General features: G+C 42.0%; 1 protein-coding gene and 2 long non-coding RNA genes across 5 annotated transcripts; 1 reads left to right on the forward strand and 2 right to left on the reverse strand.

Moving 5' to 3' along the window:
- Positions 1-12,268: 12,268 nt before the first annotated feature.
- LOC144312861 (uncharacterized) lies at positions 12,269-31,155 on the reverse strand. 2 transcript variants are annotated; one of them, XR_013378488.1, is made up of 7 exons: positions 30,672-31,155; positions 30,069-30,132; positions 29,095-29,220; positions 23,536-23,916; positions 18,326-18,513; positions 15,288-15,527; positions 12,269-14,360 (listed from the first exon to the last, which is right to left on the reverse strand). It is a non-coding gene; the product is annotated as an uncharacterized LOC144312861 (long non-coding RNA). The 2 variants fall into 2 exon arrangements; XR_013378487.1 differs by having other exon boundaries at positions 29,095-30,132.
- On the forward strand, positions 16,271-84,167 carry LOC144312860 (chondroitin sulfate proteoglycan 4-like). 2 transcript variants are annotated; one of them, XM_077895988.1, is made up of 10 exons: positions 16,271-16,398; positions 27,608-27,771; positions 28,123-31,692; positions 33,129-33,599; positions 37,915-38,091; positions 45,557-45,755; positions 49,452-49,583; positions 56,451-56,623; positions 70,369-70,552; positions 71,419-84,167. In XM_077895988.1, the coding sequence occupies exons 1-10, from the start codon at positions 16,320-16,322 to the stop codon at positions 73,464-73,466; spliced, it is 7,197 nt and encodes a 2,398-aa protein (XP_077752114.1). In that variant the 5' UTR covers positions 16,271-16,319; the 3' UTR covers positions 73,467-84,167. The 2 variants fall into 2 exon arrangements, with proteins under 2 accessions (XP_077752114.1, XP_077752115.1); XM_077895989.1 differs by lacking the exon at positions 49,452-49,583.
- Positions 83,124-88,462, reverse strand: LOC144312862 (uncharacterized). Its single transcript, XR_013378489.1, has 2 exons — positions 87,742-88,462; positions 83,124-87,384 (listed from the first exon to the last, which is right to left on the reverse strand). It is a non-coding gene; the product is annotated as an uncharacterized LOC144312862 (long non-coding RNA).
- Positions 88,463-144,179: the final 55,717 nt, after the last annotated feature.

Consider the following 144,179-nt stretch of genomic DNA (forward strand, 5'->3'; position numbering starts at 1 on the left):
TGGAATAGACTCACCCAGGAGCAGATCTCCATGTGAAAAATTAAGCCACCTTGAAATTGTCCCTCTGGAGTCACTTTTGAATATTCTACCTGGGAATCCAAAAATCATTGAATAAGTGAATAAATAAACTATAGAGAAAAGGGAAACAAAAATTTGAGAAGCACCTACCCTCTGCAAGGTGCCATGAGGCTATCTAAAATATTAGACCTATCTGTGTGCTTTATAGTAAAGATGTGGGCACTCAAATCATCAGGAAGCAGCAGAGCGAATGACAGTGGAGGAGCGGTTAAGGCGGACTGTGTGGCATGACAGGAGGAGGAGGTGACCCCCCACACAGCAGTTTGCTGCAGAAGGCATGTGACTGGTTGGGGAAAGAATGCAATGAGCCTTTATTTTCGGGCCCTGGGGTGTGATTGTGTAACTAGGAAGCCGCGGCCCCTCAATCACAGAATCCCATACCCACCGCAGTGGGAGTTATTCATGTACCATTTGCGCAGGAGCATTTTTAGGATGTGAAACCCCAAACTCACACAAAGACCAAACAGCCTTTTCTGAACCTTCCAGTCATGCATACAGCATTCATGTTGTCTATGGTTTCTGAGAACTGCTCCACGGAGGGTAAATGAACTAAATCACAAGTTTTGCTGAGCCAGAGAAATAGGAGCCTCGTGAAAGTGCACACTGTTGCCTAATGTTCTCTGTTCCTTCCTATTCAAGCAGAGAAGTGTGTTGAAGATCTGTGTGCCTGTGTGCATGTGAGAGAGAGAGAGAGAGAGAGAGAGAGAGAAAGAGACAGACAAAGAGAGGAGGGGGAAAGGAGGGAGTTACAAGAGAGAGAAATAGAGAAACAGAAATTGACAGCTAGTTGCTGTCAAGGAAGGTGAGAGCTACCCATGAGTGAGGGCCTTAAGTGGCAGCACTAGAGTCAATGTCATATTGTCCTTAGATTAATTTACTTTAGAATAATTTGAACTATAACTTTTTTGTACAAGTTCACCATGAGCTTCATACGAGAGGTGATTAGTAGTTTTTGAAAATCACAGGGTTATTAGTTATGCAGAATACTAAACAGAAATCTAAACCCCAGAAGTCGATTTCAGGGCACTTAAAGTATTCGTATTGAAATAAAACCTTTTTAAAAGAGCATGCTAATTAGCATAAGGGATGTCAGATAATTATGTGTTAAGTTTCATGGTGTGAGATAGAGTTTGATTTGGATTCTCTATAAGACTCGCTGTCCTTGAGGGCAACTGGGGAGCTCAGTGGTTGAGTGTCTGCCTTTGGCTCAGATCATGATCCCGGGGTCCTGGGATTGAGGACCCTGGGCTCCCTGCAGGGAGCCTGCTTCTCCCTCTGTCTGTGTCTCTGCCTCTCTCTCTCTCTCTCTCTCTGTGTGTGTGTGTCTTTCATGAATAAATAAACTAAATCTTTAAAAAAAATTTTTAAAAAGATTCACTGTCCTTGAATGAACAGTGTTTAAAATTCTGCAAAGCCCAGGATTTTAATAATTGGTTTCCAGATCTAAAATCCCTTTGGACCTCCTTCCGAGGACTATAAGGAGAGCTTTATCACTGGACTTAACTGTAAAGATGGGCACCCACTCACCTTGGAACAGGCTTTCATGTGAGGGCGGCTGTGTGACCAGGGCAGACATGGGGCCTCTTCTCCCCTACACAGGCTATGGGACTGAATTGTGACTTTGGGTGGAATTTGTCCCTTTCATTATCCCACCACCTGGTATTGGGTTATGATGAAGGTGGTGTCTATCCACCCTGTACCCCTACTTAGAACCACCGAAAGATCAGCTTCCAATATTTACCAAAAGAGAACCAGACATTTGCTGATGGTCAAATAAATTTAGACCCATTTTCACAGTGTAAGCAGCCCTTCGATGGCGGTTCAGGGGACAGGGTGCTGCTCAAGAGTTCTCATTTGAAAGTCTCTTAAGAAACCAGGCTTCATGAGGAGGGGGATCCCGCATGTTCTGTGAAGTGAATAATGGAGTCAGTCACCACCAGGAGGATCTCTCCAATCCTAAAACTTTCAATGAGGAGGCACAGGGCAGCTTTCCCCCAGAACACACACTGTGTGTAGGTCCCAGCTGGCTCCTGGATACTGTTTCATTAGGTGACATTTTCCAAGCACCTGTGGATGCTCTTAGCAGAGTGCGTGGCCCAGTACAGCAGGTATGGGAGCCAGTGCAGCATGATACCTCAGGGCTTTGGTTTTAGAGAGACTTGGCTTTTAGTCCCAACTCTTACTAGTAGACAGAGGGAGATTCATCGCTCATCTCATAAGTTCTTTAGTCGCATTTCCCCCTAGATATGTGTCTTTCCCTCTCGTGATGTTAAAAACAGAAGCATCGCCCAATTCCTAATAGGAAGGAGAGATGGTAGGGCTAGAAGCTAGAGGAAGGCAGAGAAATCCAGATACATCATGAAGGTGTCACTTGGATTACCTCCTCTCAGTTTCAGCAACTGTTCTGGCACCCATGTGGCCACAAGGGTCTTCGGTGCTGCTGGTATTTTGGGGCTCACCGGGAATCTAATTTGGGCTAAAGGAAGCACCTCCTACTTCCCTGAGTCTCTGGAGCTCTTAGAGGAAATAGAAGAAAATTTTCCACTGACTCCTATCTGTTTAACTTTCCTCCATCATTTTAAGGTCTTGCTCACCAACGCTCTGAGAGAACAGTCCTTGAAGTGGCCAAGGCTGATCTCTATTTCCCAATGGGAAATCTCAGCTCCTATCTTCAGCATAGGTTTTCATTATGAGAAGTCATGAAGACAGCAGAGGAACAGAAAGGTCCCATGGGAGCAGGGGCAGGGCTGGCATTTTGGGGTAAGAGGAGGCATACCTCACTAATGTCTAAATTTTTCCTGGGGTTTCTGAGTTCTGCTGCAGAAGGAATTCCTGGCTCTCAAGTACTCTCCCATGAAATCAATAAACTGGCAACTCCAAATTGAAGAAAAGACTTCAAATTCATCCCTTCATCAAATAGGTATTGAGTACCTGCTATGTGTCAGCCACTGTTTCAGATCCTCGGGATAGCCCACAGAGATGATGGTGACAAGCGTTGGGGAGCAGTAGCTATGCAGTGAAGCAGGCTGATTCAGGTCAGGTTTATTTATTTTTTTAAGACTATTTATTTATTCATAAAAGATGCAGAGAGAGAGAGGTAGAGATATAGGCAGAGAGAGGAGCAGCTCCAGCAGGGCGCCTGATGTGGGACTCAATCCCAGGACCCCAAGATCATGCTCTGAGCCAAAGGCAGACGCTCAACCACTGAGCCACCCAGGTGTCCTGGGTCATGTTAGAAGGAGAGAATCTGGGATATGAGGAACAGAGACTAATGATGAAGGCTGATTCCTAAGGTTGGTCTTGAACCACTGGGTGCATGTGGCTTTAGTTACAGAGATGAGGGAGGACCAGGTTTGGGGGCACAAGTGAAGGCTCCTATATTCATCATATTAATTTTGAGATGCCTATTTGATCTCTGAGAGAGGAGGCAAGTAAACTTTCCTTATGCAGCCCCAGGCTGCTATTGCAAAATACAATTGACTGGGTGTCTTACAAGATACACAAGTATTTCTCACATTTCTGGAGGCTGGGAAAGCCTAAGATCAAGGTGCCAGCAGATCTGGAGCCTGATCAGGACTTGCTTTCTGGTTTGCAGACAGCCCTCTTCTATCCACACATGGCTGAGAGCAGAGATAGGAGGACAAGCTTTCAGGTTTCCTTCATAAGTGCACTAATCCTATCACGAGGGCTCTACCTTCATGTCCTAAGCAACTCCTCAAGTCCCCTCCTCCTAATACCATCACACTGGGGAGTAGGATTTCAACACAGGAATGGGGCCAGGGGTGGGCACAAGCATTCAGCCCACAACAAGGCTTTAGGCAACAAGAATAAGGCTGAAACCCAGGGGGAGTTTCAGAACTAGAGATAGGAATTTGGGAGTTATTTCCATGTAATGCTTCAAACCAGGATGGAAAAGAGTTTGCAGAGGGAGAAGAAAAGGGGAGGCAGGGCTGACCTCTGGGGCTTATATTCCTCCTCTCTCAGACCAAGGAACCAGCAAAGGAAGCCATGAAGATGTAACTACGGAAGCAGCAGCCCAACCAGGAACCTGTGCTGTACAGAAGCCAAGAAAGGTCAATGATTCAAGGAGGGAATCATCAACTTGAATGCCCCCAGAGGTAGGATATTATGAGAACAGAGACATGCCGTTGTGTAATCACTGGTGAGCATAATGCAAATAGATGTTGGGGAGCAGGGATGAGGAGGCCAGGTAAGAGTTGGCCAAAGAGTTTCCTTTTACTGTTATAGGAAGGGAGGCATGTTCAGCTATAAAAACAGGATGGAATTTGGAGTCAGAAGACCAAATCCTAGGGTCAAGGATCAAGACTCATCAGCTGGATGATTTTGAGCAAATACTGTTCCACATCTTAGCATTAATCTGCAACAATGATGCCTGCTCCACAGGGTTCTGGTTTTTGTTTTTAAATATTAATATCCTTTTTTTACAGCCTTGATCTCAGAAACTGAGCATAGCTTTCCTGCCCAACAAGGATTTTCCCATGTGGGAAAGAGGCAACTCCTCTACTCATAACAAGATTTAGTTACTCTCTTAGAATATCTCCCCAATTTGATCATGAGGACTTATCAAAATTCTGTGAAGACAGACATTGTGTTAATACTCTTAGTAACCTACTCATTCATTTATTTATTCACTCATTCAACACATAGTCATTAAAAACTCATTATGGCCCAAGAATGGTTATAGACACTGGAGTTGTTGCAATGCCCAAACCAAGTCCCTGCCGCATGGAGTTCACATTATAGCGTGGGAAGACAGACAATAAACAAAGACACATGTATATCAGGTGCAGAGATAGGTGTTATGGAGAAAAATAAAGCAGGTTACGTGGGATGAGGAGTTATTTTCCAAAGGTGACCAATTAAAGGATGTTTCAGCAGAGACCTGCAGGCAGTGAGGGACTAGCCATGAAGACACAGGAGTATCACAAGCAGGGGAAACGTGGAGTGTCTAGCCCCTGAGGAGGAGATGTACTTAGGGTAATTGTCTAGTGCAGAGTTGACTTTTCCTTATCACTCCACTCCAGACGTATCTGGTGTCTTGTTCTTTAGAGCTTCAGGTTTCACAAACTGCTACTTAGGGAAAAGAAACAGCTTAGTAAAATGATAGGTTGCTGGAGTTTGACTAGGAAGCATTGTAATCTCTTTAAAAAGCCCACAATTGCCACTCCTTCCATGTGGCCTTTTGATGTTTGCTAATTTAGGGCTACCATATTTCCCATTCTCTGGCGATCCCTAGATTTCCCCTCCCTTGCCAATCTCAAGGTCCCTCTACCTCTGTCCGTGTTTCACAGAAATCCCACATCCCTCCTTTGGCATAAGGGCCACTCTCAGGTAGTGGTAGTTGGGGTCCGTCTTAGTTGTAAAACAAAGTTTTAACTTTGATGTGTTAAGGATCTGGGCTGCTGTATTTGCTGAACTTCTAGGCACTTCCCTCCTTCCTCCTTTCAGCAGTGAAATCTTCATGTAAATTCTAAGGCCATCTTCTTTTCCATAGAGGAGTAAACAAGAGGGAAGGGTGGAAGGTTGGAGGTGAACACAGGTTATATGGGCCCTGCAGGCCTTTGTAAATCCCTAAAATCATAAACTTTTCTGGTCTCCTTACTTGTATGTAGGTCACAGAAGCAGCATTGATGGATGTCATTGTCCTCATGCTACTCACTTGTTAGAACTTTAAGATCTAATGAACACCTAGCCTTCTACTTCAACTTTTCTACCTAGGAAAGTGCCAACATTGGGTCAATATTATACTTCACCTCCTCTGTATCTGATGCAGGAGCTTGCACTAAGGAGAAAAGAATACAGGCTGATGAAAGATCAGTCTTTCACTCTCTCTCTCTTAAATATATAGGCACCATATAGTTTACTGATCCAACTGGGACGCTATATTGATAGAATGGTTACTATAAATAATTAAACCTTGAAAATAGACATATACCAGGACTGTCTTGGACATACCAGGAGTAACATCAATGTACAGACAAGCAATTTTATATTACCAAAGTGATATAGGAAAGTCGAAGGGCATCCATTGTAGAAAGGCTCCACCTTTGCTGTTTTCCTGTTGGGCCCTGTTTACTCATTTTCTATATTTTACCTTGAATCTAGGCAAAAACCACTATGTTTCCACTCAAGGAAGGAAGCAAGAAAGTTAATCATTCTCTGAGTTTCTCCTAAACCCCAAACATCTGATAACATCCAAGAAGAGTTAAGTCCCAAATATATCTCAGGACATTAGCTTCAAATAAACTCCAGTTAACATTGGCATCAGTGACCCCCACCTTCGAAGATTTATAAAATAACACCTATTGTTCACCTGTCACTCTGATCAGAGTTCACCTATCTCTGATCAGACCCGACCCTCGATTCCTGAAGGAACACGTACCCTGGACCCCCTTCCAGTATAAACCTCTAGCCCCAAGTGACGAAGAGACTCATTCTGCTCTCCTTTCTCAGTCTCCCAGGTACTCCATCTGCTATTCTCTGTCACTCAAGTGATGCAGTATACTCTGTTTTCACTTTTTCTGGCTCGAGTTTGATTTCTATCCCGCATGAACCCAGGGAGCTTCTTAGCTGGTCCTGTGGGAGCCCTCTCTGGGTCCTTAGCCCCAGCCTGCCTGCATTGAAAGGAAAGGGAATGAGGATCAAACCAAGGATAATTCTAAGCCCTTCCAGCCCATACTTAGCAAACACCTTTCATCCCATCTCATAGAAAAAATTGAGGCTACCAAAAAGATTGAGGCTGCTCTGACCTAGACACTTGCAATATGCCTAAATTCATCTTCCCTTCCTCTCTTTTTGTTCAGGACCAATCTGTACTTGTGTCTGGATCCCATTTCCTCCTGCCTCTTCCAGGGCTCACCTCTAGCGTCCTCTCTCCTGGGATCTTCCATCTCTTCTTTTTGATTTCTCCCCACCTAAGAGCAAGCTCAAGTTCTAAAAAGGCCTTTCCTGATATTATGTTCCCCTCATTCCTACTCTTCGGTCGGAACACTTAGAGCGTGATCCATATATGATGTCCCTTCTTTGTGTCCCATCCACTCAGGGCACTATAATTTCTGTCTCCCACTGAGTTATTAGAACTACGCTCATCAAAATTAGCTTTATCCAAGTGGCCAAAACCACTGAATGGTTTTCATCTTTATCTTACTTGAATTTTTTAATTTTTTGATGTCTTTAGCACAGTTGACCATTTGTAATAAACATTCTTTGCTTCTTCAATCCCCTATGCAACTAGAACCTCCTCCCACCCCCTTGGCATCTTTCTCAAACTATTCCTATGTGGTGTCCTCCAGTCACTGTCACCAGTACTTATGAACTAATACCAGAGAAAGATATAAAATACTTGGCCATTTCTACTTCCTGCAGGTGGCACCAGAGACAGAGGATCACAGGCAGGTGGGAGGAGAAGGGGCTGTGCAAAAGTTTAGGTATCACTCTTCATTGCTGCCTTGAAAATAGTGCTCTGGATCTGGAGTGGAGGAGCCAGGTGGCCGAGGGGTCTCCTTAGGGCAAGTTTATCTTTCAAGGCTCACCAGTTGTGGGTGGAGGTAGGATTGAATCACATGTATAGCTTGCATAAGGGGGAGGCCAAATGTAGCAGTAAATAGCCTTTGGAAAGCAGAGTTCAACAATTTAAAAATCAATTTTCTTCTTCTAAGATAGCCAAAATGGTTACTCGTGGTTTCTTATGTTTCTTTAACTAGGGTTACCAGAACACAGCTTTGCATTAGAAATGCAAGTTCGGCAGAAATGTGTCTTCCCTAATGAGGCCTGGTGCCTATTGGTATTGTGTCTGGGTCCCTGGGGCTGTTCAGTGGGGGGGGAGGTGGCACTCTCTGATTTTCCAGTTGCTGAGAAGTCCACAGGCCTCCTGTGGACATATAAAGTGGCCATAAACTACCCTGGAGCTTTGGGACTCAGCACAGGGCTTCCACATGGGGCCTGACTCTACACAGGCCCTGTGGGTGGGTTTGTGGGGAGAGCTTCCCACTTAGAGCTGGCTGTGTGGACCCATTGTCACTTGGTGGGTAACTTTACATCAAAGCCTGTGGCCTGATGGAGCCTTGATTCTGAATGAAGCTAAGCAGAAAATGGTGTAGCTGGAAGCAGAGGATTTACCACTTGTGGGAAGGTTACAAGAATTCCATTGTGGCTACAGACAAGAGTCAGCTTTGTGTGTTCTGAAAGGCCTCTGTAAAGTCCATTTGTTCAAGGCAACATGGAATGTCAGAGCTGGCAGGGACCTCAGAGACCAGCTAACCCAACCTTCTTGTTCTTTTTAATATAGGTTTCAAAATGCAGACTGTGGCTGGACCCTCATAATTGCATCCAGTCGCGTGACTTCAAAAATTTTTTACATCCCTTCGATGTTAAGCTATTTGTTACTGACAGTCAAACAAACAATGCCAGCCAGGTAAAACATGGAGATTTCTGAAGCTAAATTCTTTATACTGACTGCTTCCAGGACATCTCTCATTTCTTTATTAACCCGTGGCCAGCTGACTTCTGTCCTCACTCTCTATAAAAACAGTTTCAAGGCCTTTGGGTGCCCCTTCCTCTTGGGTTCTTATGCCATCTCCACTGACCCATGCTTCAGAGTCTACCTCAATAACTAAAAAGGGCCTCTGCTCACCTCATGTTCATCATCTATGGCCTTCTGTTTTAGTTAAAATCCCTTTAGTGGGGTTCTGTTCCTTGCAAGCAAACTAATATGGGGGAGTATTATTTTTTTAATGAAACAAATCCCTGCATCCCTCCACACCCATCTATTTCTTTTTTTCCCTTGGTCTCTGTATGTCTTTGAACTGAATCGTTCAAGGAGAGGATAGTTCACTTTGCTTAAAGGTAGGAATAGTTAGCAATCCAAAATGCTGCCTCCCATCATATACAAAGCACATTATGTAGATGGTCTCATTTAACCTAGAAATATCCATATGGAAGTAGATACTACACCATGTTCATATTTTTCAAATGATAAAACAGAGGCATATAGGTTAAATAGCTTGCCTTGCTGAGCACTGGAGCTGGGATTTGAACCTCTCACTACTCACCAGCAGAGGTTATAGAACCTACATGAAAAGCTGCCTTCACATGTTATCAAATTGCTGCTCAGATGTGTTATCCTTCTTCTCCCCTCCTTACAGTTACTATTTAAACTTGGGCTGGGGATTCTTTGACCTCCTGGGCTAAAAAGGGCTGAATGAGCATAGGTCCTGATAGTCAGACTGGCCCAATTCCAGTCTCAAGGTTTCCAAGCCTCCCCTGCCAACTACCGGCAAACATGCCTCAGCTTCCACATTATGAACTGTGGGTTCACTTCTGATGTAGAATCTCCCATAAAGTGTTTATCTTCCTAAACCAAGGAAGAGCAAAAAACATTTGCCCTTTCCCACTTGGAGGAATGTCCCTTCTACTCAGAACAGCTATCCTGAAACAGTCACCTTGGGCTCGGCAGAGCTGTCCTCTGGCCTGGAAGGGAGACTCTGAGTGCACCCCAGGCTACTATGGTATGTGAGTGTGGCATTAGTTTTGTGGGTTTTGCAAGGTAGGAAGGGACCTCTTGGTTGCTGGAGGTCTTTGGTTTGGCTGGAATCTCTCTGTCCCCCTTATGCAGTTCTGCTCTTTGAGAAATTCAGAATCCTTGACAGAGGTCCTTACTTTCCTCGGGCAGCTTTCTAGAACTCGGAGAATTTAATCTCTGCAGCAAACTAACAAGGTTGTATTTGCCCTTTCTTTCTGTTGACTTCCCAGGAGATTTCAAGCATCCTAAGATGTTCTTTTAAAGACTGGTGTTCCTGAAGTTAGCAGTGACTTCTCAGAGTCTGCCTCATTTCCGAATATCAACCCCGCTGGGGTCACAGTCATTGCCTCAAAGAAATTGGTGCAAATTAGTCACCTTTAAACTAATCTGGGAGTAGGTTCCATGAGAGTTATTAGGCCTCCTGCATAGGCTCCTTAGTATGGCAAATACAAATTCCAGTCTACATCTCAGATTTGCAAGAATGATAACTTTATTTTTCAATAATCAAACTCATACTTTTATATCCTATTCTGCTGAGTGACTAGCCTCCATCTTGATCTATGCAGTGTTTCTTCTCAACACCCAGCAGGCTGAGAGGAATAGAGTTTCCTGCCCTGGGAGAGCAGGATAATCAGAGAGAAGCAGTCAGAATGGTGGCATTGATGGATCTAAAGAAAGACAGGGCCCCATGGAAGTAGTACAATCCCTATATGTAGATTTATGAGCCTCAGGAAGATAGTAAAACAAACACCAGGAGAGAAAATGTCTGTGGTGAGTCTTGGCAGCCAATGCCTTACTCAGCCTTACAATGAGTTCTACACCAGACTGGCTGAGAACATTCAGAATGGCTGGGGAGAAACAGAAATTTCTGACAGAACCATTCATGTGGGAGTGAGACTCTTTCTATGGAGCCTCTATGGACTCACATCCAAAGACCACACGGGGTGATGAATGTCTCAGAAGTCACACCCACAAGGGCACTGAACTGCAGATAACCCCCACACCTCTTCCTTCAGCTCTCCCTGATGCCTTGGCATAAGTCCCACAAGACTTCAGTACAACTTGGGGAGGGAGATGCAGGAACAAAAATCTCAATTGACTGAGGTACAATTTTGCATCCACCACAAATTGGGAGGTCAAAAGGAAAAGCTAGTTGAGTTTGGGAAAAATATAGAAATATGGTCATTCATGCACACCTGAATTTGTGAAGCTAGAGTTGTATACAAGCTCTAGTAGAGTGTGGATTTATCAAAAGAATTCAAAAGAATCTCATGGAAACAAAATTCTGGAGGTATATCTGGGCTTCACGGGAATGAGAAAGCCACTAGCAGCTACTGCGGGCGGCTCTGACTGTCTCTCATAATCAGCTTTACTCTGGGACATGGTACCAATGTCCCCTCTGCAAAGGCTGAGACAAAGGCAGGTGTCTTTCTCTCTGGACTCCTAATCCCTACTTTTCCATAACATTGGTGGACATGGGGCAGACCCGGTGGCGAAGCGCCACCTGCAGCCCGGGGTGATACTGGGGACCCGGGATCAAGTCCCACGTCAGGCTCCCTGCATGGAGCCTGCTTCTCCCTTTGCCTCTCACTCTCTCTCTCTCTCTCTCTCTGAATGAATAAATAAATAAATAAATAAATAAATAAATAAATAAATAAATCTTAAAAACAAAACAAAACAAAACATTGGTGGACATGGGTCTTTGGTTGGTGCTCACTAAGGAGCCATCTCCAAGCCACGTATTGGCTCTGTGACTGCCATGAAAATCCTTAGTGCCTCCCGGTTGAAAGTTTTGAGAGGGTATCACCTTTGACATTCTTGCCAGTTTGCCAGTGTAATGCCCTTTAGGTCAGGAACCCACCCTGCTTCAAGTCCGTGGGGTCGGAAGGTGAGGAATCAGTAAATCAGACATCAAACCAGTCATCAGAAGTAGATGGGTTAGAAAGTTTCAGAGAAGAGGGTCTTAGGCCCAGAGGCCTGGCCCAATCTCTAATTTCCCTTTTGTTAAAATTATTGCTGCACGTGTCTTATATCCCTCTCTACCTTATAACATCTTTGAAAGTAGAAGTTCTGATTCATTTGTGTATGCACCATGACATCTTTGTGTGCCTTTGGCATTTGGGAGAATTCAATGAATATTTGGTGAATGAGTATACATCTCTCTCCTCTTAGCCCTCCATTTCTCTATATTCATTCTCTATTCTTTATACCTTTTTTTTCCTAGTGGACAGTGTCCAGGATAAAACCCAAATAGAATAATTCTCATTGCTGAGGAGTAATAGGTGAGTGCCAGCCAAAATGACTAAGATTTGAGTGTGACCCTTATGCAGATGGATTTCCTGACCAGACACTATAAAGAAACATCCTTTGCATCACCATATCTGTAATTGGGCTTTCCCTGACAACTGAACATCTTAATTTCTCATTATTTTAGAGCTGTCTTAACTGCTATTGAAATTGGCTGGAGACCACTTTCAATGTTTGAAGCATTTAAGTGATAGATTACAGCTAATTTAAAGAAGAGGAAGAAGTGGCACTCTGCAGAAGATTACTCCTAGTCTCTTTCTGACACTTGAAATGATTTTTCTAAATTAAAAGCTTCAAGTTTATTAACAATCATTGCCTTTGGTTTGAGTAAAGAAATTCAAATATTTCAAGTTTCTCTGTGAGCTAAGTAAAAGAGCTCTATTTAAATGGCAGGGCTGTCCTGATGCCAATGATGACAAATGAGAATCATAAAATTTTGGGCCTGGAGTTTACATTTAATCCAATCCTTCCATTTTATAGGGGAGGACACTGAAATTGTTAATAAGGTTTGTGATTGTCACCCTGCTAGAATCAGAGCTAGAATTCCCACCCACCGGGTCCAGGGTTCTTCAACCTCAAAAAAATCAGAACTGCTATGGGCAGTGGGATAATGCCAGAAATTAATAACATGTTGTGATTTGTGATTTATAGTAAGAAATAAATATATTGTCTTAATTTTTTACTTGTCCTAAAAGCCTTGAAAGTTCCTAGGTGATGAGAATTATAAAATGTATCCCTTTTGTTATGTTAATAAGGTGACTTTTGGAAAGCCCCAGATAACCCTAAAGCTAGTGGCTGGTTGCCAGGGGAACTGATCATGTGATTAGATGGTAGGACCTTTCAGTCTCAGCCCCAGACCTCCAAGGAGGGGAGGGGAGGCCAGAAATTGAGTTCAATCACTAATGGCCAATGATTTCAGCAATCATGCTTATGTAATGAAGCCTCCACCGAAAACCAAAAGGAAGGATTTGGAGAGTTTCCAGGTTGGTGAACTGGAACGTTTCCATGTGCCACTGGGCAGGGCCCCAAACTCCACCAGGACAGAAACTACTTTGTGACCTTGCCTTATATATCTCTTCACCTGCATCTTCATTTCTATAACAAGTTGCAAGTTCAAGTTGATTCCTACAAGTTGATTCTTCCAAGTTCTCTCTGTGTAGCTGGGGTACCGGAGTACAAGAGTCCGTGGCCCCAGGGGTCCCAGAAAGACCAGGTTCAGCCACTCACCACTGACAAAATCTGAAGGCAGAGAAATGAGTGGTGGTGAAAGCAGAAAGGAATTTATTTCAGTGAGGCCAATTCCGAGAGAAGACAGTGGATTAGTGTTCCAAAGACAATCTCCAAGGGCTGAAAATACTTTCCAGTGTATTTAAGGAAAAATGTGGGACAAAGATCAGGTGGGTTTGCACAGGTGGGCAGTAAAAGTCTGGTTAATCATTGTTTTGGAGTCCATCATAAGGAGTCTTGCTGGCTCAGGGCAGTCCTCACTGTTTGAGGGGGTAGTGTCAGTTGCCATCAGGGAATACTTTGCCCACAGGGTCTTTGGAAGGAGACTCAAATCAATTAGAAAGTTTGAGGTCAAAATGGAGGTAGTTGGAGTCCTCTTTCATGTGCACTAATTGAAACAGTTCCTTCATATCCTTTAACATCTTTTGTAATTGAACAGGTTCAGGATAGGCCCTCCTCCCCAACCCTCCCCAACCCACCCTCCACCTCATGTGCCATTTTGACGTGTAGATTATTTTGAGCTGAAGGCATTCGAGATCCTGCAGGTTCAAGAGATACTTCTGCTTCTCCCTTAACCGCATAGAAGAACCTAAATTGGGCTTTTTTTTTTTTTCCCCAGACTAAGAGTTACAAACAGAGGTAAATTTTATCTGAGTCACCCATCTGTACAGTAGGGCAAACATGTAATTACCAAATATCTGCTTTTCTTATCAGGAATCATGAAATGCATTCCTTTCCTCCGAAATCCCAGACCCCCTAACCCTTTCTCCTTAGTTCAGAATGACATACACTTCATTTTGCCTGTCTTTGGAATTTCCGTCTCTATGTGGACTCCCCATATGTAAGCCTATTACTTTGAATCTCTCCTGTTAATCTGTCTCATGTCAATTTGATTCTTAGTCCAGTTAGAAGGGCCTTTGAGGGAGCAGGGATTCTTGCTTCCCAACATAATAAACCAGAATTTAGTGAGTAAACCCATTTCCTGAGTCCTGTGAGCCACTCTAGCAAATTAATTGATCCCGAGCAGGGGGTCATGGGAGTCTCTGATTTATAACCAGTCAGTCAGAAGGTCACGTAGTAATCTGGACCTGTGATTGGCATCTTTAGTGGATGGCAGTCTTGTGTGACTGAGCCTTTAACCTGTGGAATCTCATGTAGCTAGTGCCAGAATTGAGTCCAGCTGAACCCAGCTGGTGTCAGAGTATGCCTGGTGGTGGGGAAAAAAAAACACACGTTGACATCGGTATCAGAATTGTTACATGGATAGCATGAACAGTCTTATCAGTATATATGGCTAAGCTCATGGAAGGAAAATAAGACAGTCCTCCATCCTGAAGGAAAGATAAAAATGACTCATTTTCAGGACTGTGTATCTCTCCAGGGATGCTCAGAAATTAGCCAGAGAAGCCCAATGGACCTGCCTGGACCCCAAGGTGGAATGAACCAGTCACCACGCTCAACAATCAATCCTCACGAGTTAGGTAAACCACACAACCACTAACTAGTACCCAAGCTGAGATCTTCACTCAGATCTCTTAAAGTACCAAGCCTGGGCTCTTAAGCAGAGGTGACATTTGAGTAGAGCCTCCTTGGTGCACACCAGGGCCTCTCTGGGGAATCTTGCTCTGCACCACCCATATTTTAAATGTCTGTGAATACCTGAGCCAGCCAGGAGAAATTCTGCATGCCTGGACCAGTCTGAGCTGAACTGGCCTTTCAGCCCCAGGCCGACTTATATGATCAACTTCATCTCCAGCTCTTTGGCAGGATAGTGCCAGCCAGGTGGGGGGCGGGGGGGGGCAGGGCAGGAGAGGGGCAAAAAGTAGGGTGCAGTTCCCCTAGAGAAGTAGGATAAAGCTGCTAGGAGAATGGAGGGGGGGACTGTTGAGCAGGTGAAATGTGTCTGCTCAAGATTAAACAAATTACAGATTGCTGACATCCAAAAGTTGGATTCTACGCTTAAAAAAAAAAAACTATTACAGAACTAAAAAAGGGAAAGGAAGGGGATATGAAGTCATCCTTAATTTTATTAGGAACAAAGTATCACTAGCATTGATTGCCCAGGTAGCACATTCCTTGGCATTTTATTTTGTCGAACACCAGTGTTGCAGAGAACACAGCCAGGGAAACTCACCCGGCAGGGAAGTCGATCTAGAAGGCCCTTGGCTCTTATTGATCAAACCCTGTTGTTGCCGGATCCTGCTCAAGTCCATGTTACCAGAAACCTCATTCTGGTATGAGGAGGCTTTTCCTGTCTAGGAGCATGCGTGCGCCCCAAATCAGAAGGTGCGAATCTGCACACGACTCCTGGGCCTCGATTCATTCCTCTGATAGAGCCTCCAAAAAATTCAATGAAGAAACTTGAGGGATCGTCCTTTAAATACAAATGAGGTTCACATTTGATAAGGAATGATGGTGCCATCTTATCACCTCCCACTCTTGGTCATTCATCCATCCCGCATTTGCTGGTGCCAACGCGCCAGGTGTACATTGAAGATACAGCAATAAACCCAACAACCTCCCCCCCCGCCCCCCGCCCTCCTGGATGGAGCTCAGTCGGGGCCGGGGAACCGGCTGCCTCAAGGCCCAGTTAGGGTCCCACCCCCTCCAGGAACCCTTCCCCGGCCTTCCTGGGTCACCGTCTCCGGCAGCACATCTCACCCTACCGGCTGGGCGGGGACCACCCACCCCCCGCCTGGGCGCCGGGCCCCGCGCCCCGCTCCCGCCCGGTTTGGTAGGCGGCCCCGGAGGAAGCCCGGCCCCGGCGGGCGCTGGAGGCGCTGGCGGCCGCGGGGCGCAGACGGCTCTCCCCGCCCCGGCCCAGCCCCCGCGCGGACCTCGGGCTGTGGGCGTGGCCTCGGGCTGTGGGCGTGGCCTCGGGGCTGTGGGAGGGCAGTGGGCGTGGCCGCGGGCTCAGACGGCTCTCCCGGCCCAGCCCCCGCGCAGGCGTCGGGGCCGTGGGCGGGGCCTCGGGGGTCGGGGCTGTGGGCGGGGCCTCGGGGCGGTGGGCGGGGCCTCGGGGCTGTGGGCGGGGCCTCGGGGGTCGGGCTGTGGGCGGGGCCTCGGGGCGGTGGGCGGGGCCTCGGGGTCGGGGCGGAGGCGGGCCGGCGCAGGTGGCTGGGCGGCCGCCGGGGAGTGAGCGCGGGCGCCGGGCCCCCGCGGCGGGATGGGGCGGCTCGGGGCCCGCCGCCTCGTCCTGCTCGCCGCCTGCCTGGGGCTCTGCGGGGCGCGCGGGGCGCTCGGAGGTACGCGCCTGCCTTCCCCGTCCCGGGCCCCTCCCCGCCGCGCGGCGCCCGCTAGCGGAGGGTGGGCGAGCCGGGACCCGGGGGCTCGGGGAGGGACCCCAGGCCGGGCGTTCCTGGGCTGGGCGGCGGGAGGAGACGGCTCTGCCCTGCGCGGGGCGGTCGGCGCCGCCTCGGGCAGCTTCCAGCTCCCGGCCCCCCCCCGCGCGGCGCGGCCCGCCAGGTCCGGGAGCCCGGGGGAGCCCCGGGGCGCCCCGGGGTGGGGACTGCTCCCGAAGGCCGCGCGGGCCTTGCCGCCCATCGGGGTTTCAGAGTTGGGCTCTTGGTCGCGCTCCGGCGAGCGGAGGAACGCGAGCTGCCGGCCTCCCCGCCGAGCCTGTGCAGCCCTGCGCCTCCCCTGGGCCCGACCCGCCGGCCTTCGGGGCCTTAAACTCGTCCCGGGACTTCTCGGGTCCCAGGCCTGGCCTGTGTCCTCTAAGTACCTCCACAAGCCCACCCACATTTTCTGATTTACTGGGAATGCTTTGCATTTCCATGGCGCTTTCCAAAAGTCGAGGATTACTAATAAAAGCATACTTAATTGTGTACGACTCTTTAGAGTCCTGCACGTGGGCCTTCTCGTCCAATGTGGCTCCTTGAAATTTAATTTAGTTCAATTAAAGACTTCCTTTGATGCTTTTTTTTTTTTTAAGATAAAACATTCTTAATCAACGGCCTTATATCTCTTTGTAGGATTCGGATTAAATTCTGAACACTTATTTACTTCATTTTAGGCATAGAGTAGACAGTGCCATTGCGGCCTACAGCGCCTGATTCACCAGGAGCCTGAGTAATGTTGCAGCCACAATGGCATCTGTAGTATGGACACTTTACTCTTAGCCCAGCTGCTCAGGGTCTTACTGCAGTTCCCCCAGCTCTGCTGCCACCCTGCTGTATGTGGGCCCTTCCTAGCTCTTTCTCCTGATTCCTTCCTGGCCAGAAGGGTCGATTAGGCCGGGAACTGCAGGTCTGGGGCTTTGATGTGGCTTTGAGAGAGAAGATTCCAGTTGCAGAACAGGGAGATCTGGGAGCACAGTGAATGGTACTGATTGGGTGGTGATCCATGATGGACCAGCGATCTAGTAGTGCTCAGTATAGGGTGATGGCAAGTCCATAACCTTGGAGTCAGAAGGACTAGGGCTTCGACCTGGGTGCCGTCATATGTTCTCAGAGTGGCTTTGGGAAGTGACTTTCCCTATCTAGTCTTAAATTTGCATCTGTAGAATTGAAATAATAACTTCTGCAGAGAGGCTTGAATACAATACTGTGTAAGACTTCCTTACAGCCAGACAACTACGCAGTAGTGCTCATTTCCCTCCTTTTCTACTCATTAGCCTCTCTTCTCGTCATCTGTGCAATTACCTTGGGTATGAGGCTAAGAAGCCAATGGATTAGATACTTCTCATTGAGGGGCCCAGGATGTGGATAGGGAAGGTTTCTTGGATAAAGAATTCCATGGCATAGAGAGCAGTTCCCCCTTATCCATAAGAGATACGCTCCAAGACCCCCAGTGGATGCCTGAAATCACAGATAGTACCAAACCCTATATGTACTATGTTTTTTCCTATACTACGTACTATAATAAAGTCTATTTTGTAAATTAGGCATAATAAGAGATCAACAACAATAACTAATAAAATAGGACAATTATAAAAATATACTATATTGGGATCCCTGGGTGGCGCAGCGGTTTGGCGCCTGCCTTTGGCCCAGGGCGCGATCCTGGAGACCCAGGATCGAATCCCACGTCGGGCTCCCGGTGCATGGAGCCTGCTTCTCCCTCTGCCTGTGTCTCTGCCTCATTCTCTCTCTCTCTGTGTGACTATCACAAATAAATAAACATTAAAAAAATATATATACTATATTAAAAGTTATATGAATGTGGTCTCACCCTCTCAAGATACCTCATACTGCATTCATCCTTTTCATTGTGCTGTGAGATGGGAAAGGGTCTATGTGATGAGATGAACCAGGCGAATGGCATAGGCATTGTGACGTAGCTTTGGGCTGCTATTACTCTTCTGAAGATAGGTCAGAAGGAGGATCATCTGTTTCTGGACAATGATTGACCATAGGTAACTGAAATCATAGATAAGGAAAAACTACAGTACTTTTAACATATATACTGTTCCTCACCCATGGCTTTTTTTTTTTTTAAGATTTATTCATTTATTCATGACAGACACACACAGAGAGAGAGAGAGAGAGAGGCAAAGACAAAGGCAGAGGGAGAAAGCAGGCTTCCCTCAGGGAGCCCAATGCGGGACTCAATCCCGGATCCTGGGATCACGACCTGAGCCAAAGGCAGGCTCCCAACCGCTGAGCCACCTAGGTGTCCCACCCATGGCTTTAATTGCAACACAAATATTGGATGCTGAGGTCTTATCAAAAGCTACTTTAGGACGCTTTGAAGAATATCTTCTTGACTAGCTAAATGTGTGATCTGATTTTACTTTTCTTTCTTACTTCCTTGGATGATTCAGGCTGTTGCTTTGAATAAATCTAATTGTCAAACATAGGTGAACTCTGTTCTCGGTCTTTGAGGAACATCGGCTGATGTGTCCTCAGCTTGGAGAGTCTCACCAAACAGGGAGCCACTTTGCCTGGTAAACAGATCCTGTCTCAGTAAGAATATCCTTAGCATACACCCTCCGCACATTGCTATTTGCAAATCAAATATCAATACTACTATCACTAACCACTTTCTCAGGGTACAACATGTACTTAGCACTAGACCCATGTTGTCCATAGTTCAATGTCTCATTTTTGGCTCCCTTCTTATCAGATCCCATTAGAATATTATTGCTTTGACCTTGTACCAGCGCTGATGAAAAGCCTGAACAGGAAGAGAAGTGCCAGCACTTCCAGTTCCTTTTGCATTTACTGGTCCTCGTATTATTTCATGTATTTTTAAGCTATGATTGATTTGCAGGAATTTGAAAAAGCAATGGATCCTGTAAGAGAGGATTTGTTTAGTTAAGGTGAGATAACACAAGTGTAAACCCCGTTGGCCAGGCAGATCCATGTGTGGTGTGTCACTGAATGGAAAAGAGAGTTCTACAACCTTCTGGGTTGTAGAATTCCCACTGCTCCCTCAGGGAGACTTGTGTACCTAGCAGGTGAGACACATGGCTGGGCTCACATGGGCAACTGAGGCAGGATGCCCATCAATCTGTAAATTAGAGAAGAATAAAGAATTCTTATTTTTTTAGATGAAGGTAACCTGTGAATTCGTAATATTTTCTCCTGACTCCACAGTGAATGTCTTGGCACCTCTCTTTGCCATTTGTTTTTTTTTGTTGTTGTTTTTTTTCCACTTTGCCATTTCTACCTGAAACTGAGATGCCCAAACCCAAATGCTCACCATGGCCAGTGTGTCATGGTGAGCCAAGCAACACCTGGTATGGCAGGAGCTGCCACTGAGTGGTGGACTCCAGAGCTGGGACATCCAGCCCCACTCATGGCTGCTGTGCTGTGGGGATCAATAGGTCCCAGGATGGCCCGATCAGCTGATTCATGTGGGGAAGCCCAGAAGTTCAGGTGTTTGATTAAATTCTCCTTTCTTTAAAATATCTTAATTTAATATTTTTATTAAATTAGAAATAGAGCTGCACCTGCCTTACAAACTCAACCAAACTCATAACCTCTGCTTCTGGGGACTTTCCCAGTGCTATGGCTTTATTCGGCTCCATCTTCCCAGCACTTAGTACAATACCTACAAATGACAGGTGCTCAATCAATCCGAGCACCTGAAGGACAGGACACAGTTGGGGACCAGAGAAGACAGAAAGACAGCTCCCCGGGGAAGTTCACATCGTGATTCCCAGAATAGAGATTATGTTGCTTTACATGGCAAAAGGGACTTTGCAGCTGTGATCCAATTAAGGATTTTGAGATGAGGGATTACATGGGATCATCCGTGTGGGCCCTAAGCAAACACAAAGTGTTAAAAAAGGGAGAAAATCTGCTGGAAGCAGAGGTTGGAGTGACATGATTGCTGGCGGGGGCCACAAGCCAAGAAATGTGGCAGTCTCTTACAAGTTACAAAAGGCCAGGAAACCGATTCTCCCCTCCAGCTGCCAGGAAAAAAACACAGCCCTGCTGACACCTTGATTTTAGCTCAGCAAGACCTATTTTTGGGCTACTAGCCTCCAGAATTGTAAAGCAGTAAATCTGTGTCATATGAAGCCATTACATTTGCAGTAATTTGGTGCAGCAGCAATAGGGGTTAAGAGTGGGAGAGTAAACATAGATTTGCACAAGGGCCACATGTGTCCAAGATAGGACATAGGTACTATGTCATGAAGAGGGAGTTTTCAGCTCAGTCAGTACCCAGCTAGGGACTAGGGCTGATTCCCCGCTTCATTCCAGGGGTGCTATGGGAAGCTACAGAGTCCACAGGAATAGCTCCCCCTGGAGTGATGCGGGACACAGTCTACTTGACCCCATGCAGCAGGCATGAGGTAGAGGTAGAGAATGCCCCACCAGGAGAAGCTTGGTAAGTGCTGCTTTGCCCTTTGCCACCTGAGCATTTGGCATGGCATGTTTGGAGGATGAATGAATGAAAAGTGAGAAGGTGTTGGGTCCTGTTCTACAAGAAGAGTAGAAGAGTTGCAGGGCCACAGATCACTTGGGCCCCACCTAGAAACCCAAGACGGGCATCTTCATGTGGCCCTGGGCCCACTACCAGTCCTTTCCCGCCCTCCTACAGTGCCAGCAACATGTTTAACAGAGATGTGTTGCCAGAGGCCCCTGTGGTCCCCCAGCCCACTAAACAACAGCCCATCCCTGCAGCCATGGAGCAGACACCTCCTCACTCGTTGACTTTCTGTCCCAACTTCTATGTTAGTGGACCTGAGTTTTGTGGGAGAGACTCTTAGAGTTTCCCTCCTTGGGGTTTGCTTCTAATGGACAAAGGAGGTTGGGCCTCTCGGGCAGGTTAGGTGTTTGTGCTGAATTACTCCATACCTGGAAGTTTTCTTTCTCAGAGTGTTCTGGATGGTTAGCTATCTCTTGAATAAATATTTGATTTGGTTTGGTTTGATAAAGCATGCAACGTCAGTGCCACAGTTAAATACTATAGGTATTCCTCAGAGCAGATTTGTGAAGTAAAAATGTGGCTTTCCTTTCCAAGTGCTGTGACTCCCCTCACATGGTCAGCATGAGGGAGAGCTGCTTTATAATGCTGGCCCTCCTCCTAGCACCTCGTCTTAGACCTTTATGTGATGCCAGTGCGGTAGCAGAGAAGTTCGTTTTTGTGGTTTTATATTTTAACTTTTAAAATAAGCTTCTACGCTTATGATATATCATCTGTAGAATACATTTCAAAGAAATGCAATGCATAAAAGGCACAGTGTAAAATTGTTGATAATGGGGCAGCCCGGGTGGCTCAGCGGTAGCACCGCCTTCGGCCCAGGGGCTGATTCTGGAGACCCAGGATCGAGTCCCATGTCAGGCTCCCTGCATGGAGCCTGCTTCTCTCTCTGCCTCTCTCTCTCTCTCTCTCTCTCTGTCTCTTATGAATAAATGAATAAAATCTTTAAAAAAAACTTGCCGACAATGTTATATTATGAAAAGGCAGCTATAGTTTCCCAGGAAAGCAAACACTTCCAAAATCTCTTTCTTGGGAATACTTTCCTATTTACTTTCTATCTCACTCTTGCTTTGCCCTCACACAGTCACCAGGCCAATCTTTCTAAAATCCAGAACTGATGTGTCTTCTCCCAACTAAAAACCGTATCTTCCCCATTGTGTGAAGAAGGAGGTGCAACCTTTTTGAAGTGGTTTGTAAGACTCCCCTGCCCCTGTCAGTGGGTCCCTGACCATGAGGATCCAGTTGGCCAGTCAGCCATTTTCTCCCTAAACGTTCATTGAAAATCTCGTCAATATGTGCCAACAGAACAAAGCAAAACAAAACCAAGCTTCCCTCCTAGGAACCCTCTCTCCATAAGTGGATACCTAGCCAGAAACCTGGAAATTCATCTAGATTGCCCCCGTGTCCTCCCCTTCTCCCTCCTAGACAGTCCAGCTTTTAAAATCTGTTGAACCCACCCACCTACTTCTTCCCCTGACTGCCTCCCTCATTGGGTGCCTCCTATGTGCCAGACACTCTTGTAGGTGCCAAGGATTGAGCAGAGGCCAAGACTAGTAAAGCCTCCTGCCCTCAAAACCTCACATTCTCTTTGGGATGGAATGGGAGTGGAGCTGGATAATAATCCAGGAAACAAAGAAGGAAGGTAACTGGAGCTGACAATAAGGGCCTTGAAAGTTTAAACTGAAAGTTCAGGGAAGGCCTTTCAGCCCTCTGACCATTTGTCCCCTGCCCCCTTATACCTCTGCAGCTGCCACCCTGGCTGCTCCCCCCTCACACTGTGCTTGGCCAGACTGGACCTTTGGTTTCCTTGCCTCCTATCTCCCCTCGTTTTTCTCCTCTTGCTCTTTCCTGTTCCTCACTAGGTCTTTCTGGAAGCCCCTCAGGCCATCCCCCTTGACCTGGCTGAGTCCCTCTGTAGTGCTGTTTCCCAGGTACTAAGCCACTGTAAGTGCTTGATTGGCTGTCTATGTCGTTCACCTTTGAATCCCTATATCTGTGGTATATTTGGTATATTTGTGGACAGCATAAGTACATGTAGGGTGGGCCACTGAAATCTGCTAGAGAGAGACACTTGATAGGCACAGTGCTCCTTCTTTCATACCCTGGCAGGGCCCCAAACAAGCTAGTGTTGTAACAACTTTCTAACAGTGCCTGGATCAGATATACTCTTCTTTTTGAAGAGTATATATATATTTTTGAAGAGTATATATATTTGAGCAGCTTTCTCTTCTGATAGACTGGAAGGCCCCTTAGTCTCAGTAATTTCTTACCTCCAACTCCTGATAGTACCTGGCGCATAGTAGGTGCTCAGTAAGTCATAAACCAAAATACCCCCAAACAAGGAAAACCAAAATCAAACAAAATAAAATCCAAGAAGATGTAGTTTGGAAAAAGAAATGGGAACCATTTCTAAGGTAGATAAAATGAGTCCACTAATCAATCACCCCCGTGGGAGAAATTATAGAGGAATAGAAATGCTTACTTTCCCTGAAAAGTCTTTTACCTACCTTATTGCCAAACTTGGCTTCCATTCAATCATTTCACCTTTTTACATGAGCACATAAAACCAGGACGTTGCTCTGATTTCTGTTCACCTTGGCTTGCCCTACCCATGTAATACTGAAATCACACCTTTTCCTTTGCTGCAGGTGGAGATCACCTTTCTTTTTCTAGGACCCAGTTTTTCTTGTGCTTCGATTTGCTTCTTACTGTTATTTTGAGGTGCTTCACTAGGAGCCATAAAAGTTGAGGTCAGTTTGGAGATGTGTGAGGACATAACTGGTTGTAGGCTGTCACACCGGAACCTGCTTCCTTGTTTGTTCCCTGAGGCAATGGAAATTTCTAGCCACCAGCTGATCCTGGAATTGATTTAGTGCCAGGGAGGTGAACTGTGGGAAAATATAATATTACTTAGTCATTCTCAGCAGTAGATTTAATGATTTAGAAAACATTTCCTGGTTTTGAGAGCTTAACAATACAGCCTCTACGTCTGTCAAAAATCAGAGTGGGGGGTATTCAGTAACCGGAAGGCCAGGGGAATACATACACTACATAGGATTTGTAAAGACTTGTTTCATCCTTCTGACCTTATGGCTACATTCTCGTTTTACCGAATTATTAATGGTAGTTTTTAAGTAGAGAAGCATGCTTATACCTACGTGAGAAAGTTTGTAGAGATCATATTCATCTCTGTATCAGCTTCTTGTCTTGGTGAAAACACAGGATCGGAGGTGGGGAATGCTTGGTTTTTGTCTTAGCTCTGTTTTGAACTAACTGTTGATGGTACATGAGTCCCTAAGCCTCTCTAGGCCTGAGTTTACTCAACTATAAAGTGAGGGCCTCCTAGGTTCATATAGTTTGGTTCAAAAAATGCTTGCTTGCTACTCATCTTAGATTGGGTTCCCTAAGGAGAGTGGCATAGGCAAGGATTCTTGTGCAAATAAATTGCTGAGTGAGGTGACCAGGAGAGAGCTGGAAGGAAGGAGAGAAGCATGATAGGGGAGGAGAAGATACCAAGCAAAGATCTAGTTTTAGCTGATCTATTCTCAGTCTGATCCCAGAGAAAACTCTAGAATATGAATGGCAACACAGAGCTCTACACATTTTAAATGTCTGTCTCAATCAGTCATTGGTTATAGGTTCCCCTCTAGGGCAGGGGGTGTAACTTCACTGAAATTCCTGGATAACACAGTGAAACAGCTGAAGGATGGGTATACCAGCTTGTTAAAAGGGATCTCAGTGGGCTACCAACAGAACCTATTAGGCACCTGTGGCCAGGTACTGTGCTAGGTATTGGAGAGGGAAAGATTAAAAAAAGAGAGAGGGATGGTTCCTTATCATAGGAAACTCATGGAATAGTCCAGGAGATAGATGAATAAGCAAGTAAGTTCAGTACAACATGGTGAATGCTGGAATAAAAGAATATTCAGAGTGTTGTACGAATTCAGGAAGGATTCAGGAAGCAGAATCTAAGATGGAGATAATCATGCTGGAGCCTTATTGAGGACTGTTCTTAGGATCAACATTTGCTCTCAGACGCAGATATTATATCTCCTGGAGACCCAGCAGGAGGTGTTTAAAGATCTATAATTTAAAGACCTTTAGAAGTAAAAATCTTTCTTTTGAAGTCTTGGAGGATAGAACCTCACTCCAGAAAAGTATTGCTTCTGAGCTAGTGATTCAATGGTACCTCCGTAAGGTTGTCCCAACACTCTGTCAGGTCCTATCATATATAATAGATGTAATATATGTTAGGACATTGGATCCTATGATCTTAGGTCCATTACTGCACCTTCCTTGGAGTAAAGGGCATGTCTTTGGTTGGTGTGATGTTATTTGGCCTCCTTTATTAGTGGATTAAACACTCCATGAGCTCTTCATATAGGGGTGCTATCTGAGGCAACAAAGTCAAATATATACCCAGAATATGTGTTTATTTTATTTTTTGAAATGAACACTGGCCATTCTGAGGAAGGGTTTCACTGAAGTCAGCTCAACATGAAGTGGACAGTTGGCCTCTCTTCAAGGGATAGTAACATCTTGGGAATTGGTATTGGACTCTGTTGGAGGCATGTTGGGCATTCAGCAGTAGCAGTAGCTAGGAAAGCCTTGGCAAGAGGGAGCCCAGACTATTGGTTGCCTACATAGTTTCAACACTGCCATCATGCTACCTCTTTGTACCAACATATGGGGCATAGATGACAGAGGCTGGCTGATGTAAACAGACCAAGTCACTCTGTCTGCCTGGTTGTTTGACGCATATTCTGTGGTAGATGTTTTCTGGTGGGCATTAACATGCAGTATAAAGATCTTCCCACTTCCTGTGTCAATCCCAGACCTCCATATTCCTACTCTTTCAATCTTTTGCCTCCTAGGTTCTTGACCATCTGGCCAGGCCATTTTCTGCTCTCTATCAGCCTTCATTTATTTGAACCTCAGTCCACTTCTCTCTGTGCGCAAAGTGGATGGTTAGGTGTTCTACCCAAAGTTCTATCTGCTGGGAGGACTTTTTCTTACTAGTGTTTTCCATGACCACCACTAAGAGGAGCTATGGTGCAGCTGGAGTCTATTTTCATCATGAAGCCATATGATGAAGCTGACTCATCTATGAGCCATGCTCAGGTGTTTTGTTTCTCCATCAGCTGGTACCACAGGATTCGCCCATGCAGCCATATGCATGAGCTGAGGAAAGGTGCTGGCATAAAAATGGTAATGACATGGGACTCAGGGCTACCATCTTGCGCACTTGCTTGTGCCTTCTGGTCCTATTTATGTTCAATCCTGAAGTACCACTTTCATCTTTTTCATCCATCTGTCATGGTAATCTGTTGTGTCTGTCTCACAGTGGGTTGTTGCAATTTCTGTGCATCCAGGAGCCACTTTAGCAGAGAGTTCACACCATTTCTGGTAGTCTTTGCCAGAGTGTTATATCCTATATCCTTGGAGAGTGATCCCAAACCTATAGACTCTTTCTTATCCAACGTCATGCTTTGCCCCTTGATCAGCTATCCTGAGTCATATGTGTACTCTGGCAGCTACAGGTAGTAGAATACACATGGAGAGGTCCTGTGGCTACAGTAGGCTCTAGTCCTTTACCACCCGTATCAAGCCCCACATGTCCCCACACAGGTTGTGACTTAGTTTTGGTTTTGGTCTAGCGGCCAGGAGGCCAGGTGAAGAGATGGGGATGTATCTTCAGAGGTCAAATGCTGCTTGTGGGGAGAATCCTCTGCCACCTCTTAAGCAAGGGGCATGCCAGCCTTTGTAGGGGAATAGGCCACTTCTGTAGGCTAAGAGGGTTCAGAGGGATCTAGGGACCCAAGGTATTTGAACGCATCAACCTAGATGTCTCTAATTCCTTATGTCAAGGATCCATTCTTTCCCAACCAGGGCCTTAGCTTTGTCAGAGCAAGCCTAACAAAGATGGGACTTTAACTCTATTTGTAGTTGACTAGTCTAATGATTAATTCCTGGGTAGGAGTCTTATCTTCCACTGGCTTCCGGCTGTAAGAAAGGAAGACTATATGCTACCAGGCAAGCCCTCTTGCTTTTATACTTAGCTTGTAATTGTCAACTAATCTCGCCTAGCTTTTCCTTATCTTTTTTCAAAGCTTCATTCAAATTTAGCAATACACACTCAATTCCATAGTCCTCATAGCTGCTATTTGCCCTGTATTTTTCATAGCTTGATCTTTGTTGGCTGGCTAATGTGTTCCCTTCTGCTTTTATACCAGTTCACCACCAGTGGTTTGGGATTATCCCTGTGACAGGGCAAGAAGCAGGATAGGGTACATGGAAAAGTAGACTTCCAATTCAGTTTCAACAGAAGCCTCGACCACTTTTTGAGAGTTCTGAGGAGAAACTGGCCCATCAAAGCTGTTTTGAGTTGGGGCAAGAGAACACTGAGCTTTTGTTCCCTGACATTGAATCTGTGGGCTACCCCAGGAACCATTTGTGGCCTTGGGCAAGGCAGTTTTCCTCAGCAGGATCAATCCCTGAAGGGAGATGACACTCTAAAGTGGGATTATCATTGTGTCATAAATTTACTAATTTATACTCCTTTTGAAAATTTTTCCCTAGCATCTTTTTATGGTGAAAGCTACGTGGAGCTCAACATCATAGAAGTTTCATCTGAGTTCTCTCTTCAATTAAAATTTCAAACCAGCAAACCACAGGGATTACTTTTTCTTGCAGCTGGAAAGAATGACTACTGTATAATAGAACTGCAATCAGGAAACTTACGGGTAAGATTTTCTTAAATCTTTAAAAATGTGTAAGTATTCAATTACTAGAGGAAAAACCATGAGAGAAAGAGAACAAAATCGCTATCCATTTGATTAGTGTTATTTTATTAGAATAAAATCACATGCCATGTGAAAAGTTGGGATCTCCTCCGATTTTACCAGCATGCCTGAAATATTCTGACTCCGAAATTTTTAAACCTCATTGATGTAGTCCATACATTATGTGGAAAGTGGTTTCAAGTCCAAGTCTCTCTCTCTCTCTCTCTCTCTCTCTCTCTCTGTGGGTGGCCCTGTTTTCGCAATAAGATGCTATGAGATGAGATTGATTAATTGTGATTCTTTCTCTTTCAGGTGAGGGTGAATTTGGGTGCAGGCAAACAAGTACTCCTTTCTGAGCAAAGACTTCGTATGGATGACCTGGTTTGGCACTTAGTGGAACTGTACTGTTTTAAAAACAGTATCTCTCTGGTTATCGACAAACATTATGAGACAACTGGCCAGATCGCTGGTGGGATGCACAATTTGCACTTTCAACATGGAATCTATATAGCAGGCCATGGTGGACTTGATGTCGCTTACCTAGATGAAGAGCTCCCCAATTTCCGTGGGTGTATGGAGGATGTGGTATTTAACCAGAGGGAGATCCTTGCATCCCTTAGATCTTACCCTAGTTTTAAGAAGGTTTATGAGGTGTCACTAGGATGCAGTGATGAATTTTTTGCCGGGGAGGATGAAGCCATCAATTTCTTTAGCTCCAGATCCTATGTCACCTTCCCAGAATGGAGGGTGCAAGGGGAAGGGCTGTTGGAATTTGCTTTGCAGACTGCAACTCAACAAGCTTTGCTTTTATTTCAGTCAGGAAGAGAAGGAAATTTTGTTGCTTTGGAAATAGTTAATGGTCTGTTGAAGGCTCACGTAGGAAGGAGCAAAAGTAATACCCAGCTCTCTTCTTTTAGCTTAGTTAGTGACAACAAGTGGCATGTTATTCAACTCAAATTCACTGGAGGGTATCTGGACCTGATGGTGGATGAGCAAGCGGTAAGAACACTACTGCCTTTGCAAAGCAAGTCATTTGTCTCAGAAGGCCCCCTCTTTGTGGGAGGTCTTGATAACCATAAGGGAGAAGAAGTTAAGAAGTTGGAACTGGCCTCCGTGCCCAGGAAATCTGCTCGAGGAATCTCTTTCAAAGGGTGCTTAAGAGGCTTGGAGGTCAACTCAGAAAAGAAAGCATTGAAGAGTGCCCTTGTGTCCAAAGATATAGCTGTTGGGTGTAAAGTGCAGAGTAGTGATAATGAAAACCCTTTCATTACGACAACAGAATACCTGCATCCATCAGAAGTTCCCCTTTCCACTGTAGTCCCTGAGGCAGGCAAGCCTTTTATTCACCATGCGAGTAGCTATTTCTTGAGTCTGAATAACTTGGAGGTCCAAGAAGGTGGGCGAGCCTTTCTGGAACAAAGGCATATGAAAGTGGATGTGGCATCCGAAGATTTGGGTATCCGTCATTCTCAAATACTATTTAAAATAGAGGAAATGCCCCTGCATGGGTTCCTTCAAATCGATGTTTCCCCTGCGCTGGGAATGGAGAAGGCTTTTACTATGTTAGATTTGGGGCAAGGAAAAGTTTGGTATGTCCATGATGGTTCAGAAGAACCTAGGGATTTTTTCACATTTTCAGTCTCTTCCAACAGCAAGAAGGAAATGGCATTACGTCTGCAAGGACATGTGCCATATGTGTTTAACATTACTGTCCTTCCAGTGAATGATCCCCCATACCTGAAGCTCCCTGAAGGAAACATGCTTCTCCTGTTTGAGAATTCTAAGAAACGACTGACTCCGAATATCATACATGTGTCAGACCCTGACACAGATCCTTTGAGTCTTAGTTTCTCTGTTCTTGGCAACTTCAATTTAGATGCTGGGTTTTTAGAAAACACCAATCATCCTGGGAAAGCCATCAATAGTTTTACGCATGGGGATTTAAGAGATGGCAACATTTTCTATGTGCACAGAGGTCATCGGAACTCCCGGATCCTTCTGCGAGCAAGCGATGGAGAGCTGGTTAGCAATACGGTAGTGTTACGGGTCATGGCTGTTCCTTGGGACTTTGAAGTGGTCATTAGAACCGGTGCAGTCGTCCAGCAGGGTGGCGCGGTTCTGATTACACAGAGTGACTTGTCGGTGGAGGTTAATGGTGAACCCCACGAGATGGAGACCCGCTATGCTATCACTCATCCACCCCAATTTGGCCAGATTCAGCGGCAGGGATCAAGTGGTGAATGGAAACAAGTTAGTACCTTTTCTCAGCGTTCCATCGATCGGGGTCGGGTCCGGTACCATAGTACATTTCGAGGATTACAGCTAGAAAATATTACAGATCACTTTAAATTTAAAGTTAACATAGAAGGAAAAATCAGTGAAGAGCTGATGTTTCCTATTACCGTCCACTGGCTTAAGTTTATACTTCTGAAAAATGTTCCTCTCAAGGTCAATAAAATAAGCAGACAAATACTGAACTCTGATCATTTGCAGGCTGTGACAGAGGGTGTGGACGTAACTCAGAGAGAACTGCATTTTAAGTTACTGACCCCACCTAAGAAAGGAAAATTGCTAGTTGGCAATAAAATTCTAAAAACAAACTCCATCTTCAGCCAACAAAACATTTCAGACTCTAAGATAAGTTATGAGCCACAGGAGAGGCTCAGGGAAGACACACAAGATACCTTTAGGTTCTTGATTGTTGCAAAGCACATAGAATCAAAAGATTATACTTTCAGAATAAACTTTGAAGCAGATAAGACACGCATTATTGTAACTAACAAAGGATTATTTGTAAAAGAAGGAGAAGAGAAATTAATTACAAAATCGGAATTATTTGCTCAAACACTGGACAATCGGACCTTCCAATATAAAATCACCAGGAGTCCTCAACATGGAAAGCTGAAACTGGTTAACTTCTCAGATCCTCTGGGAAGTCATGACAGTATCACTGAGTTCACTGATCAAGACTTAGAGGGTGAGCGGCTGATGTATGTCCATGATGACTCCGAGACTCAGTGTGATGAATTCCTCCTTGTGGCCTCCACTGCAGGACCAGGCCAGGAAGGAGTGGTCAGGCATCTTGACACAGAACATTTATCTATAGAAATCAAAGTTGCCATTTCTGTAGAGTTAAGGAATGATGAGAAACCAGTGCGTGTGGTAGATAAGGTCTTTCATGTCGTGAGGAATGGCCAGCGCCTACTGACCCTGGCAGATCTCTGTTACCATGACCCAGACTCAGATTTTGATGATGGGCAGTTGCTCTACACCCGGCGGGGCATCCCAAATGGGGACTTGGTGAGAGCCAGGGATCCCACTCAGAAACTCTACCAGTTCAGGCAAGATGACCTGCGCGAAGGGCGAGTGCTCTTCAGGCATAAGGGAGCCGACTCCGCCCGCTTTGTGCTGTTTGTGACAGATGGTGTCCATTACACATCATCCCTTCTTGAGGTCACTGTGTCAGACCCTTACATCCAGATAGCCAACAACACGGGCCTGGTTGTACAAAGAGGAGAGGGCAGCAGCCTCACAGCATCTAACCTCAGTGTTACCACAAACCAAGATGTTAGAACAGACCATGAGATTGAATTCCACATGCTGCAGCCCCCAAAGCATGGCAGAGTGCTGGTCAACCACTCAGTGTCCCACACATTTTCCCAGCATGACCTGAAGCAAGGACATGTGATTTATAGGCATGATGGCAGTGGCAAGTCCGATATGTTCAACCTGAGAGTGAAAATTAAAGAGATCTATGTAGAAGTGAGCGTCTACGTACAAGTGTACTCAGAAAGTCACCAACATCACGCTCAAATTCTGCTCATCAAGACCCTTGTAGTTGAAGAAGGAAAACCAGTAAAACTGAGTCGAGGAAGACTCCAGGTAGGTAGTTGTCCAAGTATTCTTTCCCTCCCGGAGTAATCTGCATCTAAGAGCTATTTTTGTGTTGATTTTACTTTGGTATTGAGAATTACTTTTTTCTAAATGTAAATGCCATTGAAAAGAAAAGCTGGAAGGTTTCATGATTTCGACACTGCTAATTTCCCTATAGTTGGTAATGGAATATAAGTAATACTAAGCCTTATGTTAAAGCCGAGTACACCCCAGCACACAAGTATGTATGTTTGTTTAGTGGAGGATGAACTGGGAATGAGGAGATGATGCACATATTATAGCAAATTAAGAGATCTTTACTTTTTTATCATTTTTATAGAAATACTGTCAATATTTCATTTGATCTAAGTTACATTTGTTGTGATAAAGCAGGGTATAAAAATTTAAAGCAACTTAATCATAATCATAAAAAGGATCCCTAAAACAGCAGAGGATGCTGTCTTACACATTTAATTTCCTTAGCTCTGAATATGGCATCATTTTTTTTCCTAAAATTAATGGATAAAATTGGCCCAGACCAGTGGAATGCCAGGGGGGAGACCTTACACCAGAAGCTACCTGGTTTCCTGAGGCTCCTACTAGAAACTTCCAGCAGGCAGACCTTTGCTGATCACAGTTAGAAGAGAGTGTTCATTTTAGGGTAATCCTGTACAGGGTATGTAAACTGTGATTTATGACAACTGGCCACAAATATGGGCTATGCTGAATCTACCCTCAGGACTACAAAGGAGTTTACTTGTTTGCTGAATGCGGCCAATAACACTGAGAAGAAATTAACTCAAATCAGGAGCAGTTTACTAAGTGAGTTTGTCTAAGGAAATGCGGGGCTTACCAATATTTCTCAATTCTTTTTTAGGATCTTGGAGAGTTTATGTTTCACCACAAGGGGGCATGTGTAGGTCAGTGACTATAAATCAGTTACAATGACAGTTTTGACATGGATTTTGCTGAATCAATAAATTAAATATATTATTGAAATACTGAGCTAGTTAAAATGGAAGAGGAAAAACTTTCCTCTAAAGTCTTGCAATTTTAGTGATTCAGCTTCTGCTTCTTCAACCATCTTTTATTCTTTCTTCTTATACCATTTTGTTTCTTTCACTTCATCTTGCTGAGTCCTGGGTGTCTTGCTGCTGTGAATAATGCCTTGTTAACGCATTAGTAGCTATTCAAGTGTTGTTGACCCTTACTTTTCTTTGCAACCGCGGCTAAATGCAAATATTGACATGGTCACCAGGCTAAATGCAAATATTGACATGGTCACCAGAACAGACCCTGGCTGAAACTCTGAATCAACCCTGATTGTAGCTTAAGCCATTTGTAGACATTAATAGAGAACAATTTGGTTCATCAAGGGTCTTGACTCTTACAAGTGTTGACATGTTCTTCTTTTTGTGTCTGTGTGCTGTGTGTATGAACTCAAGGCTGTCCACGAAGATAATATTCCTTCAGAGGCAATGTTCACCATCAGAATTCCGCCAATGCATGGATACCTCCGGAAATCTTTACCAGAAGAAGGCAGCTTGGGTGGAGATGCAAAGTCCCCTCTGACTTTTACACAACAGGATATTGATGATGGGGATATCTTTTATGTTCAGACAGTTCCTGGCCAACAACAGGACCGTTTTTTACTGGATGTGGTGAATGGTTTCCAAGCTGTGAATGGAATTGAAATCTTAGTGGATATTGTCCCTAAGCAGATTCCTCTGGAGGTACAAAATTTCACAGTCCAAGAAGGTGGTTCCAAAACACTTCTGGAGGACTATCTCAAAATTCCAAACAAATATTTTGAGGGAGTTGACTGTGAATTTGTTCTCCTCAAACCACCAAAACATGGTTATGTTGAAAATTCTAATTTTCCAAGAGTAAAGCTAATGAAGTTTACCAGGAAACAGGTACTAATTCTCAGTTAATACTTTTGGGTATGTGGGATAAGAGAAAAAAAGTGCGATTTATTATTTACATTAATGGACTGAGGAGTGATGAGACTTGAAAGGGTATCTAGTTTAACCTTTTAATAGATGCTAGAAGCCCCTTTTATGGTAATTCCATAAAGAGATCACCTAGCCATTGCTTAAATATATTCAGTGATAGAGAATTCACTACTTCATGCAATGGGTACTTCCAGTTCTAAAATACTTCAACTGCTAGAAAGTTCTTTCTGTTGACCTGAAGTCTGCCACTTAGACACTTCTCCAAAGTCCTGGTTCACAGAACAAGTCATACCTCCTTTTCTAAAAGCTCTTTAAATATTTGAAAGAAAAAGTTATCAAGTTCCCTTGGATTGTAACTTCTTTAGGTTAAACATCTCTAGGTTCTCCCACTTTTGCTCATGTCATGGATATCTAGCCTCTGCATCATCCTAGCTGCCCATTGCTAGAGGAGCTCCACACTTCACTGTCCCACTCAGAATGTTACACCTGATATTTAACACAGACACGCTTTAGTCATTAGTGGATTTACTCATCTATTCATTCCATTAGTCAATCAACAGATGCCATTCTCCTTGTAAACATAGTGATATCAATGGCTAAATGGCCCAGGCCCTACAATCAAGCACTGGATACAACTTCCAATCTAATGTTCAGTGTAAGATAACCAATCAGCTCTAGGCTGCTATCATATTTCTTTGCTTTGGGCTAGGTTGGAAATATTTTGAGACTTAGCTTTCTTATCATGAATAAAAGAATGATTTCCATTACTTTCTAGGTATTGAAAGTAACTTGCTACCATTTCCTTTATAAGCTCCTAGGAATATGCGCTCTTCAGATTGGAAGCCATTACCAACCACCTGTCATCTCTGGGTATCTTTGTTCAGTTAGCTGTAAACCTATGTGGGCTGCTTTATTTTGCTTGTAAGGATTTCATCTTATCAATGGACTTGAATCGATTTGCTAAGCCCTTCTTCTGTTCAAGTTGCTGTGCAAGGTTGCCATGATAAGGAGCCATATTCCTTGCCCTCAGGAGATCTTGGCCTAGGGCAAGGGCCAAGAGAGAAGAGCAAGTGAACAGGGCCGGGGGTGGGGGTGGGGGTGGGGGTGGGGGGGGATTAGGCACACAAGCTTTAATATTAGTTCACCTTTCTGTTGCTTCACAGAGCATTCTCACGGTGGTGCTAAGTGCAGAGTTGGCACATCTGACTCTAATTAAAGAGAATAGGGAAGACCTCACAGAGGGAATAACGTGTAAGCAAGATTTGAGGAAAGAAAGAGCAGAGAGGTAACAGAGGAGAAACATAAAAGAAAAAAGCAACACAAGCAAAGGAACAGCATGACCAAGGATATAAAGGCATTAAAGTGAATGGGTTTGGGGCCTGGGAAATAGCCCACAAGACTTGCAGGTGGGCTCAGGAGCCATAGTAAGAACTAGGGCCAGACTGTGGAGAGTCTTGAATTATATGTGAGAGGGTTAGACTGAACCAGGGGGCATTAGGGAGCTGTTGGGAGAAGCAGAGTATCCTGAGGGCAGGAAACAACCTTGGAAATCAGTGCTTTTCTACTGGGGACTCAGGGAAGGTGATCCTTTAGTGACTTCCTATAGGCATCTCTTCATCATGGCTTCCATCTGAAAGGTGGGACAAACCATCCAAGGTGACTACTTGCTCCGGGGCAAGTTGAATTCAATACTGTTTACCTCAGATACGCTAGGTAAGAGACTGAGCACTAAATTTTAGTCCTGTCTTGCTCAATTTATTATTGATTGTGCTTTATGAGAAGTGTGCATTTAGAATGGTTGCTTGAAATCTGTATGTCAAGTATATTTATTCCCTCAAGGATCCATGTTATTGTGTAGCCTTATTCACAGTTAAGGTCATGTGTCCCTGCTCTTCCAGATGACCCCTTCACACTTTCTCTTCCTATATGACTCTAAGGTCTCCAGGTTTTGAGACATCATTGTTTACATGTAAAGTGGCACTAACCCCTAACAACTAGTGACCTTAGTGTTTAGTGGCTTGAGGAGCCCTTGGCCATGTTTGCCATTCATTCATTCAGCAAATAATTTTTGAGTATCTATTATGTGCCAGGCATGCCAGCTTTAGGTACTGGAGATACAGTGGTGAACAAACCCAGTAATAATCCGTGCCCTGATACCCAGGTAGGAGAAAGAAGGAGGCAGAGAGAGGCAACAGATAAAATAAGTGAAATAAATGGCATGTTGAGTGAATATTTAGTGCCATGGAGAAAAAATAAGGCAAGAAAGGGAGCTGGGAAGCGCTGGGGCCTTCAGTGATGTGTATGTGTGTGTTCAGTTTCAAATCAAGTGGTTGGGGGAGGTCCCATGGAGAAGGCAGCTTCTGAGCAGACACCTGGAGGAAGCAATGAATGGGTGAGCCACGTAGACCTGGAGGGAGAGCATTTAGGCAGAGAGAAGAGCAAGTGAACAGCTGTGTGGGGAGCAACAAGGGGTTTAGTGTGACTGGACTGCATGCTATGGGAGGAGAGCTGTACATGAGGTTTGGGACGTCCAGCACAGGAGGGACTTCAACTTCACCTTTGACCCTGAGTGAGATGGGGAGCAAGGAAGGAGGGAGAAGGTGGGTAGAGGGATGACACAGTGTGCCTCGAACATGATTGGTGATAGGGGACTGAGTACTTTTCAATCTTTCAAGATTTTCTACAAATCTGTTACATCTTTTCATTTTAAGTCAGCAGACATTTTTCTACTGTTAGAAGTCTAGGAACAGGCAAATTCCCACCGAATCTTCTCTTTGCCTTGATATTAATGCATATTAAAAGGCATGTAATTTGGGGGAGTGCCACTCCTTTGAAGAAATTATGTATTTCTCCAGGAAAGATATTGAGGAGGCAACTTGTATTAAATACTATGTTCCTAAGGCATTTTAGGCACAAATTCCCTCATTTTTTTTTATCAATACCATCTTCTGCATTTATTTTCAAGTAGCTTAAAACAGCATGTTTCAGAACTTGTGGTTAGGCCTATGGTCTGAAATTCCTCTGCTCACAGAACTCCAAAGAAATTCTCAGCACCTGTGTACAAATGGCCACAATTTTCCCTTGAGACTCTTCGTGAACTTTTCAACTCTTGTCAGAAACACCTCTGAGAGATCAAAAGTATTTGCTCAAAGGAAGTGCACCATAGGAACCGGCAAAGTTGAACTGTTAAAATTTTTGGCAGTATTTTATCAAAACAAACACAACCCCAGAGGCTTTTTCAGAAGTTCAACTACTCCTGTTGGGCTTTGGAAGTTCTCTGCCATTTTATGTTTGGGTCACAGACTCACTGAAGCCAAGTTCCCTTCTAGCTTTAAAATTCTCTTGGTCTCTAATTATGATCCTGTGCTCTTCAGTATTTTCTATCACAGCCTTAAAGACATGAAAGGCATTCTGATAAAATTTGTGGCTATTACAAATCCAAGAGGAGTAATTAATTCACTTGATGACCGTTTCAGAACAAAAATTAGAAAATGAAATCTAACAGGGATAAAAGTAAATGTTTGCATTTGGGTTATTACAGTAAGGGAAATCTCCCTTGATAGAAAATTTGGTTTTGACATATATCATTATGTCTACAGGAGATGTATGGTAGTTATGGATAGCATCTGTCATGAGGTGCACCAAAAAATTATTCCATTCTGAAGGAGGAGGAATAGGATTAGGACATAGCATATAGTCTCTCATACAAAGAACAATTAGGGAATAATGCATGCTTAGTTCAGAAAAGATAAGTCTGGAGAAACTTCATAGTTCCTCTGGTCCAGATGTCTCCAAACAACAGAAATTGAGCAAGTGGGTAGAAGCTTCAGAGCTAAACCTAACATTCTGAATTGTCTAACAAAGTAATCCACAGCTTCAAAAATTAGTCACTGTAAATAAACAAGTAGAGTCTAACTTTTAGTGGATAATCTTCCATTGGAAGAACAGCTGGGTTGTATCACTTACCTACAGCACATTTTAGTATTAGAGTTAGTCTTTGACTCAGGTCTCCTGATTACCAGTGCAGTGGTCTCTTTCCTGCCCTATGTGCTGTGTCACTCCATTTCTCCTTAAACTTATTCCTAGGATGGGCATCACTTCATAAAAACTATCCCGTCCATCAGAATTTCCACTCTGATTGTCAGAATCAAACCTTACAGGATAAATACATGCTTCTGTGTTTTAGAGAGATATTAAAATTAGGATTATAACAATTTATTCATGTTTTAAAATCACATTTCAGTAAATTGGTGATTTTTGTTGCTGGTGGTTATAGGTGGAAAATGAATTGATTTATTATGTGCATGATGATAGTGAGGAGCTTCTCGACAATTTCACCGTCTTTGCAAATAGCTCAGAGCTTGGAAAACAGAGCTTGCCCCAAACTCTTTTTGTAACTGTGGAATCGGTAAATGATGAGGCTCCAGTAATAACAGTGAACAAAATCCTTCAGGTAAGTGCTCTGTGCTTTTGGATTTATCATAATAACATTAGGGCTACCAATTTGATTTTCTTTTATATTATTTCTAATGTTAAATAATAAGACATATGATTATGTATGTATGGTTAACATATTCCTACTGGTTTTAAATAAATGTTAGTTGTTACCAGGGCATTCTGTTGGATAACTGTTGGGAGATGATGAATCCCAATGAGTTACTGTTGGGTTATATTTCGTGAGTGGGTGTCATTCACACTATATTCCTGGAGGCATGGCCTTTTCTAGTTAGGGTGGGAAGGGAGAATCAGCTTCCCAGTATTGAATGTGTGACCTTGGGCAAGTTATTTAATCCTTCAGTGTGCTCTCATCGAGAGGATGGAAAATAGAGACAGAGTTGTGAGTAGTAAGAGATAAAATGATGTAAAACTCTCCCACAGTTCCTGAAATGTGGTTGGGATTCAATAAATGGTAGCATGATTACCGAAAAACTCTAAGGCTATGCTAGTAATAGTGTTTTTTTTTTTTTTTCTTCGTTTAAACCTCACTATACAATCATGTGACAGTATTTTTGCTGTATCTGGGAACTTCCATCACCCTTCACTCTTTCTGAAAATCCCCTGGGGGTGCGTCTTAGGAACTCATAGATAAATATGTTTTGGCTGTCACATGGTGTCCACCATTTGGCTTCTGTCCTGATCTGGCGCCCTAAAGCAATGTTTGCTGCTTGATGCACAGAAGTTCTTCTGCTTCTGGCTCTTATGGCACCATTTCCTCCTACACCAGCACTACCAATGTCAATGCTAGTGAACTCATTTGTGCCAGTTTACGCTGAAGTATCCCAAAGTTTTCATTCAGCAGGCTTTCTTGGTCTTAAATCACTCCTTACTGTCCCTTCTCCTAAAGAGTTGGGCATGAATTTGTTGTTCTGGCCCAGAGAATAAAATTATGGCTATTAAAATAGTAAGTGCTCAAAAAATAATTGTTAGCTATCGTTGTGTGCCAGTAACACTCTAAGGGCTTATAATTCACTGAGATATGTGCTACCATTTCCCTCATTGGACAGATGAGGAGATTGCATGAAAGCTGAATGACAGGCTGAGGACAGACAGAGTGACAGCACAGGAGCCTGATGGCTTGTTCATGCCTCTTTTCATACTATCCAGCAATGACGGACACATAGTAAACAAGAAATATTTGTTGAAGGGATGAGCAAATGAAAAGATAAACTGTCAAGACCCCCAATAGTGGCTCATCTTTCAGAGACCAGGTGTGTGCCTTGGCTCTTTCTTCTTTTAGTGCAGCTGCATTTCCAAAAGGATCCTTGGCCCCTTGCACATTAAGCCCCTAGGGAACTCATTCATTAGGTATGCCCAGACATGGGCATCTGAAGATGTTCACTTTGAAATTTGGCAGAGACAGATCTTCCCACATATGTATTTGACAACTTCTGCCTTCTTTATGCCACTTGTGAGAGTAAATAGTTAATAATAGATTCTTTAGAAGTCCAGAGGAAATTAGGTAGTCAGAAGAGATGTGGAAGAGGTGAACATGAATAGAGCTCATCGGGGGCTAATCTAACTAGACAATTTTATGTTGTTAAACATGTAAACATGCTGGGTTTGAAAAAATCTGTTCTTATTTGCTCAAAATAATTGGATTTAGGAATAGCCTTTTTAGTGCTTTGTGTCATTTCACAGCTTGGTTCATTATTCAGCCTCTATATTTTAGGTGAAAAAACAGTGGTGTTTATACCTTCAGAACTCATCGCTTTATCTTTAGTTTACTCTACAGTCACTCTCTGGGAATGGGATGTTCTAAGTGGTCACATTTGTAGGCCTACAGGTTCTTGTTGTGTTCATATCTACTGAGCTCATTCTCAGCAAAGTGATCAGAGAACTAGGTTGCTGGCTAGAGTGAGGGATCAGAGGCGTCAATGATTATTCAGCATAGTTATAAAAGTTTATGTTTATTATGTGCTTATGGAGTACTATCCTGAGCATCTTCCAGAAGTGGTATCATTTTCACAACCCTACAAAGCAACTGCTGTTATTAATATGCTCATTAAATGGGAGCACTGAGGCCCAGAGCAGCACCAAGGGAAGGTGTAGAAAGTCTGTCTCACCACCCACCACACGACATAGAGTGTGGTGGGTGGTGAGACAGCATCCATCCATGTGACCACTCTGCATCCATGTGATCAGAGGCTGTCTTTATTAGGAAGAAAAAAAACCCAAAGCTGTTGGGCCTCTTGCTCTTGCTAAAGTGGATTTCATGGAATAGGTCCACAGCAGTTGTATTGACACATATGTATTCACCCAACAACCTCAGCAGAGGATTTCGGCATTTTGCTGCATGGTGCAAAACTGCACGATGAGAAAGATTCAGGGGAGGGTCCCAAATTCCAGACAGATACAGGAGAAGATCTGGAGCTGGCTGAGGAAGCGGAAGACCAGAGAATAAAGTAGGAAACTCTTAGGCTTCCTTCTGCAAAGGAATCGAAGCCCTATTGTGGGTTTGGCTTTCATTTCTGAGGTGCCATTAATTATAAGATGCATCATCAGCTTAATAATAGCTTTATTATATTGAAATATTCCTGTCAACTTAAGATATTCAGAACATTGAGTTGTGAGAGGAAAAACGTGTATACTGGCCTTTATCTCTGTCTTCCCTTTAAATTAGTGAAATACAGTCTCTGCCAAGAACCTTGAGCTTGCTCAGGTAGTTGATCCACATACTCTCCCCACTATCCTTGATTCCAGAGGGCTTCTCTCAAGAAAAAAAGGAAGATTTGCTGGGGGGGAAGGGCCATTTCCTTTATGCTTGCCTTCTTTCCTGGGGAGCCTGGGTCCAGGCCAGGAGGGTGCATCTTCCCAGTTTCAGTGGATGTGGCCATTTGACTCTGGCTCTTTCTGAGTTTATTCATTTATTTATCTTGTAAGTCTCTCATTCTTTGCCTTAAAAGTTTTAAATTAAAGGTAGAAGACCGGAGTTCAAGGTTTGTAAATTGCCCAACTTAAGCAAAATTTCTCTGAACATCGTCTTCAACGCAAAACCATGCTTGAGTTGTGGATTGGTGTGTGTGTGTGTGTGTGTGTGTGTGTGTAAAGAGATAGATAGATAGATAGATAGATAGATAGATAGATAGATAGATGTATTTATTATGAGGAATTGGCTCATGTGATTATGGAGGTGTGCAAGTTCCAAGATCTATAGGGTTAGTCAGCAGGCTGGAGACCCAAGAGAGCCAATGGTTTAGTTCCCATATGAAGATCAATAAGAAGAGCTGATGTCCCAGTTCAAAGGCAGTCAGACAGAAGAGAATTCTCTTTATTTGCAGGAGGAACAGGGTTTTTTTGTTGTTGTTGTTCTACTTAGGCCTTCAACTAATGTATGGGGCTCACCTACGTGAGAGAGAGTAATCTCCTTTACTCAGTTAACTGATTTAAATATTAAATTTATTAAAATTAAATATTAATCTTATCCAAAAACATTCTCATAAGAATACCCAGGATAATGTTTAACCAAATATCTGGGTACCCATGGCCTAGTCAACTTGACACATAAAATTAACCACCGTAGTCTTGAGATTCTATGCTGTCTTTGACTTTTCAAACAGAATTTTCTCAAGACCTTCAGATTATCCTATATGACCACCCACTCTCTTTCCTTGTCATCAGAGCTTCAAGCAAGTGGCAAGAAAGATTATCTCAGTCTACTTGGGAAAAAGCAATTGGGAACATAGATGGTAGACCAGCTGATAGCATCTCAGACTCTGGATAGGAGTTCAAAGGCAGATACCTGAATGCTAACCATTCTATGCTAGCATTTCAAATATATTTCTTTCTGCTGAAGTACTTTGAACAACATTTCATTAAGCCAGAGAACTTGTGGCTGGCTGGTCTCCAAAGTCATTCAGTGGCACAGGAAACCATTTCTGTCATGACAAACTGGGGTTAGATCAACTCTGGTGAATCCTTTGCATTTTACTCTAAAATATATCCTACTGAGTACTTTTGTGTTCAAGCATCACCAGAAATTTTCGTGCATACCAGATCAAATGTATTTGTGTCCACAAGGGGGCTTCATTTTCCTGTTTTTTGACTTTGGCTTCCAACACTGTGCATTTTGTTTTGTTGTTGTCTTTTATACCAAAAATAGAATCATTTGTTTATTTCTGATAACCACTTGTCATCACTAAAAAGAGCTTCAAGAGCTAGGGACAGTGGAAGAATTAAAGCAGCAGAGCCTGAGTCTTTGACAGAAGGCCCAGAAGGGACAGATAGTGGGATAGTAACTATAAACATTTCACATCCCTCATATGAGACTCAAAACAAAGGTCTGGGTTTTTAAACATTAGAAGCATAGTTAGGATTCTATTGGATTATAATTAGGTTTCTAAATCCCATTGACCTTCTGTTTAAGTTAAAGGCAAATTTGTAAAAATGTGTTCCAATTAATGGGCTATTTTTTTTTTTTTCAGATATCTAATCCTTAAACCCTTATTTCTTGGGCTTTGGATTACTTTTAATTCTGCACTCAAGTTTGGGACCTTTGTTTTTCTTTTCCCCATCTATCCGAAGTTGCTATTACCAATGACTGGGCGCTAAATCAATTCTCCCCCAAAGCAGCAGGGCTGTTCATTGAACTAAATTTGGTTTGAGTGGAAATAAAGACCTGAAGTTACAAGGTCTTGTTTTGAGTGGCAGGTTTTCCACTTGGTTTGAAAGATGGTATATTCCAGAGGCAAGAGGGGGCAAAAGCAGAGTTGCATGGAAGAGTAGCTGCAGTGGAAAACATGCTTCATCCAGCTTTTGTGTGCACGGTGCTGGAAAAAATGAGTATCTACGAGTCACGAGAAGAGAATGGCAGTACATTTCCAAATCAGCTTGAGTTCTTAAAGAAAGGAAAATGAGATACATGGATAGATTTTAAAATGTAAAAAGTGAAAAAGTAGAATCAAAGCCTTGGAATTGTGTTAAATAGTCCAATTGTATATTTTAGAAACACTGTAACCTTGCCATGGATTAACTGAAAACCAAAACCTTATAATTTGAACATTAGGTTGATTAGCATTTCTGGTACCTATTAAAAAACCGATGTCCTTAGAGTTTAGGGCTGAAAAATCATTAATGGCCATATTCCAAAAGCCAAAATATAGGAGCATTCACCAAGAATACAATCATGAAATTCACTCCAAATTATGGAGAGATGCTGTGAGATGAACATGTTAATTAACAGTACATGTTACAGAATGGCTCCAATAATGGTAATCATGATACTCTAAATGACTTTTAAGTAATATTTAAAAAATCATATTTATCTTCAGAACCAAATCTGATGAAGAAGATGGATAACATAGAGCTATTATTTATTGAATTCCTACTAATGCCAGGTGAAGCTTGTTCTAAGTACTTTACATATGTTAAATCACTCATTATACATAATAATTCTATCATTCCTAGTTTACTAATGAGGAAATTAAGGCTCAGGGAAATTAAGAAATGTGTCCAAGGTTTCATTGCTAATGTGGTGTATCATGCCTCATATGAAAATGTAGGAATCTTAATGTATTTTCCGATATTCCTTTCTCAAATTCTGTTTAGTTATTAGATAATGGGTGAGCATGAATTAAGATATTTCATAAACTCCCTATGTTTCTAAGAAAACAGTCTCTTAGACCAGAGAGATATCTATTAAATCACTGAGGACTGAATTTCTAAACAAGTTGGTAACAAGCATAGATGTTAAGGCTCTAGTCAGAGATCAAAGAATGACATAAGCTTAAAAATATGTGTGGTGTTTCTATAGGGAAGACATTTATAAATACAGATAGAAATGTGAAAATTTAGGTAGTGATAATGCCACCCATTTTTAGTTAGTGAAATACCATGTGACTGCATGACTATAGAAACTGAAAACAGCCTTATTCCATCAAATGTGATTTGATGTCTAAATAAGCATTTTCAGCTCAACACATTCACAACTGAACTCCTGATCTTCTCAGATCCACCCTCTCTGCAGCTCTCCTCATTTCAGTCGATGGTAACTCTGTCTTTTTAGGTGTTGAGGTCCCAACCATGGAGTCATCTTTTTCCTTTCCTTCTTCCACACCTCACCCAGAATTTGACCACTTCTTACCACCTCAACAGTTTCCAGCCACTCTCTTCTTTCATCTCTCTCCAGGATTATTGTAGTCACTTCCTAACTGGTCTTCCTGCTTCTACCTCTGCCTTCCCATGGTTTATTCTTGATACAGAAGCCACAGGGCTTTGTTAAGACCAAGCCTCCTCACCTAAAGCTTTATGATGATTCCCCATTGCACTTAAGTAAAAGCCAAAGTTCTTACATTGGCCATGAAGATGCTGCAGAATTTGACTTTTCATTACGTTTTTGACTCATCTTCTTGTCCTTCTTATCTTACTTGCTCTGCTCCTGCCATACTGACTTCTTGCTGCTCTTCTTGCTGTTCCCTCTCCCTGGATGTTCTTTCCACAGATATCCACGTGGCTCCTCCTTCACCACCTCCTGATTTTTCTCCAGATGAGCCTCTGATTTACATTCTTCCACTCCTGAGCCCCTTATTTAGCTTTATTCTTTTAGTGCCCATAACCTTCTAACAGACTACATAGTTCATTTCTTTATTATGCCTTTGTTTCTTCCCTGTACTCCTTCATCCTCTCCTGCTGGAATGCAGGCTCCATGAGAATAGGACTCTGTTTTGTTCACTGATGGATTGCAAACACATAGAACATTGCCTGGAACATAGTAGATGCTCAATAAATGATGAATTGTGGAACTAGGATATTTAGGCAAGGTAAATAGATCTTTAAATGTAATTGGAAAATAGAGACTATTACTCAGAAATAATTGCAGATGAGCTATCAGCACAGCAGACCTTGCAAGGCCATAGACACCAGATATGTATTTTCCTGCAAGATTGGTAAAATAAAGGAAAATTTTTAAAATGTGCAATGTGTGTTTTCCCTCAAATACTTAAAAGGTGATGAAATCATTCACTTCTTAAAACAGTGAATAGAAATCCTTAAATCAACCCCCTGAGGTAGTTTCTACAATGATCTGATATGCCATGTAGAGTCTATTCTTATGCTTCCATGCTTAGCATGGGCCAGGCATACAGAAGGTGGTTAGTTACCATCAGCTTTTATTGTTATTACACTTTATTAAAAATGCACTTTAAATAATTACTTTTGAATAAATAATTATGAGCATTATTTCTTATTGGGACCTCATAAACCTCATAAATTAAACAAACACTACAGCATGCCCTGAATTTCATCTGGTATTTAATTATATGCCTGTTTTGAATTAAGAATCCTCATGTTTTAAACACTCTGGTGAATTGCTTTAGGTTCTAAATCTCTGTGCAAGAGGCCAGAGTAGCATAGCTCTTGGGTTTGCTGATGTGATATGATTGGAATTGGTCTTTGCAAAATCTGTGCTTCTCTCCTTTTTTAAGGTGTGGGCTAATTCTGTCACTGAGATTACCAGAGGTGACCTCTGTGCAGAAGATAAGGACTCCTCCCCCCAGGACCTCACCTACTGGGTCACTCCACCCAGCAACGGGCATTTGGCTCTCCAGTCCTTTCCTGGCCAAAGCATCCAGAACTTCACCCAGGCTCAAATCAACAAGGGCCAGCTCATATTTGTACACACTGGTATGTCATGGAGAAAAGTAACAAGAAACTAAAATGTGTTTCAGAGGTTAACATGATCATCAAAACTAGTAGTTGCTGACTTGAAAACCACAAGCCATCAAAAAGCTTTCTGGGGTCTGTAATTTTTTTTTAAGTGGCATGTTGTAGTCAGGCTAATGATAGCAAACATCTGAGAGTACCTATAACTTGCACATGGCTTACTCACATGGCCATGTAAGTCTATGCTCAAGTGTAACGTTCCCAGAGAGCCTTTTCCTGACCACTCATTAAAACAGCATCTCTTCTCTCTCCCTCTGCATCCCTTATGGACTTCCCACCACTGTAGTATGGATTGCTTTGTTTATTTGTTGTCTGTCTTCCATACTAGACTGTACAAGAGCAGGATCTTTGTTTTGTTTGCTCTGGTATCCTCAGCACCTCAAAGAGTGACGAGAACAAGTAGGTGCTTAATAAAAATGTGTTGAAAGAAGGAAATAATTCTGAGTACCTTTTATGTGCCAGGTCATGTTCCAGATGCTAGGGGTACTTGAGTGAACAAAACAAGCATATTTATTAAACACATGAATGCATGAATAAACAAATGAATGAATATAGCTGTGATTCTAAGAGACTCTGTCATTAGAAGGCTTTTTTTTTTCCTTCTGTTAATCAGTAAGCCAAAGAGCTACTGTAAACCTGAGGAAGGGGTGATCTAGTCTGGCTTTGTTTCTGGGCTGCCCCTGTCTCTGGACAGAGAAGGGAAGGAACCCATTCCCAGGCTGCAGGGGCGGATGGGAGGGTGCGTGTGCCAGGGGGCATGAGGGGAAAGCAAGCAGGCATAGCTGGTCAGCCATTTGTATTAACTTCTTTGAAAATATAGTAAAGAAAATGAAGATTAAAAAATCTTCTCAATTCAAATCTAGTAATTTCCTGATATCTTTGCAGTTGATGTGAAGAATCCCCAAATAATTTGAAAATAATTCACCATGTGAATGCTCTCAGCTAGTGATTCCAAACCTGTGGCCTGGGGACTTGCAGGGTTAATTTTATGGCAATGAGATACTAAATCTACCCACATATCTACCGAAGCCTTGTTTCTAGACTAGATGATCTTTTCCACGGATGTATGTCCTCATTTTCTAAATGTGTACACATGTGCTGATTAATAAAACACAATTCATTTAAAGAGGATTTAAAGAGGTACTGAAGTAATAGGAAGTTTCCTCCAATTATGTGTGGTTTTGATTATTAGATATCAACAATCCAAGTATTATTAGATGAGGGCCTAGAAGGGTTTTTATTTTTTGAAGGATTATCCTATTTTCAAAATGGAGAGAACTGCTCTGAAGACTCCCCCCAAGGAGAGTTTCAGATTTCTACAGTGATGCAGTTTGCAAGAAAAAGGAATCCTCGCTCAGGCACATGCTGGCACCAGGGGAGGTGCAGTCACATGACTCAATTTCTGTTACACACATTTACTCTGCAGAAGTCCTCTGAGCCACGTGAAGCAGTGATTCCATTTTAGAGATGAAGAAACTGAGGCTCAAAACGATGTAAGCTGTGCTGACCCTAAAGCTGGGCTTTCTCCATGGGCTGCCCCCTGCCCCCCCCCCCCCCACTGAAGGATAAAGCAGGTTACAGAAGCACACTTATTATTTGTGGGACTAAAATGAAAATTAGCTCTCTGGATTTATTTGTCAACTACCAGGTCCATGTTCAGTTTTGGCTGGTAGAGAAAATAATTTCACCTAAAAAAGGCAGGAAAGAGAGTTAAAGACAAGCTCTTTGAGAGTCAATCGATTACATTTTCTAAATGGCTGTGGAGGCAGTAATGGCTCTTAGAGTGTCTGGAGCCCCACCGCAGATGAGGCTGTTGCTGAGACCAGCTGGTTCTCCTTGCTGCATCTGTCCATCATCAGCCCCAAACAAAGGCCTACATTTAATTAGTCTCCCTGACCATTTATATTTGCAAAGTGCTCTACCGTTAATCTAATTCATTTTTCACCTAACAACCTAAGTAGGTTGATAAGGCCAAGATGTGGGAGTCTGTGTGATTGAAGGCTGCCCTTTGCAAAGTATTGTCAGAAAGATCTGAGGTTGTGCAACAGAAAATCTACAGGTCTCCCCTACTTTCATGTTTCCCTCCTTTCTTCTCTTTGGTCATAGTGTGACGGTGTGGGCATTTCCAGGCTTTTATTCTAGGATGTATTTTGATAGGATTCCTTTTGATTCAGTTTCCCCACTGTTTCTGGATTCATGAAATGTTGAAAGTGGCTAGTGGCAGAAAGCATTCTCTCCCTAATTTCATGTTTCATTCAATACAACTTTCAAAGTGCTATTTCTAGTAAAAACAAGCAAGCAGACAAAATTCGATTGTGGGACCCTGTTCGAAATTAGGCAGACTCAGAATTTACTCTCTCTCTTTTTTAAAAAAACGATGACTTTTGAGTGCATCGGGAAAATTTTTTAAAGTCTGTAATCTTTTTTTGTGAGGACTCGGAACTCTGGGCGTGTGTAGATAACAGAAACTGGAGAGGCTGTGAAGCCATCGACCAGTCTTTTATTAAATTGTGTTATTAAGGGAGTACTTGTACGTAATTGCAAAGTCTGACCCTGCCTTCTTTGTTTCTTGCCACATGTCCCTGAGGGCAACAAAGAGGACATTTCTACCCATTACATGATGCAAAGACCTGTGGGCCTCCAGATTTACTGCTGGCTGAACATTTTCAAAGGGCGATGGGAATGCGAACATCAGGCTCTCTACATTGTGAGCTTGCCTGGTGCTTTGTGAGTCAGACTGGTTAAGTACTCCTGGGAACAGGATCGATAGGGGGCCTGTCTCAATTTCTGTTACACACATAAGTTAATTTATAACTTTATTGATATCACGAATCCTATGACAGAAGTGTGAAAGTACAATTCTCTTCTAGCAGGAATTTAACAAAAGCCGGCCTGGATTTTTCCCTACTCTTTATCACCTCAGCAGAAAACAGCTAGTTCGAGTTCAGTGAATAATTAGAAATTATTTAGAGGCAGGGGCTAAGTGTTATTTACTTCCCTCCTGTTTTTGTTTGTTTTTTTTTTTTTTTTTAAGATTTCATTTATTTATTTGAGAGAGAAAAAGAGAACATGAATTGGGGGTTTTGGGGAGAGGGAGAAGCAGACTCCCCACTGAGCAGGGAGCCCAATAGGATGTGGGGCTCAATCCCAGGATTCTGAGATCATGACCTGAGCAGAAGGCAGATGCTTAACTGACTGAGCCACAAGACACCCCAACTTCCCCCTAGTTTTGGTTTTTGGTATTATTAAGTAAGCACGATGAATATTTCAGAAATGGTATATGTGTGCGTGTACACACACAACATGCATGTGTTACATTTGCTGGTGTAAATTCATTCCAAAATAATAAAATGCAGGTGATGTATATGTTTAAAAAGATTTTTAAAAAATTTTTGCAGGTAATGTCTTTGCTTTCTTTTATTAGGTCACGAGGAGGGGGAAGGGGGGGGAAGAGCATGCATTTTAGACCTTTATTAATGTTCTTTTAACTTCACATGCTGGTGGTGCTTGGTTTGGTGAGCTCAGTGACTCTATTAACGCATTCTCCAGTTGATAGGTGTTGCTCTGCAGGGGGATCAGGTAGGTGGGAGAGAGGGCAAAAGTGGGTGGTTTCTGCAGAACACCCCAAGTGACCAGAGTGTAATTCTTCTTTTGAAGGAGCCATGTCAGGAGGCTTTAATTTTCAGGTTACTGATGGTTTGAACTTTGCACCACGACAAATTTTTAGCATCACTGCTCGAGCCCTGACTCTTAGCTTAGAAGTAAACCGAGGATTGAGCATCTTTCCAGGTAAGATTTTAACTTGACTGCATTTGGGGAGAAGTGGTTTTCAATTTATTTAGAAAGTTCTACCTGCATGGTAAAAAGTATCATCGTTTCCTATAGAGTGATCCCAACAACAGTTACAAAGTCCCAGAAAGAGTCCTCTCTGCAGGAATTCAGCAAAAGCAAGGCTGGCTCTGTCCACCCGCCTCTTTTCCCTCCCTTGTTCGTCCAGAGAGGGTGTGCTGGTAAAGAGCCATGGGACAGGAGTCCCCAAAGCAGCCATGATCCATGTGCACTTTTCCCCTACTCTCTCCAAGGGTCCTTGATGAAGCAAGGAGAGCCAGGTTCTGCAATGATCGTCTAGATCTTGGAATTTCTTTTTCTGAATATAAAAACCCTGTGCATCAGGGGCTGTGAGGGATTTCACTGAGTGCTGGCCCTTAGAACCCTGAAGCCTCTGGACTGTTGGTTACCAAGAATCTCAGCTTGGCTGAGATGGAAAAATCAAAGTGAGCATTGCTGGCTCAATACCCTCCTTGCAGGGATAGGGAAAAATTTACCCAATGGCAGAGGTAATAAAAAAGAATGACAAACATTTAAGCTTGTTATTTAGAAAAAAAAAAAATGTACTGAGGTAGACCAAACAGAAAATAATAAAATTTATGTTACAGTTTAAAAAAAAAAAAAGGGTCTTTACACAGTGACTTGTTTACTTGATATGCATTACCAGTAAAACATAGATGGAGAGAGATAGTAATAATTTAATGAGTTATGGTTATTCTGTGGTCACTCAGGCCAGTTACTCGCAACCAGGAAGCTTCTAAAAATAGCCATGTCTGAGCCTCACCTTACCGCAGTTGAACGCGAGCCTCTGCAATAGGGGCTGGCCATCATTATATTTTTTTTAAGTTCCAGGTGGTTCTGAAATACAGCCAGGATTGAGATCCATGGGACTGGGCATGGTACTAGTCTTTTATTAGTTATACGTATGTGAGGGAGGTGATATATTTACAGGAAGCTGGCAGGATTTGTGGTTTAGAGAGATGATGTCATTTGGCTGTATGATCGGTAAATGGTGGATAAAGCTCACATACTTCTAAGGTAGACCTAGAGAAAAGTCACTGTAACTTTAACAGAAACATAGTTTTTTTTTTGTTGTTTTTTGGTTTTTGTTTTTTTAGGAGAAATGTTGCCATTCTTAGTTGCCTTAAGCACTTGAGTTCAAGAAAAGAAATCTTATTAAAATCCAATTAAAGATACATTAACCCAGATTCTTCTACTCCAAAATCTTTTTATATTCCATAATTTGTCTCTGGGAATAACTGTGATGTTTCTATCGATTTCTTTAAGGCAACGAGGGTGCCATTTAGTGTTTAAAAATAAGCAAACTGCTACACCCTAGTAATCTGAAAAATGTAGTAATCTACTGGAAAAAAATGTTCTTAAAATCAGAGTAAATCTGGTTGCTGCAAAAGATAAAATACTTTCCATCTATTCTGGCTAAACTTTGGTTTAGTAATTCTTGACAGTTGTGTTAGATTGAAGGGGAGTTATAGCCACTACAGCTTAGAAGTTTTGTGTTTCTGGCATCTCTTTTACTGAATATTAGTTTAGCAAGAAAAATATATGAAAATGGCCCAAATTCTCTTGTCACCTTTGTGGAACTATGCAAAATATATAGTTTTCATAGCCCTCTGTTTAGTATTTGGACCCAGTCCCAAGTGTGCGGTTCCTTTTCCCTACCAAAATGCACTCCACCCATCCTGACCTGGCCCCACTGGCTCTGAGAATCCTGCACCAGAACTTGCGTGTTATCCTCACACAAAGCGAGGGCTCCTTTTTCCAAGCTTCCCCCTAACTAGCACCTGAGGTCTGTTATTCTTGGTTTCCATGTTGGCCTCCATCCCCAGGCTGTGACTTATTTCCAGCTCCAGTTTCTGGCCAGTAGGAAGGAAGATGGATTTTCTTTTCTTTTCTTTTCTTTTCTTTTCTTTTCTTTTCTTTTCTTTTCTTTTCTTTTCTTTCCTTTCCTTTTCTTTTCTTTTCTTTTTTTAAGATTTTATTTATTTGACAGAGAGAGAGAGAGCATGAGCAGGAGGAGGGGCAGAGGCAGAGGCAGAGAGAGAATGGGACGCAGAGGCTCCCAATGGGTAGGGAGCCTGATGTGGGGCTCGATCCCAGGACCCTAAGATTATGACCTGAGCTGAAGGCAGACACTGAACTGACTGAGCAACCCAGGTGCCCCGGAAGATAAATTTTCATGTACATTTCCATTATGTGGCTGTTAGGGTTGATAAAATATCCCTTGGGTGGGTATAGAAATGACTACTGCAGAATCACAGATTTTAGAGTTGGAATGGACCTTATGGGTCGTTCGGTCCAGTTGTCCTTGATGTTTTTCTTATCCTAATGTCCCAAGTGGTGGGGGCCCCACTCTGTTCTGCATCAGAAGTCCCCGATGTGGGTGTGATTCTGATGACCACATCTCCTCCTCTCTCCAGGGACACAAGTGAGCCTTGCTCAGCTGGCTTCTACAGTAGCCACTGGAGGATGTTGGTCCCTGCTGCTGTGTGAAGTTGTGGGGGGATGATAACAGATGCCCCACTCTCCATTTTCCCTCAGGACCGTCCCCTCCCCATCATGACAGGTCCTGCGGGGAGTAGGCTCTGAGTGACCTCTGCCTCCCTCATCTATTAGGCGGTACTTTGGCTGAGAGGGAAGGGGGGCACAGAGTCTGACTCCAGGTGTCAGCTGTCAGCTACTGTGGCTCTTGCACACTCCAGTGATCTATTTGTTCTGAAATATCAGGGAAACCGTATTGCTTTTTATAGAACAATAGATTTTATAGAACCATAATAGCAGGAAATCTATTCCTGTTATAGAATGGACATCCAGATACTATTAATAACTGTGTTTTTATTGTGTTTTACATTTTCATTTACTGCATTGGATTGTTTTAAGGATTTAAATGAAATAATGTATATTAAAGTAAACTGCATCATCCCTATTTGGCATGATGCAACGTTGATAGAAAACACGGGCTCAGACAGTTTCAGAGTCATATAACTAACAGGAATCATAAGCCCCAAGACCAAGTGCCAACTCCAACTCCGACCTCAAATCTTGTGCTGGAATCACAGCAGTTCTCTCCTTTATGGACATGCCTGTGTTCCAGGGCTGTCTCAATTCTAGAATACCAGTTCTCTGACAATGCAGCCATCATCTTTATTTTGTCTCCTTGATATTATTGATGGATTGATATATACAACCAGGAAAATATGCATAGCAGTTTAATAAACAGCAATGATGGTGTAGAAATTTTGTGTGTTTTTCACTCTCTTGGAGTAGGAAAATATTGCAACCCGGCATCAGTCAACTTTTGTTTTTACTCACACTGATCCCATACCAGTTGGACTTTTTCCACCAGCCTGGCAGACTTTGGCCGGGCCGTTTTGCCTTCCTCGTGGACTTAGTCTTAAAAAGTGGCCCTGACTTGAGACCTGGAAGAATTTGTAGGGTGAGCCAAAATACTTAGAAGAATACTTAACGGGTGGATATTTTAAGGTTAACCAGAGCTTCTGTGCCCTGCCAAACCTGAAAGTCATTTTTTAACTCAAGTTATTTTAAAGTAGGAAGGACTGCAGTTCTAAATGAACTCTTTTTGTGTGTGAACTAGGAAAATAATGTCTACTCAATGTATATTTTCATTTTGTTATTGTGTGTGTATATATGTATCCATAAATGCACATACACACATATGTGCACACAGATACACACACATTCATTCTACTTCTTCCTGCAAAATTTATTCCCCAGGAAATTTTATAACCAGTTTTTCACCTTGAATGCTACCATCAGATGGGTTTATTTATCTTTAGTTGTGACAAGTTAGAACATATTGTGGCCTTAGGACCTAGTTCTCCTGCATATCCAAATGGTACTTGGCTCTTTTACAAAAAATGTTGAGGAGGGGTTGACCTTGAGAGACAAGCTAGTCTAGAATATAAGCTTACACAGTAGCTGATCAGTGAAGGGTATTCAGAGCCGACTGTGTCACTTCAATCCCCTTGGGGTTTGGGCATGCTATAGAGGGAATCACATCTCACTGATGGGCCATCTGTCCTTTGCGGTGGGAATTGAGGGAGACAAGAAAGCAGAAGGAAATCACAGTGTGTTGTTAGAGTTTAGAGCAGAGATTTATAAAACCTTTTAGTTGGCTAGTCTTGCAACACTGATTTGAATACTGTTAAGACTTAGTGGGAGATAAGACCTGTGAGTAAAGATTGTCGATGCTTAAGGAAAAACTTAAAGGCTTACTAATTGGGGAAACAAGAGACTTATCCTCAAGAGTACACTAACCATGCAAAACATATGCTAAGGATCCAGTGAGTGGTATAGACTGGGTGAGCCACACAAGTTCGGGGGGGGGGGGGCATAGTTTCCCATAGACTGCAACAGTCAGCAAGAGCTTGTTGGCCAGGCAGGTCCTGAGCTGTCCTTGCAGAACCAATAGCAATTCAATAATGGTGACAAAGAGGGGTGAGCATACCAGATAGTACAGTATGGCTACAGTGGTAAAGACCAGGGAAGAGGTTTGGCAGCATGTTCAGCAGGTGGAGAGGAAAATCTATTAGATTGGTTGAATGATTCATCACGTTTCCTAGCTCAGTTATCCTTCTAGCCCTGAGCTTAAAGTAGTATGGTATAGACAATGTAGTGTCAACTTTAAAAATACACATTTAGGAGTCAGGAAGACCTACATTTGACCATTAGGCAAATTGTTTAACATCTCTGAGACTTGCCTATCCCTTCTTAGTGAGGAAACAAATCTGCATTTGTTAGGATTATCATGATATCCAAAAGGAATGGCAAGACTGTGCTGTTTCCTAGTGTATCTCTACTCCTCATTAGGACTTGTCACCGACCAACACTTGATAATGTCCATTGAAGAAATGAGCAAGGCCTCCTATGCTAGTGACCCTGAAACTCTTGCTGTCATGGAGGTGGTTGTTTTTCATGAAACAAACATAATAGGATATAAGTATGTTTGAGAAATGCTGTATTTAAAAGAAGAATGAAGTAGATTTCTTTACTCCAGGACTTAGAGTCTTTAACATGCTGATTTGCTTTTCAAATCTCTAAGAGGTGCATATGGAGTGAGGGCTTGCCAAACAGATATGGTTATGAGCCCTTTTATTACCACACTCCTTGTAGGATGGTTATTTTATGGATATACAGTTAGGTGGCACCTTAGAGAAACCCTTCCTAAATTAAGTGCCTGGAGCTTAGTGATGAAACTGTAAATGCTTGGATAAAATGAAGTGGGTTAGGGGGGAAATGATGTTTGGCTTTCTGTGAATTGGCCTAAACGATAAAAGATACTCATCAGGCAGCTACAGCTTGGAGCCAGCTAGTCTTGTTGACTGAGCATGCCCAGATGACTGATGAATAGGAATTAAACCCTAGAAACCCTCCTAGGTTAGATAGCTGGACAAGGGAATGAGGGGTTGATGTACCCTGACTGAGAAAAAAAAGCACTTTTGGCCTGGAACATCTCTGGTCAGTCCTCTCCCCCAAAAGGCTAGGACAAATTAAATGATATTATTCTATTTTTTAAAAAAGATTTTATTTATTTATTCATGAAAGACACACAGAGAGAGAGGGAAGCAGAGACACAGTCAGAGGGAGCAGGCTCTATGCAGGGAGCCCAATGTAGGACTCGATCCCGGGACCCCAGGATCACACCCCGGGCCAAAGGCAGGAGCTAAACTGCTGAGCCACTCAGGGTTCCCTAAATTATATTATTCTAAAGAAAGAGTCCCTCCCATCCCCTACCTGCCAAAGGTAGCCCTGGACAGGGAGGAATAAGTGAGAAGTTAGAGTCCTTTATAAGAAGGAAATAAGAAGGCATAGTGGGGACAAGGTCTAAAAAAAGCTGAAGATAAAGAAGTTTGGATGTCCAAAGAGTGCATACATAAAAACACGATTCACCTGACAGGATGAGGGAGCCCTACGTTGGCAGGTAACAAAGAATGGGTGTTAGTTTTGACTTTATGTAACACTGGCTGAGGGTACAGAATAATTCCCCTTTGCCTCCCCAGGTGACCTTGGATCCTGGGCCCCCAGCTCCAGAAGCTGAAAGAGGGCTGTGACATGTTATTGTATTTTATAATATTCGCAATCTGCAGGGGATTGGGGGAGGGGAAAACACTGATCTTTCACCACAGAGCAGTTGAGAACCACTGCTCTAACCCATATGTCCCCAACCCTCTCTAGCTTTTCGTTGCCACATTTGGTGGCATTAGCACACAGACTCATGTGTTCCTGGTTCTTCCTTCCTTGGCATTTGCGCAACCCCTTCCCTCCCCACAATGTCCTTGTGACCTGCCTATCTGGGGTCCCCTGGAGATGTTTCATGCTTGCTCAAGAGCCACAGTCTCCCCCAGATGCCCACAGATGGGCACTCCATGGAGCACCTGCAGCTACATCAGGTCAGGGTGCGTCCGTCCTCCCAGGGTGGGGCACTGTCCCCTGCTCTTTCAGGGCACACAGCCAGTTCCCCTTCCTGCACTCTGAGCCAAGTCCAGTGCCACACACGCTGGCATTGCCTCTTTTCTCTGGGGATCAGTGGGCCATCCAGGACTGGGCAGGGACTGAGGAACCCATCTTATCTGATTTTCCTCCTTCATCTCCAGCTCCAGGAGCAAATCACATCCTTAAATAGATGCCTTGGGGATCACCAGCCCCTCCCAGCACAATTTCGAGTTAGAGCTAGCCAGTCCCCAAATGTAATCATGTGTCTTCCAGAATTTTCAAGGGTCTATAAGAACATTTTGTTAACTGGCAGCCTTCATATGCTTCATACTTAAGTGCATTTTAATCTTCATTTAGGTTCCACGAAACCCCTTTCATCTGGTGACCTGAGAGCTGTGACCAATGACGCAGACAGCAAAGGAAACAGAACTGTAACTTTTACGGTTATAAGTGCCCCTAGACTGGGGAGGTTGGTGCGAGTAAATTCTGATAACAGCACAGAGGATGTTTCCGTGTTCACACAGAATCTGGTGAGTCCTGACATCCGTGGGCAGGGCTGGGTGGCCCTGCAGGGCGGCCCCTCACTTGTCCTCATCCTGCTAAGCCCAGCTGACGTGCCCCTCTGCCCAGGCAATGACTCATTTCAGCTGTGCTGGTTTTCAAACCAGACACTTTGCAGTGAGCACAGGATGACACAATTGTCAGAAAACTCTAAGCAAATTCGAACTCTGGGTCTAATAAGTGAAAAGGAATCCTTTTATCATGAAGACAGATTTAAAAGGAAACCCACATTATAAGGAAAGAAGGGAAACTGAGTGGGGAAAAATTAAAGAGGGAGACAAACCATGAGAGACTCCTAACTCTGGGAAACAAAGGGTTGCAGAAGGGGAGGAGGGTAAGGGATGGGGTAACTGGGTGAACACTTGATGGGATGAGCACTGAGTGTTATACTATATGTTGGCAAGTTGAATTTAAATAAAAATATTAAAAACAAAAAATTTAAAAAAATAAAAGGAAACCCGAAGCCAAGGTGCAGGAGTAAATCCTGCAGGATATGTCTGGGTACATTTAGATTTAATATGTAAAGTTATATACATTATTTAGCATAGTATAGTTATGTATATATATACATAACTCTGTATGTGTGTGTATTTAATGTGTATCCAGAACCATCTGTTTTAGACTTCACCAACGTTTTTACCACCACCACCACCATCCACATATCTTTTTATTTAAATGGATAAGCCTTCAAGGCTTTTGATTTATTTTTTTTTCTTTTGCATCCTAGGAATGTGACTGGCTGGGTTTGTTTGCTTACATGTGATTTCATTTTTCTAAAAAGTCTGTGTTCCCAAATGATCTTTTTGGGATCATATTCAAAAATTCTTAGTTCTAATTCTAATTAATTCTAATTCTTGCTTGCCATTCAGCCTTCTCTTTCCATTCTTAAACAGTGTGTACATGGATTTGATTGATGATTTGGCTGCGGCTTTACATTTTAAGGAATAAAAAACATTCCAAAGTCAAGTTTAGAAGAAATAGCAAGAGTGAACCACATGTCTGCCTTTAACCTTTGAGCCATTTCTCTCCTATGTGATGTAGCAAAGCTGAATTTGGCTTTTGCCTTGCAATTAATTGCCTTTGTCTGTGATGCCTTTAAGGGACCGGATCATGAGGCTAGCAAAAGCTCTGAATGTAGCACTGAAAAGAGGAAGTATGAATTCTCTAGTTTACAGATGCACTCTGGAAGGAAGAAAAAATAAATTAGGATGAAAACTGTTTTCTGTGAGAAGTTTAGTGTGCCCAAGGGCATCAAAACCTGTCCAGAGTCAGTGTGCATTTTGAATAATGACAAGAATATCAGCTCTATAAAGATGCCTTGGCTCTGACCCTAGTTCTTTAAAAAACAAAACAAAACAAACAAAACCCCACTTTTTTTTTTAGATGGTGATCATTTCAAGGATTAGTTTCCACTGCAAACATATAATATTTTAGATGAATATGATCTAACTAAGCTTTAGTGAATATGGTAGCCAAGATCTACTAGTTTATGCTGCAGTTACCAACAACTCCCAAACTTCAATGGCTTAAGATAACAAAAGTTGATTTTTCACTTATACTGTATATGGGCTGTGGAGAGGCTATGGGTCTGCTCTATATCTTGCCTTCATTCCAGGACCCAAGGTCAAAGGGCAGCCCCTCTCTTGGGTACTGGCTGTTTTTGCAGCAGAGGAAAAAGAATTGAGGTTAGAACCACATGATGACTCTTAGAGTTTGTGCTCAGATGTGCCATGTATCATTTATGCTCACATCTCATTGACTAAAGAAAGTCACGTGAGCAAGTCTGCTGTCAGTGGAGTGGGGAAGGACACTCATCTCACAGACAGGAGGCCCTGAATAATTGGAACCATGGAACAATCTACCACAGTGAGCTAGCCTGGTAATCTGAACACTCTTTGTAATACATTTTCCTCTGAAAACAAACCACTTCTATAATACCACACAATTATAAACAGGAATTAAGACCCCAAACTAGGGTGCTTGGGTGGCTCAGTTGGTGAAGCATCTGCCTTCAGCTCAGGTCACAATCCCAGAGTCCTGGGATTGAGTCCTGCATCAGGTTCCCTGCTCAGTGGGGAATCTACTCCCCTCCCCTCTCTAATCCTTCCAGTGTTCATACTTGCTTTTTTTTTCCCCCTCTCTCTCTGTCTCAAATAAATAAATAAAATCTTTAAAACCTCAATCTAGTTATAAGGCTCTAGGGCAGGCAATAAAAGTCTTGAGTGATTAAAATCCAATTATCTTAAGATTTTATTTTTCTTCTCATTATTCCTTCCACCTTAAGAACCAGGAGGCAAGTGTCAAGAAAATGTATTAGCAATGGCAGGTATTGGCTGGGCCAAGTGAGGTGTTAGGTTGGAGCTCAGCCTGGAAGAGACCTGCAAAGGGGTGTCTGGGATCAGGATCCTTGGGCCCAACTGTTGTTCTTTCCTGTGGAGATGGGGGGGGAGGCTAGTTTAAAAGCGCAGGCTGGGCAGTGCCACAAATCAGGTGTGGTGTGGAAGGAGGTCCATCCTTCTCGAATGGACCAGGTTTATGGCTCTTCTCAACACACAAGACCTTTCTCTTCCAAGGCCAACAGCCACCATACCAGCAGCCCAGCCTAGTGCTTTTGTCTCAGAGGACAAAGGCAAGCTTCTTTTATTATCACAAGGCATCAGACTGTATATCAGGCCTTTTATGAAATTACACTCCTGGACGTGACAAGTCCTGTATCTTAAAGCATCATCTAAGATATAGTTAGAGTCTGTAGATATTCAGCTCAGTAGCCCACACTCTCCTCTATGCCTATGGTGTGAGTGTGAAGCCAACACCTCACTTAGGAATCAGGAGCCCTGTTGCTGCTCCTTGATCTCCTGCTGACTGCTGGTGGCTCAGGACAAGTCCCTTGGCCTCTAAAATCAGACCTGGATTAGCTCTGTGAGTTAGAGCAAGTTACATGTCTTTTAAGCCCCAGTTTTCTCATCTGTAAAATGAGGAAAACAGTAGTAATGATAATTGAAGCCATTTTGAACATTCACCATGTCCCAAGTGCTGTCCTAAACTTTCTTCTTTACTACTCATCATCTCACAGGCTGGGAACCTAAAGCACAGGGAAGTTAAGCAACCTTCCCACAGCTACACAGTTCAGGGGCAGCAGAATCTGGATTTGAACCCAGGACCTCCCCTGCCAAGTCATGCTCCTATCTACCAGGCTTTCCTTTCTCCTAGGAGCTTGTGTATGGATTAACATGGATAATGGATGCAAAATGCCTAGCACATTGCTCCCCATGCAGCATGAACTAAATGCTAGCTAAGGCTGCTGGTACTATCTTTTTGTTCTTAGAAATGTGAGAGGTTCCTTTCCTCTCCCAGTAGCCAAAAGACTGGTTTCACAGGAGAAAGCAATTTTTCTGGGACACCAGAATTGGCTGCCATATTTATCCTAATGTGCTACAGTGATTTAATGAATGGAAATGAGGTCATTAGAAGAGAATGACATTTGCCTGCCACCCCATAACCCAATTACTGTTTCCCTTTGGGGAAAAGCCCCTGGTGTTCTGGAACATACTTCCCTTAGTGATGATGAGAGCAGGGGGCTGATGAAACGTGGGGTCCTCATGCCCCGGGTGAAGCATTTCGACCTTGAGCAGAACATAGGCTGGGAGGCAGAATGAGGCCCCAGGGCTAGGGGCGAGGAGGCTCCAAAGATCCCATCCCAGCGGCCAGAGCAAGGAGGACCCACTGAAAAGACTCTTCCCTAGAGCAGCTGCTGTGGTGACCTTTTGCAGGATATATTTTGCAATATGTGTTTGACTAAATGCCTCTGAATAAATGTCATTGAAATACCCTAACTACTCCTCCACTTTAGTAGTCATAAAACACATCAATAATGTGGGGAGAGGAAAGAGTATGCTGAGAAAACTCTGTAAAGCTAGAAACCAAGTGCTAACTCTGACTGTTTCCGTGTGTGTGTGTGTCTCTGAGTATGAAAATAACATGTGCTTCTTGTCAAAATAAAATTAGAAAAGATTAAAGCAGTGCATTTATTTTTTTTTTTGTTTTTTTTAGGCAGTGCATTTATATTGGAAAAAAAAACAGGGTATCATCAATAAATTCAGTACAACCGACATTAATCTGAAGACATTCCGATTGTGGTTAGCTTGTGTGTTCAAAAATGCAGTTTTACTTGTGACTTGGGAAGAGAAAGAAACTTATTATTTATTTTCCTAGCTTCCCCATTTCCAGATCCTCTCTCCTTTTTCATATGCAAATGGAATGTAAATCTTTTCCTAAAATCTGCAATTTTATGGCCTCTTGTCTGAATAGAACCCTGGTTGACATTTCATTAGGGCTTGGATTTACTACCCAGCAGCTCCAGAACAATTTGGGACATAAAAGAAGTGGTGGAGGCAGACTTTGGAGGTGATGAAGATAATCAAAACCTTTTCTCCAAAATTACTTAACGAAGACATTTCTTGAGCATGTACTACGTGCTCTGATCAGCCCTCTTCAGTCTGGTTGGTGAAAAGAGATATGATTCAGGCAGGAATCAAGTTCAATTTTAGAAGGAGTTGGAACTATTCAGCCATGTTCATGTAATCAAATGGCTTTGAATGCTTTTTGGCATTCTACACCAGTTTTCCTAAATTCAGATTTTTCTAATTTCAGTTAGACAATGACCTAAGTGTCCAACTGGGAGAATGTTTCAGGCAGTTGATGGTTGAGTTTGCTTTCACACCTTTACCTTAAAAGATGAAATTGTTTCCAGCCCTCTACCACCCTCAGTGGGGAGGCAAAGCCATTGTATCATTTTGCACATAACCCATACCTTTTCTTACTTTTTTTGATGGATAAAGAAAAATGACCATTTAAATCATTGACTCTAGATGGTTATAGCTTGTGAGAGAAACCTAGATACTCCATCATGCTTAATATCATACACTGGCAAAATAATTGTAGGAATGCATTTGTTATGTTATAGCTCAAAATATTTTCTTATCTCAGAATAAATTCACTATTTTTTAAACCATCCCACATCAACCTACCAAGATCGTGAAGTAACGTTCTTGTTTCTCACCATCATATCCCATCTCCCTAAATGGGAAAAGCTAAATCATGAAATTTGTGCTGAAAATCTTATACCCTAAATAAATAAACACATGCAGACACAGAGAAGGTGAATCATCAAATTTTATGAAATGAGAACTTTTTACAATTTTGAGACTTCTCATTCATTTCAAAAGAATGTGTGAACAAAGTATGATTTGAATTCCATAAAGCACTCCAAGTAGAGCACAGGGCTAATTGAGTGATTTCCATTCCAGTGAATGTTTAGATCATTTGGAATCATTAAAAAGCAAAGTGTTCTGGTTTTGAGGTTTCGGATGTCTGGCCTTTTTGCTTTTCCATAAAGCCAGTAACTGCATTTAAGCCACTGTGCCATTGTGGAGGGAAGACCATCCATCTTCGTTAATGTTACTGCAACACAACAAACCCAGCTTTCCAGGACCACACTTAGAAAAGAATACAATGCATTCTACGCTGTGAATTTTGTCCAGTTACCTCTTCTCCTGGAGTCTAAGTTTATTGCTCAAGGTAACCCTGACATTTTAAGAAATTGCAAGCACATTTCCCATAGGATAGAAATTAATTTATTACAACTTAATGGAGAGCAAATGGGATCATTAAACTTGGGCCCTTTCATTTTCTAAGCAGAGAAGGATCAGTGTTTTTGTGAATGATCACATTTGCCCTCCTTGTCCCCCCACTCAATTTCTTAGGGTGTCTTCAGTAGCAAGCTCCGTGGCAACTAGACTCAGTAGTCATTTTGGACATTTCTTACCAGTGTTTCATTTTGGCAATTTTGGTTTTGCAATTGCAACTCACTGAATTATGTGCATATTTTCCATGTGTAGAAATATTCAGTTGTCACTTACTCACCTAGTCATTGTTCAGACTGGAATTTGGCTCATGGGTCCTGGCCCAAAGGGTTTGAATAACCAGAATGTTTCTTTTTTCTTAGAACTTTTGGCTTTCTTTGAAAAAGCAGGTACAACTAATTCCCATTTCCATGAGAGCGGTTTATCTTTTCTCTTTGTATTAGTATCCTATGGCTGCTGTAATAAATTGCCACAAACTGGTGGCTTAATGCAACAGAAAGTTGGGACTCCATTTTCACTAGGCTGAAGTCTAGGTGTCAGCAGGGTTGTTCTCCCTCTGGAGGCTCTAAGGGGGGATTCCTTCCTTGCCTTTTGAAGCTTCTGGTAGCTGCCAGCATTTCTTAGTATGTGCCTTTATCATTCCAATCTCTGCCTCTATAGTTACTTTCCTTTATTCTCTTTCATTTGTGTCGAATATCCCTCTGCCTCCCTCTGGTAGGGATGTCTGTGATCACACTTAGAGCCCCCTGGATAGCCCAGGGTAATTTCCAATATCAGGATCCTTAATCAGATCTGCCAAGGCTTTGATAAAGAAGGTAATATTCACAGGTTCAAGGGATTTGGATCTGATATTGGGGAAGGGGGCATTTTAGCCGTCTACAAAACAGCAAGATGCCCCGTACTACCTCCTGCTGTTTCCTAATAAATCACCTTTTCTATGATCTCATTTGGTAGTTTTATTAAAGGTTTCCCTGCTTGTAATGGCATAAAGCCCATGAGAATCAATGTTTACTTCTATATAAATGTGAACTTGGACTTTTCTGTCGAGTAGGGCTATAGATGGCTATATTGCTAGGCCCTTTAAAAGCTTTCTGATCTAGCATTTTTATGTGGATTGACTCCATCATGGAGGGGCATGGGTAGTATTTGGACCTGGTTTTCAGTTGCCCATTTCTAGGAAGAGATTTCCAAGAAGCACCATTTAGGAACTTAGGTCTTCTAAAATACCTTTTCTATCCATTTCCATTAAGGAGAATCTTTTCTAAGACTTAACCCATTTTCACTTTATTTAGCATTATACCTGGGTACCCTTTAAGCTGTCACTCCCTGGGCTGGCTGGCCCAGACTTCTGACCTCTTCAGGGAACCTTGAACCCTCCAGACCCGGCTGCTTTCTGTACTGATGGTACCAGTCCTGGTAAAAGTAAGAAAGGTCATGTAAAAAGGAGTCATTTATCTGAACTTATCTTTCAGGAGCACAGGACCTTATTGTCTTCCAAATCTTAGTTTATAGGACTTTTTGGTTAACCCATATGGAGCCTTTACCTTTCTGAATTTTTTTGCTTTCTTCAGTCTCCTTTCTCCATGAATAATATCTGCCTAAGATAGAGTTTCTGGCCAGCTCTGGTTCCCTTGCTTCTTCTGGACAATAATTGTCCTGTGTAGAGACTGGGACCTTTAACAAAGTCATCATGTTGTGGAGAATCAAGTGACTGGACTGCTTATCTCCCTGTCTCTCTCTCCCTTTTTCACCCGACTCCAAGATAATTTGATTACTCTCTTCTCCAGTGGGAATTTCAAAGCTGTGATTGACTTTTAAGCCCCACCATGGGAAAGATCAGTGTAAAAAAGACTTATGCTCTGATTTTCTTAGCTGAATTTGACAATTTTATTCTCTTAATGCTCAGTCTTGTCCACGTGTACTTTTGTGGATCTATAGTATCTACACGGTTTTAGGGAAAAAAGTATCAGATTCCATGTCATGGCTGACTCCACCAAGCATGGTGTATCAGAGCTCCCACTTCACCCCGGGTTCATCCAAGGCACTCATAATGACTCTTTGTAAATTTCAATGTTTAAGAATTTTATCTTGACAAAAAGAGAGAGAGAGAGAAAGAGAGAACTATATCATGCCCACCCCCACAAAAATATCTGAAGAACACTGAGATTTGTGTAAAATCATGCAAACAATGAGAAACTTTAAAAATGCCTTCAGGGGACACCTAGATGGCTCAGCAGTTGAGCGGTTGGCTCAGAGTGTGATCCTGGAGTCCTGGGATCCAGTCTCACATCGGGCTTCCTTCATGGAGCCTGCTTCTCCCTCTGCCTATGTCTCTGCCTCTCTCTGTGTGTCTCTCATGAATAAATAAATAAAATATTTTTTTAAATGCCTTCAGGTTTAAAAAGCTTAGCTTGAAGAAAATGGACATCTGCCAGTCACCTTGGGGCCAGAAAGGAATTACCTTCAGCCTTGATCCAGGTGGAAGCTCCTTTCCCCCTCAATCTACCTTCTTTTTCCTAAGGTCCTATGAGACGTTTGTACCTGATATACAATGACAATAGTATAAAAGAAAATATACAATACATTTTCTCTTTAACTTTCCTTTTATAATAAATACAGCATATAAAATGACCTCTTTCTTTGAATCCTTACAAGCTCTGGCCAATAGTGATTGTGTCCTAGCCAGGCCAGACCACAAAACGGCATTTGTCTTCCCCAGCTATACCTACCAACTGACTTTTTGCATTACTAAACTCCTTGAAGTTGGAGCACATAATCACGTGAAGTTCTTAGTTGCCTAGAATCTCATTGAGCTTTCCATAGTGAAGGAGCAGTGCAGTAGGAAAAACATGAATTCTGGAGTTACATGGGACTAGATTAAAAACTGAGCTCTCCCATTCATTGGCTATGAGTGAATTATTTACATTTTGTGAACCTCAGGTTTGTTTTTTTTTTAAATCTGTCAAGTGTATATAATAAGGCCCCTAAAGTAAAATGAGTTACATAAAATGCCTTGCAGAGTGTCTGGCACATATTTAGGGCTCAGCAAAAGGTATTGGTTGTGTTTTTGTTAAATCAATGGGTAAGAAATGTCTTGGATTGCCTTATTCCTACAGCTTCATGATATAAACATACTTTATAATTAAATTTTGTAAAGCACTTTTTAAGTAGCTTATTCATTAAACAAATATTTATTGAAATGTCAAGTATAGGATGGTGAACTAATACTTATTTACAAAGCAACTGGAAGTAAGCTTCTAGAGTATGTGCCAAAATTCCAGCCTAACTACTTCTTGGTTTTATAAGAAAAGATTTATTTTATTAGGCATATTCTAGAAATTTCTAATTGCTTAATATTTTCATGCCATGATCCTTTTAAAAAATAAGTATAGCCTTCCATCTTAACTGGAATCCTCTGATGTCCTAATAAGGAATTGATTAGTGAAGACTTAGATGCTTTCCTAAAAGACTTAGAAATGCCCAGGGTATGCCGTTTTGCCATTAATATGGCAAAAGACTAATTAGGTTAAATGCATATTTACAAGTGAGATGTTATTCTATATTTTAATGCAGAAATGGAGGGTCAGGGAGATTAAATGACTGGCATAAAAGCCACAGAACTGGCTTTTTATAAAACACCTTTTCTCAAATTTCACAAGTTGTTTCAATGAATATCCTCTAGAAGAATATCCTAAAGAAAAAAATCCACAGCATAAAACAGCATTTAGTTTTCAGGTGTCATTGGTCTGCTTTAACCTGAAAGCATCCTGCAGTCACAGTGACTTTTGTGACATGGCCATTTTTTGAGGAGAACAGGCCAGTCATTTATAGAATGTTCCTCAGCTTGGTTTTATTGGACATTTCATCACAGTCTTATTCAGGTTGTACATTTTGGCAGGTCTGACATGAGAGATGCTGAGTTCTCCTCCAGCCTCACGTCAGGAAGCACTGATGCTCACTCCACTCTGTCACTGATGATGTTCTCCATTTAGTCAGGTGCTATCTTTCAGGTTTCTCCTTGGCAAACCTACTATTTTCCTTTTCGCAATTAAGTATTTTGTGAGGGAATACTTTGAAACTATTTAACTACTCTGTTTTTCATCACAACTAAAGTAAGCAATCATTTTAGGATTCTTACCTGTGAAATATTTATTACCGGTGTGATTGACAAATGGTGATTTTTCTCATTCTGTTTTTCCTTCCACATTTACTAGTTGGAATTCTGCGAAATTTAATTTTCTTTTTAAAAAGATTTTATTTATTTATTTAAGAGAGTGATCGAGAGAGAGAGAGAGCACAAGGCAGGGGAGGGGCAGAGTGAGAGGGAGAAGCAGACTCCCTGCTAAGCAGGAAGCCTAATGTGGCGCTTGATTGATCCCAGGACTCTGAGATCATGACCTGAGCCAAAGGCAGCCGCTTAACTGACTGAGCCACCCAAGCGGCCCCAAATTTTAATATCTAATGACATTCCAAAAAGACTCCATCTGTAAAAGAGAAAATATCTGGGCTAATCTAAATCCATGGGAAATAATAACCTCTCCTCTCCTCTCTCCATAATCTCTGAGCCCAGGTATCCAGTAAGTGGCTTATCTATCTATATTTAATACAGTAGAAATATGCAGAGCTGTTGGAAATTGTTCCTAGGGCCGCTTTCTATTTGAGGTAACAAAATTCCTAATCCTGTCTGAGATCCTTTTCTTCTGAGGTTTACCTTACACATTTTCCCTTAAAGTCTTGGTCTTGTTCTCCCTTTATCAGCCCTCTCTCACCACACACACAAACACACACACACACACACACACACACACCCCTTAGAACCTGGTCTTATTTTATTATTTTTTTCAAGTAGGCTCCATGCCCAGTATGGAGCCCCACTTGGGGCTAAAACTCATGACTCTAAGACCTGAGCTGAAATGTGTAAAAAAAAAAAAAAAAAAAAAAAAAAGATGCTCAACTGATGGAGCCACCCAAGTGCCCCTAGAACCTGATTCTTAAAGCTCTCTTTTTTTAAACATTAAAGACTCTATTCACCTCAAAGCTCCTTCAGGGCATGGCTGCCAAGTTGACATTCCACAGACACACTCATTCCCTTTTGCTTCTAGCTCAGCACTTTCAATTATGTACTGTTTAGTCTTGAAGCTCAGACACTCAAGATGAATCTAATTTGATTCTCTCACTCTCCAGCATAAAATGAGTAAATAAGGTATTCACAATTTCTCACTTTTGTAATGACTTCAAAAACAGAACTTATAGCAGACCTCTCTTTCAGAAGTCTTCCAAAGTACACAGCTATGATCAGGGCTCCTTTCCAATTAATTTCCTTCAGATTTCTGACTTTCATCTCAACTGTTCTCATCTTTGAGAAGCATTCTTTCCCTGAGACAATTACTATTCATCCTGTAGACATCAGAAGATCCTTAGATTATTCCAATAACTTATATTTTTCAGAGAAGTTAATTTTTACTTAACCCAAAGAAGCAAAGGACAAGAATGGCTGCTTTCAAGAAAATTTTTCCTTTTAATCAGTAGACTATGTTACTTTTAATATTAAGAAGCTGGATGTCTCTTGTCATAATATTATGCCTCTCTCAAGCAGAATGGGAACCTTTGGAAACCATTCTCCAATCCAAAATCCATGGCACAGTTATTTATTTCTAGGAAGAGGAATACATTTATGATTAATATTTTATTGTAAATCTTCAGCTGAGAATAGAAATAGTATAATTGCTAAATAAAACTGACTTATTTCCCAGAAACTTCTAGAGCATAAAGTTACTAGTCAGTACCAGAAATTATCTTTGGGGAAACCAATTTTTTATGAATGACCTTGCTTCTTTATGAAGAAATGTTGAGAAACGATACTTTCTTCTTCCCATTTAAAATCCCCAAATGACAGCATTTCCTTGCCTTACCCTTGAATAGGAAAGGAACAAAAAACTTGCCAACAGCTTTTGGACACTGTGGAAATAGGAAGCTCATATTTTGTAAAGCTCACTAGACCAGAAGCTTTTCTAGAACTCTGATTCTAGGCTTATCCATTGTACCAGTATTGAGTCAGAGTGATACATCACCAAACTTTTGTTAGTTAATACAGTATTTCCAAATACTGACTGATGAAATAGACTCAACTGCTCTGTAAATTATATGATAATTTATTCTAGGCATTTTTGACATGGACACAGATACCTTGAAAAAACCTACCTGTAAGTTCAGATACTATAATAGAAGGCAGGTCAGAAAAAAGATGTGACCTACAGGAATGAAAAGATTAGATATTTTTTTTCTCTAGCCTTCCCTTCTGTGGTTCGAGATTGAGAACTTTCAATCACTGTTGTTAGAGAAAGGACTACTCATATGGTATCTGGACAAAAAAATACTGGGTAAAGCCCATCTCCATCAGTTGAGCTAGAAAAGACATTCATTGGCAAGAGACATCAGGGACTTAGATTAAATCTTGAAAAATACCCTAAGCAAGATGGGGAAATTTGAACATCAATGAGAATAACAACTGCAATGGAATGAAATACATCATACATATGCTAAAACTCATAAGATTATAATGATCCCAAAACAGACAAAACAAAAACCAATGGGTATATTTGGATCATGGAGCCAGGGGACTCATTTTTCCAAAAATTAGTATAAAGAGAAAGAATCAAGTACTTATCCTGTCTTTTCTGCATACACTGTACTTCAGTTTAGCCAAATAGCTGATGAGGGAAAATTCTTCTTTGTAGAAGGATTCCAGAAAAGAATGAAGAAGGAATGATTAAAAATATCAATGCCTTGCCACTGCAAAAAATAAGGAACTTAAGCAGTCATCTCAATGACTCTGTAAAACTATCAGATGATAAGGGTGATGGGGAACTTAAAAATAGATGGATCAATGTGGCAGAATTCGAATTCACCTATTAATCCTAACATTTTCAAAAAAGGAGCAGCCTTGCAATGAGATGCAGAGGAAATATATAATATAACCTGAAAAACATTTTTAACAAAAACCTAAATCTGATTCTTATTACATTTCTAAATTTAACTCCTAGTGTATTGGAAATATAGAGGACAGAGGAACATGTTAAACAATACCATTGGGATTGAAGCAGCAAAATCTAGAATATAGGAAGCTCTATAAGACAAATGACCCAATATCTTCAATAAATAAATCACAAGAAAAAAATCAGAGAAAGGGAACCTACAGACTAAGAGACACCTATGAGAAGCATCAAACAAATGTGACATGGGGACTTCTAAAGATCCTGACTCAAACAAAGCAACTATGTCAAAAACAAACAAACAAACAAACAAACAAAAAACCCTCACATATACTAGGTCATCGGAGATACTTAAACACTATTAATTAAATATTAAGTAATTATTGATAATATTTATATGTGATAATGATATTGTGATTATATTTTTAAAAGAGCCATCTTTGGAGCATCTAGGTGGCTCAGTGGTTGAGCATCAGTTTAGGTCATAATCCCAGGGTCCTGGTATAGAGTCCCACATCAGGCTCCCCACAGGGGACCTGCTCCTCCTTCTATTTATTTATTTATTTTGTCTCCCTCTGTTTATGTCTCCACCTCTCTCTCTGTGTCTCTCATAAATAAATAAAGTCTTTTTTTTAAAAAGAGCCATCTTTGTCGGTATTTACTATAACATTTACAGATAAAATGGTGTTTGGTTGGCTTTAAAATAAGCTGTTGAGCAGAATGTGGGTAGGAGTATTATATGAAATAGGATTGGTTATAAGTTGATAGTTTTTAAAATTATCAGACAGGCAAATGAAGGTTCATTATATACTTTCTAAAATATACGTACCATAGCCTTCATCATCTCAAAATCAATGTGCTTTTCTTTCTCTGATAAATAAACTATTTTTGCAATAGAACACTGAAGTTTGACAAACTTAAGTTACCACATTGTTAGTGTTCTTGTGTTTGCATAGATATGTGCACAATTTGGGCATGAGAATAAACCCTGAAAAGACTTGTATCTTCTTCAGTTAGGATACATGTTGTCCTCATATTATCCCTGAAGCCAGGGGCTGATTTTTCTTCCTGTCTATACAGGTCAGTGAACAGGTCATATTATACCAACATGTGGACCGTGAAAACACTGGCTGGACTGCAGAAGACTCTTTCACGTTTACGACATCCTCTCCACCAGCAGCTCTAAGTCCTGAGGAGTTTCATATTACTATTTCATATGAAGTTACAGAACCAGGTCGGCAGAGTCGTCTGCTTGCAAATACAGGTAAAGCCACCAAAAGACATGGGTCAGTGGCTTATCTATAATTATTAAAGTAGGGACAATTTGGAAGTAAGTATTCCTTGATTAATTGGAAATGCCACGATATCATAACAATGCCACGATATCAACCTTTGAAATAAAACTTATTTGGTTATAAAATTTATTTCTTTACATGTGCTCTTTCTCTGGGCCTCTTCGCTTTCCTCTCATAAGCTTTAATAGTAGTAATTGGGGGAAAGATGAAAAATTAGCTCTAAAGAATTTCACTTGGAGACTTTACCATGCCTATGACTGAAAACCACCTATAGAAAATGAAAATAACAAATAAGTCAAGTTCCTTCATGAAAAGGGATATTGAAAGCTGCACCTGTTTCCATGGCAAGAGAAAGTCCAGTAGTAGATAAGTTAAGAAATTAACATTCTATGGATGAATCTCAGGATTTTGAAATGCTCTTGCCTGAAATATTGATTTAATAGTTAGGATATGTATACTTAAAATATAATTTGTTATATGCTGTGGGTGTGTAACAGTGCTAATTCAGGTCCTTGAACAACCAAGACGTTTATTTTTTTTTAATTTTTATTTATTTATGATAGTCACAGAGAGAGAGAGAGAGGCAGAGACACAGGCAGAGGGAGAAGCAGGCTCCATGCACCGGGAGCCCGACGTGGGATTCGATCCCGGGTCTCCAGGATCGCACCCTGGGCCAAAGGCAGGCGCCAAACCGCTGCGCCACCCAGGGATCCCAACCAAGACGTTTATAGTAATTCATTGGGATATGGAAATTTGAGAGAGAAAGAGCTTTATAGGTGTCATCCCAAAGTTCTAATGAAATGCCACTTTGTTCTTTGTATTTACACTTTTACAGGAGCTTTTGTCAAGGAGGGAGGCAAAGTTCTCATTGACCAATCTAATTTAGATGCTTCCAACCTCTTACTGAAGTTGCCCAAATCTCAGCGATCTTCCTATGAAATCTGGTTCCAGGTTATATCTCTTCCTCATCATGGAACCATTATCGTTGGAGAGAGGAATATTACCAAAGGAAAACCCAATTTCTCCCAGTATATAGTTAATAAATTTGGAATCATATACCTTCATGATGACTCTGAATCACTGGCTGATAATTTTACTTTTGCCGTTTGGCCAAAACAAAAGAGCAAGTCCATCACCAAGCCGGAGACTGACTTCCTTGAAGAGATGTTTAACATCACTATCTCTCCTGTTAATGACCAGGCACCAGAAATAAAGACAAAAGGGCTTCGGTTGAAAGTTCTGCAGGGAAATAGGTTGGTTGTAGGACCTGAAAACCTAAGAGTGGAAGATCTAGACAGCCCTCCAGAGGAGATCAGATATATGATCATCCGTAGTCCTAATAATGGCTTTTTGGCAATGGCTCACCATCCAGACATACCTATTCACCATTTCACGCAAGCCGACATTGATAACTCTCAGGTATGGTTTGTACAAGATGGAAGCCCATCCTCGGGTGTGTTTTACTTTAGTGTGACCGATGGCCAACACCGCCCACTCTATAAGCTCTTCCACCTGGATGTCATTCCCATCTCCATCACCCTTGTGAACCTCACTGACCTACTTCTCCCACAAGGCCAGACAACTGTCCCCATCACCAATATTCACTTGTCAGCAACGACCAATGGGAGAAGCCCCCAAATCACTTACAAGATGACATGGCCCCTCCAACATGGGCATCTGCTCGTTGAAAACCAGAAGGTCATCAGCTTTGGGCAGGAAGATCTGTATTCAGGGAGACTCTTTTACCATATGACAAATCTCACTGCCTCAGAGGACCAGCTATATTTCTCACTATTTACATCAGAAAGCAACTTGACTGGACAAATGCTGAACATCAGAGTGCAGCCTTTACTGTGCGTTATGTCAAACTTGACAGTTACCAACAGAGAGGTTTATCATCTGAAAAGAAAGGACCTTGATGCTACCGAGCTTGCTAATAGGACTAACAGTGATCCCAAATTTGAAGTGATAGCATCCCCTGCTCATGGAAGACTTGTACGAAGAGTAGGCCAAGGCATGGCAATAGAAAACACTACTCTATTCACTCAGAGCGACATTAACCAAGGGTTGTTGATGCTTCATCCATATGCCAACCTAACAGGCATCGATATGCTAAATGACTCCTTCACCTTCTTGCTCAAGGCAGACCATGTACAGCCAGCAATAGGTTATCTTCCCTTCACCATAGTGCCACCTGACCCCCTCTGTCTGCAAACCTTTACCCCTGATGTTTCATTATTGGCTACTGCAGATAATCTTGTGACTTCAGATCATTCTCAAGAGAAGCCCGTAGTTTCCTCAGGACCCACAGCAAAGACAGAAACTCTGGGGAAGCTGACCCAGACCATGCAGCAGGAAGCAGATCCATGGGGACAACACCATGGTGAAGAGCCTACTCTGGATGGCAAGACTTCTCTAACCAGGGTCATTTGGCCACCAGACACCACCAGTGCCAGTCCTGGGGCACCCACCGAGCCCAGGGAGAATAGTTATCCTCTAATGGTCATTGTACCCTTGGCTATGGTGGTCTTCCTGCTGATAGTAACTGCAGTGGCCTTGTGTGTCTGGCTGCTGGGCCAGAAGGTAGAAAAGACAAAACCTCTTATCAAGCCCCAGACCAGTCTGGAACCTACAACCCCAAGTCCTAGGCCAGAAAGGAGCATAACTGTACCCACTGTCACAGTGACACCCCTTCTAAAAAGCTCCAGCAGTCCCCCAGTCAGTCTTTTCAGGGACCCACAAAATGAGCAAATGGCTTCTCCAGCTACTGAGCCAGTGGAGAAATGTGCTCCTTGGGAGACATGGATGAATCTGGATCCTGATATGGTCAACCTCTGCCGACAAACCAACCCAACACTGAAGCACAACCAGTATTGGGTGTAGACTAAGTGCTCTTGTCCTTGATTGACCACTTACTGTACTGGGATAGGCACAGAAATGTTGGGATGTGATACAAAGGCAAAGATGTTGGTTGGATCAACTGAGAAAAGTCTGGCCCTGCCAGTCACTCAGTGCTCAGTTATGGCCCCATGGCTAGAGGTGGACGAGTGTTTATTGTAACTCATACAACACTCATCTTATGGGCTCTCCACAATGAACTTTGCCTCCTTCTGGACCTGACTCTGAGTATAAGATTTTGTGAATTTTTGAACCCTTTATCAAGGTGCTACCAAACATGATGGTCCAACTAGGAGCAGCAGTATTAACTTGGGTGCTAGAATTAATGGTGGAAGGCTTTGAATATTTTTCAGTAAGGATTCACTCTCTCTAAGTGAGTCAGCAAGAAAATATAGGAATTGTATCAGCAAGCAGAAAAGGTAACTTATCAAATCAGCAACTTTGCTTCTTATGTATTTCTGTAATGTCTTTTCCTCCGTGGAGTCTCTAGACTTGACTTCCCATGGCAGGAAATGCCTTGGTGCTCTAGATAGTAGGACAATCTGACTCCCTTTGAAAGCATTCACTGAGCATATTGTGTTTCCTCAAGAGGCTTTGTCTATTCTGATTTGCAAAAACACATGTGTAGTACAAATATGATTCATGATTTGAAATCTTAATGAATAGAAAAGTCTGTTAAATGTTTTGTGATGCCTTAATTTGGCTTAACTTTACAATGAATTGAAAAAAATGGCAAATTTGTATTTGACTTCTCTGGTTGAGCCTACTATTGGCAGATTCAAGCTTCAGTTTCTATAGTTGTAAAATGAAGATACCAGAACTAATATTAGTTAAGAGTGCTTTGGGTTGCAAATCACAAGACATTCGCTATGAATGGTTTAGATTGGGGATTGGCAAACTTTATCCATGCAGGGCCACGTAGTAAATATTTTAGACTTTGAGGGTCCCATTTGTTTATTTTTAACAACCTTTGTTTCTTAACAACCTTTTAAAAATATAAAAAACAATTCCTAGTTCCTGCATTTGACCCGTAAATCACAGTTTGCAACTATTGATTTGGCTAAGCAATAAAAGTGTTGAATTATTTCAGCTAATAAGCAGCCTGAGGTGGGCATTCCAAGGCTGATTCAGTGGTTCAAAGATGTCATCAAGGACTGAAGCCCTTTTGTTCCTTCTGCCCTACCTTCCTCAAGCTGTTGTGCATTTCTTTTTTTTTTTTTCTTTCTTTTTTTTTTTTTTTTGCTTAGTTCCTTGGGATTATGAGGGACTGCTAATGTTCCTAGCAGTACCATCACATTCAAGACAGACACTCTAGTGGGGAAAAAAAAAAAACAGATATGAAAGACTTTTTTTTTTAGAGAGGATCTTATTTATTATTATTATTATTTAATCTTATAAGGGGAGGCCTTCTCAAACATTTCCCCCTTTTATGTCTCAATCTAGAATGGGGAAATGGGCAAAAGGGAATGGAATTCTCATGACTAATGATCTCTCCTGGGGCTGGGAGAAGATTCTGCTATGTCAGAGATCAGTGGATGAGCCCACCATATAGTTACAATAGGATTTGCTAAAATAGTCTTCAAATATGAAATACTTGGGAAATAAGAATTTTGATCTTTCAAATGGATGTCTACTTTAATGTCTCCTTTTCATATTTTAATGATTTTCTAAAAACCAGTGGCTAGTGTTTCTAGGGTGGAAGGAAGAATTGCCCCTGGAAGGGGGCCATTTGGCAGGGTCTGAAGACATTTTTGGTTTTCACAACAGGTGTAGTTGGCATCCAACAAACAAAACTGGAGGGAGGACTCATTTCTTTATATTCCTTGATAAAGGAAAAGGTTTTACCTTGTACTAACAGGTGGAATACATCAGGAGACAATAAAAGAAGGGAGGTAGGATATTTACAAAGGTAAAGATGAGGTTGAGGTCAAAGGGTCCCCAGAAGTCGAATGCCTCTGATACGTTCCATGTGGACAAGAATTTTTTCTCATCCTTTCCCTTTTCTGCTCCTCTAGGTTGCTTTTCTGTCCCAACCCAGTTTTAACTGCTCTTTGTGGAAACAGACTTCATAATCTACAGAATATATGAAAGCATAGCATACTTGGGCCTAGAAATAACTACCCATGTATTAGATCCCTGGCTCTAACGCTATGGACAGCTGGTACTAAAGAAAACTTCTCTTCTCCCTAAAGTGATTTTCTCCTGTCTTTCTGTATTCCTGAGTTATATGTAGCCCCTTTTAAGTGTTTTCATACTTGACCCTTTTAGAAAGGAGGAGGACTGAGAATCTTAACCCAAGGTTGATTTGATCACTATGCAACTCAAAATTATTCTTAAGCTTGTTCTAAGCAGCAGAGTATTCTGAAGGAACAGAATAGCAGTGTGTACTTGAGTCTGCACGCAGAAAGGTAAGGTTAAGGAACATCTTTGCATCCAGTAAGCGGATTTTGTTTTTTCTTAGCTGGGCAAGGAGAATGCCTGTTCTTTGTGGAAGAGCCAGATATAGTTGGCTCTATGACCATGTTGGCCTCTTCCTTGCTTTGACTATAAGATCTGTGAAGTTAAGATTACCAGCCTGGCCAAACAAAAAAGTCCAATTTCCCCTTCTCTTTTCCTTTTAATTCTGCAACTTTATACAAATAAAATTAGTGTCCGTGTTGGAATGAAACAGACACTGATGCTTTGAAATGATAATGCACATTGTGAGTGTGTGTGCTAGAGCGGGAACATCAGCATGAGATCCAGATGTCAAAACTCAGTAATTAGTTGAGTAATTAATATAGAACTTGGAAAGTTTTCTTCCAGAACATCTAGAATATTCTTCTGATTTACAGATGGATTCAATTAAAAAAAAATGCCTACCTTTTGGTGCTGGCTCAAATATAAAACTAAACAAAAAGCTTTGGCAAATCCTTGTTTAGTGTTGAAAATTAAAGTTTTGGGAATTGAAAATCAGTTTGAAATGGTTTCTCCCATACACAGAGCTACAACTGCATAGTCTCTGTCATAATGAATTCAGTACCACTTAACAGGTGGCCAGACCATTAATAAGTGGATACCAAAGGTTAATGTCAGAAGAATGGCTGATTTTTGCTTAAAAGAAGGTATACCTTGGGATGGGCTGGGAGTGAAGGGTCTAACACTTTTCCATATCTGTAGGCATTGACAAATTCTAATCTTTCAGGGACCCTGGTCAAACACCTGGTGCGCTTCCTTAGAGTCCTTCATTAATTAGGTGGTGTGGGACAGGTGCTATCCCTACTCTCTGGTTTTTCAGATTTCCAGGATTGTAGTAGACACATTTGGAGGGTGGGTGTAGGTAATGGAAGGTGATGGAAAAAATCAGATGATATTCCCCAAGTTTGACAATGGGACTGTGCTATGCACCTCTTGTATCTTTCAGTAGCATTGTTATCAATAATGAGTTTGATGTTGGCCATGTATAGGGACAGATGTCGGGTTGAAAGTGGGCATGGGGTCTACTGTGAGGCATACTCAATGATGGAACCTTTGGCTTGGAAGCTGAAGAACACCACTGGCTGCTTGACAGAGGCCTGGAAGAGGCTACATTCTCATAACGATTGGCCAACATTTATTAGGCACCTACTGTATGTGAGCAGTACTAGATACTGTTCCTAGATACTGAAGATGCAAGATGTGGTCCTGAAAGAATCTTTCCGGTCTGTTTCCTCTAGTAGGTTCTTCCAGAATCACATAAGGAGTGCCAGTAGAGAGGATGGTATAGGAAAAGATGTACAAAAAGAACTAGAGGTCAAGAAAGGGCTTTGTGTTTTCACTTGAAGCGCTTTTAAGCCAGTACTGCCCATCCAGCAGTATAGTGAGAAATGAGGGAGCTTTCTGACCCACTAAGCACCACTTGGTACCATCTGTCTCTCTAGGTGCCCCACCAGGCCCAGTGACACTGCATCTGCTTTGGACCCTGGCTCTCGGCTTCTAAGCGGTGTGGCTTTGAGTAACATATTCAGCATCTCTGAATTTCAGTTTCCTTGGCCAAAAATTGAGGATAATATTAGCACCTACCTACCTGTTTGGGTTTTGTTAGGATTTAGTGATGTTAATATCATCATCTTCATCATCATCATCATCACCATTGTCATCATTCATCTTCATCTTTGTACAATATTCTCAGTGCATCAGGCACTATACTAACTGCCACAAAAAATTGTCTTACCTACAGTTTTAATGCATTTTAAAAGAATTAATGGGTTCTTTAAAGGGTGCCTCAGTGGCAAGTTGAGGCCTCAAACTCTTGGCTTCAGCTTCACGTCATGATCCTAAGGGTTGTGAGATTGAGCTCTACATCAGGCTCCAAACTCAGAATGGAGTCTGCTTGTCCCTCTCTCTCTGCCTCTCCCACTCATGCTTTTTCTCTCTCTAAAATAAGTAAATCTAAAAAAAAAATTTTTTAAAAATAAGTAAATCTTTTAATTAATTAATTAATTAATTAAAGAACTAGCGCATTAAATCACTTAAGTAAACCAGAGGCTATTCATATTCTACCCAAAGCAGCAGGTTACTGGTAGTAGAATTTCAGTGGATGATTTAAGGATAGATGACATATTCTTTAGAGGAGCTTCCCAAATGCTCATGTTCCACTGGGCAGGGAATCTTTCCCCTTCATCCTTGAATGGAGCTTTGGCAAGAAAATGGATGAAAGAAAGAGCATGTCAGGAACACTTGCAAGGGCAGCCCGGATCTCAGAGGTTTTGATGGTTCTCTATCTTATATGGGGTTCTGAACTTATGATGAAAAACCCTGCTTTGTTCCCTTCCTGTCCCAACAGGTTCAAAACCCTACATCAATTAGGCCTTTGATTTTAAACCTATATCCCTTCTCCCACCTCCCATCACATTATTCTCAGTCATTCATAGACCAGTGATTTTCTTTTTAAGTCCAAGACAAGGATTGCCACTTAAAAATATTAATATCATATCTTACCAAAATAAAAAGTCCTATTTACCATCACTATAATTTCATTTCTTAAGGACAAAGTCTTATAATAAAGAACTTTATGGGAAAAAAATAAACAGCTTTATGAAAAATTTTCTCCTTTGCCCAGATTTGACCATGGCTTGGAAAAACTCAGCACACACCAGCAGAGTCACGAACCCCCATTGAGGCTTCACTTATAGTTACGTGGCCAGAGCTGACGGAGAGACAGGGAAGAGAGCTCCTCGATGTTGGTGTTTCTTCGGAAGATGTGGTCAGGTGTCCCTGGGATGTGTGTGTGTCTGTGTGTCTGTGTGTCTGTGTGTGTGAGGTGAGGTGAGGTGAGGCATGGGGATGAGGAGTAACTTGCTATTTAAGAGTCCAGACAAGGCCAGCTCCTGGGCATATGCAACCAGTGCAGCCACACAGGGCTCAGGAGCACTCTGGGCTTGGCTTAAGGCTCTGCTGTAACCATCTTGAAATTCCAATAATTTTTTAACAAAGCGCCCACATTTTTATGCCTCACTGGGCCCTGCTAATTCTGTAGCTGATCCTGAGATGTCACAGAACCTAGTGGATGATTGCATCAGACATCTCTTAAGCATTGCTTCAAATTCTCTCAATTTGGCTTCTTCCTCCAGCTACGACTGTGGCTACCAGTTCTGAGCATATGTACAGCTGCCAATGAATGTACAGTGTTCCCCAAGTCCCTCTGTCCCCATGCCTGTGGGAACCTGTGCTTGCACAACCCAGAAGTGGGAGAGTTACTTCCCCACTTACTGCCCTTACCCAGCAGCAAAGAGAAGCTGAGGAATAAATACTTCTTTTTTTCAACCCAGGGGTAAACAGTTCTAAGATGCATTCTGTGAGGCTTCTCAGAATGTCCTAAAGATTAAAGACAAATCAAGACAAATCACATGGGTGTGTGAACATTCTTCCTCCCTATGTATTAACCCTTGCTCCTGTTCCCACTCACAGATGAGCCTTTGCTGTAAAGGAAACCCAGGCTAGGACAATAGGCTAAAATCTAATTCTCCTTGTATCATGTGCCCTGGGACTATGAGCCCTACTGCTAGGGGTCCACTGCCTCATGGTTCAGTTAATTCTGGGTTACTTACCTTGAGGCCTGCACCCAGTGGGATCCCTTTGGTCACACAGCCCAGGTCTACTGGGACACTGCTGTCTGCTGGGAGCCAGGAGGCCTTGTAGTAGTGGCAGACCCTAACCAGAGGCTGTTTTGGGATCAACCAAAGAGGAGCCAGGGCTTTACCAAACCACCATCTAGTTAAAAATCTCACGCTTCATTGTAGGTTCTCTGCTGGTTGTGTTGGGTTTAAAAAACAATAACTCATTAACCACAACTTTTAGCAAGACCAAATTTACTGCATTTTGTAATATTTGAGAAATGGTCTTCTGCATTTCATTTCAGCACTGCTCATGGCTCCTCAAAGTAAAGACTACCTCAGCGTTTGTTTTGGTAAGGCTTTATTGAAATATTATTTACATACCAAATAATCTACTCAGAATATACAATTCAATAGTTTTTAGTATTTTCATGGAGCTGTGCAATCATGTACATGGCCATTTGTACATCTTCTTTAAAGAAATGTCTATTTTTTACATTTAAATTCAATTTGCCAACACGTAGTATAACATTCATTTATACTGAATGTCATCTGAAGATCATCACATCACCTCCTCTCCTTAATGCCTGTCACCCAGTTACCCCATCCCCCCACCCACCTCCGTTTCTACAACCCTTTGTTTGTTTCCCAGAGTCAGGAGTCTCTCATGGTTTGTCTTGCTCTCTAATTTTTCCTCACTCAGTTCCCTCCTTCCTTTATGGTCCCTTTCACTATTTCTATTTCTTACATTATTCATATGAGTGAAAGGAAACATCTATTGAGATCCTTTGTCCATCTTAAAAATTGAGTTATTTGCTGTAAGAGTTATTTACATATCATGGAAAGTAATCCTTGTCAGATATGATACTCAAAATTTTTCTCCCATTTTGTGGGTTGTCCTTTCACTTTTTTGTTGATGTCCTATAAAACACAGACCATTTTAATTGTGATGTCTATCTATTTTTTTCTCTTGTTGCTTGTATTTTTGGTCTTGTATCTAAGAAACCAACTCCTAATCCAAAGTCATAAAAATGTAGGTCTCCACTTTCTTTTAAGACTTTATAGCTTTAGGTCTTAAAATTCTCTCTTTGATTCATTTTAAGTTAATTTTAATATATGGTGTCTATGGTATGAAGTAGGAGCCTAAGATCGTTCTATTGTGTGTGGCTAATTAGTTGTCCCAAGACTGTTTGTTGAAAAGACTGTTCTTTCTCCCATTTAATTGTCTTTACTCTTGTATCAAAAATGAGTTGACCATAAATGTGAGAAATTATTTCTGTGCTGTCAATTCTATTCCATTGATTATCTATATATGTATTATATATCACATATATGTCATATATATTACATGTAATATGTGTGTGTGTGTGTATACACACACACACACACACACACAGTCATACCAGTACCACTTTATTTTGATTACTGTAACTTTGCAGTAACTTTTGAAATTGGGAAGTGAGTTCTCCAGCCTTGTTCTTCTTTCTCAAGATAGCTTTGGCTGTTCTGGGCTCCTTTAATTTCCATACAAACTTTAAAATCAGCTTGTCAATTTCTGCAAAGAAGGCAGCAAAGATTTTGAAAGAGATTGCATTGAATCTGTAGATAAATTTGAGGACTACTGTATCTTTTTTAAAAAATTATTCATTCATTTATTTATTTTCAGTATAGTTAACATACAGTGTTGTATTAGTTGCAGGTGTACAATACTGTGATTCAACAATTCTATACATTACTCAGTGCTCATCATGATATGCATATTCTTTAATTCCCATCAGCTATTTCACCTACCTTCCATCTGGCAACCATCAGTTTGTTCTCTGTATTTTAGAGTCTATTTTTTGGTTTGTCTCTTTTTTCCTTTCTTCATTTGTTTTGTTTCTTAAATTCCACATATGAGTGAAATTACATGGCATTTGTCTTTCTCTGACTGACTTATTTTATTTAGCATTATACCCCCTAGGTCCATCTATGTCATTGCAAATGATGAGATTTTGTTAATTTTATGGTTGAGCAATGGTGAGTCTTCTGGTCCATGAATATGGGATGTCTTTTCATTTATTTAGGTCTTTTAAAAAATTTTCCCCTAATAATGTTTTGTTGTTTTCAGTGTACAAGTCGTGCACTTCTTTTGTTAAATTTATTTCTAAATATTTTGTTCTTGGTGATGCTATTGTAAACTGAATTATTTTCTTAATTTTTGTTTTGTTTACTGCTAGTGTGCAGAAATACGACTGATCTTTGTATATTGATTTTGTAACCTGCAAGTTTGTAGCAGCATTTTTATTTTGTTTCTTAGTGGATTCTTCAGGATTTTCTATATACAAGATTATTTCAGTTGCAAATACAGATAGTTTTATTTCCTCCTTTCTAAACTAGATCCTTTTTATTTCATTTTCTTTCCTAATTACCCCTGCTAGAATCTCCAGTACAATGTTGAATAGGAGTGGTGTGAGTGGACTTCCTTGTCTTGTTCTTGATCTTAGGGAGAAAGCTTCACTGTCTTGTCATTAGGTTATTGCTAATTGTAGGTTTTTTTGTTGATGCCTTTTATCAGGTTAAGGACATCTCCTTCTGTTCTTAGTTTATTGAGTGTTTTCATCAGGAAGGGAATTGAGTTTTGTCAAATTTTTTTCCTGAATCTATTGAGATGATCATGTGGTTCTGTATTTTATTCTACTGGTATGATATATTACATTAGTTGATTTTTTTTTTTTTTAGATATTTAACCAACCAATCTTGCTTGGTCATAGTATATAATCTTTTATATATATTGCTGGATTCAGTTTGCTAATGTTTTTTGAAGATTTTGCATCCTGTTAGCACTCTTGTTATAAGCTTCTCATTTCAGGGGAATGAGCTCAAACAGAAGAATGTATATTGAATGGAAATCAAACAAGTTTAATCTGGGAAGTTTTTTTTTTTTTTTTAAGATTTTATTTATTTATTTGAAAAAGAGGGGAGTGAGAGAGAGCACAAGCTGGAGGAGGGGCAAGGGAAGAGGGAAAAGCAGATTCCCCACTGAATAAGGAGCCTGGTGCAGGACTCAATCCCAGGACCTTGGGATCATGACGTGACCTGAAGGCAGATGCTTAACCGATTGAGCCAACCAGGTACCCTAGGAAGGTTGGCTTTATTGTGGAATAGAAATAGAATGAGTTGGGGCATTTGAAATGTTTGAACCTGTGAAGAGAAGCAGAAATATTTCATCTTGGTTTTGTGCACAGATCATATTTGGAAAGATAACTGGCATTTGAGTAGGCCTCTGGGACAGGAAAATCCACTAGAACTATACTGGAGAAGTTGACCATGCATTGTTCCACCTTAGGAGGCTATGTCTGCTGCTGGCCCTATCCCAGCTCACCCGAGATGATTGTTGAGGTTTAGGTCGTTCCAGCAAGCGGGAAGAACCGGAGGGATCATACAAGCTTTGTTTGCTTTGAAGATGGATATCCTAGCATCACAGGATGTTAAAAGGGAAGATTTGACAAAAGCATCAAGTCAAGAGATGCCACAGCTGGATGTAAAAGGCTTTGCTATGCTAAAATATTTTCAAAAGAAATGACAGAAAACAGGCCAGATGACTCTTAAACTCCTCCTCCACATTCTGGGTGGAAGAGTCAGGAATTGGAAACAGGTAAAGAAGAATTTTAGAGCTGTTGTTTTGTTTGTTTGTTTGTTTTTGTGTGTTGTTTTGTTTTGTTTTTGTCATGAGTCCTACCCTTTTTCTTCCTTTAAGAAAAGAGATGGAAGTGTCTGAACTTTTAACTTAAGCTTAGGGAAAGGGGCTTCAAGAGATCTACATTGAGCTTAATATATGTTCCCTGCACCTGAGGAGCACAGAATAGTCTAAAGTGTGAGTTGTTCCTGGAGATTCAATGAAACAGTTGTTTTGATGATACAATGAAGAGGTACCCATGACAGGAGGGAGGTGAGCCCTTCCAGAGTCTGTCAGGTCAATAATGAGTGACTAGAAGTGGATCCAGAGAGCAAGCTGGCATAAGGTCATCTTAGGGCCAATTAAGAGGGTGGCGTAGAGACTTAAGACTTAAGCAGAGAGAGAAGCTGAGGAACTCCTAGATTTCTAGAAAATGAGGGGGGAAAGGAAGTGACCAGCCAGAGAACACTTGCATTTTGCCCTGCCAAGGAATTGCAGTTAAGAGATCTTCAAAAATCTTTGAAGAGCCATGTCAAAGCTCATGAGAAAAGTCACTTTAAGCTTGTGCAAAAACAGAGATTACAAATTCTAACTTTACAGGTAAGTAGGAATGTTTCCTGGAGAGGCTGAAACCTGATTAGCCAGAAGAAGAAATGTGAGAGAAGAGCTACCCTTTTCTTCCTTGACTTGAGGCCCAAATCAGAGGAGGGGAAGAAGGCTCAACTTAGAAGCAAATTTGAAATTTTGACTAATATATAAGGCTGACATTTTAATGCTAATCTGAAATTGTAATTTGTGACTTGAAATGACCCTAGAATTGTGTGTATGACCCAAGAGTGACTAGAAAATTCCTGAGAACTTTCCCTACCTGACTGAAAACATAGTAGACATGGACCCGCATAGTTGATTGAAAGGGTCAGTGAAAGACAAAAATAAAGTTGTTTTCTTCTTATACTTTATGTACTGTTTGTTCAACATAACCTTTTTGTGAGAATGATGAATTTCTGTTTATCAGAATCTCACCTCCACTACAGGGCTGAGTGCTGAATGCTGTTTAATTTTATTCCAAATCTGATTTCACTACATTACTGCCTGTCTACCTTCTTCTTCCTCCAAAAAGCCTTGTCTGATCACTCCAGTTAGAAGATCTCAGTCCCTTAATGGACATTTATCCTTCTTTCTGGCTGCTAAGCATACTTATGACTGGGAAATCTCCTATTTTTTGAGGTAGAGCTCTCTCTTCCAGATACAGAAGCTGAAATGTCAGATACTCAAGTCCCAACCTTCCTGCAGCTAGCATGCAAACATAGCCACCACTGGGAGGAAGCAGGGGCTGTCCCAAGTCCACCAGCTTTCCTGCTTAACACACTGTGACACATGATGGTAGCAGAAGTGACATCTAGTTTCGAAGGCAGTGATGACAGATAAGGGCCCAGTTTGTGGTGTTGGTGGTGAAGCCTGTAGTGTCTGCGCCCAGCATGGGTTACATAGTCTTTGTTGGTCCAGTTCTTTGGGCCAAACACTGTGGGTCTGGCAACAGTTCCTGGCTCTGTAGCCACCATAACTGGTCCTCTGGTGCTCCTGGAGATTCAGTGAACTTCTCTTCTCTTTTTTTTTTAACTTAAATAATTATAAATTTTCAAAAAAAGTTACAGAGAGTCCTCATGTACCCTCGTCCAGCTTCTCCTTATGTTAATATTTTATATAACCGTGATACATTTATCAAAATTAAGAAACTACCATTGGGTATGGCATTATTATCTAAGCTATATACTTCATTTGGATTTCACCAGCTTTTCCACTAATGTCTCCTTTTCAATTTTTCCAGTATACAAATCAGGATATCACTTTGCCATTGGTTGTCATGTCTTTTCTGTCTCCCATCTTCCATCTGTGACAATGGCTTATAGTCTTTCTTTGTTTTCTAAGAGGACTGATCAGTTATTTATAGAATGTCCCTCTAGTTGGACTTATTGGGTATTTTTTTTTTCATTTTTTTGACAGGAGTTAGGAATTTCAAAGCAAAAATACCACAGAAGTGAAGTGCCTTTTCCCTTCAAGGGGTCACTATCAGAGGGTACATGAAATCTATGTGACTTGTCACTGGCGATGTTCACCTTGATCAGTGGTTATAGTGTCATCTGCCAGGTTTCTCCACTCTAGAGTCATTATTTTTCCTCTTTTTTTTAAAGATTTTATTTATTTATTTATTTATTTATTTATTTATTTATTTATTTATGAGAGACACAGAGAGAGAGGCAGAGACACAGGCAGAGGGAGAAGCAGGCTCCATGCAGGGAGCCCGACGTGGGACTCAATCCCGGGACTGTGGGATCACGCCCTGGGCCGAAGGCAGATGCTCAACCACTGAGCCACCCAGGCATCCCTATTTTTCCTCTTTTTATTCTGTTTGTTAGAAGGGAGTCACCAAGTGCAGCCCACACTTAAGAGGAGGGAAGTTAAGTTCTATTGACTGAAGGAGGAAGATCTTCATATATTATGTGGAATTCTTCTGTAAGGAAGATTCATCCTTTCTGCTCCATCCATGTATTTATTCGTTTCTCAATCAAGCACAACAATAGAGCATTTGCTAGTAAATTTTGGGGAAAATTTCTTAGAGTCCAATGGCAGGAAAGAATAGCCAGCATGACAGAGTTTGCACAGATATTAGAAGCCGAGACAAGAGACCACATGGAGAAAACAAGAAAGATGTTCTCTGTGGTCTGCTCTGTTATATCAGCAATGAACTGGCTTCTGCCGCAAAGCACTTAGTTTTACTTTCCTCATGGCTTCAAATAGCCGAAGCCTCTAGAAGGCCTAAGTCTCTCCCTGCTGCCCGTGCCGCGTGACTGTTGCTGTATGGCATAACATTATTTGATGACAACTGGGGGTTACCTGGCTCCAATTCTCAAGAGGAAGAAACTTGTTTTCTCAGACTAGCCTATGGATGCATTGCTCCTGGGCCGGGTGTCTGCTGGAATGCAGTTAGCTGTGGCTGTGATGGGGTGGGGTTGCCATCAGCAGCCCCCTCTGCATCAGCGCTCCAAGAACTAGTCCATTCTAAAAGGAGGAATGTGGCAGGCAGGCGATGCAAAATGCTCCCACTGCACTTGCCTTCAGCTCTTCCCAGAACATGGGTTCTTCAGCTAAAATGGCAGCAGGCTTGCATTCATTTCCAGTCTACACACCAGCTTTTCTGCTTAACACACCGTACTCTCTGGCAATCATCTCCATTCTCTAATACTTTGGAGTTTCTGCTGAAATTTTTTTTTTTTAAGATTTTATTTATTTATTTGAGAGAAAGAACACAAGCAGGGGGTGGGATGGGTAAGGCAAAGGGAGGGAGAGAAGCAAACTCCCTGCTGAGCCGAGACCTCCCCTCCTCTCCCTTGCAGGGCTTGATCTCAGGACCCCGAGATCACGACCCAAGCTGAAGGCAGACGCTTAATCAACTGAGCCATGTCGGTACCTCCGTAAATTTTGTTAAGTAGATAAAACAGAGCTACTGTCTTGAAGCATGAGGGGTTATCCTGTTACTCTCCCCTTCCTCACCCTCCTTCTGGTGGCTTCCAGAACACAGTTTAAGGCAGGCAGAACCCATAAATGATTTACTTCTCTTGATCTCAGTTTTCAAGTTGAAGAATGAAAAGTCACGGCTTTCATACAACCTTTTCTTCCCTGAGAGAATATGGAGGGACCCTGGGAGATGCAGAGTCCCTATGCCCAAAAGCATGATAAAGCTGAATTGGGTGATAGAGCTTTCAGGGTCCCAGGAGGGACACCAAACTACCATCTATCTCATCATGGACTCTACAGAGACTTGGGCAGGATTCAGAAAAAATAACAAGTATGGCTCCATATCCCCAGAGCTTGCAGCCTTAGGGAGCCATCTCTACCCCACAGACAGAAAGGACAAAAGAAAAGAGTGGTTCCAGGAGTTGGAGAACACATGGCAGTCTGGCTGTGGCCTCCAGGGGATAGAAGTGGACAACCTTCTAGAGTAGGGGGAGGAAGCTGGAGAATCAATGCCCAGTCCACCTCCTCCCTCTGATCTCCTTCCAGGGGCTTCCATCCACTGACCCCAACCAGAAGCTGGAGGGCCTGGTTGCTCTTGATTCAGCCCTTGGGGAGCAGCCTCTCAACAGCAGGGTGGAGAGGGTGGAAAATGGATCTGAAAGAAACACAAGAAAATTCTCGAGCACAAAGTCAGATGGTTTGTGGTTGAGCCTGGCCTCGACCCCCTTTCCTGACTTATATCATCATTCTCCTTCGTCCCTTCATCTTGCCTTCTCCTCATTGTCTCCTATCTATCAGCACTCAGGGCAAGCAGTTCCAAGCTTTTCATGTCATGGATGAAGAAACAGCTTAGTTTTGCAGACTTTGTAAGGCTTCGTTTTGGACTTTATTTCACATACTCTCCCACAGTGAAAGACCTGGGCTTTCGCTCCTGCTTTTCTTGGGTTTCCGCCCAGCTCCAGAGGCCACAAGTCGATGTTATGGCCTCTTGATCCTACCCCAATGGACTTACTTCTCCATAGAGTGCTTTGCCGAGAAACCTCTCCCGATGAGCACAGGAAAGCCCCCAGTGATTTTTGTTGTTCTGCAATGGAAAAAGAAGCCTCAGATTACTTTCTGAGTAAATGAAGTTTGCATTTTTCCTGGAAAGAGTTTTCTTCTCTGAGGCTGCTGTTGCCACGGTCAATTGAAAACTAGGAAGCTGCTTTCAGAAATGCTCGCCCAAGCTGTGGAATGTAATTGAAAACAACTGTTTTATTGAAACACGTAGGGAGGGAGTGGGGAGAGCATGGTTCCGAGAGGAGGGGAGGATGGCAGTTGGGTCAGGACAGTGAGAGAAAGGGCTTATTGGTTAGAGGAAAGGCAAATAATCTGAGGTTTCCATGTAGAATAAATTTCCATCTGACCTGCCCTGACGACAAAATAGATTGTGGATGAGAAACGCTGGATGGCTTTCTAGAGTGACAACATAGCCTCAGATCCAGGCGTCAGAAGGTGAGTCCAGAGCAAGACTGGAACTCTAGTGTCTTTAGAGCACGTCAATTTGAGACAGGCATTTCCACTTCCCACTGTAAAGAAGAGACAGGGAGGCTAGTTCACAAAGCCACAGGGGATAGTTCCCAGAAGACACAGAGATAGAGTCTGAGCTTTCAAAAGGAAAGTTCCCATGAATTTTTCAGGGATTGTCTCATTTTGACAAAGAAGACTGGAATAATCACCCCCAACATATCACCCCCTTTTGTTTCCTGCAGGCCCCATATTCTCTAGCTTTATAGGCTTTCTGCATGAATCATAATTTTCTTCCTAAGCAAATGGTCCAGACCGAATGCAGATGCTGGCTGAGTCTCTGCCAGCTAGGTCCACACATGGAATACATCCCTCCCCAAGCAATGTACCTTCCAGCGCTGCAGAAACAGGGGCTGGGGCTTTCTCCAGGAGGTCTGACAAACAGTCTTCCAGTGCCTTAAAAAATACAGAGAATTTGGCAGCTCAGTTCAGAAGACAGGACTCTTAAATGTCTTGCCTTATAAGAGATAGAACATTTTCCCCATTCTACTGGAGAGAGATCAGAGCTGATCACATTCAGAAGCATTAACAAAGACGTTTTAAGGTAAAATTACAACAGTTTCTTCTCAGAGCTTTTTATGGTTGTAACATTAGAACTGAATGTAAACTGGTTTGAAGTCCTTCATGCGAGGCATTTTGGCTGGGAACCTGGGCCCCTGAGGAATCACAGCAGGCCAGTCCATAGGTAGGTTTCTGAGGGAGCATTTTCCTCTTTTCTGGTCTCCTATAATACTCCCATTAAGGCTTTCTAGATGTGGAATCTTTGGTGAAATGCTGAGAGATGAGCCACATGCTTCCCATAAAACTGCATCTTTTTGACCTGGAAAGAACATTGGTCATGCAACCCTTTGTTATCTTCTACAGATGAGGACCCTGAAGTATGGAGGAGGGTTACCTAGTGGCAGAAATACCTCTGGAACCCTGGACTGCCATTCAAGGGCTCTTTCTATTGTTCTGGTCTTCCACTGTGAAATTGCATGAAACGTACCCAGTATTATGAGTGTGCCACAGATGATTAGTGCATAGTGAGTATTCCATGTATTCCTCTAGCAATTCCCAGCTTCCTTTCATTTAGGTTGGACTCACATGACCATCTAGCATCGGACTATGAGTAAAAGTGGAATGCGTGCCTATTCTAGTGAGTTCAGATCAATACTTCTTTTCCATCCTTCACATGCTCTGCAGAGGAGAACTTGGAGTTCAGATGAAACATATGGCAAAGGTACAAGATGCAGGAAGGCCCCCCAACTCATATGAGATGTTACATGAGCATGAAATAAGCCATCACTCTGAAAAAGCTGAGATTTTAGGAGTTTGGCTTTTGAAGCAGCTAGCATCCACTACCCCAAGTCAATGGGCTTCTCTTTCAGCCATTCTGCCCGAGAAGGACATAATGAGCAAGATTTGACAATGGTGGCCCACTATTTGGAAAAAGTCAACAGGAGTGTGACACTCATCACTTGAACACTCATTGCTCAACTCAGAAGCAGAAGGTCTGAGAGAAGGCAGGAGATCCGAGGCTGAGAGAAAAAAACGAATTGTTAGGTGAGTACCCCTCCCCACTCTTCAGGAAATCAGGTTTCCACAAATGTAGAGAAAGCTGAGTTAGGCAGCTCTGGTATGTTCTACCTTAGTTCTCTTTTTACATCTACGGATGGGTGGTGGCCACATTGTCGGTTCAGCCTGAGCCCAGCTGCATCCCCTCCCACAAGTGTGTTAGGAACTTACAGGAGGAACTGAGTCAGTGCAACTTCTCTGTGAAAGCTCTGCTGCAGACCAGTCTTGTGTCTCCACCTACAGTGGGCCTCTCAGGACATGGTTCTGACTTCCCCTGATAGGCGTAGTATGACTCCAACCCAGGCCCTGAAATAAGCCAGAGGAAAGGCAGGGCATCCTTTCTGCTGGGATATTGGTTTTATAGCTATCATTGGGTGACTTGTGGCTCTGGGATCTCAAATTAAAAAGTAAATTGCTGGCCTGTGTTGAATTCTGGTCAACTGCCATGAAGCCTGGCACACTCACAGTGGTGAGACCGTTGAGAGAGGCCTGAGCTGCCTGTGCCATTCTCCCTCTGCAGCTGGCATCTTATTTCAGAGTGACTCCCCACTGGATGATCGTGAACACACATCCTAGTGCCAGCAGGTCCAAGGCCAGGCTTTCATATTCTCACTTCACATAGCTTCAGATAGGGCCATTTGTTTGAAGTCATTGATCTGTTTCACTGATCTCTTTTTTTTATACATCATTCAAATCCAGAGTGTTTTAATTACTGTGGCTTTAAAGTATGTTTTGATATCTGGGAGGTCCAAACACCATTAATTAATCCTCTCACACATTTACTCTTCCAAATGAAAGTTATAATCAATGTTGTTTCCCTATGCCAAAAAAGAAAAACAAAAGATCTTAAGACTTTATTAGAATAAAAATTGATCTTAAGAGTTTATTAGAATAAAATTGTGTCACATTTATAGATTAAGTTGGAAAGAATTGAAATTTATATGAGATTGACTCTTCCTAAGCAGAAATGCATTTATTTAAGTCCTTTATATTTTTTCATGGAATCTTAGAAAAATAGAATTCTAAAAAAGATCCCATTTACAATTGCTTAAGACTATTGTTGGAACTTTGTAAAATATTTAGGAATATCCAACACATTTCTTTTATATGTATAGTTGTTTGATAATTAAATATTTCTCTCTTATCTGAACATCTTAAACTCTCTTAGTTCCATTTTTGAGGTACAAATAATCACCATGTGTCTCTTCCTTTCTGATATTTTAACCTATCTTACTGAATTGGTTAGGACCTTCACAAAAATGTTAGATAAGAAAAAAAATGTCAGATAAGAGTATAAAATTGGTCATATTTATACTACTTCTGATGGAATCTATAACACTAGAGTTCTCTCTATGTGGTCTGTGTCCTATCTGTTTGACAAAATCTCTTTGCTAAATAAAGGAAATTTCCTTCCTTATCAGCTTTATAAATTGGTATGGACGCATATATGTGTGAAAGGGCAGAATTTTCAGGGTAAGGGAGAGTGTAATGTTATTTTTCTTGAGCCTGGCATTTAATCCCATTTCCTTTCCTCTCTTCGCTAAGAATAATACAGTATTTTAAAAATGTGTTTAATGAGCTGGTAAAAGTCAAGATAGTTCCTACTTCTTCCCTTTTTACTTCCTTGTACCTATCTATTCTACACGCAAACCACCCCTGTAAGACTGGGCCTCTATAGGTGCTTGCCTTAGCTTATTTGCCTGAAGTGAGTTAAACAGTATCTTTTAAAACTGAGCCAACTGGTTTTTATTTATTAATTTTTAATGGTGCAGAGAAAGTTTACTTTCCTTTTCAAATTCTAAGATCAGCGACATTTACGATTCCTCCATCCTATCCAATTATTTTCTAGTAATTCAGGACTTTCCCTTCTTTGTGTACATTTTGAAGAATTTCTCTGGATTATTCTTCCTATTGTGGAAAAGGCGGTGTTCTATCTTTTTAAATCTCATCCAGCATCTTCTTCATCACTCTTGTCTCTGTTCCCTATCTTATCAACATTGTTTCCCCACCCACCTTTTCGACCTTTTGAATGCCATATTTGGACCTTAATCAGGCGGGAATGGAAGGAAAGAAATTTTGTGAAAGAGGGACTACAAAGAAGAGCTCCAGGGTAAGGAACTGAGATGTAGATGAGATTATCCCATTTTACTAAAATGTCACCAGTCACTTACAAAGGCCTTTTCTAGCTTGGATACCTTGACTGTACAATCCTTGTTTGCTTATTTGTTTTTTTTTTTTTTTTTTTTTTTTTTTTTTTTTTTTTAATTTTTATTTATTTATGATAGTCACAGAGAGAGAAAGAGAGAGAGGCAGAGACATAGGCAGAGGGAGAAGCAGGCTCCATGCACCGGGAGCCTGATGTGGGATTCGATCCCGGGTCTCCAGGATCGCGCCCTGGGCCAAAGGCAGGCGCCAAACCGCTGCGCCACCCAGGGATCCCCGCTTATTTGTTTTTTGACTCAAAACTATCTCTTCATGTGACATCTGGTAAGTAGAGCAAGTTAAGAAAAATGAGTTGTGGGCAGCCCCGGTGGCCCAGCGGTTTAGCGCTGCCTTCAGTCCAGGGCGTGATCCTGGAGACCAGGGATCGAGTCCCACGTCAGGCTCCCTTCAGGGAGCCTGCTCCTACCTCTGCCTGTGTCTCTGCCTCTCTGTCTGTGTGTCTCTCATGAATAAATAAATAAAAATTAAAAAAAAAAAAGAAAAATGAAGTTTTTTTTTTTGTTGTTGTTGTTGTTGTTTGTTTGTTTCTTGAAAACCAACATAGGGTCCAGATCCTCACATACTGGGGCTCTCCTGAACCCCAAGCCCCCACTCCGTTACACTGCAACCTCTGGGAGGTTGTACGCTGTACAACTCCTGACAATCTGCAGAATATAGTTAAAAAGCTATTGGATTGTGTGGGCTCTGAGCTCCCTCCCTGCTCTGAAGCCCTGTATACCTGCCTTTTCCTGTTCTCACCTATCCAAGCCATGCCACCTTTCAAAGCCCGCCTTCTCCAGCCCACACCCCTGATCTCATACAAATATTTTATCTTTCCCTTCTGTGCTCTTTTGCCAACTTCCCTTCCCACCTTTCTTTGGTCCTGAAAAGGGTAGAATTTTCAAGTAATAGGTTGAATTCCAGTTTGCCTGGGACACAGGACTTCTGAGGGAAGATGGTAAGGAAATTGTGTCCAGATCACAGAAAGTTAATATGCACCTATGGTAGCCACTTTGTCTGGAGTAAGAGATTAGCCTCATACACAAATGTCAACCAGCTTGTGTAAAAATGATTCCCCAATTCCTTTCCAGTCTAGCAGCCCTGACTTAAGGAAAGTCAGTAGGTCTGAGAGCAGGGGACGGAATGAACCAAAGCAGGCAGGACCGGGACCAGGGGGGCCAGGGCCAGAGCATTCTATTCCTTGGCCTGTAAGCTGCATGGACTAAAAGCCATAAAGAAGGCAGTGTCCACTTAAGAATCTTTCCTCTGTCTTTTTGCAGTGTGTGTAAGTGGGTCTCCCATCTCTCCACAAGTTTGGGGAATCTGAAATCACCTGAAGGGAGCACTGAGGCGACAGATGGTGCTTTCAGACTCTTTGCCTCTCTGTTTCTCTACCCGTGCACATGTTTAAACATTCACCTAGCATTTGTTACTTCTTGAAAGCTCTTCCGCATCCACAGTATCATTTTATCTTTATCACAACTTAGTAACAGGAGAAATTATCTTCACTTTACAAAGGAGGAAAATGTTACACAACTCAGGAAGATCAGATGCAATAACTGATGTTAGTGCAGAACTGCAATGGAAAGGCCCGGGGACAGGGAGCCACGTGCACACTCCCATTGCCCAGATGACTGTGCGGGGACGGCCCCCTCCCTGCCACTGTGCCCACGGCCACGCTGGAGCTGCACTACCCCTGGAGAGTCACCGTCCACTCTGTGTGAAGATCTCCACCTGAAAGAAAATGTTTTCGGACTAATAATCTTTGCTTTCCAAGACGTGGATTTGGGGGAAATTTGGACATTTTGAATGGCTTAGGAGCTGGCACAATCAGGACAGAGCAGGCTTTCAAAATCGATTGGAGGCAAATAGGCCAGGAGAATATGGGGAGCAGATTTTGCACATCTAAAATACATTCCTATTTAGGAGAGACTTTTCTAAATCAGCTCAAAGCAGCACAAGCTGGAAAGGAAGGTCTGGTGCCAACACGCCAGCCACCGCACAGTCAGCGGGGTCCCCTGGCAGTCGCCCCCCGGGGACGGGCTGTCTCTCATCCCGGCCCAAGCCTGCACCCCGCCCGGCCAGGCCCGGGGCCCTCTCTCCTGGGCGGGCCACGTTTGGAAAAGGAAGGCCGGGGTGTGGCATGGGGCGGGGGGGGGGGGGGGGGGGGGGCCGGGAGTCCTGGGAGAGGGTGTGGGACCCGGGCTGCGTGCTCCGAGGCCCCGCTGACGTCAGCCCTCGCCTCCCCCCAGCTCACTCTGGAGCGAGCACACAAAAACCTCCCTTTTGCAGCTGTGTAAACGGTTCCTGCCGTACTGGGACATGCCCACTGCTCCCCCCAGCGCTTCCAAATCCCCAGTTTCGTTGGCCACCTTCACAGGGAAATAAAAAGCCTATTTCCCAGTTGGCCCTTTTTCAGCCAGACGAAATTAAAATAAAGCTTGAAGCTTAAATGAAATGTTCTTCCCGTTTATTGCCCTGGAGTTTCCATGCTCCTTCCACCTCAGCCTGGTTAGGGCAGAGCAGGCCGGCTGAGGGCTTTTCTTCCAGTGTTTGCTAAGGAACATCCTGGAAAGTTGGCTATAAGGCTGCATTTCTATCCACTCTGCCTCTGCTTCAGGCTCCAGACGTGCCTCCTTCCCGCCTTGGGGAATGTGGAACAGTAGGAACCTATTCTACAGGCAGGCCCTGTAGAGGGAAGGGGAGAAGAGGACGTTCATCAGATGCCCTCTGTGTGTCTTGTGAGGACCTGTTGCCCCCAACAGTCAAGCATTACACAAACTGCCCCCGGGGTTCCGTCTCCCTCTCTAAGGGACCCCACCTCCGAAGGAAGGCCATTGTCCTTGGTGGGAATGAATGTTGGGATCTGTACCTTTCATTGGAAGCTCAGGTGAGAAGGGATGAAACATCTCTTCCAAGCCCCTCGAATTGTGCTTCTAGAGTTTAATTAATATCAGGAAAGGTATGAGGGATGCCTGGGTGGTTCAGTCGGTTAAGGTCTGCCTTCAGCTCAGGTCATGACCCCAGGGTCCTGAGATCGAGCCCCATGTGGAGCTCCATGTTGAGCACCCTGCTCAGCAGGGAGTCTGCTTCTTCCTCTCCCTCTGACCCTCCCCCTCTGCTTGTTTTCTCACTCATTGTCTCTGTATTATACCTCTCAAATAAAAAAATTTTTTAAAAATTTAAGATTCTATTTATTGATTCATGAGAGACACACACACAGAGGCAGAGACACAAGCGGAGGGAGAAGCAGGCTCTTCAAGGGGAGCCCGATGTGGGACTCAATCCCAGGACCCCAGGACCACGACCTGAGCCAAAGGCAGACACCCAACCACTGAGCCACCCAGGTACCCCCAAAATAAAAAGTCTTTTTATAAAAGGTGATATTAGAAGTTTGGGAGCAGGTGAAATGTGGAGCTCTCTTGGGTTCTTTCTATTTTCAAGTACCCTGTAAATTCCAGTAGTTTGGGGCATGTATTGGAAGCATCTATGGAGTTTTCTAGAAATAGAATTACTATGCTTAAAACCCAGATATTCTTTTTTTTTTTTTTTTTTTAAGATTTACTTATTAAGATTTACTTATCTTTCTCTCTTTAGGGCCCTGCCTTGCTGGCCAAGGCATTTGCCAAGTACTTATTTACTTATTTACTTTACTTATTTACTTATTGAGAGAGAGAAAAAGAGAGAGCACAAGAAGGAAAGGCAGAGGGAGAGGAAGAAAGAATCTCAAGAAGACTCCACACTGAGGATGGAGCTCAATGTGGGGCTCAAACTCACAACCCTGAGATGAGGGCCTGAGTTGAAACCAAGAGTCAGATGCTGTGCCACCCGAGTGCCTCACAGAGATATTCTAACTCAGTAGGAAGGAACACTGCAGGGCCTTAGCAATTGTGTAGTTTGGAAAAAGTCTACAGTAATTCTCCTGCAGGTGGTTTCATATATTTGCCAATATCTTCAGCTGGGATGTGGATCCAAATCACCCCTAGGGGTAGAATTCTAAAATCACTGGGAAAAAAAATCTTTTAAGTGGAGATCTGCAGAACACAGGTAAGAGATAGCCAGTTTTAAAAGACTGAAGGATATAGGGATGCCTGGGTGGCTCAGCAGTTGAGCATCTGACTTTGGCTCAAGGTGTGATCCCGAGGTCCAGGATCTAGTCCCGCATCAGGCTCCCTGCATGGAGCCTGTTTCTCCCTCTGCCTGTGTCTCTGCCTCTCTCTGTGTGTCTCTCATGAATCAATCAATAAATAAATCTTTAATAAAAAAATAAGACTGAAGGATATAAAACCAGGAAGAGTTACAGTACATAGGAATAAATGTCTCCTGTAGACAAATGGAGTAAGGCTGTTCCCCCACAGCAATAGCCAATGGATAAAATCAATTGCACTCTAGCTGCAGAGATAGAACTCAGGTCAACTCAGAAACAGTCATAACAAGAAATGGCATCCCTGGAGGTCAGATAGACAGGTAATATTGAACCCAGCCCTGGACTCAAGGGGCAGGGCTATGTGTGGCCAAACACAACATAGCTCTGGAAAGGAACATGAATAAATAGGCCAATATTTTGAGCTCTCATTTTCATTGATATTAGACACCTTGGATATATTCCGACTGTCATGATTTTCATTTATTCCATCACTAAATATTATTGACCACTTGCTAGTTTACAATCATCAGTGCCAGATTCTGGAGAGACAGTGATATTGCCACTAGAACTCTTTTTTGGATCGTTTCTCTTCTTGCTTTATTTTTACTGGGCCTTAGTTTTTCATTTAGAAAAACTTTCTACATAGGAGAGAGTTTGCTTTCCATGGCCATTGATTTACACCCTTCAACTTAAAGAAACTCCAAGTAAAAGGGTAGCTCATTTTTCTCAGCAGTTATTGTAGGGGCCAAGGGCAGGCCACCCCAAAATGGGCCACTTTGGCCTGAACATTATTTTCAGTTAAAGGTAAACAAAACCCTGCAGATGCTGGAAAAGCTCTCTTCTTAGTCTACGATTACCTAAATGTACAGTGGAAAAGAGAGCCTGTATCAGGAAGAGAGCTATTAACAGAGATTAGCCTTTACTTGAAAGAATTATCTGAATAATAGAGCAACTTTGTTTTCCAAAACATCACCCTGGGGCACCTGGGTCACTCGGTGGTTGAGCATCTGCCTTTGGCTCTGGTCTCTGGTCGTGATTCCTGAGTCCCAGGATTGAGTCCTGCATCAGTTCCCTGCAGGGAACCTACATCTCCCTCCCCTCTGTCTCTCGTGAATAAATAAGTCTTAAACAAAACCAACCCAAAAGTAAATCCATCTCCTTTAACCTTCCTGCTAATGGCCTATCTTGGCCCTACCCCTCTTCTTAGCTCAGACAAGCTTCCTGTTGCCTCATTGTCTTTGCAGATTCCCCATATGTTATTTTATCTGTCTGATTTTCTCCTGTTAATCTGTCTTATGTCAGTTTGATTCTAAATCCAGCTAGAAAGACCTTGAAAGGCAGAGGAAGTTCTCCCTCCCCAATACTATCAGTCATTCTAAAGCAATATGTGGATTAGCTCTGCTTAGAGACCCAATCATCAGCCCAACCATGGCAGGTGGCATTTCCCACGTATGGCATCTCCTTAAAGACCACCCCCTGCCACCCCCCCCCCCCCCCGCCCCGCAAGACTCTCCTTGTTAAACCAGCTTTCAAGCTCAGCCTCCTGAGTCGCATAACCGAAATTCAACTTGTGCCCAAACTTTCCTCATAACACTTCCAAAATTTCATTTCTTAGACCTCGCTGAACTGAAAATTGTTGCCTAAGCAATAAATCTGAAAAAAATAGACATATATTACATAGGTCATACTAGACTACTCATGAAGTGGCAAACAGAATTAGGAAAATCCGGATCTTTTTTCATCTACTATTGGTTATAATGACTCTGGCGTCAACTGTTGACTTATATATTCATATATGTAATGTATATGATAAAATGTTATGTTATAAATATAATATTTTATGTTATCAATATAAAAGTGCACCTCTTCCCTTAGCAACAGTCATGGGAAATCATCCTGGGATGATTGCTGTGGGCTGTGGGATCTCTCTAGCTTGTCTGCCTAGCTACCTTTCACATCTCTCTTCAGTAACACATTTGCAGCTTTATACCTGCTGTAGATCAAGGGAAATTTGCATAATTGCAGGCTGCACCTTAATCCCTTATTAGCAAGAGAAAATATGTCCTCAGTATGTTAAAACATGGGTTTGTTGTTGTTTTAGTTTTGCTTTTTTAAAAAAAAAAAAAAAAGTCAGTCAAAATAGGGGTGCCTGGGTGGCTCAGTCATTTAAGCAACTACTTTCCATTCAGGTCATGATCTTGGGGTCCTGGGATCTAACCCCAAATCAGGCTCCCTCCTAAGTAGGGAGCCTGCTTTTCCCTCTTCCTCTTCCTGCCACTCCTCCTGCTTGTACTCTCTCTCTCTGTCAAATAAATAAAATCTTTAACAAAAAACAAAAAGATTCAACCAAAATATATTCTCAAACTTTATTGTGTGTAATTATTTTCTGACAAAAATTCCTATATCCCATTTTGAAAAGACCCATTTTGAAAGCCATTAGAGAGGCTGGCAACTGGGCTTTAGGATTAGGGGCTGAGATATGAAATAATAACACTGCATCAAGGCTCATCTATAAAGTAGAAACCAAAACCAAGCAGACATTCCATTCTTGTGTCTGTGAGAAAGGCAAGCTTTGGGAAAGAGGGAAAAGGTGAAGGTCACTGACCGCAGCTCTCTGGTGGGACGGTGGTCACAGAATAGAATGTATCCTCTGGCCCATTTTCCTTTCAAACACAGAGATTGCCAGGAAATGTAGGAGAATACATTTTGCCTCTCCCCCTACGTTAAATTCCTCATCTAAATCTGCATGGGGACGGGAGAGATGCAGCCCACTTCATAACTGAGAAGGATTGGATCCTGCTTTCTGAACGTGTAGTGGGAGTGCTCAGTTATGTGAATCTTGGCCAGGTTTTTAAGTATTCAATTTTTTTAAAAAATTGTAACATTTACATAGCAAAACATGTATCATTTTAACCACTTTTACATTTCAGTAACTTAACGCTTAACACGCAATGGTTGTGCAACCATCACCACTGTCCACCTCCAGAACCTTTTCATCTTCCCAAACTGAAGCGGTACTAGTTACACAATAACTGCCCAGACCACACCCTCAACCCCTGGCAACCACCACTGACCTTCTGCCTCTAGGAAGTGGCTTACTCTAAGGACCTCATATAAGTGAAGTGGCACCTATTTGTCACTTTGTGGCTGCTTATTTCACTCAGCATTTCCATATTAAAGCATAGGTCAGAATTCCTTCTTCTTAAAGGCCAAATAAGATTCCATGGCATGTAGGCTCCACATTTAGCGAGTTTTAAAGAGGGTGGGTTTTCTCCAGTAATAATCCTCAGGACAGCCTTTGTGGTTTCTATTATCTTCTCAACATTAAACATTTGCTTAAAGATGACTTGCTTCTTCTACAATTTATCATTATATCTGGGTTGGTTTTTTTTTTTTTTTTTCCCCTTCCTATCCCACCTCTTTCCTTCCTCCCTTTCTGTGTCTCATTCTTCCTTCGGTCTCTCTCTCTCTACTTTGTAATAGCAGGAGATATGTACTGCTTGTATCATAATGATGCAAGTACTTATCTCTCCTACCAGATTGTCAGTTTCCTGAGCGCAGGAAGCAAATCCTACCTCATGGGAGGCCCTGAGCAAAGCTAAGTAACTGCTCAGTAGACAAAATTTGAGTTTGACTTTCATACTCAGGAGACAGTCAGTTAATGATCCCATCCACAGATTTCTTAAAATCACCTAAGCAAAATGTAGATCCATATGTGTCTATCCATGTATTCATTTTCTAGGGCTGCCATAACAAATTTTCACTAATTCAGTGACTGAAAAACAATACAGATTTGTTATCTCACAATTCTGGAGGTGAGAGGTTCAGTATGAATCTCCCTGGACTAAAATCAAGGTGTCAGTGAGCTACATTTCTTTCTGGAGGCTCTAGGGGACTGGATCTTTCCTTCTTTATTCAGCTTTTGGGAGGATTCAGTTCCATGTGGATAGCATGGAAGGCTCTGTCTCTGCTGGCTGTCAGATGGGGACTGACCTCAGCTCTAAGAGCCTTCCTCCAGTCTTTGTATATAGCTCCTTATGCTCAGAACCAGCAACAGGGCATCAAATCCTTCTCAGGCTGCCATCTCTCCAACCCTTCCTGTAATATTATATCTTTCCCACTGAAGCCTGGGAAGAGTCTGTGCTTTTTTTTTTTTTTTTTAAGATTTTATTTATTTATTCATGAGAGACAGAGAGAGAGAGAGAGAGACAGTGACAGAGAGAGAGAGAGAGAGAGAGAGAGAGGGAGAGACACACGCAGAGGGAGAAGCAGACACCATGCAGGGAGCCTGATGCGGGACTCGATCCCCGGACTCCAGGATCATGCCCTAAGCCAATGTCAGGCGCTAAACTGCTGAGCCACCCAGGGACCCCAAGTCTGTGCTTTTAAGGACTCATGTGATTAGATTGGGCCCACCTAAAAAATCAGTCTCAAGGACCATAATCACATCTGCCAAATCCCTTTTGCCATGTAATGTAACATATCCACAGCTTGGAGGGATTAGGGCATAGACATCTTTGGGGGCCATTATTCTGCTTACCACAATCTGCAAGCATCTACTCCAGACTTCCTTGTTCCTGATCTTCTCATCTTTCTCTCTTTAGGGCCCTGCCTTGCTGGCCAAGGCATTTGCCACTTTCCATGGGTCCATGTATATTCCAGCCTCGAGTTGCTTCTTCTGTACAAAATGGATGACCAGTTGCACCATTCAAATCTGTGCCCCCTGGGATAATTTCCCCTTCCCACTCTCTTTTAAAGCAGTCCTGAATGGGGCTATGATACAGCCACAATTCATTTCCATTGTGTACACACATACTGATCTGACCCTTTGAGAACCACGCTCAGGTTTTTTTTTTTTTTCCATTAGCAGGACTTCAAGGAGCCCATATGTGGCCACAGGTGTGAGCTGAAGGATAGGTACTAGAGTAGAGTGATGGATGACACGGTGATCTGGGCTACCTACTCATATAGCTGGCTTGTGTCCTATTGCTACCTGTGGACTGTCCTGGATGTAGCACTTTCACTGTGTGATGGATTGCTGTAGCCCCCACCTGACTGTAAGATTTTATGACCAAGCACTGTAGCCTGGACCTACTACAAAGCCCTTTCCTTCTGGACCTAACTCAGAGCTGGCAGCCTTTCATGTCACCCACTCTACCAGTGACAGCAATATTTCCAGGTGAGGACTATTCTGCCTCCAGAATCTGAAGTGTTGTTATACTAACAGTTGTTATACTTACTTTTTAATGGTTGGAGATACAGGAAGTATGTGTTAATTTATTTGTTTGATTGTTTGTTTTGCTTTGGAGAGTATGTCCTCACTGGCCTTTGGCTTTTGGGCACCTGAAAATTTTACTGATGTAGCATGCCCCAGAATCTTCAAAGAATTTATCTGACATTCTCTAGAGTACATGAGTCTCACTCACCAGGACCTCCAATGAACTGGCCACTTCATGCTCATCTGTTTTGATTAATATGATGCCATCCATAGAGTAAACAAATGTGAGGTTCCAGGGAATACCTAGGTCTTCTGAGACTATATTTTAAGAGAGACCTGGAACAAGATAGGGAATACATACCATCATACATTCCAAATGAATATGAATTATGAACCTCTCTTTTCTGAGAAGGTTGTAAAAGAATATATGACCCATACCACAAGCATAAGACAATATTGATCTCCTCTAGCTATCACAGCAGCTGCAAATGGGGTTTACTCAGTTGAGTTTGTGCCTATCCACTGTCATCCTTCAGGATCTGTCTGGTTTCTTCTAGAGGCAAATTGGTGATTTAAATGGAGATAAGATGACTGACACCTCTATAAGGTGGGAGAAGAAGGGTTGATTGATTTGGGAGCTCTTTCCCAGAATATAGCACTAAATAACCTGGAGAAGGCCCCAGGAGATGTTTTGAGCATGATGCTAGGAAGGCCCAACCAAATAAGGTAAAGAGGCTAGATATTGCCAAGGCATACAGTGAAAAGGGAATTAAAAGTCTCAGAGAAGAGGGCATGCTAGAGTGAATATGTTTTGTAGAACTGGAAAATCCAATCATGTTATGACTTAACCCTATTTATTGATCTAGTGGCTAGGAGGGGAGTAGGAGTAGATTCTGGGGTAAGGAAGTTGCATGTTGCCTTATAGGAAAAAGACCTCTGCATCCTCTTCAAGAAAGGCAGGCATATTATCCCTTAGTAGGAAGCAACGGTGCCACTTTTGCAGGCTCAGCAGGTTAGGAGAAATCTGGGGAGTCTATATTGGTGGGGAAGGGAGAGCATTAACCCAGATGTCCCTATCACATGTGTCCAAGTCCCATTCTTTTTCAACCAGTGCCCTGACTGTGGCTCAGTACACTGTCTTGGTTGGGAGTTTAACCTTTTTTGAAGCTCAAATACTATGTCAAATTCCTGGGGCTCCTCAGCTTTCTCAGCCCTCCCATTGTAAGAAATAATAACTCTTTACATGCTGCCTCCAACATTCACTATTAGCTTATAATTATCAGTTAATCACACTCAGCTCTTCATGATCTTTTTCCATATCACAGAGCTTACCAATAACCATCCAGTGCCAATGTCCTTAAAATTATCATTTTCCCCATATTTCTCAAATACCTGATCGATAGCACCACCTAATGAAATCCTTCCCAGCAGTTTATCATCCCAATTCATCACAGGTTGAAAGTCTTAACAACTGTGTTGTTGCCAAGTACCAGGGTTTATCTGTGCCTCACCTACCACCAGCAATGGGGTCCCCTTTGCCAGGTAGGTGTTGGGTAATTGGTCTCAGTGCTTGACATTGAGTGCTTCTAACTACAACACTTTCAGTGGCTGGCGGAGGAAAGTACTTCATTCCTAAAGATGGCTGGTATTATCACAGTGTCTATCAAGTAATCCTAAACCTTTCTCACAAATCAAAGCACTTTGATCCCACTTCAGAAGAGCCTGTTTCAGGCAATATCCTTCTTCTGGAAGGCTCTTGAGAAATAAGAGAATAAGAAGGCTCCTGTGAAATAATAAAGCAACCTTGTGGATCCTTGACCTTCATTTCCTTGGAATAGCAGAACCCTTTGGAAGATTATAGCTCATAGGCAAGTAATCAGTTAATAGGGCTTATTAGTTGGCTACTATGTTCTCAGTCACTCTACTCACCACAAAGGGAGAAAAAAGAGAATCTTACAAGTTTCTAAATGTGTCTTCAAAGAAGCAATGTGACTTTTCATCACTGTTGCCAATATTTAGGCCGGGTTTTGAAGTAGTAATCCCACTATGATTAAAAGTTAAAGGTTTGGGGTTTTTTATTTTGTTTGGTTTTGGTTCTTAAAGGATGCTGCTTAACTTTGGTAAAATTTCCAGAGTCTGGGGTTCATACTGGTAGGTACTCTTGGGAAGGCCAAAGTGCCGATCAAATGAAAATTGGCCAGCAGCGGGTCCTGGAGAACATCACGCAAAATATCAATCTTAATTCCTCCATCTTCTCAGAAAAGTAGTGAGTGTGTATGTGATAGAATTGCTTCCTAGGGACTTTCAAAGAGCCAAATATCAAGTCTAGTGATGTCCTCCTCTCCTTCTATTTGTTCCGTTGTTCTCTGATGCATCTTACTGCCACACCACCACGCACCCTGAGACACAGTGGCCTACCTGATGACCTGGGACAGCAAGAAGACAATCTCCTCCGGGGCTTCCTGCAGATATCATGGCCACTCCAGTAGACAGCAGCCACTCAAACAAGGCTTGCGAGTGCCTCTCTTCCAAGGATGTTATGGTTTTCCAGGTAGGTTTGCTCTACCTAGGGAAGGAGTTCTGGAGTCAGGGATATTTGTTCTCTATTAAATTGTTATTTGACCGCATAATTAAGTTAACCTGTCTTCTTTTGACCAAATTATCTTTGATCCATTGTTTTAGCTGGATAAGCGTCTCTAAAATAACTCAGAACCAGGTCCCTTTGGCTTCCCCATTGCCTAATTATATAAAATATAGAAAAAGTAATTGTCGAGTCATCCATAAAATTATCGAATATGACAAAGATCTCTCTATCCCCACTCCCACCCTTATCTATTTCCCATCCTCTGATATTACTTAGAACATTCTTGCTAAGAAACAAAGTATTTTATGGAAATATCTAAATTCTAGCTTTAAAATTATCATGGGAGGAGGTGCTTAAAAAGAGAACAAAGAAAAAAACTGACCATATCTGCTTTTTTCTTTGGGATAGCCTTTGCATAAAATGAATTAATACACGTAAACACACTTAAATGGCATGTATTGAATGCCTCTTATGTACTAGATACTGTTCTATTTGTTATTATTTTACATATTGAAACTATGGCTACTGTCATTTTTTTTTTTTTTGGCTACTGTCATATTATCATTTCCACTCAAAGTACATTAAAATGTACCAAGTAATAGGTTGTTTAAAATTCACTTAATTATAACCTAAGTGATTTTATTTATGTAGATGCAAATTTGATGGTTCACTTTGTTCCTGCCTAAATAGAATGACAATATAGTATATTTAAAAATCCGGAAATCACTGTGAGTTTCCTCAAGAAGTTAAAAATAGAGCTACCCTAAACCCAGGAATTGCAGTACTGGGTATTTACAAAGATACAAATGTAGTGACCTGAATGGACACCTGTACCCCAATATTTATAGCAGCAATGTCCACAATAGCCAAACTGTAGAAGGAGCCAAGATATTCTTTGACAGATGAATGAATAAAGAAGATGTGGTATATGTATACCATGGAATATTATTCAGCCATCAGAAAGGATAAATACCTACCATTTACATCGACATGGCTGGAACTAGAGGGTATTATGCTAAGTGAAATAAGTTCATCAGAGAAAGACAATTATCATGCTTTCACTCATATGTGGAATATAAGAAATAGTGAAAGTTACCATAAGGGTGAGGAAAAATTAGAGAGGAAAACAAACCATGAGAAACTCCTTACTCTGTGACACAAACAAAAGGTTGCAGAAGGGGAGGTGGGTGGGGGGATGGGTAACTGGGTGACTGGCATTAAGAAGGGTGTATAACTCTGGAGGATGGTGTTCAAGTCACTTAATTTTAACACACAAAATCCTCAAAAAATACCATTGAAGGATGAGTTAACCATTTAATGTAGAAATATTGGATACTGAAGCTTAATAATGCAAAGAACTTTAGGGATTTTGTCTATAATGGCCCAAATTCTGTCCCCTCAAATTTGTATGTTGATATGTTAACATCAAATACATATGAGGTCATTAGGGTGGGCTCTAATTCAACATGACTTATGTCCTTATAAGAGGGAACACACACATAAAGAGGAAGGACAGTGGGAGAAGATGGCCATCTACAAGCCAAAGAATTCCAAGGACTGTCAGAACACCAGAAGGTAGGACCAGCAAGGAAGGATCTTCCCCTTTGAGTCTTCAGAAAGAACATGGTCCTGAAAATACCTTGGTGTTGGACTCCTAGCCTCCAAAATTATGAGAGATTACATTCCTGTTGTTGAAGCCTCCCAGTGTATGGTACTTTGCTGTGGCAGCTTTAGTAGACTAATATGGAGTATCACTAATGTTCTTCTAAGAAGCCCTAAATCTGTGGAGTCTGGGTTAACAAGAAGGGTTGGGGATTGAGGAGGAGGGGACAGGGCTCCACGCTTTTCTTCCTCAGCCAATGCAACTCAGTGTTTGTCAATATTGTATATCAACCTCCAAGAAGAGCTATTTTTCTGATAAAGATTTGTAGTGAAAAAGAAACTAGTGCTCTAATGTTACAGAATTTGTCAATATTCCACCTCCACCTCAAGGATCCTTCACTGTTTTCCTCTCCAGGGTTTCCTGGATGCTTTCACTCCCAGCAGCCTGTATCTGGGTCTTTGGCTGAAGGCAGCTCTCATACTGGAGCCAAAGCTCACTTTGCCTGCACATGGAGAACTGGACCAGAGGCAGTCCATAGTTAGTGACTGATCAACTGGGTTATAAACACTGCAGTGCCTTTGCCTCTGACCAAGATGACTCTGAGGTGGGAACTGCACTGTCTTCTTCAGAGCTTCCCCATTGGCCATAGCCTGGAACCTCACCCTTGTCTGGCCCTCTACCTCTCTCTTTTCTCCCTTTCCTTCTCCTTTACAGATTTCCTGGGAACACTTCCCAATAAATCACTTAAACACAGGATTCCTCAACCTCGGCACTGCTGACATTTTGAACTGGATAATTCTCTCTTGTGAGGGCTGCCTTGTGTGCTGTAGGATGGTTAGCAAATCTCCATTCTCCCCTCCTCTCTCCATAGTTTTGACAATAAAAATATATCCAGACAATGTGAGATATCTCCTGGGAAACAAAATTGTCCCATTCAAAAACCTCTGTTTGAAGATTACAAACAGGGATCCTTGAGTTCTGGAGTCTGCTAAAGTAGAAAAGAAAGGATTAAAAGCTAAGCTTCCTGTTTCCCAGGCCACTGGTTATTTCTTTCTACTACACTGTGTTTCCCAAACTTGGAATGATAAGAATCACTGGTGTATATGTGGGGGTGGGAGCAGGACAATTGCCTTTAAATGCAGATCCCCAAGTCCCTTTCCTGAAGAATATGACTCAGAAAGCCTGGAGATGGGTGATGGACTTCAGTGATTCTTTCAATCAAGCCCAGTTTGGATACTGAAATAGCTGACTCCCAAATTGTAATGTAGGAAGGAATCATTGTGTGCATACAAAATATGAATTCCTGGGCCCTGTACTTGGAGATTTTTGACAGTTTTAATAATCTTTCCAAGTTTTTCTGATATAGGTGGTCTGAAGCAATTGTTACAATACTTTCCATTAAGTTCTTTGTTAACACACACAGGATAGAGATATGATAAATGAACTCCCTCAATTAACATCAATATTCTCAGAAAATGCACTAATAGTGTACTTTAACTCTTTGGTATTTATTAATAATTTGTGTAATGTTAGTATTCTTCTCTAAAGCACAAACTCCATGAACTCAGGACCCACTTCTGTCTTCTATCTGGTTCTATTCCTCAAGTCAGCACTAAGCCTCCCCCAGAGCGATGCTCATTTGTTGAACAAATGATGTTAGATGGTAGGGTATGCAGAAAATGCCCCCCAGAGATGTTGCCATTCTAATCCCCAGGAATTTGAATATGTCCAATATGAATATGAATACGGATGTTACTTGGCAAGGGTGAATTAAAGTTGCAGACAGAGTTAAGTTCACTAATCAGCTGACCTTAGAATAAGGGGATTATCCAGGTAGGCCTACCTACAGTAATCATAAAGGTCCTTTAAAGGAAAGAAGAAAGAGGCTGAAGAGGTCAGAGTCAGAGAGAGATCTGAAATGCTACACTGCTGGCTTTGAAGATGGAGGGAGGAGCCATGAACCAAGGAATGCAGGTAGCCCCTAGAAGGTAGAAAAAACAAAAAATGGATTCTCCCTTAGAGCCTCCAGGATGAACAGAGCCCTTCAGACAGTCCCCAAAGTGGTGAGAGTTGGGAGCCTGATCCAGGGCTTAGGTCCTTCCTGGGGAGAGACTGGAGAGCAGAGGGAAGCTTAGAAGTGTTCTTTTTCCCTGGGCACAAAGCTTTCCCAGTTTTGCTTCCCAGTCATACCCCTAGCCTTATCATTTCCACCTTCTTTTAATTTCAATAAAGGATTTTCAAGTTTAACTTTTTCTTCTCTTTCTCTGGTCAATTTTTTTCTATGAGAGTGCATGTCCCCCACATATTTCACATGGCCTGCATTTTTATAAATCCAAGAATAAATGCATTTTTGGCTAACAACTAGGAAGTATTTTTAGACTCCTAGGGCTGTATTTTTGTCTTTTGCAGAGCATAATGTGAAGCAGATGCGTTTACATGCAGCACTCTCATTCTGCACCCGGTTTCAGATGTCCTGCCGGCACACTGCACCCCTTGAGCAATACATTAACACTTTAATAATAACTGATCTGATCCAAAGTAGCCCAGCGTAGGGGGATTAGCCAGCCAAAGAACAAGGAGCTGGGACCTTGCCTGTTTATTCGAACTACTTTGGGTCAGCTGCATTTTGACCTTTGCTTTGCAGGGGAGAGGCTTTGCAGTGATGTTCAGCAAGCAAGTCAAGGACAGCATGGAGGGTGGTAGGAGTAGGGGTGAGGTTCAAAACTAGAAGAGACTACTGAGAACAGATGCAAACACCCCCAAACTAATCACTGCTGTTTCCAGCTATGACTCCCAAATCCATGACAGAGCAAGACCACATCCCAGGGGAATGCACATGACAAAGAGAAGGAACCCTACCAACGTATCCTGCTCACAGAATCTTCCACTTATCAGGGGATCTGAAAGCAACTTCTGCTATCATCTACTTCAACATCCTTCTATAGCTGCACTCAAGGCCTACATTCAGGTCTAGCTTTGCTTGGTACCATTATCATCTGAGTAGGTTTCATGAACAAAATCGAGACCCAGAGAAGGTAAATCTCTTGTCCAAGATGACAGAGTTCAGAGAATAACATACTCATTTCCATACAGTCCAGCAGGCTTGCTGTCAGGACCAATACAGAACACTAGAATGTTTCCGGTGTGAATTCAGACTGGGGACTCATTTTCTTCCTGCTGACTGAATGAAGGTAAACCTTAAAAATATGCCAGCGGCATTTCATTACCCTGCAAATAAGAATTCTACACATTTTATATTGAGCGATCCCAGGTCCCAGTAGATGAGAAAGATTCACAAGGCCAGCAGGGCTAAGCCCGTGTGGGCATTATGAGTTCTCTTAGTTCACTGTAGAGAGTGAAAGTGAGGTGGTGGAGGGTTACCATGGTTAAACTGCTTTAAGGTAGAAGGTTATTTCAACTCTGTTATGATTGGAGCTAAGTAGGCATATTTGCTCTAACCCAAGAAAATAAAGAGTAAAAGTTAAGACCAATAATAAAAATCTCGCAAGTGCTGCAGATTTAAGTCCCTACTAGAATCAAAAGTAAGGAAATATCTACAGCTTTCTGTGGCTAGAAACCCAAGTCTTTTCTTCTCTGAAAAAATCTTTTGAGGTTTAGGAATAGCTCCAGGGAGAATAAATGAAATGTAATTGGGATGTCATCCTATTGATATCTGACTGGGAAGATGACCAGACTGTAACAGTTGGCCAAGAGATTGGCCTCACAGAGGAGCATCCTGAATCATGGACAAGCACTGGGATGTAGCTCCAAGAGCTGGCCGCTATGGGAGGACCTGATGGGGCAGGTGATAAACCTTCTCAGAGCTTTGTTTTCTTCACATGGAAGAGACAGTGACAACACTTCCCTCATAGAGTCATTATTATCAGCCTGATTGATGGTATAGATGGATATTTAACAATAATGGCTAACATTTTTCTAACCTCTACTAGGTGCTGAGGCACTATCCTGGGTTGGTTGGTTGGTTGGTTTGATTTTAGTCTAACATGTCAGAAGCAGCTTTAGGCAAATTATATATCCTTTATCCCTTTAGTCTTTTTTTTTATTCTTTATGGAAAACAAACCTCTGGGAATGAATAATTTTGCTCACTTCACAGAGTCATTGTGAAGATTCAAGAAGCTAATCTATGGACATGCTCATTCAAGTGTATGACCTGGCACATCCTTAGTGAACATGAGCTATGGGGACCCACTGTATCATACTGCTTGAGCCAAGCCACATGGAAAGTCCTTGTGTGGATGCTCTGGTCTTTTACTAAACCAGGCTGAGTGTTTATAATCTCTACATAAGGGTTCATGCAACATCCAAAGAGCAGGTGACTTACATTGATCCATCTTGGCATTGACCAGAGCCAGCTCAGATCTTGAGAGCAGGTTTGTCTCCACAAGGCACCCCTAGCCTGGGAGCCTGAATGCCAAGCCCTGGCTCCATGGCCCACAGAATATTCTGTGAGAGAGATGCTGCTTGCCTTTCCCTGCGTGCCGCTGCGGAAGACCTGAGGACGGCCCTGGGGCTAGGCCTCTGAGTCTGTCCAAAACATCAACCAGAGGAGGTTTATTGAAGGAAGCCTGGGTACATCACAGCACACACGCTCACTTGGGGCGGTCAGAGGAGGGGAACTGAGGAGAGACAATAATTTTGTGAAAAAGGAAGCAAAGTTTCTATCAAAAGACATTCCTTGGTCATTCTTTTCAGTTCCTTGCTAGTTTATTTATTTTATTTTTTTAGTTCCTTGCCAGTTAAAAAACATGTGTGTGTGCATGGTGTATAGCATAAGTGTACACGTGAGGGTGTAGATATGTGTGCAGTGTAGGGCATGAGTGTATGCATGTGCATGAATATATATGTGTACACGTGCATGTATACAGTACATATATTCTATCCTCAGGGGAAGCGGAGTGACAACATCCATCAAATTAACTTTGCAGGGACCTTTCTCCATGGATTTTCTGAAAGGATCTGTCTTGATTATTTTGGGTCAAAACATATTTTCTGAACTGGTCAACAGGATATGTGGTCTCAGTGTTTAATGTCATGTGTCATTAAAGATTTCATCATTTACCCAGTATTCCCTAAAACACTCAAAAGTTCCCACACTCATCCTCTATAATCACTCTTTTAAAGTTTATCAAAAAACATATTTTTGCCCTCCCCGAAACATAGTTCTTAAGGTCTTTCTATTTATTCGGCTTTGGTTCTGGGACCATTGTCCTTTTTTTATTTTTCCTTTTTGCCAGAGATTTCATGCAACTGATAAGCAAAAATGGCAGGATTAGGGTTAAGGAAGGTGGGAGGTCAAGGAGGAAGGGAGAGGTAGATTAGTCTTCAAAAATGAGACATTTCTCCTTGTCAGCTCTGAAGTGTTAAGCTATCTCTGGTTTTTTGGAAGGCTGGTTCCTGGCAGGAGACAGTAGGTGATTCTTCTCTCTGGATAGTTTGTAACCATAAAACAACAAGGCCTTAGAATTGTCTCCATTCCTTTGCTACTCAAAGTGTAGTCAGAGTCTGGCCAGCAGCCTTAGCAACAACTGAGAGCTTGTTAGAAATGCAGAAGCTCAGACTCTTACTCATCCCCACTGAGACGAACCTACAATTCAACAGGATTCCCAGGTGACAGTAAGCACTACGGAGAAGCACTGGTCTAGGGAACATCCCACTTCACAGTTGTGGCAAGTGAGGGTGAGGGTGAGGGGCGTGACCTAGCTATCTTCCTTAGTGGTAGGTGTGCAAAACAGGCTTTATTTCCCTGCCATTGAACCTGGCTTTTGTGCCCAGACTTCTGCTCTGTAGAAGAAATCTTATTTCTTGCCCAGTCAGAGTAACTTGGCCATTCTGGATTTTCTCAGTTTTATTTGAGGAAACAGTCAGCACAAGATTAATCCTCACTCTTTTACCTTGTCCTTCTCTGCAGGGGTGGCCAGGCACCCAGGGGTCTCAGTTTTGGTTCTAGAATCAGAGGAACAAGGAGGATTGCACTGGACACTTGTACCATCTGGCTATCATCGAATGCTTGGATCCAAGGCAAGTGAGGCTAAAATTCCTCACTTTTCTGAGTTACAGCCCTCCATGGGACAATTTCAGCATGAAAGAAAGGTAAGTCTTACTAATAATTCTCACAAAGACTCCAGGACAGACAGCCTAGCAGAGGCCCTGGGGCAGGGCTGCTTAGCCCATGGTTGTCTTCAGTAGAGACCAGCATGAACAGAGAGAAACATTTCACTTGTGGGTCAGCTGAATAGCCTTGCAACGACTGGATGACTCATCAGAGAAGCTGTGAGGTCTGTACAAAATTCAGCTTCAGAACATTTTTAAAATCGTGGGGCTAGAGAACTTCTAGATATGAGAAAATTTAAGTTCGTCTTTGGATTTTGCATTTTTTTCCTTCTTAAGACACCTAAATGTCTTTTTATTTTCTTTTTAAGGGATTTCAATTAAGTGATAATCCTGAGTAAGAATCTTAATCTCTGGGCAGATAGAAGAATTAGGATATTTATAACTTGACCTTAAGAGAGTAGAGTTCATCTCTTTGAAATTATGATGTCTACTGCATAGCAACTACAAGCAGGGCTAAATACATCCCACCAGGGTCTCATTCCCTGGCCAGGTCATCTGGGCCCTGGTTTGGTCTGAGGTGAAGACAGATGAGCTGAGAGAGCGAGCCCTGAATAGGGTTGAGGTGAGAGAGCAGTTTCCTCAGTGGAACCAGGAAAATTTGGAATTACATATAAAACTGTTTAAGGACTCCAAGCAACAATGGTGATTTTTGTATTAAGGTGTTTGAAAATATTTTATATTCCATGTGCTTATCATGTTTAAGGGAACTAACCTATTAGAGTAATAGGTCAGCCTTATAACTCCAATTTGGAATATATAAGTAATTGATTTTTTAACCTTTATTTTTAAGTAAAAATCTTACTATTCCATATAATCCTAGCACATCTAAGACCCAACTTAGATTTATCATACTGAAGTTTAAGTAATTCATATAAATCGAATCAATTTCTCTTGGGAAATTAAAAAAGTTGAAGCAGAAATAAAGTGGAACTAAATATAGTAAAATACAAATGTCATTGGAGATATTTGAATATTTTGAATATTTGTAAATGAAACCAAATATTAAGCAAAGCAATTGCCCAATCAGGCTAACTTGGCAGTTACTTAAAAAGCAACTGCCCAAAAAATATTTGCATGACTAGCAAACTTTATTTACAAGCTGCACTTAAAAGCTAAGGGTAGAACCAGATTTTTAAATTTTAACCTTAATAAATCAGATGTTAATTTAAAGACAACAGAGCAAACCTCTGAATAGTGTTGTTGCTATAAAACTCACAATTGGGGGCACTAAAAATTCAGAATTATCAAGAAGCTTGCCTCCGTGCTAAGGTCTTTGGTTCTATTAGGGTAGAGCCACACACCCCGACTCCAGGAGACACTTCCTGAGAGAACTCTCTGTGCTTTCTACATGAGGTGGAGGATTGTCTATGGCTGCACTCAACCCACATTCCTGACACCTCATTCAGCCTTTCTTGTTCTACAACTCAGGTACCATGGTGGTCAGAGCTTCTCTGTGGGACCAGCAGTAAGGCCCAGGTCTCCTCTGCCCTGGCTCCTCCTGTCCTGGGTCTCTTTCTCTCACTTCACTGCCAGGGCTTTACCTCAGAAGACACGATTCTCATTGCCTTTCCCAGGGAGTCACATGCATAGCTCACTCTCTACCTCTCCTCCTCTCAGTGAAAAACTTCTCCCTCAGAAAGACCAAAATCTAGCTCTCTCAATCTACTTTCTTTAATTTTTTTGTTTGATGCCTCATGCTCTTCCCTCAGGTTCTGGGCAGTGACAGAGTTTATTTTCCAAAATGGTGACACCAATATCTCTCACTTCACACGCTCATTTCCCATGTGATCTTCCTCCTCCCTTATCAACAGGTGAGGTCTAACTCTCTTGTCTTTGAATTTGAGTGAGTTAGGGATGTGCTTTGATGATAGAGTATAGTGGAAGTGACATTGGGTAACTTCTCAAACTAAATCATAAAACGTGATACAAATTCTGCCTGTATATTGAAGCACACACATGGGCTTGAGGTCCTGAGCTGCCCTGTTAAAAGTCCGAGTTCCCTGAGCCGAGCCACATGGAAAGTTCTGTGTAGGTGTTCTGGTCTTCAAGCCTTCATAACCATATGTTTGCTACATCTACCATGACAAAGTACCACATATTGGGTGCCTCAAGCAAAAGAAATGTCTTTTCTCTGGAGGCTAGAAACCTCTAGATCTTGTCTGAGATCAGCAGGGTTGGTTTCTTCTGAGAGTCATGAGGGAAGGATATATTCTAGCCCTTGCTCTTTGGCTTAGAGATGACTATCTTCTCCCTAAGTCTTCACACCATACATGGCTGTATTCAAAATTTCCTCTTCTTATAAGGACACCAGTCCTATTGGATTCAGGCCCATCCTAGTGACCTCATTTTAGCTTAATAACCTCTGTAAAGACCCTAGGTCTAAATATGGCCACATTCTGATGTAATGAGGATAAGAACTTCAGCATAGGAATTTTGAAGAAGACACACTTCAACCCATAACAGAACCAATGAGCATAATACATAAAATAACTATCATTTTAAGTTTATGCCATTAAGTTTGGGATATTTTGTTATGTAGCAATAGTAACCAGAACATGGGCTTTGGTATATAAGGTAAATTTTGGATTTTCAGATTCAGAAACTATCTGTCTTTTCAAGCACTCTTTTAACATCTGTGTTTGCATTGATTTTAAAACATTCATTGAAAAACCCGACTCTTGGGACACCTGGGTGGCTCAGTGGTTGAGCATCTGCCTTATATTATCTCAAAAGAATGTTCATGGAGTTTCTACCATTCGACAGATATTACTAAGTGGTCAACAAAATATAAGAAGTCCTTACTCTAGGAGACTTACTTTTCAGTGGGGAAGATAGACATAATTAATAACTAGATGGGCATCAAAGGGCTGAGGAGTGATACATGGTGTTATGGGAGCAGGTAATAGGGGTCTGAACTTGTCCAGTGGTTAGAGAAGACTGACAGTGTGGTGGGAAGGAAAATGGCTCAAATGTGGGATGAAAATAAGGCCACTGTGGCTGGAGCCCAGAGAGAACCCAGCCTTCAGGAAAGATGGGCAAGGCTCAAACCATTGCAGGAATTTGCAGGCCATCTAAAACAGCAGGGGAGAGAAGAAAGGCAATGTTCATGTGATGACCATACAACAATTTGGAGTCACTCTTGTAGAATATGGAGAATGGATTGGAGAAAGGGAAAGCGGGATGGGCAAATCAGTTACGAGGCTTTACTCAAGATACGAAACATAAGAGTCACAGTAAGAGATTATGTATTTTCCTCTGGGGTGGCTGTAGTGATGGAAAAAATGGACAGATTAAAAAAATATATGTCTAGGAAGCAAAGTAAATAAGACTTGGTGGAAGATTGGCTCTGGCTGGTATAGGAAAGGGAGCTAGTCAAGAATGACTTTCTTGTCTGGGTAGATGGTGGTGCCATTTGATAAGATATAGGCTTCTGGTCCAGGTTTTGGGAGGAAGATCATCACCTTTGTCTAGAACTACACTACCCCACAGGTAGCTCCTAGGCCATATGTGGCTATTTAAATTAAGCTTAATTTAATTTAAAAAGAATTAAACTTCAGCTCCTCCATTGCAATTGCCCCAACTGAAGAGTTCCACGGTCACATGTGGCGGTTGACAACCATATTGGACCATGCAGAGACAGAATATTCCCATCATTGTAGAAAGTTCTAGTGGACAGCACTGATCTATAGAGATTAAGTTTAAGATGCCTTTGGGACATCCAGAGGATCTGTGAAGGCAGCAGTTGATTATATTGCCCTGGAGCTCAGAGGAAAATTATAGCTAGAAGCCTAAATTCCATCCACACGTTTTATCAAATATTCACTGAGACCTTAGTATATTTTATTTACTACTATGTCTCTAGTGCCTAGAATATTATCTGCCACAAAGTCTCACTAGTAGGGGTGAATAGATAATAAAGCAATAGAGAATACTTTGGGTGGTACCATGTGCTAAGAAGAAAATTCAAATGAGGTCAGTGGGTGAGAGGATGAGAAGGAGTGTGAAGCTCTTTTAGTTCCAGTGGTCAAGGGAATTCTCTTTGATAAGATGACATTTGAACAGAGACTTAGAAGTGAGATACATTCAAGGCATAAAGAGGCAGGAGGGTGCTTGTGTCTCATGTGCCTGTGGGTGGCATTTGAAGCCCTGGGCATGAGCATGTCTTAGGAGAGAACATTCAGGGAGAGGAGAGTCTATGCTCTTACTGGTTGGGTAAGAAAGGCCAAACCTACAGAAGAGACAGAGAAGAGGCGGGGGAAACAAGAAAGACTTGAGTCATAGAAGCCAAGGAAGGAGAATATTTTGAGAGGCAGGGTGTGGCTAACACCTCTGATGGTCTGCTGTAAACTAAAAAGATGCTGGGTATGGGGTATCTCTGGGTGGCTCAGCAGTTTAGCGTCTGCCATCAGCCCAGGGCGTGACCCTGGAGTCCCGGGATCAAGTCCCACATTGGGCTCCACACATGGAGCCTGTGTCTCCCTCTGCCTGTGTCTCTGTCTCTGTCTCTCTGTCTCTGTCTCTCTGTCTCTCATAAATAAATAAAATCTTAAAAAAAGAAAAAAGATGCTGGGTCTACTGATTGACATAGAGCCATTGGTGGTTTTGGCTACTGTTGCTTTGCTGGAGAGTGTGAGTGTGTGAGTGTGTGTGTGTGTGTGTGTATGAGAGAGAGAGAGAGAGAGAGAGAGAGAGAGATTCCAGATTAGAATAGGTGGAAGAGGGATCCCTGGGTGGCGCAGCGGTTTGGCGCCTGCCTTTGGGCCAGGGCGCGATCCTGGAGACCCGGGATCGAATCCCACGTCGGGCTCCCGGTGCATGGAGCCTGCTTCTCCCTCTGCCTGTGTCTCTGCCTCTCTCTCTCTCTCTCTGTGACTATCATAAATAAATAAAAAATTAAAAAAAAAAAAGAATAGGTGGAAGAATGTGTGGTAGGTGAGGAAAGGCAGACCTGAGTCCAGATAATTTGGGAAGAATCAGAGACATGAACATGGGGAAGAGGGATGGGAACTCCTGGGGCTCAAAACAGAGAGTCCCAACCAGATACCAGCTGTGTCCTCACCTTCCATCACCACATGGCATCTGTTTCAAGCTAGAAGACCAGCCAGTAAGGCCCAGCTAGGAGCTGGTGGGATTGGAGCTGTGTCCTGCTAAGTTACTAGCTAAAGCAGTAATGACAAATGTTGAAATGTTGCCCAGAAGGCAGAGGAAGCAAGAATTAGGGTCAACTGAGATGCTGGACATTTATGGATTCATTTAGTCATTCATTCAACAGATCACTGGCAGAGAGTATCTAACTGCATTCTAGAACAAACAATAGTAGTAGTAGTAGTAGTAGTCCTACCTGCATGTTACTATGTGCCAGGCTCTGTTCTCAGCCCTGTGAGGTAGATGTAGTCATGCATCTATTTTACAGATGAGAAGACTTAAGTGCAGAGAGGTTAGCAACTCTCCCAAGGTCCCATAGCATAGAAGTTGGTAAGCTGGGATTCGAACGCCATAAGGACGGGGTGCTACAAGGATGCGTCAAGGGACAGGTGCCATCTGTTCACTTGCTCAGCAAACAGTTATTAAGAACCTACTGTAGCTGGGCAGCTTAGGTGGCTCAGCGGTTTAGCGCCGCTTTCAGCCCAGGGTGTGGTCCTGGAGACCCGGGATCGAGTCCCACGTCAGGCTCCCTGCATGGAGCCTGCTTCTCCCTCGGCCTATGTCTCTACCTCTCTCTCTCTCTCTCTGTCTCTCATGAATAAAATATATATATATTAAGAACCTACTGTAGCTAAGTGCTGGGAAGACAAGAATAAATTGAACACAGTCCCCGCCCTCCTATGGTTTAGGCGCCACGTTCCAGGGCCATCAATGTGGAGGGAGAGCTCATGGTGTGGGAGTGCCACAGCCGGATCTCACAGATCAGGGAAGGCTTTTCCTGGGAAGAGACGGGGATAAACTGAATACAACAGACATCCACAGTGGGCTTTCGAGGGGGGCTGTGTAAGGCAGACTAATAAGAGCCACATCCAGGCCGGCAGCACAGCGTGGGCTGGGGTGAGAGGGAAAAGTCTAGAACTCAGCTGCTCTCTAAGGAGATTAGGCATTTGCAGTTCCAACCCAGATAGTGGCTGGGAGGCCCCGAGGGTGACAGGAGGTCCGGTTAGAAGGTGGAGCAGTAGCCCCCACCAGCAGAAGTGAATGAGGTGCTACAGCTACAGGTAGACATTGGCCTGCTTCACCATGACAAAGATTCCCTCCTTGACCAAACTCTAGCCAGGCTCCTCTGAGCCCTCTTCTCAAGTAGGCCTCAGCCTTGGCCTCTAAAGACTCAAACAGACACTAACATGGTTTCCAACAGCTCAAGGCCACATCCCTAGGATGACCTTCATCTTCTTCAAGTACCTGCCAAAGGAGAAACCTCAAGGCTGCCAGAAGATTGGCCATTGGTTCCAGTGGAAACCTGACCACCCTTCTCGGAACATTTACTAAAAAGGTCTTGCCATTGTACATCCCCCCACTGTCCCTTTGAGGTAGACGTGTTTCTCCTACAACTTAGGAGTAGCTCCTCCAGGACCTGAAAGTCATTCCTGGAAGAGTGATCACCAGGACGGATATGGCCTCTGCCTCCCAGTCTCTGTGGGAGGACAGACTTCCAGCTTTGATCACTGCCAGCTGACAGACCAGCTGACCTAATCCCATTGACACGAAGTGTTCAGTTCCCTGCTTCCCCTGAGCCCGGCTCACCCTTCGGTATCCCCCATGCTCTTGCCAAGTAGCCCCATCACCTCTGAGAACAGCGACTCAAGCAGAGTTCACACCAGACTCTCTTCCCTATGGCAGTAGTAAGTGCTGGTTAAAATCCGTCCTTATTGCTTTAACTAGGGTCTAGTTTTGTTTCTTTTTGACAACAGTTCAGCTTGCAACCAGATAAGAAACTACCAAACTCCCTGGGTAGAATAATTTTAACTTGTGTGTGGCTGCAAACACACAGACCCTGAGCTGGCTGCACAGAAGTCCGCGCACAGGGGGCCATTCACAGAACTCTTTCCACCTCCTTGGCCTGACATGGCCAGCGATACCTCTTTGCCCAACAAGAAACCGCTGAGTCATTGAAAACAGAGAGCATTTATAAACAGGAAGCGGAGTGTGTGACCACAGACATTCAGCATCTGATAGCAATTGCTGAATGTGGCAAAAAAAAAAAAAAAAAAAAAAGTTTGAATAAAAAAAAAAAATTCTGTGCCACTACATTAGAACTCTCTAGCGCATGGAAATCACAGTTCTGCTATTGATCATCTATTTAATACTTAAGTAAGTGTAGTTCTTATTCGGTTGGACCAAGCTGGTGAGTCAGGCAGACTGCAAATATTGATTGAATCCCTTGGAGCGTGTGGTTTCTCCATTTTTCTTTCTCCTCCCTCTCCAGGGAGGGTGAAAGACTCCTTGGTGAGTCTCTTGGCCATACAGCAGGGATTTGTGTGCCCTGCGCTCTGGCCTCGGCCTTCTCCACACAGGGCCTCGTGCTCTGGAGAGACAGGTCTCCCCAGGAGTGATGGCAAAGGCTGGCAGCTGCAAAGCCGCTGTGCAGGGGGACCTACGACCCCCTGCGTGCCTGGTGCTGGATCTAGCAGAGCAGAGTGTCAGGGGACCTGCGCTTCCCCTGCTCTCAGCAGCAGCGGAGCCCTTTATTTCCCATGTGCTCCCTTGTGCTGGGGGTGGGGTGGGGAGAGGGTTTCAGGCATACTGACCTAAGAAGGTGGATGCAATTCCAGGGCCAAGGAAAGAACCAGGTGACCATCCCTAAAAGGTTTACTGGGAACCAGCCCCACTGCCACATCTGTCAGCAGGGCAAAGGTGCCCGAGCAATGTTTGGCATCTCTCTGTTTCTCATCTGGGAAGTCAAGGTTGCAGATAATAACAGCACAGTGCCTGGTACGTATAAAGTTCTTAATAGGGAGTAGCTAGGGGCTTTACCTGCAGTGTGGTTTAACATGACCAATCACCTTAGGAGATAAGCATTGTCAGCCCTACTGAGTAAATTAACACCCCGAGTGAATTGGTGAGTGGCCAGGTCCGGGTTATGGCCCCTGTGTGCCTGTTTCTGAGCACAAGCCATTGCCTTACTTGCCATCGAAGTTTCAGAGCAGGTTATGTCCCTTACTTTGTATTTGTTCTGTACTTAGAAGTCCTGATCTTCAAATATTACCTACCAAGAACCCTCGTCTGCTAGTTTTTCAGATTCCCACAGAGCACTTGTTCTGTATCATTTACAAAGAAGATGCTGTGTTGGAATTCACAAGTAGCAGTGGTTGTGTCACAGTGCCTTGGACAACATATTAATACTGACAATGATAACTTTTATAGAGTATTCATTGTGTGCTAAACAGGATGTGTTGTTAGCTCCACATTTTACAGGTAAGGAATCTTGATGCTCAGAGGCTAACTTGGATTTCAATGCAAGAAAGGAAACTTCCAGAGCCTCTGCTCTCAGCCATTATGCTGCACTAGGAAAGAGCCATGCTTAGAATACTGGGGTTTAGATCATATAAGGAGCAGCCTGCTGTTTCCACTGTTGTATTAAAGCCTGAAGAAAAGGACTCCTTGACTCCTTGAGCAGTGACAGCACCTTGAAGGCTGGAATTGCTAGAAGCAGACCCTGACACAGCTCCCTGTACAAGTGATTATAAAGGAAGTGCTCCTATGGGGAGTCCAGTGAAATGTAGGGGAAATGGGACAGGAAGCAAAGGTGTGTTAGTGGAAGTCCTGAGGGAAACAGGTGCAGGACTGCTATGGGTCGTGTGTGGGGCAAGTACCTTAGGGGCTATGCCATCTACTTACTGGGATGTAGCTCTGCTGAATCACAGCAAACTCCATCTCCCAGAAAGTGGGGCTCTTGGGTGGCTCAGTCAGTTAAGTGTTCAACTCGATTTTGGCTCTGGTCATGATTTCAGGGTCATGAGATCAAGACACACTTTAGGCTCCGGGCTCAGCAGGGAGTCTGTTTGAGATTCTCTCTCTTCCCTCTCCCTCAGCAACTTTCCCCTAGGGTTCTCTCTCTCTCAAATAAATCTTTAAAAAAACAAAAAACAAAACAAAACAAAAAAAAAAACAAAAAACCTGTCTCCTGTAAACAAAGACTGAAGATAAGCAATCTGAGACCACATGGTGCTAGAGCAGAGGTTGGCAAACCAACCCCTCTACCAAAACTGACCTGCTGCCTGTTTTTTTTATAAGCCTATGAGCTAAGAATTGCTTCATATATTTTTAATGGTTGAAAATAAATCAAAGTGGGATCCCTGGGTGGCGCAGCGGTTTGGCGCCTGCCTTTGGCCCAGGGCACGATCCTGGAGACCCAGGATCGAATCCCACATCAGGCTCCCGGTGCATGGAGCCTGCTTCTCCCTCTGCCTGTGTCTCTGCCTCTTTCTCTCTGTGTCTATCATGAATAAATAAATAAAATCTTAAAAAAAAAAAAAGAAAAGAAATCAAAGTAAGTATATACAATGTTATGACATATAAAAATGATAAGAGATTCAATTTCACTGTGCATAAACAAAGTTTTATTGAAACGCATATTGGAACATATTGGAACTCATTGATTGCACACTATCTGTGGGCTGTTTCCCCTCTAACATGGCATCATTGACTAGTTGTGACAGAGAACGTATGGTCTGCAAAGCTGGAGATACTTATCATCTGCCCCTTTACAGAAACATTATGCTGACCCCTATGCTACAGTTTCAGGGAACCAGAATTCTTCTGTTTTGTTGCTCTGCCATCCTCAACATGTGCCATTGCCTCATGAGATGGTTACTTAAGCTCCAGTCACTGCATCTGTATTCCAGCCAATGCAAAAGAGAACGAAGAAGAGTTCACTTCCTCGCTTTAAGGAAACTTCTGAGAAAGTTTATCTTGTACTTTAGTAGAAGTTAATCTCCTCACCATACATAGCTACACAACCTTATTCCAAGAGACTATGAGCCCAGCAAAAAAAGTGGGATCCATTATTAAGGAACAAAGAGGAAAATGTACATCAGAGACAATCGACAGCTCTGTCTCTCATCTAAAGACAGTTTGAAACAAGGAAATTTGAAAGAGTCGTATATAATTATACACAAGGCACAAGGAAAACTAAATTGCTCAAAACTTTTATGTCTAAATAGTATTTCTTGGGCATCTGGCTGGCTCACTCGGGTTAAGTGACTGATTCTTGATTTCGGCTTAGGTCATGATCTCAGGACTGGAATCAAGCCCCGCATGGGCTCCCTGCTCTGCCAGGAGTCTGCTTCTCCTTCTCTCTCTGCTCCTCCTTTCATGTGTGTTTACTTGCTCACTTTGTCTCAAATAAATAAATAAATAATAAATAAATAAATAAATAAATAAATAAATAAATAAATAAAATTTCTTCTCTCCAATCTAAATTTCAGCTATCTTAGTCCTTACCATAGCACAGAAAATTAGCTGTATTTCTTATTATAAATCACAATATCACAGTAGGCCAGTGAGTAAACAAACTGATTTATAAATGAAATACTATAGAGAGGTAAAATTAACAAATTAGATCTACATATGCCAACATGAATAAATGTCAAGCATATTGATAAGAACAGTAAGCTACAAAAAAAAGATGTACTGTATGGTTTCTGGTGCTTGTGTAAATATTTAGTGCATTCAGAATAATAGCATACATCATTTATGGATATACCTATATAATAAGAGCTTAAACATATGTACATGGTTAGGATCACGGTTGCCCCTAGGGAAAGAAGTAGGAATGGCATGAAGGTGCTCTATCTGTACGAAATGTTTTCTTTCTTAAAAAGAGAGAAAACAGATTCTGAAGAAGGTAAGGCAAAATATTCACATCTCTTAATATGGTAGGTCAGTCCATGAGTATGTGTTAATATTTCCGGCACTTGGCTGTATATTTGAAATGTCATCATTTAACATTTAAAATTTTTTTTTTAAATAAGGCAATACTACTGTTCTTGTGCACAGGAAAAGGATTTTCGTTTAATTATGTTGTTTTAAGTTCATTCGAGTGTGTAAACACTGCAGATATTATATTACTAATTTTATTAGAGCGTATCATGTATCTCCTTTCATGTGAATCTCTAATTAAAACTATTCTCGATACATTCCCCTAAAATTCTTTCCCATAAACAGCCACAGATGCCTTATTTAACTGTAGACTTTGTTTTATTTTTTAAGGGTGCTCACTGGGCTTCTCTTTTTCTATGTTACAGCTTATGGTGGCTGACAAGGCCAAGTGACTCTGTTTCCTTGTTCCAGTAACTGCGGCTGGGCCAGCCCATGGTGAGTCCCTGGGGAGGCAGTCAAACATCTGAACAGTCACAAGAATGGTTGCCTGCAGAAGGGCAACCGTAGGCTGCAGGCCATCACGCAGGGCTCTGGTCTTTCAACCTTTCTCCAGAGAAGGGAGCAAGGCTGGGAACAACCCCAACAATGCTTCCAGGGTTCCTAATTTTTTCTCTAGTTTTGAAAGGACTTGTTTGACTTAGGAGTAGGCGTAAGAGGTAATGGATTACAACAATGACCTCCAATTTACAGGCAAGGAGCTTCTTTGTCCACGTTGGTAAGTGTGTTTCAGTCGTCTCTATAGTGGTGTCAGGTCTAAAACTAATATTATGTGCTGCCCTGCCGTAGGAAACTGGGAAGTCCTCGAGTGACATGACTGCATCTTCCTCCCCACTCTGTTCCCTCAGATGAGGTCCTCTAGCCAAACAACCCCCCTTATCATGAGGACAGGGCACAGTGCCTGTTTATCCCTGAGTAGCAGGCTTCCAATTATTCAAATAAAACAATCATATCCTCCTGAAGAAACCAGGAGTCCCTCCAACATTTTCATACTACAAAGCCTACTCCCATGGTTCCTACTTGTTCACTCTGTTCCTGATTACAACTCCTGCCCAGCTGTGGTTGACAGAGTATCTTCTTTCCTTGGACAGTAGGCTGCCATCACCATCTTCTGTCCAGTGGGGGGGGGTATCATATATTTGGTCAACTCCATAGCCCTAGAGTAGAATCCCTCCCTCATTAACCAGCTAAAGAGGAAGCTATCAAAATATCTACGATTGTCAGTTTTTTTATTCTTTTGACCAAGTAAATCCTCATGTCTTTTATTTCCAATTAGTTTTCTCTGGTTAGGAGGATGCAGGTGGGAAAAAAATGCATGCAAAATGTGTTTCGTGATCTCTATCTAGTTGAAAATTAAGAGATTTCTGCTTTGATGGAAAAGTGAGAGCAGAGGGTAGCTGACAATAGGATATTTCTATCCTAAGAGGCAGAGGGAGAAGCAGACTCGGCTGAACAGAGAGCCCATGATCAGGCTCTGAGGTTTTCACCTCAGTTGGGGGTGCTGGATGGCTCAGTCTGTTGTGTCTACCTTTGACTCAGGCCCTGATCATGGACTCTCTGTTCAGCTGAGTCTGCTTCTCCCTCTGCCTCTGCTTCTGTGATTTCTCTGGCTCTCATGCTCTCTCAAATAAATAAATAAAATATTTTTTAAAAAGAGAGAAAGAAAAAGAAAACCTCAGTCAGAAGGCTTCCTGAAGATCATTCACCTAGAACATTCAGAAACTGAATAATGATCACAAGAAAATGTTTCATCATGTGATAAAGAGTCACACCATAGCAACCAATCCTTTATACTGATGAAGAATTGTCTCATCATGAATATTATCGTGTCATGACATCACTGACAAGATGCCACTGTGATTTTTCTGCTCTTTGGTACACATTTGGCCACAGTGACCTCACCGAGCACCAACCAAAGCCACACAATATGGCAAATCACTTTCAGTTGTTACCTTTATGTGTCTTTTTTTTTTTTTACATGGGCAATCATAAAAACAATTGAGTTGGAATGTTTATATTGTTTGGATGTTTCTGGTGTTTAGAATCCTTGATATATGTTTCTTTTGAGTTCTTTTAGAAATGTCTGTTGTGGTCTTGGAAAATTGCAACTTGTGCTTCAAAAGTACTTTCATGTTTATTGAACTTACTCTCACATCATAGGTGAGTCTGGACTGATAACGTATTCACTCCAAAAAAAATAGAAATAGTAGTAAAACCTACGAAAGTTAAGCCCCAAGTTTACTTAGATTGATTTTTTTTGTCACAAAAAGATTTTCTGATTCTTAAATCCAATGTTCTTTCTAAAGAACTCATCTTCTTAAAAATTTTGCTTCTTCATATTTCAGTTCCTCATAAGTTGATTAGACTAGCAAATATCTGAGGAAAATAGAATTTTGGTGCTTAAAGCAACTTTAGAGATTATCTCAAGTGTCAACATATACAAAGTTAAGGAAGACATCAGGTTCTTGGGATCATAGCTGTGATTGAGAAATATTCATGAAGCACATTGTTGATTTCAAATGTTCCACCTGGTCCACTCACATATGATTAATAATATTCTGGAACTATACTTTGTTGTACCCAATGTGCTTAAAATACTTTCTAAACTGAAGCTCTAATTTGCAAGGTGTTAATTAAACAAGAACTAGAAACTAAAAAGCCTTTGTGGTTAAGAAAGTTGGTAGGCTTTGTCCCTGCATTAAAGATAGAAAAATTTAAATAGAGTGGAGTTCTAGAAGCTACTCAGTCTAATCCAACTGTCCAAAGGGACTTCATCCCTCTCCATGCACTGCTGGAGACGGTATCTCTGGAGCATATTCTTATCTGGGACTCTTTCCCATATGTCTTTCTTGGGGTGCATAAGGACATCAGATGTCCCTGGCTATCCTCTCAAGACTAGAATGATAATCCTTAACAACACTACATGGCACTTTCATTCACAGTTCTTAGGAAATTATAATACCAGTTGTTCATTTAGACTCGTTGATGGCCCTCTGCTGCTCAGTAGGACAGGCTTAGAGGATGAGAAGTAAGGCTAACTTCTTTTTCCTTTTGGTATTTTACATTTTTTGGTAAGTATAATCAAGTGAAGTTATCTGTCTTATAATTCCAAGCTAAGGCTTGGCAGCATGACTTTTGTATTGAAGTGATTACACTGTATTCTACAAGGACTTGTATTTCTGATTCATACAGAGTAACAGCCACTAGATTTACCCTTCTACCTGAGGCAACTGAAAAAATCTGAACAAATATGTGAAGTGGTACATGCTCAAGACATTGGATATCAGGCAATAAAGGATCACTGAGAGATGGGAAAGAAATGAGATGAACTAGATGATTGCCCAGAAACTTTTCTAGTGCATGGGAGAATTTTCCATTAGCACAAGGATAAAGAACCCAGGCAGAGCTCAACTGAGAGAGCTCAGAATCCAGGGAAACAGAGATGGCTAGAGTTTACAATGAGGAGTACAAGCAAGAAGGGAGCTGCATGGAGTCATAACTCCAGAGAGCTGAAGAGAGAGGGTCTTCCTTACGTATGCAGTTGAGTGTCAACCAGCGAGTGTATGTGAGGAAACTACCCAAGACCAGGGAAAGAACCACCTGAGAGAATGAGAGGGAATAGTCCTCAGACTTCACACGGGCCCGAGAAAAGTGCCTGTTCCCTCAAGCCCTAGTGGAAAAACTCACAATTCAGGTAGAATTAGAGAACTATAAAGAATGTTGCCTGAGTAGTGGGGAAAAATTGACTTTAGTCTAAAGGCATCTTCAGTCCATCCCAGCACAACTTAAAAGCAACACTTAAAGGATCATATTGTTTCCAAGTAATTTAACTGCATTCAGAATAAAGCTCAATAATATTTACAGGAATCAAAAATACCCAGCAGCCAATGTGGTCAAATTCATAAAATCTGACGTTCAATCAGAAGTTACCAAATACATAAAGAAACAGGAAAATATGACCTATACATAATATGGAGAAAAATCAATCAAAAAACCCAGAAATGACAGGTGATAGAATTAATTGACAAAGTCATTCAAACGGTTATGATGATGATAGTCCATATGTTCAAAAAAATGGAAGATTAAATGTATTAAGTAGAGACATAGAAGATATAAAAAAGACCCAAATTAAAAATCTAGAAATGAAAATTACCATAACTTAGACAACAAGTACATTGGATGGGATTACTAGCAGAATTAACATTGCAGAAGACATTGAAAGAGATTAATGGACTAGAAGATATAACAGAGAGAGGAAAGAAGGCTGAACAAAATAAACAGGGAATCATCAAACTGTGGGATAAATTCAAGAAGCCAAATACATGTGTATTTATTTAGCTTCACCTCAAATGAGCAGTGGTGAAGCTAAAAACTATTTGAAGAAATAATGATCAATACTTTTCCATATTTAATGAAAACTATAAATACATATATCCAGAACTCTCAACAGAGCTCAGACACATGAAACATGCAGAAATCTACACCGAGGCACAACATAATCAAATTTTTAAATCAACTGATAGAAAATCATAAAGGCAGCCAGAGAAAAAGAGGAACAAAGATAAGGGTACTATCAGATTTCTCTTTGGAAACACTGTAAGCTAGAAGATAGTGGAGCAACATCTTTAGAGTACTGAAGAAAAAAATACCATTAACCTATAATTTTTTAATATAAGGAAAATAACTTTTTTTCAAAAATGAAGGCAAAATAAATACTTTTTTAGAAATATAAAAGCTGAAAGAACTTATCACCAGTGAAATTTGAAAAGAAGTCCTTATAACACCAGATAGAATAGAAATACAGATCACATAAAGAAATGAAGAGCACCAGAAATTATCATTACACAGGTAAATGTAAAAACTATTTTCTTATTATTTAATTTTTAAAAATAATTCACTTTTTAAAGCAAAAATAACCATGTATTATTAACAATGTAAAAGATAACAATTGTTATCTTTGCTTTAAATAATAATGATGCATTGTTGGGTTTATAACATATATAGAAATAAAATACATGACAATCATAGCACAAAGGCTAGAAGAGGAGAAACAGAAGTATAATTTTATTATATTCTTATTATACTGAATGAGTATAATGTCTCTTGAAGGAAAACTGTATGAAGTTATAATGTATAATAAAAATGTATAATAAAAACCCTAAAGTAACCATAGCAAAGACTTATACTTAATAAGCCAACAAATAAGATAAAATTAAATTATTAAAAATATTCAATCCACAAAAGGCATAAAATGAGGAAAAATGAACAAAAAAATAGATGAGAACACAAAAACGCATAGCATGATGATAGATTTTAACTCAATCATATCAATAATTACATTAATTATAAATGATCTAAACATTCCACTTAAAAGATAGAGATTGCTACATTGAATTATAAAGCAAGATCCAACTATATGCTGCCCACAAAAAAAACACTTTAAATATAAAAATATGAAATGGTTAGAGGTGAAAAGATTAAAAAGTATATACCACGTACACAAATCCACAGACAGCTATAAAGAATGACTATATCAAAGCAGAAAAGAACATCGCCAGGGAGAAAGAAGACCAATGATAAAGGAGTCAGTTTATCAAGATGAGGTAACAATCCTAAATATTAATTGCATCATATGGTAGAGCTTCAAAATGCATGCAACTAATCTAGGCTACACAAGAAGAATCTTGGCAAGAAATTTAGGACCCAAGTGAAAGTCGTGAGCAAATGATTAGTCAGATTGTCATGCTAAATGACTAGTTCCCAAGCCCTATATTAAATTCTCAGTGTGTAGTTTTTCCTTGGTATCCTATACACAGCCTTATTATAACATTTGTTACATTGTACTCTAATTAGTTGTTCAGAGTAATTCAGGTATTTGTCATTGCCATCATATGGTGATTTCCTGACGTAAAGACTCATGTCTTACTTAAACTTGCATTTCTTGAATATGGCAGGGTGTCACACATACAGCTAAATAAATATTTGCAATATCAGACCATAATAAAATCTACTTATTCAGGCAAGCCTTTTCAATTATAACAACTCCCTTAAGACTTATACCAATTCTCTGCTATAGGTAGGATATGCATTCTCTTCATTTTACAGATGAGGATGATGTAGAATAATTGTCCAAATTTTATTTAAATATTAAACTGTTTAGTCATTCCATTTTCTGCACTGAATTTTAATCATAATTTGGAGATGATTCAGTTTCAAAATATTAAGTTACTTGATGAAGCAGATGGTGCTTCTTATATGTAATTCTGTTCTTCCATTTTTAGGTGTGTGAAGTCTGAATATGTCTCTAGGTAAATTTCTGGAAGTGTAGATTTTAGAGTCACAAAATAGGGAGGCACACATGTTATAAATTTTTGGTTATAAAGTTTATAAGTATCTAAAATTTTTTTCTTATTATTCCATGTGACCACATTTTTGAGTCTCATGTTGCCCTATGCTATGAACTGAATGTTTGTGTTCCCCTAAAATTCATTATGTTGAAGCCTTATTCCTCAATGTGATGGCATTTCAAGATAGCCTTTCTTTCTTTCTTTCTTTCTTTCTTTCTTTCTTTCTTTCTTTCTTTCTTTCTTTCTTTCTTTCTTTCTTCTTTCTTTCTTTCTTTCTTTCTTTCTTTCTTTCTACCTTTCTTATTTTTAAAAAAATATTTTATCTATTTATTTGAGACAGAGAGAGAGAGCACAAGTAGGAGGCATGGCTGAGGAGAAGCAGGCTCCTTGCTGAGCAGGGAACCCAATGTAGGGCTCGATCCCTGATTCCAGGACACTGGAATCATGACCCAAGTTGAAAGTGGAGGCTTAACCAACTGAGCCACCCAGGTGCCCCAAGATGGCCTATTTAGGATGTAATCAGGATGAGAGGTCATAAGGGCAGTTCTCTAGTCTGATGCGGGACACACCAAAGAATTTGCTCTCTCCCTCTTCACCATGTGAGGACACAGTGAGAAGGTGATTGTCTATAAGACAGGAGGAAAGATCTCGCCAAAACTGGACCATATTGCTCTCTTAATCTCAGAATTTTAGTCTCCTTAACTGTGAGAAAATAAATTTCTATTGTATAAGCACTCAGTTTATGCTCTTTTGTTATACCTTCCCAAGCTAACTGAAAACTGTAAATAACTGATGCTTAAAAGCCCTGAATTGTGAATGATTCTACACCCCTACTATCAAATGTAATGATTAGAGTATTATAATAGCATCTAAAAAAATTTAATCCATAGTATTTGGCCTAAACATTATAAACACATATAAATTTTTTCCTCCCAAATGACCATGTAAATTGTTCATCTCAAAGATTCCACTCTAAGAGATAATATCTCATTTCTCTACACCTGATTACTAATGTGGGGCTTAATCATTGAGGTTCTCTCCTGGCCAGGAGTTAGGAAAATCATGTCATTAATCTGTGATCTTATATTCTGCTTTGAAAGCAGGAATAATACCAATGTGCCCTATAAATTCTGACTTGTGACTAAATATTCTCTAGATTTATTTAAATTCTCAACTTTCTGTTGCCTGCCAACCCCCACTAAAATTCGTGATGGTGATGAAAAAGACATGCCTGGGGAAGCGCCACTCTGGCCAAAAAGTCCTGGCACTGATGGCAGTGGAGGATATCTGTTGTGCTCATCTGAATTGTTATTCCTCAAGGCTCTTCAAGGAAAAAGGTGCTGAGTTGCTAGAGAGGAATGTTTCTTCTTCACTCAGTAAGAGGCAGGGCCTGGACTGTTTTTGGAAATAATTTCCAGAAGAAAAGCAGAGGGGTTTTTTTGGTCAATACAATAACAGTTTCGTAAGTCAGATATATCAAGCATAGGGACTGTGGACATTTTGCATTTTGGTTCTGAACAGAAAAAATCTAGTAATGGAAACAGAGACCGGAGACAGGAAATAGGTTAACCCTAGAAAGAACAGTGAAACAGCTCTCCTACCCTCTGCCATACGCCTTCCTGCCCCTCAGGCATCCCCCCTGCTCACTCCCAGGATCCCCAGACCTATATGGTGACTGATCACTAATGACTCATAGTCCTGACCACCTTCTCTCTTCAAAAGCAATTAGTTTTGAGTTCCATCTCTTTAGAAAGTTGTTCTCTACCTTCATAGCTACTCAATTGTTCTCAAAGTAAACACATAATCTAGGATGACAAAATAGAAGTCAGAGAGATATGTGAAACCAACTGACATGTTCCGTTTCACACTTGTATTGTGACTAACCTCATTTATGCTTTTAAAACACCTTTACACTTATTGTCCTATTCTCAGCCTGCTCTGAGCATTCGCCTCCAGGCTTCTATAACAAATGGGAATTGTGATTGTTGAAGCTAATCTCTGCTAACAGTTAAAATGATAAATAGGCACCACTGAAATGTTTAAACTTTTGCTAAAGGTTCCTAAGAAGCAATGCTAATTGAGAAGTGCCCATGGAGTAATGCTAAGAAATTACATTGAGAGGGAGACTCTCAGACCTGATGCAAGAGCCTGGAAGAAATAGCTCTAGTCTGATAATGTTCAAGTTCATGAATGCACTTTCATGGATGGCTAGTTGAATTTAGGTGGCTTTATTTGATCAACTCTAGAATTCAGTTAAGTTTCACAGAATGAAGATATAAGCTAGTAGCTATGTTTTAAACTAATAAAGCCATGAATTATTGCTTGGATTACACATACCAGGAGGAACTAATGGATGTTTTGTCTGGATAACGTTCTGTGAGAGTAAAAATGAAAAGGTGGTGGGTCAGATGATGTCTACCCTGGCCCAGCGTTTGAAGAGTCTTTCATTCTACAATAGGTTTTCAGAGTGTTTAAAAACAGAACTACACCTCTTCCTCTTCCTTCCTCTTTCTCCTCCTTCTTTTTTAAAATTTGTCTGTGGTTTTGGACAATTTACATTTGTTAAAACTGTTACAAACTTATGTAGAAAAGGAAACCAAACCCAGATTAACTAATGTATACATGAGTTTTTGGCTATATTTTCCTGTTCCTATATTGTTCCTGGCTTGGGCAGACCTATGGAGCTCATTGGGAAGAAAATCTCTTCATGTTCTTTTCCCATGTTCTTTCAGAGACAAAGATCTTGGAAAGACAAGCTTTGGCAGGTTTCTGCTCCACACACAAATGAGGCAGGTGACCCAGTTTGAATTTGTGGCAAATGCCTCCCAGCAATGCCCCCGGTATTATCATCAAAAACAAAACAATACAAAAAGACCTCTAACTCAATATTTTTTTCATTAGGCTGAAGCTCTGATCATCACAAAGCAGATGGCTTAAAGCAATAGAGTAGGAGTGGGATTATTTTATAGCATGATTTAAATTACTAATAAGCCAAGTCCTACGTCATGAAGTCTGCCGAGCATCACCATCCACTTGTTTGGGCTCTAATCAATTAACATGCCACAATGGTCTTAAAAAGAAAAAAAAATCCACCGCAGATGTTGGAAATCAGAAGGAATAACATTTAGGCATGAGGACTGACAGTGTGTATATGAAATGAAAATAGACCCCAGAGCTTCAGCTCAACTCCTTACTCCATATGACTAGTTTCCTCCCTGTGGACCTTGACTAAGCCACTTAACTTCTCCAACCTTCAGTTTCTTCATCTACAAAAGGAAAATAATATTGTGACTACTTCATTGGGTTACTGTGAAGATTCCACAACATTATATACTTTAATTTTTTTTAAAACACACAGTTCCTTTGTTGTCATAATGTCAGAATGAATAATAGACACTAACATCTTACAAGGCTTTAGTCTTCTTATCTTTCTTTATGATGTCTGCTTTAGATCATCTGACCTGAAAAGTTAGGTTTAACTTAATCTTCTTCCTGAAAGAAGAAAAAGTTTAAAAGTCACAGGATTATTGACGTTGTCTTTAGTTTAATGAACTTCTAGATGATTTGGGGAATGACTGGAACTAACTAGCTGCTTCTTGTCTATGCTCTGCATTCATTTCCAGGGTATCCACTGTCCAGACTTGGGAATAACTCAAAGCCAATGGGATTTCTTTGTAAAGAGAATTGCATCCTGATATTTTAAGTTTTTAAAGTTAAGCAACAATATCTATGCCACCATCTCAGCTGATAAAGACCTTGTGGATAGATGAGATCATCAGCATCTCAGCATCTACACATCTGACTTTATATGTTAATATCTCAAGGTATCCTAAGCCCTAAACAGACTTGGGGCAAGATATAATTTTAATAGAAGTTTCCCTTTTTTTTTTTTTTGCTTTGGCTAGTGTATGACTTTCTGGCCAAAGTTATCTAGGACTCAGAAATCCCTTTGATTAGTGTGGAGCACCTGTTCTAAAAGAAATGGGGAAGCAGGAACAAGATTTGCAATCATCTTTTACAAGACTTACTTCCTTGAATTTCATCAACATTTTCAGATTCGTTAGCATTTGACATTAAAAGTAAGAGTTTCCTAAGACTTGAGAGTCAGATACATGTGACAGAAAAAGGCTTTCTCAAATCTTTTATCTCCCATTTAATGTAGCAAGAACCACACCTAGAGCACAATCAAGGATCAGACAACTTTTCGGCCCATGTGTCTTGGCTGGGTAGAAGGAGGATCTGTAGGAAGGAGGAAAAGTTTATCCTTTTTTGGCTCCAGGTGACTATAGGAAGAAGGAAGACAAAGTAGGACACAAAAACTGTCAGACATATGGGTCCTGAATTTCTTTTATTTCACTTCCTGTTATGGATCTGTAAGATACCTCTATGCAGTGGACCCCATGCCAAAAGGGGACAGTGCAGTTGAGTGAAGAGGACAGCATTCAGATAAAGATCTAGATTGTGTTCTTGCTTCTCCCCTGATTTTTGTATGGCATAAACACCAAAAAGAGAGCCAGGCGGTCTTTCTTGGGGCCACCACAGCCAAGGTAGGGAGATCTCATAGAAAGGCTGGGGGCAATCCCAGTCGGGTTCTAGAAGGGCATGACAGAGATCCAGAGAAGGTCACCCTGCAAAAACTGAGGGGATCTGAATAAACAAGCGGCCACTGAGAAAAAAATTCAGCAGCCACACACTTCAGATTAGCTTTTCCAGGGCCAAGGCCACCTAGGAGGGGGAAGGAGATCAGTTAGCTCTGAGACCCTTTTACTCAAGTGTTTTTCCTCCTACACCCTAGACACCATCTTGGAGAATGTCAAGTGATTATAAAAATGAGCAATTATCTGACAAGACTAAACATTACTCAGTGAGGCTATTTAAATATGGCAGTAGAAAAGGTTTAACTGGATTGGACATTTGGTTATCCCTTCCACCTACTCCAACCACCAAGCTAGGAATGCATCATGAGAAAGACCAGGTCCAGAAGTACATCTCTCTGCATATCTGAATTATTACATGAGCAAATTCACAAGCCTATCAGGTAATTTTCCTAAACATTACCACTCATTGAGATACATCTACTGAAAGCTTTCTATATGCCACACACTATGCTAGAGACTGCAGACTCAAGGAAGTAGTAGTGTAATCCTTGCCTTTAAGAAGCCTATAGTTTAGTGGATGGGCCTCCTCAGATTATCAAAATGGTCCATTACTTGTCACATTTCAGAAGTTTACCAACTTAAAGAAAAGATGCTTATTTCTTTCTCATGTAATAGTCATGGTGAGTGTTCTGATAGGGAGAGCCATTGTCCTCTACAATCACTCAGAAACTAGCTAATAGCTGTGCTGTCATCCTCAACATGTGGATTCCAAAGCCATCTTGAGCATCAACTGCCCCATCAGCCTACAGTGGGAGGGTTTTATGGACCTGGCCTGAAAGTGGAGCAAATTCCAGTGACATTCATTGGAGAGAACTTTAGTTTTAGGGACTCCCATAACTACAAGGGGACTGGGAATTTAGACTAATCATCTGTCCAGGTACAGCGGGGAGACAGGATTTGGGAGGATGATTGGAGGCCTTCTCCAGTTGTAAGATTCTTTGACAATGTAGCAAATGTAGTAGCATGCCTTGGTGGACATTAAACTTATGCTTTTGTTGTGAACTACAGAAAGTAAGGCTCAGAGGATCTTTGGACAACACTTAGAAGTGACTCAAGGTATTTTTTTCTTCATTTCTCGCCACAAAGATTGTATTCTAAATAGATTTATTGCATTTGTTGGCAAGAGTTCCTTGAAGGTAATCACATTTTATTGTCCAGAAAGAATGCAAGGATAATCTTTTAGAGCTTAGGAGTCCAGAAAGAGAAGCAATCAGGTTTGTATTGCGACCCCCAGTACCCCCAGTAACAGTTTGTAGGTCTTTTAGTATTTTGCCCCAGCAGAGAGGCAATCAAGTTCTCTTGTTCTAGAAAGCACTTAGGATGAGGCCCGTATGGGCTCCTTGTATCCAGAGAGTGAGGTTTTGGAAACTCTTTTCTGTTTAAATGCTTTGCTGTCTTTCTATAGGTCTCTGAATTAAGCTGAAAGCCGCATGAAACTTGGCCTTGACTGACCTGGCCCAGCCATTTTCTTTCCAGCCTCCACACAGATGATATCCCTCCTTGATCTCAGCCTCTCTACTTTCACACCTAGTCATGTTCTTGCTTCACAAGAAGCAAAGTTCCTGGAACCACTAACCTTATGGCTTCTCACCTTGCGGCCCATTGTGCCAAGGTTGCTACTCCATTATCCGGGCTGGCATCTGCACTGGCACAGTCAGCTCCTACTAACACCCTAGTTGCCACACACAGGACAGTGGCTGACTCCTCCCACGGCTGGATCAGGTGCCCATTCCCTACTGTATGGCATGAGAAACCTTTCCATCATCACATTGAGTCCAGTGCTAATTTTATACCTAGTCACACAACTATTTGATTGACATTCATATTCTGCTCTAGACTGTAAGATCTATAAAGCAAGAAACTATGTCATTTTCTTTCTGCTTTTTTGTTCTCACTATTTGTATCCTGGACAATGCTATCTTGTTCACGTTTTATCTCTACTGCCTGACACATAGTAGTTGCTCAATAAATTCTCATTTAATGAAGGCATGAGCAAACAAACCATAATAACAGCAATGACAAATACCACAGCACAGGCTTTAAAACTTTCAAAGCCTTTCACACAGCTTATCTCACTTGACAAGCAAGCAGGATGGGGCAAGAGGGTTCTAGGTTATATTCTCAGGACTCAGCTCTGAAAGCCTTAAATAGAATCTGCTATCAGAAGGGCAGTACTTAAACAGTACTTGGGGCCAGGTTACAGTGTGGGATTTGATGAACGGAGCTTGTGAGATGCTTCCTGGGAAGCATGCCCTTGGGAATGGGCTTTATATACATAATCACACACATTTTTATGAACTCTGCACAAAATAGGAGTTAAGAAGGAAAATGGCTGGAAAACTGCCAAAGGGGACATATGTGGGAAGTTTGTGAAAAAAAAAAATAGTTGGGAGAAAATAAGTAGCTAAAATAAGCTAATGAGTGGATATGGAGGAAATAATATCCAATGGTGAAATAGATAACGTAATGGCTAGAAAGAAAACAGGAAGGGTAATATTGAAGAAAAGTTGCCAAGAAAAAGTGCTAACTGCAGAAGGTCAGAGAGTCATTTTAAAGAATGGGGTTAAAAGATCAAGGACAATGATAATACCTTCCACATTACCATTCTTCTGAGTTTGATTTGTGGGTGCACTCAGGTGCCTGTTGAAAGATAAAAAGACAGTCCTCAGACGCATCCTCTTGCCTTATTTCATCTTGACATCCATCATTATCTTTAAGGAGACATGAACATGGAAAACCACTTAGGCAAAGTAAAGATAGAGACTCTAAGGTAGAAAGGAATTAGATCATAGGACCCCTCAACCTTCCTTTCTCGGTCTCAGAATAAAGCTGGTCTTTGACAATGTTAACCCTCTCCTCACTCCCTCCCCAACTTTGTGCACTCCATTCAACACCTTCCTGTGTCTCTGGAGCCCACTGAGAGGAAGAGATCAAATGGTCGAGTGGCAGATTTGGGCTTCATATTCCCCACTCGGAGAAAAATAATCCTGTCCTTGCTCCTGCCCTTCCTCTCATTCTTGTCTTCACCTTAACTCTGTATCTCTATACTCACTATCTCCCCATCTCATTTCTCATTCACTCCTTCCACCAAAACTGTTCTCTGTCATTCCAAAATATTTTGCTTGAAGTCTTTTATTGCATCTCACACTTTCTATATATATGCACTATCTTTTGTGTGCTATACACTTTATCTATTGTGTGTATAATAGATTCTGGGTATCCCAAGGCACAGATTCTCATCTCTGGGGATGTAATGTGCTTCTTTCTGAGTCCCTGAGGTGCTGTTCCATGCCTTGCATATAGTAGGATATCAATAAATATCAATCAGAATTGCTAAAACTACATTACCTTTAACTGTTTAGGGGACTATGCCTCCTTTACTCCTTCCCTCTCAAATATGTCACAGAAAGAAAAAGATTCCCTTATTTGGTATACTTTTCTAAGGATCTTATAGAAATTCAAAACACCTACATTATCCAATTCATGAGCTTATCAAGTAAGCATACGTCAAAATTTGGAGAAAAAGGAAGCAAGCTGAAATAGAATATACTTTTTTTTATTTGATTTTTAAAATTTGATTTTTATGGGAATATTTCTAGATTTAAAAAAAGTATACCATATGTATATATATATACATACATATACACACATGTTATCTATACATTATATATAAATATATGTTATGTAAGATTCATATAAATATATATAAAACCTTAAGCCAAGGATGGTTTTTAAAAGCCACAGTGTGACTTTTTAAGACTAAGACCTAGTTCCTGCTGCCACTATGGAGATGGAGAAGATAAATTCCTTCAGCTGTAGGATCAGGATGCCGCAGCATTGGGTCTGGCTGTCTGCCCTTGGTAGATACTCACCAGCTGCTGTTAAATGACAAGAGAGTCAGCAAAGTACATATAGGCACATAAGTGCAATATACAACTTTACCCAGACTCTTCATATCTTTATTACTGGAGCCCAGAAAGGCCTGTTTGAGATCTGGTTCTGGATTGATTCCATTAGGACCTTAGCTCTTGGCAATGCTTCTCATTGGCAAGAAGAATATAGAGAAGGCTGTGGAAGCCACCAGGCGTCAGCTTCTGGGTGCTTTCACTCATCTGTCAGTCAGTCAGCAAACCAACAAGCCTCTCTTGAGCACCCACTGCATGCACTGCATTGCTATAGGCAATGGGGATATAAGGGAGACCCACAGCCAGGTGACCTTAAACAACACTAAGCTCAACCCTGGCCTCTGAACATGGGTGTCCCTCACTCCCCCCCACCCCACCCATCCCTCATACCAGAGAGTTCCTAGCACTTTCACTTCCTCTTCCCTCCTGCTCACTGCCCACCCCACCCCCCCAACCCCAGGTGGTGTTGGATCCACCTGGAGTACAGCTTTGTTTTAAAGCTAAAGTAAAAAATGACCCTAGGATTAGCAAATTCACAACAAAATACACTCTTTTGACCTAAGAGCTTGACAAAATGTGGGTGCATTTTAGATTTTGGAGTGAAGCAAAGAAAAAAAGGGAAATAATTTACCATTTGTTGTGACAAAGAGAAAATTGAAATGAAGAGGTTCACCCAGGCCCACTGTTTGTTTGTTTGTTTGTTTGTTTTTTCATTTCCTTGAGTGAAAGTGGGTAAAGTCTTGACAGAACAGAAAGAACACCCAGATTGGGTTGCGGTTATTCATTTCTCCGACACATTTTTCATGTCTGCCCTCCCGCCACACCCTAGAAATATAGGAGTTAACAAAAGATAATCTGATAGGACACCAAAATCTTGACCTCCCTCTTGGCAAATGAATCTCATGGTCCCGAGAAGACATTTAACCTCCTGATGTATGTCCCCATTTCTAAAATGCAACTGAGGGGCACCTGAGTGGCTCAGTTGGTTGAGAACCTGACTCTAGGTCTTGGCTCAGGTTATGATCTCAGGGTCCTGGGATCGAGCCCTGAAGTGCTCCACTCTCAGCACCGAGTCTGCTTGAGATTCTCTCCCTCTGCCCCTCCCCGTGCTCTTGCACTCCCACATGCTGTCTCTCTAAAACAAATAAATAAATCTAAAATAAATAAAATAAAATAAAATAAAATAAAATAAAATAAAATAAAATAAAACAGGACTGAGAGCAGAGCGTGGCCAGCATTCTCCAGCTTCCTTCACTCCACTACCCCATACCTCTAAGAGCAGGGACAAACTCTCATGATGGAAATGGAGTTTCTGGTGCTCCCTACCCCTCCACAAGGGCCGGGAAGCTGCCCCCCAGGGGCTGGTGCCTTCCAGACACAACTCCTGACATCAAGGGGAGAGGCAATGGTCTTCCATCTGGAGTTCCAGTCAGCTCGCTCCTCTGGGCTGCCTCTGACGAGCTGACCTCCTGCCTCTCAGCGCCTGGGTGATTTGTGCTGACGTTCACATGGCTGTCAGCACAGTGACTGCATTCTGCTGTGCTCTGCATGCTTCAGGATTGGCAGCCAAAGAAAAGAGTAGCTCTGAGATTGGAGGAAAAGATTGGCAGCGTTTGATGCAAATTGTGGGCAGGAGGAGCTCCCAGTGCTCCTGGAGTCCAAGCTTGTTGCACAAGCTGTTCCACCACACACCCACACCCACCCCCACCCCTGAGAATAAGGCTCCCACAGGCCAGCCTGGCCTGCCCTCCATGCCCATCCCATGTCCTTACATAGACAGCTGGCCCAGCGCCAGGAAGATCCTGCTGTCTTGGCTGTGCAGAACTTACCTGTGCCTGTAGGAAGTGTTCTCAGTTCCTTGCACATCAGCAGGGAGAAGCCAAATCCAGGATCCTTCGCCTCTTTTGTGCTCTTTGACAACCTGCTGAAGTCTATGGACCCCTTCTCGGAAAAATGTTTTTAAGTGCAAAAAAATAAGATCCATATATAGAAATATAAAGGACATCTGTTATACTGAAATTCAATCATCAAAATATTTTTAATTTGATAAAGTAATACATATGCCTCTATATATTCTCTCTTTATAAATATATATGAAAACCAAGTTCTGTACTTTCAGAATAGTGATGGCATATTGACTCTCTCTGTCATAACAATAATATGTTATAAAAGTAACTGTGATTTCTATTCATGACAAAAACTCGGGTACTACTGATACTACTGTGTTTCCTATCCACGGTATTAGTTATCTATTGCTGCATAATGCAGTCAAAGTAACAAACACCATCGTACTCAGTTTCTGAGGGTTGGGGATCCAGGAACCAGTTCTGGGTGCCTCTACTCAGAGCTATGAGCTGCAGTCAAGCGATGGGCTGGGGCTCAATCTCTAAAGCCTGGAGAACCCACTTCTAAGCTCACTCACTAAGCCATTGGCAGGTCTTGGTTCCTGGCTGGCTCTTAAGTTAGTTCCTGTCATGAGTCCTTAAGACAGGAGCAGCTGGCTTCCCTCAGCATGAGTGATGGAGAAAAAGAGTAAGAGCCTGGGGCAGAAGCTGTAGTCTTTTATAAGCTCACCTCAGAAATGGCATATTATCACTTCCACATCTCACTGGTCACACAAACCAAGGCTGCTAAAATGGTGTCAACATCAAGAGTGTACATTTTTCTCATCTAAGTTCCTGAGCCCTGAGTTCAATGCACAGACTCCAGGTTCACAACCTCTGATAAATAGAGAGCATCTTTGTTTCTAGATATTTTTGAGTTCAAAGAAAAGTACTGTGAGATCATCAAAATCACAGATTACTCCCCCTTTTTTAAAATCTTTTTTTTTTAATATTTTACTTATTGATCAATGAAAGACCCAGAGAGAGAGAAAGGCAGAGGGAGAAGCAGGCTCCCTGTGAGGGATCCTGATCCCAGGACCCCAGGATCATGACCTGAGCAGAAGGCAGATGCTTAACCACTGAGCCACCCAGGTGGCCCAACAGACCACCCTCTTAAAAATGAAGCTCTAGGGTCTATGTGCAGGCCTGATTGACTTTCCTTTCATTTGTCGAGTGCAGGGTTGCTGGTATTCTTGGCCTGGCACAAAGCCCAACATATGGAAGATGGTATATGTTCACTGGATAAAGAGATCTTATTGAGGAACACATTTTGATTCCAAATGCATTAAAGTCGGGAAGAGCCTTGGAGACCATCTAGTTGATGACTTTCACAGGGAGAAACCTTATGAAAGTCACCAGCATGTTCTGCTCTCTCTGCCTGGAATGCTCTTCCTCTAGATATGGCTCCCTCTCTTGTCACATCTTTATTTAAATTTCACTTTGTCAGGATGCCTGGGTGCCTCAGCGGTTGAGCGTCTGTCTTCGGCTCAGGGTGTGATCCCAGAGTCCCAGGATCGAGTCACACATCGGGCTCCCTGCATAGAGCCTGCTTCTCCCTCTGCCTGTGTCTCTGCCTCTCTCTCTCTCTCTCTGTGTGTCTCTCATGAATAAAGAAATAAAATCTTTAAAAAAATTTTCACTTTGTCAGTGAGGCCTCCATCAGCTACTCTGCCTGTATTAGGCAGCTTCTCAATGGTCCCCAAGGATACCCATTCTCCGGTTTGCATGCCCTTGTATAATCCCCTCCTCTTAAATGTGGACCAGACCTAATGACTCACTTCTAAAAAACAGAATTCAACAAGAGGGATGGGATGTCATTTCTGAGACTGGGTCACAAATGGTCTGTGGCTTTCTTGCTTGCCCTCCCCTGCTCTCTCACTTTGCTAACTCTGATGGAAACCAGCTGCCATATCATAAGCTGCCAGTGGAGAAGTTGATGTGGCAAGGATTGGGGGAAAGCCTCTGGCCATGAGCCAGGAAGGGGCTAAGGCCTTATGGAAACCAAATAAGAAGCCAAATCTTTCTGCAAGAAACCAAATCTTTGCTAACAACCAGAGGTGCGATCTTGGAAGTGGATCCTCCCTATTTGAGCCATGAGATGTTTGCAGCCTTACCAATACCTTGATTATAGCCTTGAGATTCTGAGCTGGAGGACAGAGATTAGCCACAGAAACTGTGGGGCAATATCTGTTTATTGTTTTAAGCCACTAATGTTTGGGATAGTTATTCAGCAATAGATAACCAATGCACTATCAGAAATCATAACACGTTGCTCCAACCTTGACACTTCCTATCTTTCACTCTCATCACACTTTGGTTCCTCCTTACCATTTTTCACTCTACAATGTGTGTGTGTTACAAATACTTGCTTATATATTGTTGTCTGTCTCCCCCTTAAAATGTGAGTCTTAGGAGGACCGGTATTTTGGCTTGAATGGTGCCTAAAAGAGTGCTTGGCATATATTTGGTTTTCAAAAAATGCTTGTTGAATGAATGAAGGGGAAAGAAGGGGGTGATGCAGTGGAGCACACCTGGAGACAGGATATTATCTGAGAAAACAACCCCCCGGATAAGTTAACTATACATGCTACTTTAACTTCTCCCTGCAGTGATATTTCTCTCAATATCCTATCCACATCTCCAGTACTGCCCTTGACCTGGGCAAGCAGGACCCCTGTTCAGTCTCCACACCTCAGGGAGCATCTTGCCTTGGAGTGTCTTTCTTAAATTTGTCCAAGTCCTCTTCTGGTACCTGGGACTGGCCTGGACCAGTAGTGCCTCTGGCAGGTTGCCCCAAGCCTAGACTGGGTCCTATGCAATCCTGAGTCTCAATCCTCCCTTTACCCCAAAGATAGCCCCCATATAATCTAAGGGTGATTCTTTCCTTCCCAAGTTAAAATCATTATTAGGGTGAAACACTGTTAGTGGTTAGAATGTGTATTCTAGGAAAATTAATAATAATAATAATAATAATAATAATAATAAAGCCTGTTATAGATTTTTTTAAGCTTTTATTTATTTATTCATGAGAGACACAGAAAGAGAGAGAGAGAGGCAGAGACACAGGCAGAGGGAGAAGCAGGCTCCCTGCAGGGAGCCTGATGTGGGACTCTATCCAAGGACCCCAGGATCACTCCCTGAGCCGAAGGCAGATGCTCAACCACTGAGCCACGCAGGTGTCCCGCCTGTTATAGATTAAAGGAGACCTATTAATATAAACTTTGGTTGAATTCTGATTTGAAAAAAAAAGTGAGCTACAAGGATATTTTAGGGACAATAGGGGAAATTTGAATATGCATTGGCTATTAATAATCTTTTTTTTTAATATTTTATTTATTTATTCATGAGAGACACACACAGAGAGAGAGAGAGAGGCAGAGACACAGGCAGAGGGAGAAGCAGGCTCCATGCAAGGAGCCCGACGTGGGACTCGATCCTGGGTCTCCAGGATCACACCCTGGGCTGAAGGTGGTGCTAAACTGCTGAGCCACTGGGGCTGCCCTGGCTATTAATAATCTTAAGGGAATTGTTATTTCCATAAGTATGGTAACAAAGTGTGGTTATGTTGGAGTATGTTCTCAATCTTAAGGGATGAACTCTAAAGTATTTCGGGGTGATGTGTCAAGACATTTGTTACTTTTAAGTGGTTCAGCAAACAGAAGTTTTTAAGTTAATTGTGTACACACATGCAAACACACACATTTGCGTTACATATATACATAAATACAGAGAAAAAAATGTTAACAGCTATGTAAGTGTATACGTGCTTATTATATGACACTTTCCATTGGTATATGTGTTTCAAAAATTGTCATCATAAAGGTTTCTAGGGGCAGCCCCGGTGGCTCAGCGGTTTAGCACCACCTTGAGCCCAAGGCGTGATCCTGGAGACCAGGGATCGAGTCCCATGTCGGGCTCCCTGCCTGGAGCCTGCTTCTCCCTCTGCCTGTGTCTCTGTCCCTCTCTCTCAATCTCAATCTCTCTCTCTTTCCGTCTCTAATAGATAAATAAAATCTTTAAAAAAAACAAATAAAGGTTTCTAAATTTTTGAGTATTCATTTCCAAACAGAACACTGGGCCTCAGAGAGGTAAAGGGAGCTGCTTGCTCACAGCAATCCAGCTGGTCAGTGGTGGTGAGGAACTGGCTAGTCAGACTCAGGTTGAATTTTGTTTCCATCATATCCGGAACATCCTTCCTTTCATTTTCCCAGGTCTGGAACAAAGGCTCCATCAAACTGATGAGTCAGGAAAGCTGCAAAGGACATATCCCTCGGTCCCCAATGCAATAGGAGTCCAGGAGGTTTTATCAATTTCAAACAGACCCACAGTTGATTGGTTTTCCTAGAGCCAATATACTTGTCATCATCAACGGGCCCTGTGTGATTTACACCACTTAACAAAAACAAGAAAAGGATGTTTCTTCTGTTCTTATTATGCAGGCCTTTGGACATGGTAGAGATAAGACTTCGACAGGAATGCAGTTCACATACTTAAGGCCTCTGCCAAAAGGTGACATCGCCTCTGCCACTTTTTAACCTCCTGTCCTTTCCTGTTTTGTTCTTACCTCCCAGTCATCCAAGCCCTGATGTAGCACAGGCTCTGGTTCCCAGCAGCATGGGTTCAAAATTCGGCTCTAATGCACATTGGTTGTGCAACCTTGAACATGGATCTGAACCTTTCTGTGCCCCCATTTCATTGCTTAGAAAATAGATGCAAGGATAGTGTGGCAAGCAGAATAATGATTCCCAGGGATGTCCACACCATAATCTCCAGAACATGTG

The sequence above is a fragment of the Canis aureus genome, chromosome 4 (assembly GCF_053574225.1).
Source record: "Canis aureus isolate CA01 chromosome 4, VMU_Caureus_v.1.0, whole genome shotgun sequence".
NCBI classification, from domain to species: Eukaryota; Metazoa; Chordata; class Mammalia; order Carnivora; family Canidae; genus Canis; species Canis aureus.

Coding starts and splice junctions, on each gene's coding strand:
- LOC144312860 (XM_077895988.1), top strand. CDS start 16,320: ATGGGGCGGCTCGGGGCCCGCCGCCTCGTCCTGCTCGCCGCCTGCCTG. Junction 27,772..28,122: donor TGCAATCAGGAAACTTACGG/GTAAGATTTTCT, acceptor TTTCTCTTTCAG/GTGAGGGTGAATTTGGGTGC. Junction 38,092..45,556: donor CAGTGAACAAAATCCTTCAG/GTAAGTGCTCTG, acceptor TCCTTTTTTAAG/GTGTGGGCTAATTCTGTCAC.